This window comes from Dermacentor variabilis, chromosome 11 (assembly GCF_050947875.1).
Source record: "Dermacentor variabilis isolate Ectoservices chromosome 11, ASM5094787v1, whole genome shotgun sequence".
Taxonomy (NCBI): domain Eukaryota; kingdom Metazoa; phylum Arthropoda; class Arachnida; order Ixodida; family Ixodidae; genus Dermacentor; species Dermacentor variabilis.
The window spans coordinates 28,871,140-28,993,035 of record NC_134578.1 but is presented as its reverse complement, the minus strand read 5'-3'; the positions used below and the strand labels follow the sequence as shown (position 1 = coordinate 28,993,035).

The following is a 121,896-nucleotide window of genomic DNA, read 5'->3' as shown; positions in this document are numbered from 1 at the left end:
CAGATTTCCTGGGCAAGCATTTTGAAAATATTTCTAGTGCATCACACTATGCGCCAACTTTCCTAAAGTTCAAGGAACGCATAGAGCGCAAGCGCCTTGAACGAAAATGCTCAGCAGATGAACCTTACAATCGTCCGTTTAGTCTCGCTGAACTGAAGGCTGCTCTCAGTTCCTGCGGCAACTCAGCACCAGGTGGTGACCGCATAATGTATGCGATGATCAAGAATATGCACCCAGAAACATTGAACACACTTCTGTCTCTTTACAACACCATGTGGGTGTCTGGGCATATTCCATCCTCATGGAAAGAAGCGATTGTCATCCCAATTCATAAGCAAGGCAAAGACCCCGCATTAGCCAGTAGTTATAGGTCAATAACACTAACAAGCTGCCTGTGTAAATTATATGAAAAAATGGTAAATCGTCGTCTAATCTATTTCCTCGAAAGCAACTGTCTACTTGATTCCCTTCAATGTGGTTTCAGGGAGGGTAGGTCAACAATAGACCACCTTGTTCGCATTGAGGCAAATATTAGAGAGGCTTATATACACAAACAATTTTTCCTCTCTGTATTTCTGGACTTAGAGAAAGCATATGACACAACATGGCGATTCGGAATCCTCCGAGACCTATCTGCGATGGGCGTACGCGGCAACATGCTAAATATGATAGAAAACTACTTGTCTAACCGCACGTTCCGTGTCAGAGTGGGCAATGCCCTGTCCAGGCTATTCACTCAAAAAACTGGCGTGCCACAAGGGGGCGTGCTTAGTTGCACCCTCTTCATTGTGAAAATGAATTCCCTCCACAAAGTCATTCCATCCTCAATGTTTTATTTGATATATGTTGACGATGTGCAACTAGGATTTAAGTCTTGTAACCTTGCTGTCTGCGAGCGCCAAGTCCAACTCGGACTGAACAAGGTCTCAACATGGGCAAACGAAAATGGCTTCAAGCTAAACCCCCTCAAAAGCTCATGTGTACTTTTTTCTAGAAAGAGAGGCTTGATACAAGATCCTGATATTATGCTGCATGGACAACACATACCACTAAACACTGAACATAAATTTTTAGGCATAATACTCGACTCAAAACTAACCTTCATTCCTCATATCAAGTATTTGAAAGCTAAATGCCTTAAAACAATGAACATCCTGAAAATACTCTCATATACAACATGGGGAAGCGACAGGAAATGCCTTATGAACCTCTACAGGAGCCTTGTACGATCGCGCTTAGACTACGGTGCCGTTGTGTATCACTCAGCTACACCCAGTGCTCTCAAGATGCTGGACCCTGTGCATCATCTTGGTATCCGCCTCGCCACCGGCGCCTTTAGGACGAGTCCGATTCAAAGCCTCTATGTCGAATCGAATGAATGGTCGCTTGATCTGCAGCGGTCATATTCTACATTTAATTATTTTCTGAAAGTACATGCAAACAAAAACCATCCTTGTTATTCCACCATAAACGATATGACCTCTGCAATACTCTTTCATAACAAACCTACAGCCAGAGAGCCATTCTCGATCCGTGTGACAAAGCTGAGCGAGGAGATGGATGTTCATATTCATGAAAATAGACTAATGGCTTCTGCCAAGCCGTTTCCACCGTGGTTGTGGCGAATCATTGACTGTGACACGTCACTTGTGGAGGTAACGAAGCATGCTCCAGAGGCGCACATTCATATGCATTTTCTGGAATTACAATTTAAATACTCTTGTCCAGAGTATTACACAGACGCGTCTAAATCACATGCTGGCGTGTCATACGCAGCCGTCGGCCCATCCTTTTCCGAGTCCGATGTTCTGCACCCTCAAACAAGCATCTTCACAGCAGAGACGTATGCACTGTGGTCGGCTGCGAAACACATCAAACAGTTAAAATTACATAAGGCGGTCATATACACAGACTCATTAAGCGTTGTGAAAACATTGATGTCATGCTGCAACCACACAAATCCAGTAATTGCAGACCTTTTCTCTCTCCTCTGTACTATTTATGCCTCTGGCAAACATGTAACGATATGCTGGGTGCCTGGACACAGAGGTATTGAAGGTAACGTCCTGGCAGACCGAATTGCTACCTCCTTAGACACAAAAGCTTGCAGCATGTCCGCAGCCGTTCCGGTCTCAGACCTAAAGCCATACTTACGGAAAAAACTCAGAACCTACTGGCAGCACAAATGGGATTCTGAAACCCTTAATAAACTCCACATAGTTAAGCCACATTTAGGATACTGGCCATCACTGACCAAGTCCAGACGATGTGATGTCCTATTCTGTCGTCTCAGAATAGGGCACACTTACGGTACACATAGCTTTTTGTTGAGTGGCGGTGAACGCCCAATGTGTAGTAGATGTGGGAAGACACTCAGTGTTCAGCATGTCTTCCTAGAATGCCGCGAAACACAAGTCGAGAGGAAAAAACACTTCCCTTTGGCATACAATCAGTGTATACCACTTCACCTGGCACTGTTTCTAGGCAGAGAACCGCTATTTCACATGCAATCTACCTTAGCCTTTTTGAACGACGTTGGCACGCTCCACGTTTTCTGTGCAAGAAATTCGTAACACGGCTTCTTGCGAGAGGCCACGGTTGCGATGTAAACCTTTGTTATAGCACATGCCTCCAGGCCCTTGTACTCAAGGGATCAGCTGAGGCTGTTGTGCTATTTGTCAACAACAATCACCTGTCCATTTTTATTCATGTAACGCCATTACACCATTGTTGTACATCCTCTACTTATAGCATACCCTACTTCAGCCATTCTCATATTTTTATTCCTTGTTTATTTTATGCAACTTATAGCTCTCGGTTTAGGCCTCTCTACAGCCACGTCACATCAGCCATTAGTCCTTTCAATGCTCGTCACCACTGTCCTGGCGCTCTTTGGCCACACTTGGCCCTTGCGCCAATAAACACTACATATCATCATCATCAGGAATCTCTACGAGCTATGGCCAGCTTGAATCCCATTTGCACATAAGCATTTACCTGTGGTTCCAAAGGGACCTCACTCACCATCCCTATTTCACAACTGAGGCTCATCGTAATGGGGACCAACTGGAACCTGTTGCAGCGGGGCTATTAATGGGAACTAATGGGGCTAATTGCAGTAAGGACCAAGTGAAGACAGTTAAACTGGAAATTGATCCATAAATTAGTTGAACTGGGACCAGTTGCCTCCCCAATTGCACATTTTCACCTTCACCTGCGCGTTTAGTTCACTGCGGATACAAGGCAAACCTCATTGTAACAGGCACAGAATGATGAAATAGATCGAGTTCAATAATTATTTGTAACACTTTATTAAGCCAGAAACATTAAAATTTTGCGACATATAGCGTTTATGAATATGTCCAGCATTTCTTCTAAATGTAAAATTCAGAGTTCTTTCGGAACATTGGGAAACGTACCTTATTACGGCAGCATGACATTTTTGAGCGCTCGCTAAAGGAATTGCTTACAAAGGCCGTAGTTGGTCAACAGACGTTTAGATTAGCAAACAAATTTGGGATAGCATTCCTCTCAAGTTCGCTGGATTTGATTTTGTTGCCATCTGTAGTTACACCAGGGCAGCGGGCTAAATTTTGTGCCGCTCGTAGAACAAATTGATGCTCTGGAGCAATTGCGCACATAGTTTACAGCGAAGCTCATAATCAACGCCCATATTCTGAACTTTGCCTGCACGTTAAATCATTTTGGAATAGTGCTTGTCGCCTTTCGTATGCTAAATGCAAGCACCTTTACGGGCCATTACACGGTGCGCGTCTGTCTACAAAGGGGTCTTGAAACACTTCTAGAACATAATACGAAAACGTTCCTGCCCGCGAGTGCGAGAACTGCCCAATACAGCTTCGCTTGCTTTCACGTACGAGTTCTCCGGATTTGCACAGATCTGCAGATTGCTTTCCCTATCCCACGAATTGTCAGCCCCCCATGCAGGCATCAAGACGGCAGTGTCGGTCCCGAGATCATATTCAAAACATGGCGGCCATCAGCTTAGCCAGGCAATTTTTTTGGAGGGAGGGGACGGAGCAGGTTGGGTGTCGTCGCACATTTTATGCCAGGCATCCTAGTACAGTTACGAGACTAGGACCATTAGAGTTACAGAAGGGAAGCACAGTCAAGGACGGCAGAAAATTAGGTGGGGTCGCGACATTAGGAAATTTGCAGGCGCAAGTTGGAATCAGCTAGGACAAGACAGGGATAACTGGAGACTGCTGGGAGCAGCCTTCGTCCTGCAGTAGACATAATAGGCTGATGATTATAATGGTCCTGGTACTGGAAAATGGGAGTTGGGGGACATTCCCAATGTGCCCCATCCCAGCTCCCTTTCTGGCTCCTGGTGTCTGCTGCCCACAAAAGCATGGCCTTGCAGATTCACTTAAACTATTCCGAGAGAGCCATCGCTGGGGGTGAAGTTTATTCAAGGAAATGTGGCTGTTTGCCTGCTCTGCCAACCACACACATTTTCGCACGACAGACATGATTGTGCAGCATGGCTTCTTGCTGAAGTGCAATTGCGCAAATTTTATCCTTTTCTTGTTGGTATGTGCTGGTACTGGAACAGATATAGTCGTTACCGCCTGCTTAAAGAAAGGCCGCTAAATTCTGCCACACGATATCAAGCCTACTCTCACATGACATCACATGGTTGGACAACGTGTTGTGTTGGTCTTGCATGTTGTCATCTCCTAAATCGAGTGCGGACACATTCCAGACTTTTTATAAGACTGCTTGTTTCCCTATGGCCGTGATCATTTTGCCCATATATAATCCATTGACTGTAGAAGTCACTGACACGTCTCCTTCCTTCCGACACCTTCAACAACAAATATAAAAAGTCAGAAGTACATAGCCTTACATTTTCCACAAGGCAGTACTGAACAAATTCTAGAAGCATTAAGAAAATTTCAAACAATTGAAGAAAAATCTACACCCAGAAGTGTACCGATACGAAAGAAATGTCTTTATTATCACATTGCCACCAAGCAGCAGTTGTACAGGAAAAAGACCAGACACAAGTAATAATTATTATACACAATCTTTCTGCCAAAAAGAACGAGGTATATTCTCCCTGTGCAGCCAGTGCACAGATCAGATGGCACGGCTACCAACGCCTCATTCTGACCCACATTCCCTGGGGAACCGAAAGGGAACAACAAATTCGGACCAGTTCCTTCAAACACTCGCCACAGTAGTCACACGCACACTGTACTCACAGTCGGATCCAAAACATTGAAATGCATGTCTCGGCAATAATTCCAGGTAACTGTGTCAGTCAGCTGACTGTGTTCGACGCCCTTTCTGTTGCTTACAGTGCCCTCCAGAAGATAGAAATCGCAGCTGCGCCAGCATGCTGCTGTTCCACATTTAATGTCACATGGCCTCCAATTGGCGTCCCAGGCAGCCAAACTTTAGTCGTGCTCACCACTACTAAGCAAAAAAAAAAAAAAAAACTCAACCTCCGCTACTTGTGTTGCCTCCACAACCAATCTCTGAGGCCAGGTTGCAGACGACCACTGTTGTTGGCTGCCTGGGGCACAGATCTCGGACAACACACTATGTGCGACCTACCCTCTGTAGTCTGCCACGTTATGCATGCTGCATAGAGCAAGTCTGGCACATCCAGCAGAAAGACATAATGTTTTCGAGACACTTATAGACAAGCTGCATGGCGTGGCATCACTTCCGTCACCTTCACTACAGGCAAAAAGAAATTTGGCAAACTCTGATAGCATGAATTTTCCCCAAAGGCAAGGTTAGGTGTCCAAGTTTTCGAAGTTGCCTTACTTTCAAAGTTACTACTATCGAAGTTTCGAAGCAGTTAACAAGGGCTAGGAAGAGCAGTGCCGTCTGCTCTTATGCAACGTAACCGTTAGCTCTTGTTGCCTGCACTGCACCCCTTACAAACATGCAGCTTGTCTATAGGCAGAATTTGAAAAGCTGGCAGTTGTACAGTAGCCCTGCTTCACACCTCATTGGCTCAACATGCCAATAGTGAACAGCTTGCATAGAAAACAAAAACAAACCCCACGTCTAGCATGAAACATTAAACAGATATGTACGGCTTAGCAGCAACTGTGCGTTTGTGCCCTAAAGGATGCCATGGTGCAACGGCAGTTGGCCTGTTTCCTTAATCTGGCTTGCTTAAGATGAGCATGACTCGTTTTCGAACTTGCTGCTAGAATTAAACTGTGATCTAATGCAGCTCACCCAAGTTAAATAGAATGCAGCTGAGCCCCCTTTTGTGTTCTAGAAAACAGAACTCGTGCAATTTCAAAAAAGAAAAGCTCTCAGCTACAGGCAGCCGTGTGATTTACTCTGAGTGATCGCTTCATCTTTAGGAAGATCAGAAGATAATGTGGGGAACCGGAAGATTACGTCGGCGAAGCCAGTTAAAAAATGTCAGTCTGAAAAATTAAGACAAGCCATTACCTTTATAAAAAAAATATTCAGTGACACTTGTCAGCTAAATGCTAAGTCTAGCCAAGTGATAGCACGCAGCGCACTCTCAGATAAGCCCATACAATGCAATCCAGTTGAAGTAACATCCAGCAAACTGTGAAATCATGACGTTAGAGGAGTATAGGAACGAATGGTCTCTGCAATCTTCAAACAGGGGTTTGTGTATATCCAGTGACTAGTACCTGCTCAAAGGCCTGCAACCACTCAAGATAAGCTGCATCATAGAAATTAGGCTTCGAAAAAAGCAAGTCTTTCGTTGCGATGTTTAACGCTGCACTGCTGTGCTGTGTTAAGCAACCAATCATTTCAGATCTTGGTGTTGGCACCTAGTGTAACCTTCACAGTATGTTTTCGTTTCTTATAGGTCAAATTTCCCAATAGAGATGTCTTTTAGAACATCAGGACTTAGCTTTTGTGTTCTCATATGCAAAGATAACTGTACTACCATGCACAATATGCACCTGAGTACAGCCAATGCAAATGTTCACGATCCTGGACAAGCCAATGGCACGTAGCACGTAGCAGTTTTGTCCACACTGTGCTTGACTGAAAAGTTAGTAAGTGAAAAATGACATTTGCAGTGCACACTTAAGCAGACTGCCTCGTCAACGTGTTCCTTGGTCCTTTCTTGACAACATAATAGCACTGCAGCTTATAATCTGCTCTATGCAATGACCAACCAATGTCTAAGACATCTGTAAACATGACACACCTCTTGCAAACTCTCGTTTCGCGAACTACTTCATGTCTGCATGGTAGACACACATTGGCACATGACGTGAACATGATCTATAATTGACAAGAAATGTTATTCAACTCAAATGGCCACTCTCCTCGCACATCGCATGCCAAGAACAAACATTTCTGAAAATATTCCCGTCATCACTGCTGTAAGGGTTCGAAATGCACGCTAATTAAGCCAGCGAATCAGCAAAGTTCAAATGAAGTGATGACACTCATTTTTGTAGGACCCTTGCTTTTGGCTACAGTTATTGCAGGCAGTTTTGAAACCACTTATCCTGTGAGAAGCCTGATCTACTATCATAGGATCCTGTTGTCAGAGCTGAAGTTGCACATTACTTGGAAGCACACTGTAATGAGCAATATTTTCCCTCCAGATTTCTGCGACTACAACGCAACAAACTTTCTACAGGGATGCAAGGGGTGCCCCTGCAGCACAGTGGCTTCAATATTTTTCACACACACTGTACATAGGAAAAACCAACAAAGCTAACAGGAAACCACGGAACATGTCTAGCGCACAACATCGCCCATGCAAGCATGCGAAAAATTTAGCACTGCTCGGTGGTACATTTCCCACAAGCTCTTGCACTGCACAAAGATGCTTGATGATATCTGTGCGCAAATTTCTTTTCCTCGCAACCTTGAAGACAGCATTACCAAAGGGAAATAACAATTTTCAACTGCAGGTGGAAACAAGTAACAGCACGATACAGTGTTTCAGGCTGCTTGGATTATATTTTCTGAACTCGAGAACAAACCACAATTCTGGGCCATAGGTGGTATTCTCAGGCGGCCAGTTTAGGAGATAAGTTTCACTTTCGTGAGACTCTGCGTTGGGCGTGCTGGATCATACGGCTGAGAGCGCTCTTGGAACAACGCCAGAAACACTGTCGGCTGTACACGCGAACGTGCGCAGTGCCGAGCCCATCTCCGAAAGCGAAACTATCTTCAAAATGGACCACCCAAGAACATTGCCCTAGATCACACCCGAGTATGAATCAGAAACCAGTTGCAAAGCAAGCGAGAAGGCAACTACTAGTGGTCTCATTGGTCCACAAACGCCATGGGTCCATGAACGACACTATTTATACAGCAACATGTCAAGGCAGATGAAGAAATTCGTTCTTTCCAACTCCATGAGCCGGGCATGAGTGCCAACTGCTAATTTTACAGAGGTGGTGAATAATCTAGTCTGGAGGAAGGATTGCTAAAAATTGATTCTGTTACAGCAAAGTCCATGTTACAGTATTTGCGCAAACATATCCAAGTTTTCAAAAATGAAAACAAAGGTATGTTGCTGCTATTGCAGCATGATCTGATTATGCATGCGTAAATGATAGCAAAGGCTTTATTAAAGAGGTCCTGAACCACCCCTTTAACTAGGTGAAAAAGAAAACGCATTCCGCAGATAGCATGCGCTGCCTGTGAACGTATCAGCCAAATTTTACCCTCGCGAGTGGTACGTGGGGCATACGAGCGGAGCGCCAAGTCACCTTTTTCTCAAACGCTCTCTTTTCAACAGATGCTTTCTCCTCACCCTTTTAAGGGCTGCCATATTTTAGAATATAGTACACCCCCATACACGAACGCTATTGGCCAATGGCTGACACGAAGCGTGAGCAGACTGTCGTCTGCTTACTCGGCCGTGCTCGCCCGCATAGAAATAGAACTTTGGCCACACTGCCTATCGGTGTTTCGTAGCCATCGGCTCTCGCTACTTATGATTGAACTGGAACATTCAACTAGCCTCAAGCTACGCGACGCTAAGGCCCATACAACACGTACGCTATGCCTGCCATGCCTCGTGATGCATAGGGCCAGCATCCACAAGGAATGCACGCCAGTTTGTGTTTATTCCCGGCCGCTTCTGGGGGGGGGGGGGGGGGGCCTGAAGTGCTTCGCAATGAACTTCGTAATGAGCAGTATAAAGTGTGCATCTGGATTCGGCCACTATTTGTGCAGGACAAAGCGCGTCTGCACCACGTAGCACGGCCAGGCTGGAGCACTCGAATGCGCACTACAGCCCTGCTGTGCACATAGAGTTGCATGCAGCCACACGTAGCTGCATCGGCTACGTAGCACTAATACCACGGCCACCATGGTGTGCTGTGACGACCCCGCTCACCATGATGCCGTAGGCGGGGTATCGCCATTCGTGCTCTCCCGTTCCTTCAGAATGGAGGACAGTGAGGGCGAAGGGGAAGGTAAACACAGCACACGAATAGTATATTCTCATACTAGGTCTATCGGAAAATTTATTTTGGTAATATGTTACTGGGAGGAACCATACTTGTTTAAAGGCATTTTTGAGGCTTCAAAGAAATGTGCTTCAGGGCCCCTTCAATAAAGGAAACAAAGTGATGCGTGCATATAACTGCAAAGCTGGTGAGCACAAGCCATTTCTTAATTATACCAATTAGTTATGATTAACCAATACATTGTATGTAGCATGGTTTCGGGTATAGCTCTAGGCTCACTTACGAGCGAAAATTTAAGGCATATTATTAATCAAAAGGGGAAAAGAACATGCATTATATTTAAGCAAATATATTAATAAACAGTGAAATTACACAAGACATCACAACACTCGTACGCATGATCGTTATTGATCAAACTGAAATTTAGCAGCCTGAAATTCTATCCATGTCCCCCCCCCCCCCATTCTGAACTTAGTGCTTTAAAAAAAAAAATGACCTTACACACAACACCAAAAATTTGCATTCTAAGCCTGCAAGCAAAATAAATGGAACAGACGCGCCAAAAAGCACCAGCACCGGACATGCCCTTTTTGACAACTCTTGCAAAATGCACTGGGCCCGCGAACGAAACACATGCAAAGTGAAACATATACTAGATAAAGACAAGCATCTTGCTGAAGACTTGCTCAAAGCATATGTATGCATGGTACATGTCACTCCCGCGGAAGCTGCTTCAACAGAGAATAAAGAATGCACAGCATTCAAAGAAAAGTAAATCTTATCCACAGGGCTGCAACCAAGAGAAACTACATCTTGGTTAACCTGCAGTGTCAGTATGTGAATCGTAACGCCCTACAAGACAGGTGAAAAATAAATTGAGACACTTTTCCCGACCGTGTGTTGAAACAAGAAGTATGTGGCGTTGTAAGGGAAAGAACAGTGAAAACAGTAAGACAAATAGTCTGAGAGAAACATTCCTGTACCTAATCTTCAATAAATGGGAGCCCAAGTTTCACATGACTTCATACAAAGCTGGCACTTCACGGTGGATGAAATTTAATGCCTTGTTTCAGTGCACCACTTGCCTATTCAGCTCAATATACATCAGGGATACCCATTATCTGTAGCAATGCCAGATGACAAATATAAAATTTGTGGGAATGTCACAGTGGCACCACCTGTGTTTTTTAGGCGAAAACACAGCATATGCCTTGATTTGCTATTAGAGTGAGAGGTGATGTCATGGCTTTACAGTCAAATCTCGTTAATTCGAACTTTCGGTTTATTCGAACTAACGCTGTGGTCTCGTCAAAGTTATGCGTGTTCTAATGGGCGAAAAACGGCCGGTAATTCAAACGTGCAAACATTTGCGACGATTAATTCGAACATGCTGCACTCTGACAATGCTCTCAGCAGTGTGCCAAATCACGCAGCGGCGGCTCCGACCAGCAGATCCGTTGGCAGCTGCAGCCACACTGCGGCAACGCTGGGCCTAGTTACTTCGACGCTCGTTACCAAGCTTCTTGCTATTCGGTGCAGTGTTTTTTCATTGAAACAATTCGTCGCTGTTAGCAATGGCGTTGACTCCGCATTTGCAATCCTCGTCAATGACTTTGGAGCGCGGAATGCATGGCACATTGCATAATGTCAGTTCCCGAAAGTCAACTTCACCCCAATACAGCAGTCATACGCGGTGAAGCATACCAGAAGTTCAAAGGGGCAATTGTCAAGGGATGTGGTGTTTCCTTTAATTACACATGTGTGCACCCGCCATCTCCTATCTCCGAACAAGCAGCGATACGCCTAATAATTGACTGTAATTTGTAAACACGTGTGAATAAATCTTGGGGAACTTCCCACTCATGTGTTAGCACAGTGCACATGCGGCAGTGCAGGTAAGTCCTCCATTCAATTAGCTTCCTTTAATTCGAACTTCCTTTAATACGAGCAAGTTTTTGTGCCCCTTCAAATTCGAATTATCGAGATTCTACTGTATTAATGCAAATTCTACATTTTTAGGAAGAACTTGCGGGATAGCAATGACGGTGCCATCTGTCATTGATGTGCAACGACAGATTGCACGCGCTTGCACGCCATTTTACAGTTCCTGCAAATTCTTTCTGCTCTCTGGCGTCACTACAGGCAACTGCATAATTTTGATTTATTCTGGTCTAAAGAGGCGAGTACTGCCCCCTTCCTACAAATGTGGTATTAAATGCATGCACCACGAAACACCACCTTTGCATTAAGTTAAGCACGAATGAGCCATCTCCTATTTACGTGACGTTCAGCACAACAGTCATGCCAACTCCAGTGCTGCTACTAAACTGATTCGAACAGGCGCTCCTCAGCAATTCTACAGTCAACATTTCATAAGGTGGCACCCTCAGCTTCTGCTGAAAGACCCTGGATTAAGAATGCGTTCCTCCAGCAGCTCCTCATTGCAAAAACCACCAAGGAGCATTAGTGAAACGTTACATCTCCTTAAGCTGAGAAACGTCATACACTACACTCCAAGCTCAAGGACCCTTTTGGGTCGAGGCCTTTTTATAAACACAGCCAGTAGATCTGTCACATGGAATAAACACTTTATACATAGGCTCAACTGTTCAACAAACGTCACCCAAACCTGCGCAGATGACTCCCTGTGGCTAATACCTGTGGCACACGGGCTTGACTGCTCAACACCTCAACGTTTTAATGTCAATTGCATGGTGCCACATGGGCGTATTTAATGGCATCCAAAAATAATGCCACTTGCACCACAAAGCGTTCTCACAGCTCTTTTTGTCGAGTGCCTATTCTCACTCCCATGTTAGATGTTGCAACCACCACATCATACAGGAGCAACTCTACATAAAATGCGCCTATACATAAATATGAAATATTTTAGTGGCACTGCTTGAACTTAAGCCTGTCAAGTATTATTTCTGACAAGGTTACGATTTTGCAAACCAACTTGCTGTATTCATTGTAGCTATCGCCATCCCAATGTTTAATATAATAAAAATGTTAATGCAGCAGCAACCTTAGATACAAAGTCATTACGAAATTTTATGTCCTAGATTTCTAACCCTGTAGTGCCCAAGGTATTATATATGCTACATTAAATTTGATCCTTCAAAATTCGTGTTTAACACAAAACAATTTGTAGCTTGTAGTAGCACTCTTGATAAGCTAGAGCTGAGTTTTCAGTCGCGGATAGCCCAGCGAAGCAATGATAATTAATCATTTACTATACCTCAAATAACAATTGTCTTGTACAAGTAGACTCTCCACGGCCAATAACAAAGGTGAACGAGTTAAAATTTTCATTGGTGTCGAACTGTGTTTGGGTATTACAGGGTTAGTGGCATTCACCTTGCCCGTATGGCACAGGTATAAAACGCACCGCCAGCCTCATTTCTGTCATTAGTGCGCTCCATAAAACCTTTACAAAAAAAAGACAACGGTGCTTTAAGATGTGGCTACATCCAGCTTTGGGTTAAGGTTTCTGTTAGGCCAAATCTTCTCTCATTTAATTGTTATGTACAGGACATTGTCTAGGCACTGGCATCGTTCATGGAAAGCAGTGCGTTTACAGCAGCGTCCTTGTTGCCTCGGTGGGACTCTAGGACACCCTTGACAACCTCGGCGTCCATCTCCGGAAACATCTCTTGAACCTGCATTGAGCATGAGGTTGCACATGTTAAAATAAATTGCGGGTCATCTTGCCGAAAACAATTTTGTTATACTGAAATTCGCTATATATCGAGGTTTAACTGTATAATAAGATACTTGATATAATAAAGTAGTTACCTTTTTATAACGTCTTGCAGATAGAACACACCATATTTGTTGCATGAGCAAAAGTTATAAAAATTTCACATTAAAGTCACGGTGCGACTAATATGCGAACTGCGCCTTGAGGTGCGACTTCGCGGCAACACAGCACACGCTGCTGTGAAGCCACACCTCAAGGCAAGGTTTTGCGCCATTCTAAGTTTTGTTATCTCCTAGGAAACCCCGCCTACTCCCTACCAATGCATGTTGACGCTCCCTTCTCCCCTCCTTTATGAGTGTCCATTTTCCTCCTTTTTGTCGGTCACCATACTGCATTAGTAATTAGCGAATAGCGCAGGAAGCGCCAGCAAACTCGTACATCATCTGTTCCCCCGACACTTGGCCGAAAACGTGGCCAAGCGACAAAGGTACAATGCATGAGAATGTCGCCATGTGAATAATTTCAAGCCACATCGCAATGGGCAATCATTCTAGATGTCTTTTACAGCTTCTTTGCCCAACCACCTTCAAAGCGTGGCATGGATTCTAATTTTTGTATATAACAAAGCAAATTTGCAATCTTAGACTTCGTTATATACAGGTTTAACTGATCTTGACAAAGAATTTCCGTAACAAAATTTTTTGTGCACCCCGTCAATTTCACTGTATCAGTACTGAACATAGATGCAATGTTTTGTGTGCGAGCTCAATTCTTGACATTATGTTGAGCAGTGAAACCTGACTATATTTTGCAGGTTGAGAGGTGGAACAGCCATTTGACTTCTTGGTGGCAGAAAGCCAACTTGACACAGCGATAAGCACATTTGGTGCAGTGTCGAACATACATTTATCCACCATATGGTCTCGATATTAACTAAAAAACTTTTAAAACATATGGAGCCTTCAATGCTGCATTCAGTATAAAGATTACCAAACTATTTTCATTACTTTTTTGTAGAATGGCTTTCCTTTTGCATACATCATGGAAAAAAAAGGCTTCTACTATTTCCACTTGAAACAGGTGTTCACACGTTCACCTCGGTTTAAGCAAGCAAGAAAAAGAAAAGAAGGATTCTGGAACAAGGACAAGTAAGGAAAACAATGCCCTAAAGGACATGCATTACTAAACCGCAGTTACAGCAAAGATGCCCAGGGGTTCCTTTACTTCAAACATGCAAAATCTCTCCTGCGTAATCGTGCACTGGATCATGTGTAAGCTGTTTGAATCACAACCCCTGGATCTGCTCTACCAACCACGCAGGGTCGCAAGGAAAGGTCCCCACTTGACAGCAAATTAAGTTATAGCGATTAAGTACACGTAATAGATGGAATTTCTAAAGTAGCACTGTCAACAATAAGCAATGTCTGACTGGATATTATCTGAGGCTCTTTAGATCTAACAGCCTCCTTGAGCAATCTACCTGCTTGTATGGCAGTCTGTTTTGCCTCACCTGCTTCACGTCATCCTCGGTGATTGGGGCTGGTGGTGGCGGTTGCTGAGCCGCTGGCTGCAAAGCCGGATTGAAGCCGGGGCCGGGAGCCACCATGCCAGGTCGCGCGACAGGCACAGTGTATGGTGGGTACACATAGCCTGGAACGAAGAACGGAAACATTCAGCTGGTACCTGTACATTAAAAACGTTTCAGAAATACGACTAGTAAAATAAAAGCAGCAGCTTTTATTTTAAGCTAAAATGCCCTTTAAATGCATTTTCCACAGGATCACAGGAAGTAAACCTGCGACTGGGCAATCCAGGCTTGCCATCAGGTCACGGCAAATGCATGAACAATTCAATGGCACCAAATACTTGTTTGTACAAAAGCATCTGGTCAGACAACTCTCGCACCACATGACACTGCCATGCCTGTGCCAGATAACTTGAAAAATAACAGGGGAAATGCCGTCGAAAGCAATAAAAAACTTCCAAAATGTGTCTATTTGTCTGCAATTGATCCCTGCACAACTAAGCCGAGTACCTGCCGGGTAGAGCGCCAGGTTAGCTTTGACAACCTGGACTTATTAATGTACACCGTAATCTAAGTACACAAGCATTTTCGCATTTCGTGCCCAACGAAATACCAGCTGTTGTGGCCTGGTCAACTTCTTCAATAATGAAGCAAATTTCACCACACTCGAGATTCACAGGCTTGCACATACCAGCAGCAGCAGGGTACTGCACCACACCCGGCATCATGTAGGGTGTGTTGACCAGAACCACGGGTGGTGCGGCGAGGGATCCCGGAGGAATTGCCTGAAATGGTAGGAAAGAAAGTCGTGTTAAAGGGACACTAAAGCGAAACAATAGATCAGTCTAGACTAATGAAGCATTGTTTGAGAACCCTGCAGGCAGTCATATAAAAAAAGTAGTTTGATTATTAGATGAGAAAATGAAGGTCCAAGTATAAATTTCGCGCCGAAACCCCAGCGCCAGTACGTCAGCGTGACGTCAGGGATTCCAAAGTATGTTTTCGCATTTGGGCCGCGTTGGCTGAATAAAGGTTCCCGAAACTTGCCATGTTTAATATTTGGTTCCTTTAGAACACAATGTAGTCAATCTGCACCGCTATATATAACTAGCAGGCCCTAGAAGATGCTATCAAAATCCAAGACGTCACAGCCCCCAGGTGCGAGAACTTCAGTAGGCGTCGCCACCCGTATTTCGTTCTTGCGCTTTTTCTGGCTTACCAAACGTCTTATCGTTGTAAGAGTGGTGTTTTCGGTGTTGTAGAACACTAATTTGCTGATGCAGAAGAAATAATTTTTCACTTTAGTGTCCCTTTAAGACACAACTACCTAGGCAGCAACATTCTTGGAATGAAATCGGCATTGCAAGTGGTGCTGCCACGTGACATTATCAGAAGACAGTACACTCTAATGATCCAAGAGTGTTAACCTTGACGAGATGACTTGCACGGCTTTGGTACAGAGAAAAGCTGAAATTAGTTTGCTTCAAATGTCTGCCATGTTAACGTGTCAGAGGAATGTTGTTCATTAGAAATGAGAGAAATTACTGGAAAATGTCATGCACCTGTGACACAATGCCCCGTCATGGGGACCTTGGGCAATACTAAGCGATATTATATATAGCATCTCAAATCCCCATGGAAAAACTTACAAGAGGACATCCACCATAACGCTGAAAGGCAAGAACAGAAGTAAAAATACCATGGGCTACTAACAATGCACACAACAAGAACAAAATGAACTGTAGGGGCGCAGAGGCTCTGTCAGGCATTTTGCCTTTACCTCTGCCCCCTACACGGAGAGAATCCGTGAAACAAACAATAAAAAAAAAATGTGAGTGTAACAGCCATCTGCCAAAATATCCAAAGCTAAAGCAAAATGTCTGACTTTTGCATTAGGTTCTCGTAGGCAATGTTTACCTTCAGAAAATGCAGTGACAAGCTGCTGGGCGTTTCAAAATCCAGTTGCCCTAATACATCAGTGTCACAGATACATGGCCACGCTGTGAGATAGAAAGCAACGAATCTGGCTTTCATTTATTTTTACATCAAGTTCTTTGACGTGCGTGAAGGTTGAAAAAGTGGCTAGAAGTGGCTGGTGAGACGGAAACTAATTTGGCCACAAAGGCTGGCATACAGAAGCTGATTATATCAAGCCTGAACAGAAGACAAACAAGAAAAAATGAACTTAGAAGGATCCTTTATCTTCCTACATTTGCCAGTACATATGGCAGCATGATAGCGTATGTGAAAATGTGACGGTGAGCGTGACAATGTAATGGTGAGCGTGACAATGTGAGTGATGGCATGCACAACTGTGTGATAGTACATGCGACAGTGTGCTGGACGGTGAGACAGCGTATGTGATTTTTCACAACAGTGTGCACGACGGATGCTGCATTTCAAGGTTAGATAGAGTGCAGCAGGCAATGCCATGATCACGCATATCAAATTAAAGCAATTAAGCATAAGAGTTATTCTTTCGTTTCACTCTGTACAGAGCTACATTGCAGCAGGAGAGTACAGACCCCATATGTGCACTCTTGTCGTTGCACGCACCTGATAGGAGAGGACAAGGTTGATGTTGCCTTCCTTGGACTCGCCTTGGCGGCCCGACAGTGGGTGCCAGATGTCGACAGTCTGGCCAGAGAAGACAGCCTCCGGGATGACCACGTGTGCCCAGGCTATCTTCTCGTTAACTGTGAATGCACACTGCACCACCACCACCACACACACACCAAAATCGGCTTGTTTTCTTTTGCCATTTTTTACACTAACTCAATGTACAATGGCCTACGTCTTCCAACACTGAAAGAAGATTTTGCACTTGCCGCTGATTGCTTTTTCACTCAAACTATGAATGATTACATTTCCTGCATCGTTTATAAAAGAATGGGCGCTGTCATTAGCCTGGTTTATCCAGATCTTCAATTGCCAACATGCGGCAAAACAAGTTTACGTCACTGCACCATTTCACTTCTGAACAGCAAGTTGAACATTTATTTAAGGCTCTTCCTTTTCCCTCTTCTTAATGAATGAACCTGGCATTTCAAAAAGTCGTCTTCTTTGATGAATGATCAGGACAAAAAAAATTAATCTTGCAGACTTGAGCTAGAACAATGCAGGGGTAAGCATACAATCTTCATTTAGGTTTTGTAGATAATAACAAAAGCACATATGTATGAAGCATTCTAAACATCTGACAAAACCAGCGCAGGAAGTTAGGTCTTGAAAAACTGTTCAAGAGCTCCACCAGAAGCAACTTGAACAAGGCCTATCTGTCCTAGCTTCTGATCTGCTCTCAGATTATGTTAGTGATGGGTCGCGATATGCTGGCATGATAAATCCTGCAGTAACTCATATGGCTGCATATCCGTAACGTTACCAATTTCCCTATAAGAAAACAACTTAAAAAATAATAATGAAACTGCCTGGCCACCACATGCCCAGTTACTTCTGGATTCCAGTCAGTGTTCCATTTTCCATACTCCATAAAGGCCATGAAAACGTCAGAAAAATCAAACAGTCCGAAAAAACAAATATACACCTTTTGCTGACCCCAAGGGGCTCAAATCGCCACAGGCATGTACGAAATAGCTCTGAAGGCCTGTCAGCACTTATTAGGCATATCGGTGCTCATACTGTGACAGGAAATCATGGGTGCACGCGTGTTTAATTAAGGAATACATACCCGTGACAATTGCTCCTTTGCACTCTTGGTATGCTTCACCTCAATACTTTGATACGCTTCACCGCGTAACAGTGCTGTATTGAGGCGAAGCCGACTTTCGAAAACCAGCATTACGCAACGCATTATGGTTTTCAAGCTTCGAAGCCATTGGCGAGGATTAAAGGCGGAGTCTGCACCATTTCTGACAGCGGCGAATTCTTTGAATGAAAAACATTGCACCAAACAGCAAGAAGCCTGGTAGCGAACATCGAAGTAGCTAGGTGGTGGCTACGGCTCCCAGTGGATCTGCATGTGAGAGCGCCTGTTCGAGGCAGCGAGATAATCAAAATGGAAGCAGTGGTGGCTTCGACCAATGCCATTTTGAACTTGCGATCATTTCTAAAGTCCGGAAAATCGGACGGCGAAGGATATTTGCGTCCAAAATTTCAGACTTTCTTACACATTATGTGCCGTGGCGGTGCCACAAAGGCATCCAAATTATCAGGCATGTCCGAAAAATCTGGCATCCGGAAAATCGATTGTTGACTGTACTGCAAGCAACTCTGGAAGCAGTGTATGCACACAAAGCTAGCACATTATCGTAGTTTTGATTACCAGTTATGTAGTAACCAGGACTGAAGTGGGTCCCTCGCTTTGTGAAAATATCATGCACTGGGAATAAACACTAAACCACGTAAATGGAAATACTGCAGGAGAGCCCTTCACTTCTGTGTGTGGAGCTTGCTCATTTTATCATACCTCAAGGTGCACGCCAACTCCTAAGGGAAAACTGACACAAAAATTGTTGTCCTTCCTTGTTTGAAGAGAGAACTGTCAACACAAGTAATTATGACATGAAGCCTCAATTTGCAAAGTACGGAACCAATTACTAATTATCTTCTAAAGAGTCCCAAACCGCCTCTGACGTTTTTTTCTGTACATATCTTAAATAAGTGCACACACTGCATACAGCATACCATGAGGATCACCATTTGTGAGCATAGTAGTGCTAAGAGCCCCAAGAAAAAAACCACAAATTTAAACAACCAATCGCGTGCTCCTCTCCTGGTTTTTCCGGACCCTCCTTCGCACATTGCGATGCCAGCAGAGAGCTGCCCGAGGCGTCACCAGGCTAAAAGCTGTCAACTGGTCGGTCAATGAGGGACAACAACATCAACACGACGAGAAACAGTTGTGTATTCTGAGAATGGAGGGGGGCTCGTCCACTGTGCACCACTAATTTTATAAAGCTTCTATTAAGTCGCTGTTGCACAACAATGGGGCTGAACAATGGCAGAGCCTTTCTGGTGAGTTGACGCAACCCGTAGATTTCAGTGCACTGCACGGAACTGGTGAGAGTACGCGGCGAGAAGACGAGGGCTTCAGTGGGGAGGGTAGCGAAGGTGAGTGAGAAACCACACTGGCCGCGGTGTATCAAACGCTTCTAACTTTGCTGTTATAGCATCATTTCAAAAAATTCTTGAGGGTTGTATGTTCATTGTAGATTCGTACACAGCTGCCAATAAGAAACAAGTTTTTGAACTCAAGGGGCCTTTTAGCATAACCAGTTCAAAGTGTAGGTGAAACGCAATGCAGCTTAGGGCTTGAAGCTGACCACGGGCTACATCACAGAAACCAAATGTGGGTGGTCATGGTGTATGACAAACCACTTAGTAACATAACTCGTACCATAATTACTAATTAGTTTAATGCAAGCTCCAATCACCACTCGTTTGCTATATCTTGTACTAAGTGCAGTAATATATGTGCAATGCACCCTGCCGAAGGAAGAGTTCAAACTGTAATTGTGTGCTTACCTCATCATAAATTTCTACGAGGAATGCTGTGACGCCTGGCGAGAGGAAGCTGCAGAAAAAAAAAGAAGATAAAATTCTTCAACTTTGCATACAAGAGTGTGCCATTTGTATTACACAGGAGCACAGATTATTGACAAATGGGCTTTTTAAATTTTTCTGTAGAATAGTTTGCCCAACATACAAAATCACAAACACGCTCATATGTTTCCTTTAAATCTCAATCAAGTTGTTCAAATCCTGACAATTTATTTATATTTGTGCCTTAATATTAATTTCCTTTAATCATAATCAAAGTTAGTCAGAATACCCCAGACCTCTTCATCAGCCACCAGAAACTACCTGGCCATTATGAATTCCACAAACTTCATTCCAATCAGATTGTCAAATTCTTCGTTGTGGAATTATTTTTGATCCCTGTGCATCTGAGTGCCCATTGTCAAACAACTTCCCCTAACTATGTAACAAGTTTTGCAAGTACGTCTACTTGACCAAGATGTGTAATATCCACCATATATAAGAACAGTGCCATAGCATGACTCATAGAAGCTGGACATACTGCAAATGCCCACAGGCTAATCTTTTCATGCATTGGTATCTGTTCTGACAGCCATATCTACATGTTGCTGCAGGGTTGAACTTGCCTTGTTAAGGATGTGTCAATATGTTCATGTGCATCATCCAGGCATATGTATGTAACATGCATGCTTGGTGTAATTCACTTAGTCAAGCGTTGTTATTCTTTGCGCGTTGTTGGACATGCTAATTTTCCAGATATAGGTTATTATGTTGCACATCAGACTGATTGATACTTTGCTATGTACTGCCTACCCTGAAACGTCTGTGCTACTTTTAAGTAAAAAAATAAAATAAATGAGGCAGAAGAGAGGTTGATGTTAATATTCAAGCGAACGTGCCTAATAGCCATTGAAACACGGGGTCCTTAAATCCATGTCAACATAGTCACAAATGCTTGTAAGTCACCCGTGCACTCTTCCTTGGGGCTCAGCAACTATGGTGTTCTGCTGCCAAGCCTGAGGTTACAGGTTCGACTCCCAGCCAAATCGGCCACATTTTAATGGGGGCAAGTGAAAAAACACTCGTGCACTTAGGTTCAGTGGCTTTTCAGTGTGCCACAGGCAGCGCCTAATCTCAGGGGTCGTGCCGAGGATCCGTGCATACCAAATTAGGTATGCCTCACTTCCAGCCAGCAGAAATGAAGGCGTTTCTTTTATCTATTCTTTTTTGCATCACGAAAACCTACTTTTGTGAATATTTTGGTGCACATGAACTTGCATTTCAAACGTAAAATTTTGCATAGAAGCTGCTCTATACTGCCTGAAACTAGGCTTTTGATGCAGCCCAAAATTTGGTTGCAGTTGGCCTTTGACCATTTAACTCCCAAGTTTTTCCTAGAAAAACCAAGTGTGCAAAATTTGCCAATTATTTTCTTACTTCCGCCAATTATTCTGCATTGCATTCATATTCGAAAAATACAGCTGTAAAGTTTGTCTCTTATATTCCCCTGAAGTACCATGAAAGACATCTGCTTAAAGAAAGAATATTTCCTTCAGCACACATGTAAGGTTCAAGCATAAATATGTGAACAGATGATAATAAAAGGAATTGAAAGCATGCAAGGATATTTTGAAACACCAAAACTCAAATGCCCAACACCAATAATTTGACAAGCGCCACTCATCTCTAAAAGAAAAGCAGAAGCTGCTGCGGCCTAGACGAGTACAGCTCATTCTTGGCAATATTGGTGGAAACAGCCAGGATGAGAACGGCTCGCACATGGCAGCTAATGGGTTAAGAGGCCTTACCAATGGAACAACTTGTTCCAGTGAGGGTTCTTGGCACCGTTATAGTCTGTGTGCGTCTCGTACACATTGTGTCCAATGCGAATCCGCACGTAAGGGTCCATCCGTGTGACGCCATAGTTCTTCACCAGCTTTGCCTGCACACACAGCACAAGCACTGAAATTGAGGCTTTCATTCTTTTCCCTTCATCCTTTTAGGATCCTTTATCTCCCCACATTTGTCCATGTGCATTGCGAGTACGATGGTGTACGTGACAATGTGACGGGGTGCATGACAATGTGACGCACACTAGCAAGGCACCCAGCGTGTGCTTGATAATTTTACTGCACATCCCCCCGTCCCCACAAACCCCCCCTGCTACCATTCTTTTTGGCACACCCTTGCACACTTTTCCTTGCACCAACAGCGTATGGTGCACAATAAGAGCTTGCCTTGCTCACACATCATATGAGGCATGACGGCGAGGGAGTCTTGCTCCTATGCTGCTTCCACTTCGACGGCCACTTTGTCATGTGAAGTGCACTGAAAATCAGATGCAGCTGCATGAAATTCAACCATTGGACTATTTGCATCTGTGGTAGTTTCAATTAACTGCCTGATTATTTCTTTGCGGAGGCAGCAAGATTTCATTATATTCAAGTTGTCTATAAACACACATCATTATATTGAGCTTCAATATACATGGTGTTCTACGGACAAGAAGTTATAAAAAGTTAGATACTTTGATATATTGAGAATTCTGTTATACTGAAGTTCGCTAAAATACTTGAGCTGCGGGAGCAACGTTGACTATTTCATGCACAATTTTGCTTGAAAAGCAGTAAGCCAGATGAGAAAATGCGGAAGTGGAAATTCTGACAAAATCAGCAAAAGAGGACACATTCACATACACTTATTGCAGCAAAACATGCATATGCATGTCTTGCAAAGCTTCTCTCAATTATTGGAGCACAGTTCAACTCATTACTGCCTTAAGATGCACGTGATCATTACAAGCACAATTATTTCCATCACCGCTTTGAATTTTCAGGCTCTATCTCAGCATCTACAATTATTTACGCAATGCCCAAAAGGGATATTCATAAGCTGCTCAAGTGCGGGCATCATGACAACTACTCCGAAAGGTCCACTACTCCTCACAGTGACCCACCTGTATGACGGAGATGCTGAGTCGTCCAACAGCCTGCGCAGTGGTGAACGCCGCTCCCGACAGCTGCTGCTGAAGCGCAATGGCAGTCTGCTCGTCGACCGAGATCTGGCTTGGAGTGCCAGCGGCGGGTGTGGTGTCCACTCGCAGGAAGTCACCGGGTAGCTCGCCAACCAGGAGCTACAAACACCACGGAAAGCCCCATTTAACTTACATCAACGTAGGAGAGGTTGGGGCAACGCTGCGGATAAGACATATTCACATACTCCAGCTGCACTCCCGCTGCACAACCGCTGCCTGAAAGGCTGCAAGTAGTTGAAATTAAAAGCTTCCGCATTCAGAAGCAATGCTTGGACTGTGAGAGACGCCATGGTGGGAGGCTCTAGATTATTTTTAACTACCTGTGGTTCCTTAGAAGGGCACCAAAGAGAAATATAAAGCAAAGCTGTATGAGGAGATTACGCTTATACATTCCCAAAAACACAGCCAGTTTTGCTCAAAGCACGAAGCACTGATAGCAATAGACAGGTATAGAGCTGTGCCTGAACTCCTTAGATGGTGCTCCTAGTATATGTAGGTGTGGCTATATGCGGACGCGACATGTGCGGGTATGTTAAAATCTATGGCACCCTTAAAAGACCATTTAAAAGCTATGTGGGCCCTGTAGTGGCGTCACATGGGTGTCACTGTGCTGCCCGTAAAAAATGGCACCAGTGAAATTAAATCACTTTCAGATCATGATCACTAACACTGTTCTGCACTTTTTAATAGGCTGAAAAGACTTAAAATGTATGCACCGTGAGTGAAATTTCATGAATTTTGTTAGTGTGGTGCAATACTTAAACGCACTCTTGGGAATAATTCAGTCAAAGACAGACAACCTGGTCTGAGTAACTTTGGCGGTCGAATGGTGTAGCATCTACCTTGCACATCATGACACAGATAAACATGCAGCACACATATATACATAAATATATACGGAACACCACGCCGACAACGAAAATTCACCTGGAGTGTCCAATTATAGAAAGGCTACTGTTAACGTGCGAGCATGGTTGTTAAGATAGAAAAGACATCAAACAGAAAGACAAGCGAGGCCACCGGCCAGAAGTCCCCACACCAGCTCAGTTTCGACAGCATCTGGTCGGGGACATTGTTGTTGTTTTTTTTCGGCAAAAATGGACAACACAGTACTCTAAAAGAAACAAAAACCGAACTTAGCATGGTTCAGGAACTTTTACTCAGGCAAAAGGGTTGGAATTTTGAAAAAGATACCTTGAAATCTGACATACCAACGCAAAATTTGGAAAATGGAGCTTTGACAATTTTCTCGTGTAGCGATGCCGCTATTGCCACAAAATTAACACGATATAGTTCATTTGAGAATACTTAGCCTATGCTGAATTAGTGTTGCTCTCTAGTGACCCATAATTGTGACCCTTTTCCTATCTGGAAGATCCCAGACAGGCTTTCTTAGTAAGTATTGCACTATACACACACACTCTAATGACCAACTTTTTAAGGAGACAGCAATGAGACAACACATATAATATATAAAACAGAGATACAGTATGAGTCAGGGCATAGTAGGTTTTCATAGTCAGGGCATAGTAGGCTCAAGTTAATCTGAAAAGAAAGTTTGATACAGCCCACCAAACCCCACAAGAAATCATCGCACACTAACATGATGTCACTAATTACACAGGGTAGTATATTGTCTTGGCAACAGGCAAGTTAATCTATAGTGAAACCACACAACAGAGACGTCCTGGGAAATGTCACCTACCATGTTACGTCCCACCATGAAAACCTAAGTTTTCTTTAATACAGCACAGCTGTAAAAATGCTTGATGCAAGAGACTTTCGGAAGTCTGCCCAATGTTTCAAGGTTTGAACCGACGCACTTTGCAGCTGCTCACATAACCGTGACTCCCTTTCATTGTTTAGCCACAAAAGAAAATTTTGCTTGCGTCACATGTTGCCGGTGACAGATACTTGGAGAGCAGCCAAGCTGCAACAGAAACAATGGCTTTTTCTCCTTTCTAGGCTCAACATTATTCCATCCACTCTTAGCAAACAAAAATTATAAATAAAATAAAAAAAAGAGTTTTCCTTGACTGAAACAGCTCAGAATATTTAGATAATGGGCTAGTTATTGAAACATCTTTAAAAATTGCTGTGCTACAATTACTAGCACCAGAGTCCTTCAATGCTTTCCTGGTCACGAAATTCCACCGTAATGCTATGGGAGAGCTTGCTATGTTGCCGTAGCTGCGATGCGGCGGCGCTGGGAGCATGGTGGGGGCTAGATGAAAGCTGCGCGCTGCGTCAGTTGGTTCTTTATTCTACGGCTGGGTGCCCAAGTAGACCGGCGGCATTGGCAGTCGGTTTTCCTCATTTCAAGAGATAATTTGTTGACCTGTACCGTGTTGTCGCTTTCACTACAGAGCTACGAGCGTAAAGGTATCATCATTTTGTTTGCCTAGTGACGCTGATGAGCGGATGAAGTGGAAACATGCAGTACAGCGACAGGAAGTTGGTGGCTTTACCTTCGACTCTCAACATGTCAGAGTGTGCGAAAAACATTTTGACCCCACAGATGTTGTTCGAAGTTGTGAAAGGAGACGCTGTGTCCTTGCCCGGCGCCGTTCCTTGGCTGTTCGAGGGGCTGCCGGTGCACTAGGCACCATGGCAGAAATTGTGAATTTTTTTCTCAGATGCCGTCTGCGCTTCATCACAAGGGAAAAGAACAAACTTGCACGGGCAAGTAAGCATGCAACACACCCAGCCGGTGGGGGCAAGAAAGTTATATGTGCTGAATTGCTTCCTTAACGGCTTCAGCCATGCAAACAAGCAGCAGTTTTTTCTTCACTGCTTTTTCTCAATGCGATAGATAATCGTGAAAAAATGCATTTGCCTCTTTTCATTCACTATTATGTCAACCATGCTTTTTACTTTTTTTAAACTACTTCATTAGAACTACTTTGTAGCTTGCCGTTTTTGAGATGCTTTCCATCATATTATGTGTTTTGCATTCCTGCCTTGTTTACTGTAATTTTTTTTTGCGAAACAGTGTCATGTTGATGAACATATGTAATGAAATGTGCCATTACACTGAAGCTTGTGACGCAATGGGCATTAGTGTCTCCTCAGCTTGACACGTTTTAGAATATTTGCCCCATGTTATGTGGTTCACATTCTGAATAAATCGGCAGTGCAGCGGCGTCATGCTCGTGAACACTTGTGCTTATTTTTGTTTATATTATAGTAACAAGAAACCCAGTTTCGTTTCAGTTAACGCAGTCTGTCCAAGCAACACACGCTGTCATTATGAAGCATGCCAAATTGGAGTGGAGGTGATAGCGGAACTCGCCCCACAAGGCGAGACATTTGTTAAAGCGCAGCCAACGTGAGAATTAGAGCTGCACGGGTGGCCTTGCGTAGCTGCGCTACGTGAAGTGAGACGCACTTTCCCTCGTGCAATGCCTACGTAGCATGAACTTGTCAAGGTTACACGTTGCAAATGAAAACGGTGGTTGTAAACTCGGACCTAAGGCTAGGTTAGAGATCGGTGCGTATTCACGCAACACACGGACATTGCCTTGTGAAAGCTTTGTCGTTCCTGCTTTGACATGTTGCCGACGCTCTCTGCGATAGGTTGCAGCAGAGTGACGTTAGCTTTTATAAACTGCAAACACAGGAAATCCAGTAGCTTTTCTGTTTTGTAATGCGGCAGTGGCAAACTCGCGCGGCATAGACACTCTCATTGCAAATAGCTAGCACAATCGGCGCTGCTTCAAGTCTCGCCGCGAGGCTTAAGTTTGCGAGTTTTTTAGGCTTGCACAGTGTCATAAGCCCAAGCAAACGACCTATGCTTAAATAAATAATCTCATGCTCCTCTGTCTGAGATAAGGAACTGCGCTGCAATGACGCATACATTCAATATTGCTGCGTCGGCATGACTGCCTCCATTGTAGCCTTGTTATCTTGCAAAGGTAAGCAAAAGTAACTTTCTCACGTGCATATGCAATAACCGCATTGTAAGTAAGGCGAAAGATTAGTGGTAGTAGAATGTTTGCTGTTTGATGAAAGATAAACAATTGCTTCGAACCGGTACAGGAGTTTCAGCCAAGTGCAGTGCACGCGGACAGCGGACACGGAATGCCCCCACGCTAACAGCAGCGACCCCAGCGGCAGCTTCTGTCCCTGTATAAAACTGCGGGCGGAGTTTCGTGACCAGAAAAGCACTGAAGGACTCTGCTAGCACCAAAGACACTACTAACGCAGAAATCAAACGGGACGTGCAAGTGCTTGAACATGCCGTTTTATTACTGTATTAGTGATATTGTCTTTGTGCAAGTCCTTCACGCACAACTCTTTAAGGTGATGAAACAGATTCATAATGCAGGCGAAGTCAGGCAGGCTGTGCTTAGTTGCTGAAAGTGCTTTTTTTAACTCTGGTAAGTAACAACTTGTTAATAGATCAGGCCCCTGAGAAAGGAAAGAAGTTAAGGTATATTTTGCTTTTACAGGTTTTCTTCCTTTCTTTTGCAACTGATGAAAATTGAAAAAAGATAGATTGACTGATTGCATTGGTGTACCTGCTTTGGATAATAAGGGCAGCCCACATCCATGGCAAACTTTGCACCAATCCTTAATGAACCTTTTCATTAAAATATTTATTTGTACGCCTCTATTCGATGCAAGAATGTTTTGGCACAGTTAGTACAGCGTGATCTCGAAAACAGTGTCACTTGGGTCGTTACCATTGCTCTCTGCTTTTTTGCCAATCAAGTTTGTTCTCAAAATGACAAAGTGGACAACTATTTTGACTTTACAGATAACGCCAACATTTGGCGAGCCTCTAGAATCTGTTTCGATGCCATTATTAACTCCCAGATTAACCAAGCGATCTCTAATAAATATTGTTCAACTATGCATTGTAATGCAAACCAATGGCACTATATTTTTGTGTATATATCAAGCTCTTCCCCCGAAATTATAAAACTGTGCGATCACCAAGTCACTTAATATGTCTGCTTCGTTCTCAGAGTAAACTGAGGTTAGGAGTCAATATAAATTCACGTATAATCGGTCACTCCAAGAGCAACGGTACAGATTGCACAACCGTGCTTTGCTTCTCTCGATATCTGTATCGTAGCACAATTGAAGGATTGATTCTTTGTTTCATGAACCGCACAGCTTGCTCAACACCACTTGATTCTCTTACTATCTACTGTAATATCATCCAGCCAAAAACAATAAAACTTCACGTGCACTCTTTCCATGTTAAGTGCAATGGAATGGATAACATGACTATGTTCTGTTGATGTGTTTTGTACATGCCAAGTGCAATGGAATGGATAACATGAGACTATGTTTCACTCCTGTTGATTTGTTTTGCAACTCAATGGCTCATTCAATATCTGTTAAAGTTAAAAATTACATTCTGGGGTTTTTACGTGCCAAAACAATCTAGTTATGAAGCATGCCATAGTGAGGGACTCCGGATTAAGTTCAACCATCTGGGGTTCTTTCGACTCGTATAAACCCAATGCATTCATTATCTGTTCTACCCGCTGCTTCGCTCTGCCAACACAATATCATTCATTAATTTAAAGGAGTGCTGACCCAGAGTAAACCCTCCTAAGGAAGTACACATGATTGACTTTGTTATAAGCAGTATTTCGTTAAAAACACAGTGGCTAACATAAGAGGCGTGAAGGTACACCAACAACGTGGGAGCTCGTAAAATGCAAAGTGAAACAAAGGCAAATTACTCGACTGTGACGATATGACAGTGGCAAAAATTCTGTTGACCACAGTGAACAGCTGCCTTAGCAGTGGATTATCGTCACATGATACAGTTAGTCCCGAAGAGCTGCCGCCACCTGGTGGCAGCTTTGCGGTGCTCTTTGCTTCGGCAGCTTGGTAATAAGAAATGCAAAGGGTCATCGTGTGTCTTGCATCAGGCGGTCCTGCGCGGATTTCCTGTACTTGTGCTTTGTATTAAGCGAAATCAGATGCTAGTGCACTTCAAATGATCTGGTCACAAAATGCATACGCTGTGGTCAGTATCAGAAAAATATTTTAATAAAGCGATCTTTTGAATAAGTTACGGGGTTTTCTGTGCCAAAACTACAATCTGATTATCAGGAGTTCCTTAAACATGAACTTAAATGTAAGTGCACGAGTGTTCTTGCATTTTGCCGCCATCAAAATGTACCTCCCACAGCCGGAATCACACCTACAACTTTGAGCTCAGGGTTGCAACACCATAACCAAACAATCTACTGCAGCAGGTTGAATTAAGCGCTTTCAGAGTAACGACGGCTCGGTGTATACTTAAAGCTGTCAAAAATCTGCCATGGTCTTTTTGTATGCAAATGGATGATACGGAGCAAGCACGAATGTTCGAAAATATTTGGAAGATATTTTACTTCCGTACTACAGTTGTATCAAAATGCCACACCTGGCAGCAGTAACGTAACCAGCACAGAATTTTTAAGCAAGTATGGCCTTCAATTTTTCCAGTAATAACCAACAATTTTTTGCCACACGAAGGGGCATGAAGTGTTGAAAGAATAAAATGTGAGTCTAAATCAGTGTCACATTGTTTTTTATATAGTCAGTTCAGAGTCCCGGATGAAAAATCTTGTTCACATCCATTACACTTCTCTACAGGAGATAAAAGAAAAAAAAATCTTCTCTTGCGCCATATACTCCAGTGCGAGCTGACAGGGTCCCTCCCCCTTTCTACACATTTTTTTACTTGTCTTTTTTTCCTTATCCGTTGCCAAAGATAAGGTTCCTGCACGTGAATTGATGACCTCGCCACATTTATCGCATGCACATGCGCTCCTACACGGCAGAGCAGAGCCAGCAAACGGAGCTCGTCTTCCAGCAACACACACACACACACACACACGTGCGCCATCAACACCCGCGTCGGGGTGAGCTATCGCGGCGACGACGACGATCGGAACCGAGTGCAAGGTTTCGCCGGACATCGCCGACAGAGACGCGCCTCGTGGCCGCGCTGATAAGGGAGAAACCGAAATAAAGCGCTTGACGCGCGCGTGGCAGGCACGTGACCATGCACGTGACCGAGGAAGAAGAGACGGCGCGAGTCTTCGGTACGCGCAGCGCAGATGAATGGCAGCACGCGCACCGACAACGTCTTCTTTCTTTCCCCCCATCTCGTTATCTGCTTCGCACGCAGACACTCGGCTGTAGAGGTACCGTATATCTCTTCGCGCAACCCGGTTCGAAACGGAAGTCGCACCCTCGCAAACGGCCTGCTCAAACGCGGGTAGCCGTTAATGCGCAGGTCGGAGTGTTACGCTCGGCAACATATGGTAGTGCGGAATGCGAGCACTTCTCTCCTCTCCCCACTGTTTAACGGGCTGTTTCGAAGCCTCGGATATAACGAAACGACTAAATGTTGCACGAGATATGGACACGTGATGGCAACCAAAGGTTCCGCGAACACTGCCTACCCACTGTACACACGACGGCAACTGTTTCCGGCTAACTGACCTAACGACAGTCAACTACAGCCGAAGGAGAGAAGGCCTTCATCGGCGATTTATTGTTGCCAAGCGACGCCCTGATTGTCAGCGCGATATAGCCGTGGAGAATTTGCGCGCCCGCGCACATACGTCGCAACAGTGGTTGCGCTAGCCGCGTCCTTCGGGCGCACTCTTTCTCTTGCTGACAACGCAACGAGTCGCACGACGGCATCGAGGCAGTAGAAAAGAGAAAGAGAAAAAGTTTCTGGAACAAACTACATCGCGGGCGTCGGGGACCAGAGTTACGCAAACCGTGGAACAGCGGGGTGTCGCCTAAAAGAACCGTTTCGTCCGCGACAATGGCATCGAGAGGATGCAGCAGTTAAGCTGTCTCGATTAGTTAAGTACGTCGAACTCGAGTCGGGGCGGAAACGGAGCAGCTGACACGACCGGCTGTTTTCTTGGCGCAGCGCCACACACACACACACACACCATCGGTAGTGCGAACGCAGGCGCGCACTCCCGTCTTGTGAACGAACCATACCGTACCGCGTTCTGCGGGAAGTGGTAGACGTCGTAACGCGTCAGACGGGTCCTCTCGGCGTACGGCCACACACGGCGTACCGACGTGCAGCCGCCGATCGGAAAGATGAAGGGGATGAAAATCATGTCCATACGCTGGTGCGCCGCAGACACTGACAGACCAGAGGAGTGACGCACGCGTTTCTAGAAGAGCGTAGGTGTGTGCGACGAATTAGTACATATGCCGCGGCGGAAGCGGCGCTGACACGGGTGACGGGCACTGCCGAGCGAATACGACAACGAGGTCGTTAAAAAAAGATACAGTAGGCGCACCGAGACACCCGAATCGGCGCCAAACACGATTTTTTACGGGGCGCGAAAGGAAAGATCTTGGGAGAAAGTCACAAATAAACGAATCTACGTTTCTTTTTTTTGCCCGGGACATGTGATCGGGGCCGATGACATCACGTCGCTGCCTTACGGCGGCTGGATCACACTGCCGGGGCGACGTTAGCGGCCGGAAAATCGATCTCGACGCGGTCTCAGCTCGAGTCACGAAGTCACGATCCTTACGGGTGTGTTATAAAGTATCCATGAGAGAAATAAAAGCAGTAATTACCTGCTTTCTTCGTTCCGCGGTCCGCGCATCCGCTGAAGCAGACGCCATGTTTGTTTATATCGGCATGATCTGAAGAAGACTATAAGACGCTGTTTCGTACCAAAATTAAATTATTTGCACTGTTAATTTTTTTCAACAATATTGATGTTAGTAAAGGTAATGTTTTATTGAAATTTTATTGGGCTTAATTTTAAGAATTATTTCCTCTACAAAATTCTGCGAGAATGAGGCTGCGGTCCTTAACAAGTGTGCAAGTAAGCGTGCGCTTTGTGGTGTATCCCTCGTTTAAGTTTTCAACGTGTGTGCTGTTGCCCTAATCGCCGGTATGTTTTCTTCTTTTTTTTCAAGCGATGAAAACGAAGTATCGGGCCGTAAAATGTCAGCGTGAGCGCGTGCTGTTCCAAACATTTGCTCTCGAAGTCCCTGCAGGGTCGGCATGGATGGCGACGGTAGCTCTTGTTCGGGAAGCACGTGCGACTTGCTTAGGTCTGAACTGACGTCAACGCCCTGTCCAAGCATTATTACTTGTTATCATGACTGCGATGCCGACTTAGAGCTAAGATTTTGATATAACGTTGTTTCACTTTGCACGAAGCGAGACACGTATCGCGATCGTAGAGCGTAATCGGTGCCGGTGTCACAACTAATTCATTTGCCGGCTCTCGGAGAACTTTCGCGAAAGTTAAGCCGTCGTGATTTTTCGCTCGGACATTCACAATTTGCGTGCGCGTAGATCAGGAAGGTGGTAGCCTGCAGCTTTAACGCAGATTTAGCGGAACGACTGCGTCGCGTTGTCGTGGGCGTATGACGGACTCCGGAGGCAGTGCCGATTCCTTTTATGGTCACGGTTTTCATGGCCGTTCTGCCAGGCTTGGGAGCCTTTCCGGGCAGTCAAGTTTGTTTTTTGCGTGGTTTAACCGTATTGCAAGCTTTATTTTTAAATCGAAAGTAACGGAAACAGTTTCTGATTGGGCCGGTGGGCCCCCAACGTGAACTACTAAAATGGCGCCCTGTTGGGGAAAGGGAGAACTCGTTACGGGAGCGCAGCATAGCACTTTATGTAGGGTAGCGTTTTAATTAAGTATAACTGAACTTACTTACTTTGCTATTGTTAAACTGGTTATAGCGGCAGCCGAAAAGTGTGCGTTACGGGTAACATGTTACAGTTAAGGATGAATGCCTGCAACAGTTTTTATTTATTGTACCTGTCTTGACATTTTTTTTTTTTCTTCCAGGTAGGAAATTTAATTTTGCTTGCGCGGACACAGACCTCCAACCTGTCGCATTTTCCCAGAGATGCTAGGTCGCTTTTTTGATTCAGGCCAAAGTGTAATGCTAATTAGCGCTCACATAGCTGGACATGGGTCCGATGTGGAGCAGCACCACCTGATCAAAGTAACCTTCCGCTGCAGTGTCTCGTGATAGCCCAGGTGTTAGTCTCGGCACATTAATCTGCACTAGTCAGTGAACTTGCTTCCGCATTGAACCTGTGTCGCCAGCACGTTATAGACTTTCTGTAGACCTCTGTACTCTGTTTCAAACGTAGCTGGCAATTCTACGAAAGCTAAGAGACTTCTCCCACTTTTCGCATTTGCGAAACAAAGAGTCTGGGTCATGTAATATAACACTAAGCTTTGTACCTTTATGTTGCACCATAGGCTGTAACTATTATGTGGCAGCAGTTCCAGATCTATACCCATTTACTACTGAGCAAAGGGTGTTATACGGTTTTGTGACCAGCAGCTGCTATGCACAGCTTGACCTCACATACTCGCATACGTTGCTTATTGGCAGCACAAAGGTGCACAAATGATGCGCGATTTGAGTCCAAAGGCTTACAGTTGTAAAGTGTCGCAGATCAAAACCAACTGTACTGCAAAACATGCAGAGTGCGACTTCTGTGACCACACTGCCTGTGTAGCTTCTGCAGTGTTGCCCACAAAGTATGGAACAGGAGTGACGATTTCGTTCGCTCACACAATGGTCGTTCTGTCCCTGCAGGCTAACCATGTCACAAATGGGCAGCTTGAATGCGGTGCGGATCCTCAAAGGTGAGGCCGAAGAGGAAAAGGCGGAGACAGCACGGCTGTCCTCGTTTGTGGGTGCAATCGCGATTGGTGACCTGATGAAGAGCACACTGGGACCCAAGGGCATGGTGAGCTGGTCAGCTTACTCGTTTGACTCACTCTGCTGTCATGTTGCGCTAAACTGTATCGGTGGTTTGAATCACAAAGCATTCAAGTGACATTCTGGGCATGATGTTCGAATCTCATTCACAACTTTAGGTGGCTTGGATCGGTGTGTGATTTTTTTCCTGTGCCAAGCTAACATGGTGGCCATGGTGATGTCATCATGTTCATGTGCATTCATATCCTTTATGAGAGCCAATTGTGTCTATTGAAAATTTAGTCTTATCACTTTCTATTATTTTTATTTTCTTATTGTTTTTATATCTTCAGTCAGTTTTGTCAAGCCTGCAACATGTGGACACCATGTGCAAGCTCTCTTTGTAGGAACGTCAGAAATTAGAACAATTTCATGCCTAGCATCTTGAAAAGCACCCATCCAGCCACTTGAAGTATAATGGATGTAAAACATTAGTACAATCAAAAGAAATTAACCTGACTCATGACAACATACTCACACCAAGAGCAAACGCACGCACACAAATCTGTCTACCTTCCAGCTCATTTTACTAAAAGGCCTTATGCATATTTTCCAACTTTCAGCACTGATCCACTCAGGAGTAAGGTAACAAGGTGGGCAAGTGTGTTAGGATTCATCATTCTTTTGGTAACAGCGCAAAAGCAACACGGATAAAAGGAAGAAAAGCACGACATAGCTTTTACTCAGGACTGATATTTTATTCAGGAAGTTCACACACATATATAGGAACTGAAGTCCAAAAACCCAGACCTTCGCAAGACACATGGTATGTGCAGATGATGTAATTATCAGGTCTGATATCAATACAGTTGAACCTCGCTACAACGAAACTGACGGGGCGCGCGAAAAATTTCGTTAAAGCGAAATTTCGTTGAGGCGAAAACAGGCCAAAAACACTGTCAGGTTGGACCACATAGTCCCAAAACATCATTTATTTCCAAAGAAGTCGGTCAGCTTCTTCTGCTTCTTTTTTTTTGCCACGAGTGCAGTGGCGCGGCTTTCGCACTCGGTGAACAGTTGCATCGCGACGTCGTCATCGTGAGCACCGAAAAATCTGCGGATCACATCAAAAGCATCCATCACTTTTATTGCAGGTGGTGGCGCTAAGTCCTCCGCGTCGCTGTCATCATCCGATGATGCGTCGTTGTGGCGAACGCCCTCAATTATAGCTTCGTCACTCAGCTCCTCGTGAGCTAGCACTTCACTGTCAACAGCGATGTAGTCGCCGATGTGAACATCGGCCGGCACATCTCCGGAGTCCTGAAGGGCTGCCCATGCCGCATTGGCCTCTGTGGAGGGTGGAGCAATTGTACTGCAGCCTTCCTCGTCCGACGTGGAGTTCGCTGCCAGTTGAGCATCGGAGTGAAAGCCGGCGTGCACAAAACAGTTGTAGATGATACTGCGACTGGTTGCCGTCCACGCTGCTGAGACCATCTGTACAGCCATGTACAAATCCACTTCGATTGCCCGACCGGTGTCGATGTTTAACACCAGCCGCTGAATCAGTCGCTGTCGATAAGCGCTTTTAACGCTATTGATGATACCTTGATCCAGCGGCTGGATTAAAGCCGTGCAATTCGGCGGGAAGAATCTTACTTCCACGCTTTGAAGCTGAACGTCTTCAACGTTATGCGCTGAGCAATTGTCGATGAGCAAACAAACCTTACGTTTCTTTGCCGTCATGTCACGGTCGAAAGCGGTTAGCCACTCTTTGAAAACGGCCCGTGTCATCCAAGACTTCTTATTGGCAACATATTTGACGGGCAGGCTCTTGCCACCTTTGAAGCACCGCGGCTTCGCACTTTTGCCTATCACCAGTGGGCAGCGCTTGTCAGACCCGTCCATGTTGCAGCACAGGAGCACAGTCACACGCTTTTTGCTATGCTTCCCTCCGCTGCATGGCTGGCCCTTCATGTGAAGCGTCTTGGAGGGGAGGAGCTCGAAGAAAAGTCCCGTTTCATCGGCATTGTATATGTCTGATGTGGCATATTTCTCCATTAATTCCGGCACAGTAGCTGATGCCCAAGCAGATGCAGCGTCGGCGTCTGATGAGGCAGACTCCCCACACAGCACTTTAGCGACGATTTCATGCCTGGCCTTAAAACGGGTCAGCCACCCTGAGCTGGCTTTGAAATCATTGATGCCCAGCATACAAGCATAGCCAAGTGCCTTTTGCTGCAACATGTTTCCGCTGACCGGCATCTTCTTTGCGCGCACGTCGAGGAACCACGTGTACAGAGCCTTCTCAAGGTCCTCATGAGCCGCTTGCGTCAGCTTTTTCCGCTTCGCGGATGTCCCCGAAGAAAGAGCTTGCGCTATCGCGTCTTTCGACTTCAAGATCGTTGACAGCGTGCTCTGTGAGATGCCGAAGTCCGCTGCAACATCTCCCTTTTTCCTGCCACTGGATGCCGCGCTGATAATCCGTGCCTTCTCTTCAAGCGAGAGGAACTTCCGCTTTCTAGATGAAGTCGCCATGCTCGCATTCATTACAGCGCACTAGCAGCACAAGCACGAGTGAAAAAAACTAGGGCAAACGCGCTGCTGTTGCCAGGCTGCTGCGTCCTTTGGCAACGGATTGGTTGCGGCTCTGAATTGGATTGGAAGAAAACGGGAGCTTGCCCCCGCGCCTTGTCGCAAGGCAGCCAGCCCGATAGTCATCAACACCAAGCTATGGCGGTGATCATGTGCGTTTCAGTGAGTGGATTAGTTTGGTCCAGCGAATGTTTAGCGAAACAAAGCAGCGTGGGCCTATGGAAGTACATAGATGGGCGGCGATATGCTTGTTTTATTGTAAGATATATTTTTAAATCGAGCTTCGCATAGCAAAAATTTCGTTGAAGCGGAAACGCGCCCCAAAAATGGTTCGTTGTGATGAGAAATTTGTTCCATTACTTTGTATAGCGAGCTGACGGGGAATTGGAAATATTTCGTTGAAGCGAAAATTTCGTTGAAGCGACGTTCGTTGTAGCGGGGTTCGACTGTAGCAAAATTCTTTCTCGAGAAGAACGACCGACGGTTCATGTGTACGTGTGCCCCCTCCCCCTCAATCTTTATGTTGTATGCTTCTGCTATTTCCCTTGACATCTGGCTTGTATGTTTGAAGTTAATAGAAGTTTCGTTAAAGATAGGAACACAGCCACATGATTTGCAATGCACAAGAAGATGAGTCGTCTTCAGAGTATCAACTTATGCATTAGGGCTGTGAGAAAAAAACAACCGTATATAAAAATGTTATTCACCGCATATCAGATATAAGATCGAAATTCTGCCTTTTGGGCGGCGTTTCCCATGCAGAATAATCGTGATATCTGTGTTGCTAAGTTCCTCTTAACCAGTACGGGGCGAAAAGTTTGCCTATGCGAGTTGTATCTGCCGCCATTATCGCGCAGCGCGTCCCAGAAGATGGCGCCAGTTGCTTCGCGTCTGTGTCGCCGGCGAGCGTCCAGAGAAAAAAAAAACGCAAAGCAAATCACACCTGCGCTCCCTTTCTACCATCTCCCTCAGCGAGTGCGGAAATGCGCCGCGGAAACACCGGTCTGTGCGCCAACAAACAGCAAAGCTGTGTTGCTTGGGGCGAAGCTGCAAATTTTGCAAGACTCAAAGTACAGGCTCGCGCAGTCGATGATCATGAAGGCTAGAAGGAGTGATCATGCCAATCAACGGAAACGGCGGACTTTGTGCGCCAGGGCGAAACCCTCCATGTGTGAAACCAACACAGTGGCAGCCGCTGACATTAGTGAACTCAGAGAGCACATCGCTACTGGCGATAAAATAGGCGGTGCTTCGATGGAGGAGTTTCTGAGTGCAGATAGTGCTGCCTCATTCTGTGAAGAATCCCCGACGGGGCAATCGTTGTTGCGACACAGATGGTGCTTTGGTGCGATGACAGCAGCAGCAGTGACGACGAGATTGACAGTGGCTCGCCTTTGACACCGACCCTAACGTTCACGCAAAGGGCACTGTCATTGACAGAGTCGCTCACTGATTTCGTGCACGCTAAATTATAGCCACCAGTGTTCGCGCAGCCGCTGGATGCGATGCACACTGTGGTTGTGAACCTGTAACTTTCGCAATAGCAAGTGCAGATTTCTATTTCAGTACGCCTAACGCTTGACACGCTGCTTAAAGGTATAAATTAATGTTTTATTTTTCACAGCCTACTTTCTACAACGGCAATTTTTTATTGTAAGTGGCAAATTTGGTGTCAGAGCTATGGAGGTATGTTCAGCAGCTTCTTTTTTTTTTTTTGCTTTCTATTTTTATGGCAGTCCAGATATAGTGATCATCAGTTATAACAACCAGATTTTTTGTTATAATGTCATTATAAGTGGACTACACTGTACTACAAGACAGAGGAATGACATACCTGATTCCTTTTGCACATGCAATATACTTGTTAACTTGGTTGAGGAGCTGTGTGTGTCATTGCTCTGTCGGGTGGTAATGAATATGTTGGACAAATGAAGCGTGGCATTGATTTTCGTCTTGGAGAGCATGAGTTCTCTGCAAAAGGCTGCACCACTACATCTTTCTGTGCATTGCAAATCATGTGGCTGTGCTCCTATCTTTAATGAAACTTCTATCATCTTCAAGCATGCAAGCCAGATGGCAAGAGAAATAGCAGAAGCATTCAACAAAGATTGGGGGAGGTGGGGGGGGGGGGGCACATGCATAAGTGCACCATAGTCATTCTTGACGAAAAAGAGTTTCATTATTTATATCAATCCTTATAGTTACATCATCGACACATACCATGTGTGCTCCACATGAACTTCCTGAATAAAATATCAGTTGCGAGTCAGCGCCGTGTCGTCGTGTTTTTCTCCCCTTTTGACCATGTTGCTTTTGCGCTGTTACCAAAAGTACGACTAATCATAAGTGTTTGGCTGCAACACATTTTGAAAATTGTTATTTTTCCTCGGTGCTTTTGCTTGGGATGCAGAATCGTGCGCGAAGCCCCTAAAGGGGATATACGTGCGTGAGCAGCCTATGTAGGCATAGGAATTTCCCCCCCCCCCCCCTCCCCTCAAGTGGACGAGTCTTCTAGCACGAAATGTAACTCTTTGAAGCTTTGGGTGAAAACTAATTGCTTTTTGACATCCCTTGGTTGGACCCTTGAGTCACTTGAATGCATTCTGTGTGCGACCGAGGTTGTTGATTATGGAGGTGGGAAGTGGGTTCACCGTCCTCCCTCTCCCGCTGTTGTCCAGGACAAGATCCTGATGTGCCAGGGACGCCAGGAGGGAAAGGTCGAGGTGACCAACGATGGGGCCACCATCCTCAAGGCAGTAGGCGTTGACAACCCAGCTGCCAAGATCCTCGTCGGTAAGTCAGCTCCCTCTTTATCTCGCAACCAGCACAGTCGTCTAGAGGATTGAGGTAGACGAACAATTGCCTGAAAAAGCGTCGGTGCTTCATTTAAAAAAACCATCATTGCAGCTTACCCTGCAGAAATAAAAACAAAACATTGGAAGAATGAGGGGAACTTAGGGGCCTGATTTCTTTTTTTCTTTGATAGTACTGCATGCAGCCAATAGGGAGGTCTAAACATAGTTTCGCCAAATGGCTTTGTGTAGCCAGAACCCCATGTCCCGCTTGTGTGCCTTTGTGTACCCTAGAACAAGAGTTGAGGTTTTAATGTTACGCATCAACAGAACACTCTTATCAAGTTTCTACATCAAAGTCTCGTAACTCTTGTTATATCGTAAGCAGAGCAACAAGGTTGGTTGATACTCCTTGAACCATACAGAAGCCCGAGGAACTGGGAAGCCAGAGTGCTGAGGAACTGATATTTTCTAAATCTTTGCAGAAACTTAATTGGAGTTGTGTCGCATAAAAATAGAACCCAAGGAGATAAACAGAAATTAACGTCATATCCGAAATAACCACATAACGTTAATAAATGTTCCGGTTTACAGCACCATACCTTGAAGAATAAACATTCAAAAAAAATTTTGTCAGCACGATCTGTGTGTTAAGTATGTGGTGACAAACTTCGCGCCACTTCAAAAGCCATCAATCTAACCTGCATATATGATCTCTGGACCAGTCACTAATGAGCCACCCATACGAACATATTAGTGGCAAGCATTTTGTTACAGCTTACATCGACCAGTGGAGGATTTTCATCACGGCCACGCTGCCTCTAACATTAGGCCTAATGGGTGCTTCTTCACTGGCGTAAGCAACTAAAGTTACAGTTTGGTGCCGAATCGTCCCAGTTCTGTTTGCAGCAACCATGGGACATTTGAAAAGCCTACGGACTGTCTAGCAAATCAGAGCAAATACACAGGATGACGGGAAAGTTGTTCACGGCCACCATCTTTATGCCACATCGCATGGTGACCTCTCATTCCCAACGCCGTTCGTAGACTCACATCATTGATACCCTCTTTTCTTTTTTTAGCTTTGAGCAACCTGTCATTATACAGTCAACATCCAATTGTTCGGACTCCCTAGGGGCCGCAAAATTGTCTGTAAAATTGGGTATTCCGAAAAAACAAATGCATGTTTTTTACTGCCCTTAAAGGCTTCTTTTGCCACACGTCCATCCAAAGTAGCTCTGAAGGCCTGCCAGTACACTTATTAGATGTATCAGTGCTCATACTGTGATAGGAGACAGCAAATGTATGTGTATAATTAAAGAATACATACCATGTCCTTTGACAATTGCGCCTTCTCACCCTTGGCATGCTTTGCCGTAATACTTTGCATTTGCTTCACTGCGTAACACTGCTGTGCTGAGGCGGAGCTGAGTTTTGGGAATCGGCATTATGCAACGCACCATGCTTCTTGAGCTTCCAAGGCATTGACGAGGAACACAAAGGCGCCATTGCTAATGACAGCAAATTAATTCTATGGAAAGCACGGCACCGAACAAAGGAGCTTGTTAGCGAATGTCGAAGTAGCCACGGTGTTGGCTACAGCATTGCATCTAAAAGCACTGGTTAGAAAAGGCGAGATAATAAAAATGGTGGCATGGCTGGATGCGAGTAATGCTGTTTCAGACCTGCAGTCATGGCAAAAGTAGAAAGATTGGACGGCAAAGGTATTTTGCATCGAAAATTTCAGACATTCTTATACATTGACTCTGTGGGGTAGATTGCGGTGCCACGAAGACGTCCGAATTATCAGGTGTCCGGAAGATTGGTCATTGACTGTACTAGCTTTGGGTTTACACGGCAAGCGCAAAAGTGTCATGGCCATTTGCATGCATTTTCCAGGCTGCTGATAAATGAGGAGCGAGGGGAGCAAGCGTCACACGTATATAGGGTCACATGCCGTGACCCACCAGATGTCAAAATATTCAACAGGTAGCAAATCATGCTGAAGCTGGCAATAAAACGGCATGAACGGTACCTGGCTCTTGTACTGTTGGCGCCAGCTACTTGCCGAGCCTGGATCGAGTCATGTGATGCACAGTCCTTTCGTCTGTCGTGCAGATTGGCCTTACGACAACCCACCTACCATGAAGCTGAAATAGCTGTTCTGTATTTAACAGTAAAACTGGAAAGCAAGACTTCCTATGCAATAAATGAAAGATTGTCGCAAAACGCATGTCCACTATTAGAGAGGACCTCATTGGTATTCAGTGCAACAAAATGCCACAAATTCATTAGTTTCAGAAAAAAAAAAACTCTTTATTCTATTCAAAAATTCTATTAATAAAAAAAATTTCAGACCTTCATATGATATACGAGAACTGAGCTATAATCTGTGCTGGCATACTGATTTGCTGTTCCCTTTAGTAAGAGTAGACTGTAATGTATATCTTTGTTTGCATGTACCTAAGTTACTGATAGGTTGCTACATTCTTGTTATGGAATGCTAGGAGACTCCGAGAATGTGCAGCACATTTTTCTTGCCCAAAATTTCTAAGCATTAAATTTTGTTAAAGAAATTTAGATATTTAATATTCGGCTTGTTTTTCTTGATTCGGTAGATTCAGTCAATTTGAAATCAACTACCGTATACGCCTGCATAATGAATGCACTTTTTCCCAATATACTGAAGCAAAGGTAAGGGGTGCATTTATCGCACGGGGTAAATTTCGTGGAGGCATTTTTGAACAGCAAAAATTGAAAAGTAAGATGGCAATGATTTGGAACATGCATAAGATAACTTACCTTTGCAGTAAAAATACATCTATATTATTTGCAAGCTGTAAATTCACTCCTCATCGAAACCAATAAACCTGTTGTTCAGGCTGCGGGCCACTTCATCCACATCGGGGTTCCATCATAGAATAAAGAACCAACGCATGAGCTGCGTGAAGCCAACGCGGCTAGGCCAGTCGCACACAGCGAAACTGAGCGTGTGTTCAGAACAGCGATCTCCGGTCGTGCCCTAGCTCGTCCTCACAACCGCTTTTGGCCATCTGCAGCTAATGCAAGCATCACGTTTAAATGTGCATCTGATTTGGCAAGCGTGCTGTGTGCGTCTCTTTCCAGGGGCGCGATCGGAGATATTTTGTCTGATACGCGTTCTATTCAGTTGCTGCAACGTCACAAAGTTGCAGTATGCAAAATTTGTGACAGCGGGGCGGAGAGAGCAGCCAATCAGGAAGCGGTGACCTCCACGGAAGTTTACCTCTGTCGTTTGTCGTCTGCTTGCAAACAGTATACTACAAAACCAAATGTTTCTCGTCTTCCAAATGAATTAAATCTTTATCTAAAAGAATGTATTTTTTTCTTCTCAAGCCCAAACACGTTTTCAAATAGTAGTACGTGTGACTACTGCAATTTATAACTATTAGGTTCTTTGCGTCGTCCCTAGGTGGTGTTGCGCACAGTGAGAAGAAAAAAAAAAGAAACGAGGGGAAGAGTGGCGCACTTTTCAAGAGGCAACGACAACATTCCAGTGGCTCGCTGGCATCGATGATGTTGTTGATTTCTTTGTACAACCAACGAATTATTTTTTTCAAGAAACAAAAAACGACGCCGGAATTCATTTTCTGCCATTTCTTCAAAACGTTTCGCACCGCCACCCGCTCTCCTCCTTCCTCTAGAAACGCCAGCGCAACAACCTAAGTTCCCAACGGAAGCGCCATTTTCTCGAATTAAACTATGGATTGGATTCAAACGTGCCATTCTGCAGCCGAAAAGGCCGCCTGTTGGATCCAATCCAGCAGACACGCCATGCGAAGCCGTATGATTGCTCCAAACTTCCCAGCTCCCGTCGGGTTCGGCACCTAGCAGACGAAATGCTCGGTGGGAGGATGATTGACAGGAGCGTGTCGTCATTTTGACGTCGCCAAAAACGTGGCCACGCCCCGCGGCTGGCGACGTCGGCGCGGAGTAGGCCAATCGCGCGCGCCGGTAACCAAACGAACGCTCCGAACAACCATCTCCGATCGCACCCCTGGACTATCCTGCTTATCGGCATGTCAAAGTTTATCAGTGTCCAATCAGTGTTTCCGTTTTGTGAGCAGATTAACTCATTGTTTCACAGCAAGCATGTAACTCAGCTTAAGACCCATTGCAGACATCGAAACCCAAGGTAGGCAGAAAAATGAGCCACAGACACACGAATTCGACACTGCGCCCGACTATGACCACTTTGTCGATCAAGTGCCGGCAGCACCTTCTTCACTTACCTCCATATTCAGAAATGCTTCTTAATTTGGAAGCCCATGCTTGACTTGATTTAAACGATGCCTGTTGTCAACCCACCAAGGAAATGCAATGAGTGTCTTCAGCGTGTTTGCACCAGGCGTCATTTATATCAAGTCATGCATGAGCTTCAAGTTAAGTTGCATTTCTGAATACGGAGGTTACTCTCCCGTGCACCGCACTCCGTTGCACATCCCGCGCACGTGCTCTCCTATTACATCAGCATAAAGTATGTAAACTGTGTAGGTTGCAGAGAGCCAGTTGCACTTTTTGTCTCTCAAATCTGCGAGGTGCCTTTGCGCCAGCACTGGTAAAAAGGATGCGTTAAGCGTTAAGTGCCGTTACTTTAAACACATGGGCGAGAATTGGAGATTGTAGCCTCTCTGAATAGCTACAGCACGACCGTTCAGTCTAGAGACTGCACAGTAGCAATTTTGGAGGTGTATTCACTGTGTGAGGAAAAGAAAAGTAAGATTTTTCACAATTAATTTAGGGGTGTGTTCATTGTGCGAGTGCATACATTGCGTGAGTAAATACGGTATTCGGTATTGACACACCCCTAAAAAGAAACGAAGCTTGAAACGCGACAACCTGCAACATGTATCTGTGTCTCCTCTTCGCTCTCTGTGCAGACATCTCGAAGGTGCAAGACGACGAGGTGGGCGATGGGACAACCTCCGTGACAGTGCTGGCGGCCGAGCTGCTCAAGGAAGCTGAGCACCTGGTCAGCATGAAGATCCACCCGCAGACCATCATTGCAGGGTGGCGCCAGGCCACAGCGGTTGCTCGTCAGGCCCTGGAATCCTTTGCAGAGGACCACAGGTGGGTGTCTCTGTTTTAGGCCTGAGCTGCCATGCTGGCTGTGACGTTCAGCTGACGAACACTCAGTCGTAGCTTCCATTCCTGGCTGCAGCAGGTGCTTTGGGGTGGGGGCGGGATGCAAAAATGCTTACCATATTTATTCGAATGTAAGAGGATAGCTTTTACCAAACTCTAGGGTTGGCTTAGATTCGAGGATATTAAAAAGCTTGCCAGTTTTCAATTGAACTTGATAAATCTGATGCACAGCTAGCACCACTTAGAAAAGCCAGTAGCCACGTGAAGTACACGAGCGACGTCGCCATTTTGACCTGTGTCATACAAGCATGTGGCGTGGCGTTGTCGTAATGGCTCTAAACAGGCGATGTCGCTATGCTGCCGCTTTCAAACGAAGAGTTGTGGTAGCCATAGAGGCATCTTCAAACGTTCAAGCTGAGCGGGACTTCGGCATCGATGAGAAAAATGTCCATCGTCATTTCGTCATTTCTCAGATAAGGTACACGGCAGCGTTTCGCAACTGGACGGTTGCTGAAAAAAACAAGCTCAACGCGCTCATACGCAAGGCGTACAAATGTGCGTTGGGACTTGCGCCTGGAGTTAGCACCACCAAGCTCTTGGAACTAGGCCTACACAATACGCTCGAAGAACTCGTGGAGGCGCAACAAGTGTCCCAACTTGAACGCCAATCCAAGACCTGCCCGGGCAGACACTTACTTGAAAATCTCGGCATCACATACCACTCGCAACACGGCGTCAAAGTAGACATTCCAAGACCCATACGCGAGCAACTATACGTACCCCCATTGCCTCGCAACATGCACCCCCAACACCACACGGAGAGGCGTAAAGCCAGGGCACAACAAATGAACAAAAGTTACTCTAACGACAAGGAGGCGGTCTTACCGACGCAGCCCGCTATCGAGACAGGAAGAGTTTCGTGGCGGCAGTTACTAGCCACCGAGGCAACCACCTCACGAGTGTCACCGTGAACACTGCACATGCCGAAGCGGCAGAGGAAGCGGCCATAGCACTGGCCCTCACACAAACCACAGCTACTTACGTGATCTGCGACTCGCAAACGGCAGTTCGCAATTTTGCAAATGGGCGCATCTCGCAAGAGGCGTATCAGATACTCCAGCGACATCCCATACACCAGGGAGAGGCCGACGTTGATAACCGAAGGCATTTGCTATGGATCCCGGCACACACTGGAGTGAGCACCCCCAACGAAGCGGCTCACGGCGTTGCTCGAGGCCTGACTCACCGAGCAGCATCGGAGGACGAGCCCCCGCGGGGTACTGCTAATGTCTGGGCATGGGAGGATCATATGACCACTTTTCACGACATCATGGCACACTACCAATTACAAAGACGCATACAGTCGCCGACCGATTTTCTGGACTCCAAAAATTCGGACATGCCCGATTATTCGGTCAGCTTTGCGGCACCGCCATTCTCCCCATAGACCATAATGTATAACTGCCGAAAGTTCGGACACCTTGCAACCTCTCGTCTGATTTTTCGGACACTCCTTTAGCCAGCTCGGTCGAGAGCACCATGCACTGACTCTGACCAGTGCATGGTTCATTTTTGTTTTGAACGGAGCTTCCTTGCTGCCCCACGAAGTGGCGCTACTGGAAATCCCCGCTCATCATCATCGTTTCTCTCTGGTTAGATAGAGCGGCTCTGCAGCAGTTCCGGTTTCAGCTTAGTAAGCCACGTCAAGACAATCCAGCAGCCGGTTTGTTTCTTCGCGCAAGACGCTGCGAGCTGGCCGCGTTTTTCGTTTGTGCGACTGGTGTCGGCACGGTGGTGTTTGCTTTGTGTGCTGTGTCGAGGTTTCGGTGATCCAACGCGGCATACGTAAACATTGCGTCAAGGGTCTAATGGCGCCGACAGTGCCCGCGCAAACTGCGCTGGGGAATGCCGGCAAGCGGGTGCCGGGGGACCTAAGATTTGTCGCCTTCCGATGTGCTCCCTACTGACGCGGAAAATGTTCTGCCGAGACCTGCGCAGTGGTTGCATTGCGATTCCAGACACCGTCTCATTTGACAGTTTCATAGGTGCTGACACTGCTGTATTGACATGCGCAGAACTCGACGACGGCAAGATCATTCGTCAGGTTTCTGCTGCACCGCCGGACGATGACTCTGAGTCGGAAGATGACGCACGATGTGCTACGCTGCCGTCGCATGCGGAGCGTGTACAAGCAGTGACTGTGCTTTCAGCCGCCAATAGTGACCGTACGACCCTCTCCGAGATTCAGGCTTATCTGATTGCGCGTAAACAGAACAGCGTGCAACGGCGCATTCACGATTTCTTCCAAGCCTACTGCCGAGCCCGAATAAGTGCGTGGAAATAAAGGATTTCATTTTTTTTTCTTAATCTGCTTTTTCGGACACCTGTTTATTCGGACATTTTCGCAGTCCCCGTGAGGTCCGAATAAACGGTCGGCGACTGTATACCCATTCCCTCACGCTAGGTTAGACAGGACGCAAGCAGTACACTTCAGAGAATTACAAACAGACTCTTACAGAAACCCCAGACTCATGCACGCCATGTATCCAGACATGTACACTACAAACAGATGCACATCGTGTGGCGAGGTTGCTACACTAAATCATATGTTATGGGAGTGTCGGGACCTAACAAACAAGTCGGGCAGTGCCGACCCCTCCGTCTCTTCCACCGCCAGCCTCCAGTCACGCTGGATGACCGCACTGCTCAGCTCTGACCTGACAGCACAACTCTGGGCCCTCCGGCGAGCCGAGGAAGCCGCTTCGAGACAAGGTCTCGGAACCGCGTCCGCGGCGGGTGCCCAGACCCACTAAAAAGACGCCGGACTCAAATCTTGTTGATTTGAAATAAAAGTTTACGCTCTCTCGAGGGGGCTTCTTGTGTGCGCCAGCCGCAGTGAGGAGATGGCAGTAAAAAGGAAAATAGCGGTGTAGAATGAGCTCGGCATGCTCATATTCAATAAATGCCGTTTTCATTTTGTGAATGCTGTCCTCGCTTTTTTGTTTGGCCTACATTCAACCAAAAGTTTCTTTTTTTTTTTTTTCTCGTTTCAGACTTTCAGATGTCGGCTTACAATCGGGGCCGGCCGAGATTCGAATAAATATGGTGGTATATACTTGGAATTAGGTGCGGTTGTGCCACGTCATTTCTGGTGTGTCATTGAGCGTCTTTCCGCATTCCTTGGGGAGGCTAACCACAGTTAAACCGTACTTGGCCGGAGCTCGGAAACAGTATGTACCTAATGGTAGTACTGCTTAACCAGAATAGCATGAGATAGCCCACTCACCTGTCAAAAACGGAAGAGAGAGTGTGATGAAAGGAGAAAAAACACGGCAGTATTTATTTACTTCACGCGACAAAAGTGTTATCTTCGTTTAATGCCGCCGCGGCCTGGCAGTGACGACAGTGGCCTCAAACTTACTGAAGCTGCAAGCCAGCTTTTCAACCAGCCCCCTCTTCTTGGCAAACACTCGCATTGCAGATTCCTCGTTAGCGTCGCATATTCTCCGTGCTTGGGCCCGGCAGCGTTGCAGAAGTCACGGCGCACCTTTTCATTGTGGGGGGCTGTTCTCATCGCGACGATTGCATTCGTGAGGCTGACGTAACGCGCGGCTTCTGCCACTGTTGGGCTTGAATCGCCTGTGCTGTCGCTTTCCGTGTCATCCTTGTCACTGTCGCTAGGCAACACTTCGGCAAAACAGAGGCAACGATGACGAAAAGTCGAACCTAACAGCCGACATCTCTTTGCGGTCGCAGTAGCGCTGCCGAGCAATTTCACATTCCGAATGCCACACACCGTAGTCAACAGTAGACCCATGTCGTGTGCCAGCGCCGACTTCTTCGTGTCACGTTCGACAGCAGGAATGATGTCTAATTTTTCTTTTATGCTGAGCACTCGGCGTCTTTTTTATCCGAGCTTTGGCATCGCGCGAGTCCTCGCTTACACGAAACCACCACACTCTCTGGGGCGGTGCCGAAATGATGTTGATGTTAATGAGGCTTCACGCGCAAATGCACAGGGCGCTTGGAGGCCGTTGTTCATATTGTTACGTGTAGCACATCGCGACGGCTGGTGGAAGAGGTCGTCACAGGATGACGTAGCAGCTGTGTTGGGAAGTCGCGTGATGTGCTGGGATAACCGGCGGCTTTTAGCATGCTCAAGACGGCGGCACTCCTTGAGGATCGTATCGATGCTGGTGACGTTGGTAAACACCAGTAAATTGAAGGCGTCGTCAGCAATCCCTTTGAGGACGTGATTTACCTTATCGTCCTCAGACATGGTCGGGTCAGCCTTGGCACAAAGGGCCAAGACGTCGAGAATGTAGGACACGTAGGACTCGGTCGACGTCTGTACACGTGTGGCTAGGGCTTTCTTGGCATTGACTTGACGACCGAAGGGATTGCCAAAAAGGTCGCGGAGCTTCTCTTTGAAGAGATCCCAGCTCGAGATCTCCTCTTCGTGAGTCTGGAACCATGCAAGTGGAGCTCCGTCGAGGTAGAAAACAATGTTCGCGAGCATAATAGTCGAATCCCACCTGTGACTGGTGCTGACACGTTCGTATAAGCGGAGCCAGTCGTCAACATCAGGACTGCCGACTCCGTTGAAAATACCAGGATCCCGAGGTGGGGAAATGGCGACGTAGGTCGGGGCTGCAGGCGGAGACGGTTGCGTAGAGGAAGTGCCGCCAGCAGGAGCCGAAGTTGCACTGTCGCCGTTGCAACCGCTGCGAAGCTCCATGACGGGTACGGGGAACGTCCACCTCCACCAAATTAATGTTACGTGTAGCTGACGTACGAGTCTACAATATATTTACACGTAGACAAGCGGTGGCAATGATGGCGACGCTATATCAAGCGGTGGCCACGTCGTCTTCCTTCTCCTCAGTGCAGCCACACTGTGGCGGCTGTTCCGTAGCAATGTCTCTGAGGCTTGTTTTGCCGGGCCACCCGATGGAGACGAAGCACCGCCGTGTTTGCGTGATGAAGAGTGAAAACACTACGTGTTAACTGATACGTATGTAATAAGCTGGTACGGTTTATGCAGCTACAAAACATATTATGTTCAATGGCCGCTAAGTCAGGGATTTGACTTGGAAGAGTCTCTTGCTTCTGCATTCTTACGGTGACAGTTGCTCTCGATATGCTCGTCAATAGTTGACTTGTGCCGATGGTCAACTGCTCTCGCACATACTCGGCACAAAAGGACTCCTGCATCTTCGTAAAAGCTGGCGTTCTTGTATTCTCGAGCACATTCTTTGGCTGTCTTCTTGCTCAAATGAGATCCTGTGGGAGCCATCTTGATTACCAACTCGAAACACAAAGCAAACAGTAAAATGACACACTTTCTGTTAAAGCAAACGTTGGATGGATTGATGACTATGGCTATGGCTGAGTCCTTTGATTCGGGTGGCAGGTGTGCCACCTAGCCAATTTTTTTAAAAGGCGAGAATATTTTAATATGGAAATTGCATTTCTTCATCAGTAAAAGGTGTTGAGACAATAGAAACGCTCTTAGTATTAATTATGAAGAAAATACTACTTTTCCGTCACCTTTCGCAGCTTTCACTTGATCTGTCATTTTTAAGACGCATAGCGCCATCTTGTGAAAACTGTGAGAAACAGCATTTCACTGCTGCTTCAAAAAGCAGATTTTTTTTTTTAATTGCGTTTTCGCAGAAAAAACATCAATTCCGAGATTTTCCGCGAAATCGCGGAAAGCCAGGGCCTCTAGTGATAGTATCACCGAAAGTTACTCCTCGAGAATATCGCCCTTGAATAAAATTTACCTTGCAGATTGCAGAAGCCATCATTGCTGATGGCCATTATGGAACACATGTGACCGAAATTCACTGCGCATTTCTTATTAGAAGGCACTGTTATGTTTTGATGGCTCATGTAAGCTTCATTTACACCATTTCCCAAACCCAAAGTGAATGGGATCTGTGTGGTTATTTTTTCTTGTTTGCTTTCACCATTCATTTCTGCTATTGACTGTCAGCTGTAGTTGTTCTTTGTTGTTTATGATGTAGTCCCATTCCTGTGGGGTTTAGAAACGAACTGCCACTTTTGCCTCTCAGCGCCGACGAGGCTCGTTTCCGGGAGGACATACTGAACATAGCTCGCACAACACTGGGCTCCAAGATCCTGGCGCAGCACAAGGAGTTCTTCGCCCAGCTGGCCTTTGACGCCGTCATGCGGCTGAAAGGCTCGGGCAACCTGGACGCCATCCAGATCCTCAAACGGCTGGGCAGCAACCTCACCGACTCCTTCCTGGCCGAGGGTGAGCGATGGAACACTTTTCTTGTGCCATACCTACTGAAACGTTCTGTATTCTATTCTAATGCAGTTAAAACTCGATATAACAAACTTTTGTATAATGAAGTTTTCGATATAACAAAGTATTTAAATTTTCATAACCTCTCATTCATAGAGCGCCATCTATTTAGAACCTCAGTATAATGAAGTGTGTTTGCATGCAATTTCAATATAACGAATTTTAGCTTCCGCAGCAAGGGAATGCTGATAAAATAAATGGAGACTTCCGCAGACGCCGATGGTCAAATGATTGGATTACAAGCGGTTGCTTGCAAACGCACTTTAAATCACGTGCGGAGCAGCAAAAGCGACTGCCGAAGTTAAGCCACATCATGTTCCGCATAAAGTCCAACTGCGATATGAGCCTATCGTGTCCTGCCCACTTTGTGCTTTAGGTGCAAGTGAAAGTGTGCGAGGGTGAGAAAGAAAGATGGTGGCTTCACGCACGAGTGGCTGCCACCTCCCTGCCCGAGCAGAGGGAAAGGGGAGCTCGCTTGCGGAAAGATGGGGGAGAGGGGGTTAAGTTGGCGCGCGTCTCGGCCGTGGCTGCACATAGCTGTAAGCGCAGCTGAGTGCATACGCAACCACACACCCTAATTTAGAGGTAATCTTCCGCATGTGCAAAGAGTGGATGTGTCGAGACAGCATGACATCATGTAAGCTGTCTTCCCACGCGTTTGGTATTGAAGGTAGCGTAATTCGGTGACCCGTTGGAGCGAGAGGCAAATGAAGCATTCTATCCCCGCTGCAGCCACTTATCATGATAGCATTGTCCAAATGCCAGTGACGCTATAAGCCGTGGGGGCGGAATGCACACGAAAGTGTGGCTGGCTCCGCTTAATTCGTACTGCCTATGTGAAGATATCATCAACGTGGCATGAAACCGTATCATTTGTTGCGTACTCCCAAATTCGTCGAAATGAATTGTTTTCTCATACAAATTTGCTTTTATCGGTTTCTGGATAATTGAGAAAATTCTGCGGCCCTTTCTCGTGTAGAAAACCGATTGGCGACTATACTTACCTGCATAGAAAGTCGAATTTCAATACAACGAAATTTCGATGTAAGGAAGTAAATTGCCCATTTCACCTACTTTGTTACATCGAGGTTTAACTGTACAGTTAACCTGGATGTAATGAACCTCTGTGTAACGAATTTCTGGATTTTACAAATTTTTCTCAATCCCGAATGCCATCCCCATAAAAGCCCGTGTAATTGTGGCCTCCATGTAAAGAAGGCATTGCGGTGATTGACCTTGATGTAATGAATTTGCGACACTGATCATTTATTATCTTGGATCGTAACGTTATTGAAAATGTGTATGCAAAATGCATACGTTTTGTAATGAAAAAAAGATATATATTGGATTTTGGCAGGCTGTGAGAGGAATGCATCCGATCTAGCGAGCGAATGCGCGCCACTCGGCGGCAAGCATAGCAGCCTCTTTGCGTGGCTTTCGAGGTTGCGGTTTGTCGGGCAGCCAGTCCGGCAGACCATCTTGAAGGCCGCACTCTGCTGTTTTTGCTTATGTAATTGTGCCATGAGCTGGCACTACTATCCCTGCTCTGTTTCATGCTCGCGTTGGGCTTATTCCTGCCTTGGCGTGGCAACGGGCATGCTCTCATTGTTGGCGCTGCTGATTCTTTGTAAATATATGAGTTCCACAATCAAAAAGCACAAAGTTTTGTCTGCTGAAGAGAAACTTGCAATTGTGGATGCGGTTCTCGCATTTGGCAAAGATGTCGCTGCCCGGTTCCACAGTACAGCCAGCACCCTATCTACAATTTTGAGTTTGAGAGTATCCACAACACTGTGGAGTCGGGCACAGGTTGCATGAAAAAGAAAGGCTGAAGACATGTACGTACGCTGATACAGACAAGGCAGTTTTTACGTTGTTTCTGGACACACGAGCATGAAATGTGCTTATTAGTAGCGCGATCCTGCAGCAAAAAGTTAATGATTTTGCAAGCATCCTTGGCCATGACGACTGGTTATAACAGCTGGTTATAAAGTTTCAATAGTCTGAGCAGTGTCTTTGGGAGAGTAATTAGCGGTAATTCTGCCTTTGCTTCGTGGGCGGCCGAGAAGCTGCCTAACATTATTGGCTGCTATGAGGCGGTGGACACCGATAAGGCGGCTTCGTTCTATCAGATGTTGCCAAATCGCATGGTGGAGCAACCAGATGATTGTCGCAGCGGCAGCGAGCAAAGCAAACTCCACATGACAGTTTCAGTTTGTGCCAACAGCGACAGCAGTGGCAAGAGAAACCCATTAGTTATTGGGAGAAATGCCTGGCCAAGATGTTTTAGTAGAACGAAGTAAATGCCAGTGAAATATGGGCAATTCGGAACACTGGATGACATGGGAAATCTTTCATGACTGTTTCAAGCAGTTCAATGACGACGTCAAGCGACAAGGTCACCAAATCTGCCTGCTGCTTGGCAATGGCTCCATGCACCATGTCGAAGGCCTTCAGCTCTCGAACATCGAGCTGCAATATTTTCCTGCAAGTTGCACATCCCTAATTCCGACCTTATACAAAGAGGTCATTAACAGATTTAAGCGCTGCCATAGCCGTTACTTGATAGACAAAGTTCTCCTGTATAACCGTTTTGCAGCTTGACACGGCTTGTGTCAAGTGTCAATGATCTCTGTCAAGTGATCAAGATGCTTGCTGTGTCCTGGCAAGAAGTTAGGGCAGAGACACTTTCTAATTGCTTTGTGAAAACTCAGATATCTGTGGTCACCCAAGCTGTAGTCTGCGAAGATGAGGTCATTTTTTCAAGAAAGGGAGGGCTCCACTCTTACCCCACTGTCGAACTGCAAGGACAGCGTATTCCTGGGAACAAAGAACAAATTCGTAGGTGTCGTACTTGATCCAAAACCAAGTTTCATCCCTCACAACAAATACCTCAAGGCCAAGTGCCTGAAAACAATGAACATACTGAACATTCTCTCCTACACCAACTGGGGCAGTGACAGAAGACATTTACTTAACCTCTACAAGAGTCTTGTACAATCGCATCTAGACTACGGTGCTGTGGGGTATCAGTCTGCTACACTGAGTGCCCTAAAATGCTTGACCCAGTTCAACATTTAGGAATCCGCCTGGCCACAGGAGCTTTCAGAACTTGCCCAGTACAAAGCCTCCATGTAGAGTCCAGTGAACGATCACTACATCTGCAAAGGTTGTTGTCCAGTTTCAGTTATCTCCTGAAATCACAATCTATCCCTGAACATCTTTGTAACAAAACCGTAAACAATACGACTTATTCCACAATCGTCCAGCAGTGAGAGAGCCTTTCTCGCTGCATCTGAGGAGCCTCAGCGAAGCGGCTCTATAGCTGTCCCACTTTTTGAAAACCCGCTAATAGCTCCAGCCAAGCCATTACCAGCGTGGCTGTGGCAGCTGATAGATTGCAACACGTCTTTTGCGAGAAGTTGCAAAGAATGCCTTAGAAATACACATAAAAACACACTTTCTAGAAATTGAGTCAAAGTACTTGTGCCCAGAATTCTGCACAGATGCTTCAGTCACATGCCGGCGTTTCTTACGTGGCAGTCATCCTATCCTTCATAGAATCGGGCTGTTTGCACCCGGAAATGAGCAAGGAGGCCCACGCACTCTTGTCGGCTGTACAGCACATCAAATAAACAAAACTAGAAAAGGGATGCGATGACAGCGTAGCACATGGTGCGTCATCTTTCGACTCTGAGTCATCGTCCGGTGGTGCAGCAGAAACCTGACGAATGATCTGGCCGTCGTCGAGTTCTGTGCATGTCAGTACAGCAGTGTCAGCACGTGTGAAACTCAAATGAGACGGTGTCCAGAATCGCAGTGCAACCACTGCGCAGGTCTCGGCAGAACATTTTCGTCGTCAGTAGGGAGCACATCGGAAGGCGACAAATCCTAGATCTCCCAGCACCCGCTTGCCAGCATTCCCCAGTGCAGTCTGCGCGGGCACTGTCGGTGCCATTAGCCACTCGGCGAGATGTTTCCGTATGCTGCGTTGCATCACCACAACCTCGACACTGCACACAAAGCAAACATCACCACGCCGACACCAGTCGCACAAACGAAAAACGTGGCCTACTCACAGCGTCGTGCACGAATAAACAAATAAATAAGCTGCTGGATTGTCTTCATATGGCTTACTAAGCTGAGACCGGAACTGCTGTAGCTACGAACCAGGCATAAACAATGATGAGCGGGGATTTGCAGTAGCGCCACTTCGTGAGGCAGCAAGGAGGCTCCGTTAAAAACAAAAATGGCGTTCAGCGAGTCGAACCATGCAGAGGTCAGAGTCGGTGCATGGTGCTCTCGATCAAGTTGGCTCAATTAGTGTCCGAAAAATCAGACGAGAGGTTGCAAGGTGTCCGAACTTTCGGCAGTTATACATTATCGTTTATGGGGAGAATGGCGATGCTGCGAAGCAGACCGAATAATCGAGCATGTCCGATTTTCGGAGTCCGAAAAATCAGTCATTGACTGTACATGGATTTGTATGATCTTCGTGCTTGTGGAGTCTGACGGTATTGTGGCTTTGTATTTTACGCTATATAAATCTTATTGCCGTAAGTTTCAGCGCAATCTGTACTCTTCGAAGTGCAGGAGACGCTGCGAACATGCACAATTGCTATTAATTGCAACAATAGAGCTTGTCCAGGTGGCCAAATCAAAACGCACCAAGGTTCTCGAAGCACTGGCATGCCCGCGATAATTTCATAAGGGCGTTTCATTCGCTGGCCGGTACACGCATCTGTGGCTTAATGGTTTCAATATCAGGCTTCTGTGCTAGAATTCCTGTGTTCGAATCCTACCGTTAGACAATTTTAATTATGTTTATTTATTTATTGCGCAGTACATTGTTGAAAATGACGAGTTTACGAGGTCACAAAGCCGTTTGAAGCCAAAAGGACGAAGTTTAAGCAAATCCATGTACTTCCCATGATTCCCATGCTCGTACAACAGTTCTCATTGCAGCTCCCATAGACACTAGCGCCAGAGTTCCCTCTAGTAATTATTGTATGAAACTATGATGGATGCGTTGTACGTATTTTGCTGCCGCATCAACTCACAGGATGATGAGGCAGCCTTGGATGATTTAGTTTCATTGGGGCACCATGTAACATCATCCCTTGAGCGGAAACAGCAAGCAAAGTCACACAGTTATTTTTTTTTTCTGTTAAATAAATGTTGCAGAGGTGAGTTAACCAGGATTGGCATTTGTAGCATTTTGCTTTTTCATGGTGTATGCTATTCTTTATTCAAAAACTGCGTGTAACGAAAAGTTTACTTTTTTTTTCCGTTATATCCAGGTTTAACTGTAGTTCCACATATTTTCTATATGATTTCCGTATATTTCTTTCAGATCAGTATGGATTCCATATAAATAGAAGTGTCCATTGCGTATGCAAAGCTGCGAGTGAGCTGCTGCTCGTGTTTTTGTTCAGGCTTTCTTTTGGACAAGAAGCCCGGCGTGCACCAGCCGAAGAGGGTGGAGAAGGCCCGCATTCTCATCGCCAACACACCCATGGACGCCGACAAGGTCAAGATCTTCGGAAGTCGCGTGCGGGTCGAGTCGATGGCGCAGATCGCTGACATGGAGCTGGCCGAAAAGATCAAGATGAAGGAAAAGGTGAGGCACACCTGCCAGCTCTCCCAAATTCTTCGTAAACCTTGGCCCATTGCAGTGTAATCGGCATGGGCTGGGACCATCTGTCAGGATCAAATGGCTGTAAAACGAACGTAGAGAGCACAGCAGGAAAGAAGAGTCCGTAAGGACGACGACACAGTGAAAGCAGGAAGCAGAGAAGTAGCAGAGGGGAAATGGCATGCGATGCAGGCAGCTGTGTGGGTGATCTCATCTGTGCTTACAGGGGGCGAGTAGGGGTAGCGCAGGGTAGTGTGGTGGGGAGTACTAGGCTCGTCTGCGGTACCAGCGTGTGTGGCAGGAAACACTGCCCCTGCGAGGGGCAGTGGCTATGGCTATGAGTAATGCTCGATCTGGTGTTCCCTTAGGTGTTGTCATCACTGACACTGGTGGCACAACTTCCCCATGACGAAGGGCCACTCGTCATTGGTGAAATGAAAGTGTGAGAAGAGTGTAGTGCCAGGCAAAACAGACAACGATAGCTACGATATGGATACAGAGTAGTGCTCATTGTCTGTATGGAAAGAAACATGCTGCTCACAGCAGTCTCTTCCTAATATAAACTGTGCACCTATATAATCATAATACAAAATGTTGACACATGAACTGAAAACACGTATAGAGCTGGGCTTATATTTTGCATTAGGGAGTATCGTAATCGGTGAATTTTTGCAATAATTTCATGCTGCTGGCGAAATTTCACCTGTAAAGCACACTTAGCCACTGGACGAGTTTTGCTGGAAAGCCAGCCTCTCAGTAGCGAACGGCACACGTTTGCGAGCAGAGAGGGTGCGCTCTTTTGCAGAGGCTAGAGGCACGCTCTCCAGGCCGACCTCTCCTCCTTTCTCTTCATTAAAATCTCCTCCTCCTCCACCACCCCCAATCCTGAGCTTATTGCGTGACAGCAGATTTACAGGAAATAGGTGCAGTATAATAAGGCACATGGTGAGAACAGACAGCTAGCAGAAATTCTTCAATTTTACTAAGCTAACATGGGCCAAACTTACAATATTTTAGTAGAATGGCTTACTAGTTTAAATTTTTTTACTAATGACAACGCAGTTGTAATGTTCCAACATGTTAACATAAACCAACTTGATAACAAATGCATGTGCATATCATTATTTGGTTCTATATTCAATTCTAAGTATTCGATTTGTATTTGAAAATTTTGATAGTCACACACCCCTATCTTTAAGTTTTCCAGAATTTTTAAACAGCCGATAGCAGAGAACATAATTCTATTCCTTAGTTGGCCCTTGGCTGGATTAGCTGGATACTTGCTTGAGGAATCAAACCACATGTTCAACTAATAAAGGTTAACTAATTAACATATTAATTAATTACTTTACGGCACATATTGTAATTTACAAATTGTAGCCAGTGAGTTTGCAACACGCATCCACTTGAAATGAATTTCCAGAATGACCCTAGTTTGAAGATATGTGCTATCAAACTCACTGTAAAAAATGCACGGTTGTTCCACTTACTTTTTTATTAAATGCTCTTTCATGCCTTGAAGCACAAAAGTAACTAGAATGCCCATATATTTTGCCTCACATTGAGAAATATCTCCAAACTGGCATTATCCTGAAGTTTCAAGTAGATACTGCTTGCAAAGTCATTGGCTTTTATTCGCAAATTGCAATATATATCGTAATTAGGAAGTCAATTAGTAAATTTTTGTTAATTCACTGGAAATTTATTTCGATTTCTCGTGCCACTGTCTACCTCTTCAAATAATCCGGCTCATGGACAAGAGTTGTGCTATCTGGCTCATGGGATATTTAAAGATTCCAGGAAGCTTAAACATTATCACCCTGTATATAATAGGAACATCGTACAGTAGACTTTTGTTGATGCAACTCAGCTAATAACTATATCTTTCGGTTAATTCGATCCTTACCAAATGCCTCAGCTAGTGCCCAAACATTTCTATGGGCCAAAACTTGCATTTCGATCCTAGCTTGTTTGTACCAGTGCCCCGTTTATCCGCCAGATTCTGAGGATTCATCTATTCAAACTCGTGAACTCTCTTTGTATTAATTAGCCTTTACAAAGGACACCTATCGTTTGTTGTGTGCAGGTGGACCAAATCCTGAAGCACAACATCAATGTATTCATCAACCGCCAGCTTATCTACAACTATCCGGAGCAGCTGTTTGCTGACGCTGGTGTAATGGCCATCGAACATGCCGACTTTGATGGCATTGAGCGCCTTGCCCTTGTCACAGGTGAGCAGTGGAGAGCCGAAATTCAGGGCCTAGGCCCTGAATTTCGGCTATTCTTGAAATTCTAATTCGGTCTATTCTTGAAGCCCTTCAGAGCCCCAGAAAGTTTTCAGTCTCGGGCCTTGAAAGTCTTTGAGGGTTTTTTTTTTCATTTCTTTTTTTTTTCACATTTCTAGAATACAGTCAACGACAGATCTTTTGAACGCCTGTTCTTTTTTTTACGTGCTTTATAATTCAGATGCCTTTGCGGCTTTGCCGCAGACTTATGTAAAGTCACTATTTGAGGACACCTGAAACATCAAACGGTGAAACCCTTCACTGTCTGGTTTTTTAGACCTCTAGACTGCAAACCCCATAGAGCCAATATCGAAAAGCATCTAAAATTTAGGGTTGTGCGAATGTTTGAAAAGGTTGAAAAAAAAAAGATATTTGGAAATATTCAAGTACTCCGTCGGCTACGACTGTTCGAATCACATCAAATATATTGCTGGCTGTGTGGAAGAAAACCGGGTCTAAGCTATTGTTTCAATCTAAAAATATTGGGGCAATTTTGTGCTGGATTTTGGGATTATTTCATGCTGCTAACAAAATTTTAGCGCTAAATTACACTTAGCCACCAAACGTCTAAACCGTGCGGGAAAGCTAGGCTTTTTGTAGCAAGGGGCATAGGTTTGCAGATAGGTGTTTTTTTTTTTTCTTTTTTGCAGTGCCACTGTTAATTCTGAGCTTACTGCTGACAGCAAGTGCGATAAGTGGCAACTGGCACAGGGCCAAATGTCTCCGATCTTACGGGCATTTGATCCAGCATAACATGTGTAATTTGTAGTCTCATCATGATTTGTCGCATTGCTATTACTGATTTTAATGTATTGATTACTTCAGCATTCTGCGTTGTATAAATGATTCGATTGTGCTGCTTTGAATCTATATGTATGCCCTCTCTGCTATGATCTCTTGTGAGATCGGCAGTATTGCTAAATAAAGAAATAAGGCACAGGGTAGCAAGGATCACTTGTGGGAGTGACTAAATTTTCCATGTTAACATGAGCCAAATATACAATGTTTTGCTATAACGGCTTACTAGTCTAGTTTTTCAAAACTGTCAGTGCAATCGCAATGTCACCCAACTTTCTAATAATGCATATGCATATCATTATTCGATACTCTAAGCTAGGTATTTGTATTAGCAAATTTTGATATTCGCACACCCCTACGGAAAATTCAGACGTTTAAACCCTTCACCGTCTGGTTTTATAGACTTTTTGTCGTACCCGCAGGTCTAAAACGGCACTAATTGATGCCGCCGCCACTGCCATCTTGATTATCTTGCACCCTCGAACCAGTGCTATTGCGCACCAATCTGCTCGCAGCCGTCATAGCTTTAGGGGGTCATTAGGCTTAGCCACGTCAATGTCTGCTATCAAGTTTCTGGCTGTTTGGTGCCATTTAAAGGATTCTATGCTGTTGGCAATGACGCTGATTCCATCTTTGTCACCCACGCCATGAGTGTTGGAATGCAGAAAGAGCTGCAGGGTCTCAAAGCAATGCACAATGGCTGTTTCTGAAAGTCAGCTTTGCCGTAATGCAGCGCTGTTGCGTGGTCAAGGATGCTCATTATATTCTGTTGAAGCATACCAAGAGTGTGAAGGGGGCCAATGTTGCAGGAAGTAGAATGTGTTCCTTATACAGTTGAACCTCAATATATCGAACAGCACGGTGACCACGAAATAGTTTGATATAGCCAGAATTCGATCTATAAATCACGTAAAAAATGCGTAAAAAGCTTCTGCAAATCAATCAATGAACCAAGGGCGCGATCGGGGATCGTTGTTTGGAGTGCACATTCGGTTGCACCGCATGCTATTGGCCTAGGCCGCGCTGACTTCGTCCGCTGGTAGCGCGCATTCAGTTGCGCCGCACGCAATGAGCCTCAGCCGCGCCAACTTTGTTAGCCGCGCGAAGTCGGTGCGGCCTAGGCCAATCAAGCGAGACGCAACCGAACATGCACTTCGAACAACGATCGCCGATTGTGCCCCAATCGTGGCGCAGTAAATACTCGCTTGAAGCCACGCAAAGTATTTATTTATTTGGCTGAAAGTACTGCAGCAGTGTAGCCTGCTTATTTGTAGCCGCGTGCTTAAACGCAGAAACCTCAACCTACTCTAAACGATCCTCAAGCAATATGCCAGTGGCCGCTTTTGTGCTGCAGTAGCAGCGTAGGAGGGCCAAAGCAGCTACAGCCCCAGTTGAAGTCTCAAGCAGGGCAATATCAGTGCTTGTGGGATCAACCTCAGCAGCATTTTTGTTAGTATGCTACTTCTGCTGCGATCTCCACTTCGGTCAATGGAAGCATTTTCAAACACTCTCAATAACAATGTGTTAATAAAGTGGTGTCTGCCAAGGCGTTTATGAGTGAGCCCAGTGAGCGCCTGCTGTCACGCATCTTTGTGGATGCAAACCGCCAGTCCTTGCAAGGCGCAGCAGGCGCAGAGCGCGGCACTGAGGAGGAATCAGTGCGACAAATGCAATGCATCATTGACGTCGAACTAGCCAAGCCACCGCGTGCGTACGCCACTACGTTCAAATGGCGCCCTCGGCGCAATCGATGTAGGCATGCCGCTACAGTGTGCAGCAGTCTGGAACGCCCATCGCACCACCACTATTTTCGAGAGTGTTGCGGGAAAGCTCGCCGCCTGTCAACAGAGCGTACATGGTCTGGGGTGGCGGAGTTTGATATATCCATTTTATGTCCGACCCAATTCGAAATAAAAAATAAAAAATCCATGCAAATTTTCCAAGTGAATAGAAAGTGTTCCATATATCGAGGTTTGACTGTATATACAGTAAAAGCTCGTTAATTCGAATTTCACGGGGACATCTAACGAGTTCGAATTAACCGAAATTCGAACTAACGAAAGTGATTGAAGAAAAGGCCACATCTGATGACAAAAAAAAAAGTACAGCAACTCTGGGTACTTTTATTTGGAAAAAAAGTCCGTAATGGTTTTTTGCTTTTTTCCTCTGAAAGCAATCGCTGTCGCTTTATCTTCCAGAGCTCGAATGAGCCGAAAAGCATCGTCTTCGCCTTCTTCGAAACTGAAGAAAAGCCGGGCGTGATTCAGTCTGTCCATCACCTGTGCCAACGAAGGTCGTACCGGTGTTTCACCAACATCATCATCTTCATCATTCGCGTCGTCATCGTCCACGGCCGGTTCTTCGTCTTCGCCGATGACTTGGGCGATGATTTCATCATCGGTCACGGCACCGCAGACCGCGGCGCAGCTGTCGACATTCACGTAGTCGCTGAAGTCCGTATCGCAGAGCACCTCCCGTACATGAAGCGGAGCGCGGATGTCCTCTTCAACTTCATTAGCGTCTGCGTTAAGGGCCCCGAAACCACAGCGGCGGAAACAATTTGCAATGGTTTCTGTGGTTACCTGATTCCAGGCACGCACAAGCATGTGCAGGGCTGTGAGCAGAGTCACGGTATAGCTTTTCTCATTATCGGAGCACAGGAGCAACTTCTCAAGAATGTGACGTCTATTAAAACTTTTCAAATTCTTTATAACGCCCTGATCCATAGGCTGAAGAGCCGCGGTGGTGTTAGCCGGAAGAAAAACGAGCTCAATGGCTCTCAATTCTATTTCCACCTTGTGCGCCGAGCAGTTGTCGACGAGGAGGAGAATCTGCCTCTTGGCAAGCTCAAATTTTCGGTCGAGTTTCCTCAGCCACTGCTTGAAAAGCTCGCCTGTCATCCAGGCCTTCTTATTTGCTGCGTAGTCGGCCGGCAGCGTGCGGATGTTCTTAAAACATTGAGGTTTCTGCGACTTCCCTACACAAACAGGGGGAGCTTCTCTGTTCCAGTCATGTTCGCCCCGAGCAATACCGTCACGCGCTCTTTGCTGCGCTTGCCGCCTGCGCACACGTCCCCCTTGTACGTGATCGTTTTGTCCGGTAAGAGCTTAAAAAACAAGGCGGTCTCGTCGGCATTGAAAATATTGGATGGTGCGTACCTGTTCAGGTGGTCTAGTAGCGCACCATTCCGCCACACGGTGCAGGTTTCTGCGTCTACGGCTTTGGCTTCGCCGCACACACTGCGGAAAACGAGGTCATGCCTGTCTCTGAAGCGGTGAAACCATCCGTCCGAAGCGGCGAAGTCGGAGACGTTCAGACGTTGCGCGAAATCAGCCGCTTTCGCTACGATGATGGGGCCACTCAATGGGATATCCTGGCTCCGCTTTTCCTTGATCCATGTGAGCAACGCTGCCTCCAGGTCCGGGTGCTTAGCTGTCCGAAGCCTTTTCAGATCCTTGCCGAAAGTTTCAGCCTCGTAGGAGTCCTCAATCGTCCTCTTATTCCGGATGTATGTCGACAGCGTGCTTTTCGGTATATCGTGCTTCTTTGCAATTCCGTTCTTGCTCAGTTTCCCTGCATCAACTTCCCGCAGAATTTCTAATTTATCCTTCAACGTTTTGGCACGATACTTTCCACGTGACGACATCGCGGCACGCGAGCAGTGTCAGTCTGCGACGGACGCGTACAGAACAAAAGCGAGCAACGGCGCACTTTTAGGCTTCGACGTTCTGATCGCATAGGCGACGAAGAGAATGGCCAGTCTCGCGGTTGTCGCCGAACGCACTGCGTATCCTGCTGTCCATGACGATGCGGCAGAGCATTTGCGAATAAACGCAAGTGCTGCCCCCTAAAAACACGCGATGATGATAGTGTATGTCGCTCCATCTGTCGCTTAACAGCAGAGACTGCAAGCTGGCTACGGCGGCGCGCAGTTCGAATTATCCGTGGCGGACCGGATTAGCATTCGAATTAACGAGCTTTTCAATACATGGGGCTCTATGGAGCATGGCCGGACCGTGCCAATTAGTTCGAATTATTCGAAAATTCGAATTAACGAGGTGCGAATTAACGAGCTTTTACTGTACATGTCTGCACCCGCCATCTCCTGTCACAGTACGAGCACCAATACGTCCAATAAGTGTGCTGGCAGTCCTTTAAAGCTATTTAGAGCTTTAGGTTCATGTCTTCTCGCCCTACAAAATTGTATCTTATAGTTTACAAAATTAAGTTCCTTGTCCACCCAAATAAGTGTTTGCAATAGCGTGCATGGTATACAGACCGTGGGGAGGCAGTCTTAATTGGTTGCTGTTGGCTTCGTGCCTTGCTTCACTGTTAAGCAGCACATACTGATTGTCCAGTAATAACAAACTTTGCCGTATGGTGACAGCTAGACTACTACTTTACTACTCTAAGAGTTCCAAAAATACCAGCTTTTCTGCTCCGAAATGGCTCCAAAATGCTGGTGTGGCTGCTCCTAAACTGGCTGGACACCACCACTGGTTGAGGCTTCACGGCAGCACAGCTTGCACTACCGTGAAGCTACACCTCAAGGCTAAATTTGCATATATCTACATCCAGACGTTATTGTTAAATAAAAAAGTTTAGTTGCAGGTTATGCTCACAAGAATATGGCACTCATTATTGTTATTTTCCACATTACGCTGTATTCACATGCACGTATCAGGGACTTGATCCAATATGAGTGAGCCTGAAGTGTCTATATAATTATCACAATAAAAGCATTACCTGGCATGAGTAACATAGTAGTACTGTTGTAGGTTGTATGTGTGGCCACTACTCTCTATTTTTCTGTGTACAAAATATAAGAAGCAGCATACCTCATGCAGAATTTTTAGGCTTCTGTCTCATGCATCGTTGCTACTTCCGTGGTCATTGCGCGTCATGTTGATCCCTATGGCAACACTGACACACAGGTGGTGAGATCGTGTCCACATTTAACACTCCCGAGCTGGTGCGCCTGGGCACTTGCGACCTCATCGAGGAGGTGATGATTGGCGAGGACAAGCTGCTCAAGTTCTCGGGCGTGCCCCTGGGTGAGGCCTGCACCGTGGTGCTGCGTGGTGCCACCCAGCAGATCCTGGACGAGGCCGAGCGGTCGCTGCACGATGCCCTCTGCGTACTCTCTCAGGTACGCAGCTTTACCCATCTCTCCCCTGCTGTCATAACCTCGTGAAGCCAATGAGACAATGAAGCCAAAGAAAGCTCAGGAAAGGATAACTGTGTTTCTTAGTTGAAATGTGGAAATACAAAGGAAATGAAAATAAAGGTACAAGAAAAGGACCGCTTGCTGCTGTCACTGAGAGCCAAACCCACAACCTTCATATGGTGTGTCGCTGGTGCTAAATGTAGCTCCTCGGATCTCTTTATGCTTTTCACTCATTGCATGGCGAGGGACCTCAAATTTGGCAGGTGCTGTGCCATGAAGTAGCACAGGAGAGTTCACTGGCTAGTTGCTTGCTCTTCCAAGTTCATTTGTAACATTAATCAAAAAAGATCATCTACCATGCTACCATGGCTGTGAATGGTGGCACTGGTTAACACTCCTAGACTCCGATCTTGCGACACTTGCACAAGGACTGCTGCTGCAATGACTAGTTGCCTGCTTTCCCAAGTTACTGTGTAACGTTATGCCAGATGTTTAAACAATTATCTGCCACCATGGTTGTGAGTGTTGGCACTGGCGAACACTCCCAACCTCAGATATTGCGAACCGAACACAAGGACAGCTGCTGTACTGTGTAGAGAAAGGAACTGGGAGGCTTTCCAGCAAGTATGTGACCACTATTGTAGGCAGTATAGCAACAAAATCTGTGGTATAGTACCACATAGGTCATGCGGAAGACACGAGTGTGGCGTTCATCTGTTGCAAGTTCTATTTTCCTCCACTTTTTCTTTCCCTTTTCATTTTTTCTAAATCTCATTGAAACGTTCATCTGACCGGAAGCTACAGTTGATTGCTTTTGCAATCAACTGTAGCTTCAACACATAGTATGCCACATTCAGTCAATGACCAATTTTTAGTACATACCCGATTATTTGAACCTTTTCGCGGCACCATCACTGTACCTATAAATTAGTGTATCACAATGTCTAAAATTTTGCATACAGAAACCCTTTGCCGTCCAATTTTCTGGACTTTTTGCCATGACAGCAGGGCCAAAATGGCATTGATCGAAGCCACCGCCGCCATTTTGGCCATCTCGCTGCCTCGAACAAACGCTCTTGTAAGCAGATCCGCTGGCATCCGTAGCCACCACCATGGAAACACTTGGCCTAGCTACTTCGACGCTTGCTACCAAGCTTCTGGCTGTTTGGTGCAGTGTTTCTTTATTAAATCAGTTTGCCGCAGTTAGCAATGTTGCAGACTCTGCCTTTGTAATTCTTGCCCATGGCTTCAAAGCTCGGACAGCACGACGCGTTGCATAATACCGTTTGCCGAAAGTCGCCGTCGCCTCACTACAGTAGTGTTGCGCAGTGAAGCACACGCAAAGTATTGCGGTGAAACATACCAAGGTTGGGAAGATAATTGTCAAAGGACACGGTGTGTGCACCGATACACCTAATACCGTATTTACACAATTGTAAGTCGACCACGTTTTTTTAATTTGAAAGTTTAAAGTTGGGAGGTCGACTTACAATCGAAAAATCAAAACCAAAACATGGCGCCGTCAAAAATGCGAGACCAACGGGAGCTACAACGTAGTTACGATTTTATGTCTGCTCTATGGCCCTACCCGTATCTTTTTGCTATCTCGCGTGTTTGTTCGCTTTTCGGAAGGGTTTTTCAACATTTTTGAGAGTTTTACAGTGCGCGCAACACTCAAGGCGGGGGAGGGGGGTCGATAGTTGATAGAAGCGCCGCTGTTCCTATTTGCGGTGGCACCCTCAGAATGGCAGCGCTTGCGAAGAGCATCGGTAGTTCATGGAAGAGCAGGCACCACTCGCGGGTTTCTCTTTGCCTGTTGCACTCAGCTTTCTTGACTAAAGGCATTGGTTTGACGCGTCCCTTTGACTGCCGGCTACGTGCTACTTCTATGCTTCCCCAGTCGTCATGAGTGCTCCAGGCCCACTAATCATTCGGCACTCGTTCACAGCAACGTTCAAGAGGGCTGCCATCCTTTACGCCGAAGAAACAAATCACTGCACAGCGGGCCGCAATTTCTATGTTTCTGAACGGGTGGTGCGAGAGTGGCGACTGCAGCGAAGCGAAATTTTCACCTGTGATGGCAAGTGAGAAATTTCCCACATGCCGAAGTCTGGATGCTTTCCGGAGCTGTAGGCTAAGCTTGCGAAGTATGTCGCTGAAATGCGTGATCGGTCCCTGTCAGTGAAGTGCGACATGGTCATGTAACAAGCCCGGACCTTCGCCTTTTAAGGCCCTGCTCCACCGTGAGTACGAGTGGCTGGCGGCAGAATACCGTGAAATTACGCCGACCGGACCTGTAAAAAGAGCCTCCCTGACGGTTGCGTGTGTTTGGGTGCATTCGGTGTGGGCTGCTGTTCCACAAGATGTCGTGGTGCGGTCGTTTGCCAAATTTGAAATTTCGCGGGACCACGACGCACTGTGGGTCCGCAGCAACGATGACGATAGCAGCACTAGTGAAAACGAGTAGTCCATGACCATGTCAGCTGCTAATAAATTTTCGTTATCGAATGCGCCCTCGGGTATGCTCTCTTTCTTTTTTTCCCCTGTCACGCGATATGGGGGGCGTTGACTTACATTCGAGTCGACTTACAATCGTGTAAATACGGTAAGTGTGCTGCAGGCCCTCAGAGCTATTTCAAACGTGCTTGTGGTGATTTGAACCCCTTAGGAGCAGTAAAAGGCATGCATTCATTTTTTAGGACTGCTCGATTTTTTTAACATTTTCGCGGCCCCTAGGGAGTTTGAAAAATCAGACGTTGACTTTACTAAAAGCACAAAGGCTCACAAGTATGTAATTTGATGTAACCTTACAACCACAACTTGTAGTTACAGTCGCCGACCGTTTATTCGGACCTCACGGGGACTGCGAAAATGTCCGAATAAACAGGTGTCCGAAAAAGCAGATTAAGAAAAAAAAATGAAATCCTTTATTTCCACGCACTTATTCGGGCTCGGCAGTAGGCTTGGATGAAATCGTGAATGCGCCATTGCACGCTGTTCCGTTTACGCGCAATCAGATAAGCCTGAATGTCTGAGAGGGTCGTACGGTCACTATTGGCGGCTGAAAGCACAGTCACTGCTTGTACACGCTCCGCATGCGACGGCAGCGTAGCACATGGTGCGTCATCTTCCAACTCAGAGTCATCGTCCGGCGGTGCAGCAGAAACCTGACGAATGATCTTGCCGTCGTCGAGTTCTGCGCATGTCAATAGAGCAGTGTCAGCACCTATGAAACTGTCAAATGAGACGGTGGCCGGAATCGCAATGCCACCACTGCTCAGGTCTCGGCAGAACATTTTCCGCGTCAGTAGGGAGCACATCGGAAGGCGACAAATCTTAGGCCTCCCGTCACCCGCTTGCCGGCATTCCCCAGCGCAGTCTGCGCGGGCACTGTCGGCGCCATTAGACCCTGGACGCGATGTTTACGTATGCCCCGTTAGATCACCGAAACCTCCACACAGCACACGAAGCAACCACCACCGTGCCGACACCAGTCGCACAAACGAAAAACGCGGCCTGCTCGCAGCGTCTTGCGCGAAGAAACAAATCAGCTGCTGGATTGTCTCGACATGGCTTACTAAGCTGAAACCGGAACTGCTGCAGAGCCGCTCTATCTAACCAGGCAAAAACGATGATGATGAGCGGGGATTTCCAGTAGCGCCACTTCGTGGGGCAGCAAGGAAGCTCCGTTCAAAACAAAAATGGCGTTCAGCAAGTCGAACCATGCACCGGTCACAGTCGGTGCATGGTGCTCTCGACCGAGTTGGCTAAAGGAGTGTCCGAAAAATCAGACGAGAGGTTGCAAGGTGTCCGAACTTTCGGCAGTTGTTATACATTATGGTCTATGGGGAGAATGGCGGTGCCGCGAAGCTGACCAAATAATCGGGCATGTCCGAATTTTTGGAGTCTGGAAAATCGGTCGGCGACTGTATATGTGAAGTGGTTCGTGCTCCTGTAGCTGTGAACTAACAATGTTTAAAATACTAGTGCGTCCGAAACTTGAATATGCATGCTCCATTTGGGACCCTCTTCAGTCACACCTAACTTGCTTTCTTAAAATGGTGCAGAATAACGCAGCACATTTTATATAGTCTAATACAATCACACTAGCTGCATCACTTCAATGAAAGGCACCCTTTCCTTGCAGTCACTTGGTGCATGCTGCGAACCATCTCGTCCTATGCTTTTTCACAATGCATATCATCCAGTTTTGAAAAATCAATTTCTCACGACCCAGTCTTATTCGGCTCGCTTAGATCGTCACCATAAACTACACTAATATCCCTTTCCTTTATTCGTTCATCCCGCACACGTCGAAAGACTAGTGGAATTGTCTTCCTTCAAATATTGATTCTGTTTTAGACCATAACTTGTTTTGTTCACCAATACGTGGTTATATAAATAATGGCGAGGGAAGTGAATGTTGTTCATTTTCTTTTTGCCTTGTTTTTATACTCTATACTTCGCATTGCATTTCATTTTCCAGTTCTGCGAGTTTTGAAAATTGCTTCTTCATTTGTGCCTGCAGGTGTTTATGCATTTGATGCCACCATTTATTTTGTTTTTTTACTTTTGTGTACTCCACTCCTGCCTTTAAAGCTTTGTGCACTTGAGGATAAATAAATAAATAAGGAGCACAGCAAAACATGCAGAGTGAGACTTTCATGACTGCACTACCTTCCTAGCTTCTGCAGCGTAGCCTGCTATGTATGAAAATGGGGTATTAGATGTGTTATGTCATTTTGTCGAGATGGGTGCACTGTAATCGGACTGTTGTCATGCCACAGGTTGTCAAGGACAAGCGCGTGGTGTTCGGAGGTGGTAGCTCGGAGATGCTCATGTCGGCGGCAGTGGGCAAGCTGGCCGAGTCCACTGCTGGCAAGGAGTCCCTTGCCATCGAGGCTTTCGCCAGGGCGCTGAGAAAGGTAATGTCATGGCCTTAACGACGGCATTGTTATGCTTCTTTATGTACTAGCTATGCGCGTCACTTCTGAAATGCTGTGCATTGAAAATGAGCGGAAAACCATTTTATTATTATTTTATTTATAATAATGTTTCAGCAACAACACCGGGACCTCTACATGCAAAATTTCTGATGATGGTTACAGTGGCATACGGCTGCTGAGTACAGTAAAACCTCGTTCGTACGTTTTTGAAAAAAACGTGAAATCGTGCTAACCGGGAAAACATACAATCCGAAGTAGCTATAAGATTTGACAAATTCTACTGTAGTTGACATCAATATAAGGAGAAGGGTTGCATAAGCTGTACCCCAGGTGGTAAAAATTGATACGGAGTTCCCCACTGTAGTGTCTCTTGTAGCCCATAGTTGCTTTGGTAGATCTGAGTCGCTTTTGGTTTGGCTTCAGTTTTTCCAAAGTATGGCTTTATTGTGTTTCAATACTGGTTTATTTGCCGTCTGTTCCTTTTGTGTTTGAAACCTCTGGTACAGCCCATGGCGGGCCGCTGTGCTTACCTTGGTTGCTTAATTTCAGATCCCCACTATCATCGCCGACAATGCTGGTTTTGACAGTGCCCAGCTAGTCTCGGAGCTGCGGGCAGCTCACTCGGAGGGCAAGAAGACTGCGGGCATCAGTAAGACCGTTTTCTTATAAGGTAGTTTTAGAAATGCAGTCAGACCTTGCTATAATGAAATAATGGATGTGGCAAAGTACCGTATTTACACGATTGTAAGTCGACCCCTTCTTTAAAATTTGAAAGTCTGAAGTTGGGGGGTCGACTTACAATCGAAACCAAAACATGGCCTCGCCAAAAAACGGCATACCAACGAGAGCTACAACGTAGTTACAAATTTATGTTTGCTCTATGGCCCTACCCGTATCTTTTCGCTATCCCGCGTGTTTGTTCGCTTTTCGGAAGGGTTTTTCAACATTTTTGAGTCTTACAGTGCATGCAACACTCATGGGGGGGGGGGGGGGTGTCGATAGTTGATAAAAGCGCCGCTGTTCCCATTTGTGGCGGCACCCTCAGAACGGCGGCGCTTGCGGGGAGTATCGGTAGTTCATGGAAGAGCAGACACCGCTCGCGGGTTTCTCTTTCTCTGTTAAAAGGCATTGGTATTGGTTTGACTAACTTCTTGATGCGCTCCACTTCGGCTACGTGCTACTTCTACGCTTCCCCAGTCGTCATGAGTGCTGCAGGCCCACTAATCTTTCGGCACTCGTTCACAGCAGCGTTCAAGAGGGCTGCCATCCTTTGAAGAAACAAATCACTGCGCAGCGGGCCGCAATTTCGATGTTTCTAAACGGGTGGTGCGAGAGTGGCGACTGCAGCGAAGCAAAATTTTCACCTGTGTGACGGCAAGTGAGAAATTTCCCACGTGCCGAAGTATGGACGCTTTCCGGAGCTGTAGGCTAAGCTTGCGGCGTACGTCGCTGAAATGCATGATCGGTCCCTGCCAGTGAAGTGCGACGCGGTCATGAAATAAGCCCGGACCTCCGCCTTAATTCTAAGGTTCTGCTCCGCCGTGAGTATAACGAGTGGCTGGCGGCAGAAGACTGTGAAATTACGCCAACCGGACCTGTCAAAAGAGCCTCCCTGACGGCTGCGTGTGGTTGGGTGCATTTGGCGTGGGCTGCTGTTCTGCAAGATGTCCTGGTGCGGTCGTTTGCCAAATTTGAAATTTCGCTGGACCACGACGCGCTGTGGAACCGCAGCAACGATGACGATGGCAGCACTAGTGAAGACGAGTGGTCCAATGACCATGTCAGCTACTAATAAATTTTCGTTATCGAATGCGCCCTCGGTGTTTTTTTTTCTTTTTTTTTTTTTTCCCGGTCAAGCGATATGGGGGGGTCGACTTACATTCGAGTCGACTTACAATCGTGTAAATACGGTAAGTGGAATTCCCCTTGAAGACCCACAGAGATTTTTTGTAGCGCAGTGTATGCCAAAACAGATACAATGAAGTGACAAGTATGAAGAAGTAATTTTGGCTCCCCCTTCAACTTCGTTTAACAACGCTTTAGTGTAGAGGCACTCTACCTTGTTGTAGCCGGGGGGCCTGTTTTTTTCTGAGTAAGAAAAAACGAAGCTGCGAGTCCTTAAAACCTACACGACACCGCTGCTGTAGCCCAGTTGCTATGGGTGTTATACTCAAGGTCGCAGGTTCTGTCCCAGCGTCGTAGGCTGCTTTTCGATGGCAACAAAAATTTAATTTATTGACGAATGTTGCCTACAGGCAACACACCATACAAAAATATTCTTGCTGAGTTCCGGTATTGAGTACGGAGCTTCTAACTGTCCTCAGCCATAGAGGAGGAACACAGGAGGAGGAAGAAGTATGACACGCGACTCACTTTCTTTTGAAAGCATGGTCGGAGGAGACGGATGGCTGCAAGATCTTTGGCTGCAGTGCTATGACACATGTACCGTATTTACACGATTGTAAGTCTACCCCCCCCATATCGCTTGACCGAAAAAAAAAAAACCGAGGGCGCATTCGATAACGAAAATTTATTAGTATGTCATTGACCCGCAGATCCTATTTTCTATGATTGCCGACTCTGCTTGCCACTGTCGCTGGGCTCGAATGTTACTTGTGTTGCCGGGCACAAGTTCGCCCAATAAATATATAAATTTGCAACTCAGTTTTGACACTGCCGTTCTTTCTGAACAGTGAGTGATGCGACCGGTGGATGTGCATCTGCCGCCGAGAGGACTCTGTCATTCCGAATCAAATTCTTTGCCACAATACATCACGAATTCAAAACACCTAAACAGTTGCACTCAAAATTCGCATTAGGGAGTACTGTAATTGTCTGTGAACTACTCCGCACCCCCCCCCCCCCCCTTTAGGCACCTTGGCTAACATTAGCTGGGACACATGGTACATATATACCAGCAAGATAGATGGAATCCAAAAGTCAAGCCAAATGTGCTTTTATCACAGTTTTAGTGGTAGGAAGCCACCATGTTTCTGGTGGATTGGTGGTAGTTTGATTTCTAATCAATTGTCATATACCCTCCATCTCATTCTGCTATTCCTTTTTTTGTGCTGTGGTGAACAAAAATGCTTTTGCTTGTTGTTGAATACACTGTTTTTTTTTTTGCTGTAACCAGTGATGCTTTATTTCTTGAAAAATGCTTCGTCAGGGCCTCCTCGAAACACTGAACTTTTGCCAGGAAATCTGCTTTTATAAACCCTTCAATTTAATTCACGACTTGACGTTGCGTTTTGTAGTGCTATTAATGACAGTCTTGTGGCAATGCTTGCTGCCGACATTGCAGACATGGCAGAGGCCAAGGTGGACGACATGGCCAAGCTTGGTGTGACTGAGGCCTTTGTTGTGAAGCGACAGGTCCTGCTCAGTGCATCCGAAGCGGCCGAGATGATCCTGCGGGTTGACAACATCATCAAGGCAGCACCTCGCCAACGTCACCCTGACAGGAGCCACTGAGCAAAGCATGCTGTTTTCCCTTTTTTTTTTTTTCTTTGCACCATGCGTAACTTAAAAACGAACCGACGATGGTTGTTCTTGTGAGCTTGTTTCTCTGTTTCAGTTGTTTTTTTTGTTTTTTTTCACAGCTGTCATCTCTTGTAATAAAAATGAACTGCTTCATACATTCTCTGTCATCTTTGATGGGGTTAAGTTTTCATTTGAATTAAACTTGACGCTGAAACATGCTTCTACTTTTTTTTTTTTTTTTTTGTGATGGATATTTTGAAGAACCTGAAGTAGAAATGGGATTTATGTATATTGGCTGCATATGTATCATGTTGGTATTTTCAGTATGCTGTTCACAAACCTGTACAGCTGGGACAGAAAACACAAATAAAGTCCAGAAGGTCATTTTATTTGCAGAAGTGTGAAGGTATATTTTGCGGACACAGTAGACGTGCTCATTCAGTTGGCTCAGCTGTGAGAAAGCCTCGTAATAACAAAAGCAACAGAGCATTTTGCCAAACAAAAGAAGAAATCCACATTCAGTGAGGCTTTGTTAGAATGTTTCTGTTAAATGCTATGTGCAAGGAGACTTGCTGCATGAAATTTTATTTCCAACTTATACACACAAGCAGCTGTTGACAGTCTTCCACGGGAGATGTTGTCGTTTAGCTTTGTGATAACACATCGCTAACTTTTTTGTACCACTGCAAATGTATGCCTGCCCAGCGAGACACTTTCTGGAATGTGTTTCACCTGCCATAGTGGCTTAGTCTCGACGGCGTTACGTTGCTAAACACAAGGTGGCAGGTTAGACTCCCGGCCACGATGGCAGCATTTTGGATGGGGGCAAAGTGCAAAAGCGCTGGTTTTGTGTGCACGTTAAAGCACATGAAGTGAAAATTAATCCCCAGTCCCCCACTACAGCATGCCTCATGATCAGTTCGTGGTTTTGGCATGTAATGCCTCTGAATTATTTAAAAAATGCATTTTGATCACATGACACAGGTGCAAGTGCCACACAGTTGTACAATGCAGGTTTTTATGCACTTGGCCTTCCTGTGCAGACTGCAGTTTCCAGGATCAGCCTGGTCTTGGTTACGCCATCCATGATGCTTGCCCAGTTTACTATCACACTGCCTCCAGGATTGGGGCAGTTTGTTGCGAAACCAATAGAGCAAACACTCCAAGCACCAAGGAAGAAGGCAAAAATAGCTTCCATTTGGCATATTTAATGTAGTGAAGATATTGAAGTACCATTTATTTCTCAGTGTAATTCCGTGAATAAGAGGCAGCAGCCACTGGTACACATGTGAGTCAGGGCAGATGGCTATTGAGGACAAGTCCTGCCACTGGGAAAACTGGTGATGCGGTTAGCTTGACATGAAGTGAGGAATCGTGTGTGCATAGCTTCCGCATTAGAAGTAGGGCCCTTAGAGGAGTCTGTGAGATATAGTTTTGCGAAAGCCAGGGGCAATCTCACCTGCGCTGTGGCCCGACTGATAAATATTGAGATCAAAAATCATTCAGAGAAAAAGTCAGACTAAATAATCGGAAGGGCTACTGGCACTGCCCCGTGGGTGACAAGGACTAACTACAGAGAAAAAGTATTTGCGTGCGGCTCCACAAGCGTTCGCACAGTGATGTTTGATTTTGTCGGCTCAAATGTCATGCTGTGACCTTATGCCCACGGCATGGTGCAAATACATCCATTATGTGTGTGTGTGTGTGTGTAATACATATATATCACGTATTTCTTTGAAGGCTACTGTTTAAAAGTAACCATATTGAAATAAATAGGCAGTTTCTTCGTTGTGGTGCCGACCATGGGTTAATGGGTGATATGTGGTAATTAGTTCCAAATGAAGGTCATCATCAACCTATTTTAAGTGCAATGCAGGACGAAGGCCTCTCCCTCCTATCTCTGATTGCCCCTGTGCTGCGCCAAGCAATTCCAACTTGCGCCTGCAAATTTCTTAATTTCAAAGCCCCGCCCAGTCTTTTGCCGTCCTCGACTGCATTTCTCTTCTCTGGAGGTGTTTGGCAGTGAAGGCACTTTCCCTTTCTTTGATAACTTTTGGCGGGCCATGCCTAAGGACTATGTGTTCAATGAAAAATATAGCTGCTTCGGCTGCTGTGCCTCGCTGGGTAGCTTTCGTCTCCGCGTAACGCTCCAGGTAATCGGTTACAACAATGATCCATCTGTTTCGAGCTGTCCAAGTTGGAAGTGGACCCAGGAAATCCATTCCAACTTGTACAAATGGCTGGCCTGGTACCTCGACCAGATGCAAGAGACCTGCAGGCTTACCGGGAGCTGCTTTGCGTCTTTGGCAGTCGGCGCATGTTTGCACGGGATGTTTTACACCAGCAGGTAGCTTTGGCCAGTAGTACTTGCATTGGAGTCTGGACAACATTCTCATGTAGCCTAGATGACCTGCGATGCTTTCATCGTGGCATGCTTTTAGTATTTCTTTTCGAAGTGATGCCGGTACGAGAAGCAGGTACCGTAGTTGGCATTGCTGGTAGTTGGCATTGTTGCCGAAAACCTCATTTATACTTATGGAGAACACTTTTTCTAAACCCCCTGATCTTCCTCAAAAATGAGGGTACACTGAAGATGTCTTTCAGTTTTTCTAACGCCAAATCCAGAACTTCCCTCGATTGCACATACTTCATTCTGGAGGTGCCGTCTATGTGAAGCAGAGGCCGAAAAGGTGTGTTACTTTTGTTAGTGCGCCGTGACCACGCTAACAAAGTAAAACACATAATGGGCACGCTCATGATAGCTGGCGACTTTAACGCTGTGCATCCCACCTGGGGTTACGTGTATGACTCCCCCAAGGGTACAGCGCTGTGGCAGCATGCGAACGATCTGGATCTCGCCCTACTGACAGACAAGGCGTTCCCTACCCGCATCGGCACATCCACACACAGAGACACCACCCCGGATCTCTGCTTCGTGAAGGACACAGCCGATGCCCGCTGGTCCAATCTTGCGGATCATCTTGGCAGCGACCATCTCATACTGGCCGGGCACTTACCCACCATCGTCAGGAAGCCCAAGTTGCACACGTGGCTCAACTGGGACCTCTTTCGCCAGACTCGTGCCTCATGACTCCCTCCCGACACTGCCCCGAACCTCGAGACGTGGACGGCTCAGCTCAAGGCCGATGTCGGTAAGGCCACGAAAGCAGTCAGCACGGACATGCCAACCGAGAAGATGGACAGCCATCTCGCCCACTTGCACGAGGCCAAACAGTCTCGACTGACACGATGGAAGAGCCAGCGTCTCAACCGCAGGCTCTGCAAACGCATTGCAGAACTGAACAAGAACATAACCTGCTCAATGACACCAACACCCGCACGAACCAGCGCCACTCGCTCACCAAAGTCCTTCACCAGGCCAAAGGCTTCTCTAGATGACGTCGTCAAGACCCTTGTGCATAAGTACCTACCGATACCCAAAGGCCTGCCGATCCTACATCCCGATTACACAGGTACCGACAACAGCCTCCTCGACGCCGAATTTTCCGTCAAAGAGGTGCGCTGGGCTCTCCACGAACTCAACGGCTGTTCCGCCCCGGGCCTTGATGGCATAACCAACAAGCTCCTGCGAAACTTAGACGACCCCTCGGTCGTGTACCTCACGGGCGCCATAACGACGTGTGGGGGCGGTGCGAGTTACCTGACACCTGGAAACTCGCCCAGACGCTCCTCACGCATTCCAAAACTGGGCAAGGCGCCTGGCGTCGATAACCTTCGCCCCATCTCGCTCACGTCGTGTGTGGGTAAGGTGGCTGAGCATGTCGTACTCAACAGGGTCGGCCGGTATCTCGAAGAGCAAGACTATTTGACGCACTGCATGATCGGCTTCCGATCCGGGCTCTCGACACAAGATACGATGCTTCTCCTGAAACACTAGGTCATAGACGTTGGGGCCACTTGGGGCACATGCGCCATACTCAGCCTAGACCTGGAGAAGGCGTTCGATAACATCGAACACTCGGCAATACTAAGGCGATCGCGGACCTAGGGCTCGGGCGCCGGTTCCACGAGTTCTTCCACTCCTTCCTAACCGGTCGCAAGGCCGTGCTCCGTGCCGGCGACCTCACGTCGGAAGAAGACGAGCTCGAAAAGCATGCCACCCCCCAGGGCTCCGTCCTCTCGCTGACGCTGTTCAACCTGGTGATCTGGCTCTCCGAACGCCTCTCGAAGATACAAGGCCTCAACCATACGGTATATGCAGACATCACCATCTGGTGCTCTGCGGGGTCGGAAGGTTTTATCGAATCTGCTCTGCAGGAGGCAGTCGAAGCCGCCGAGTCCTACGTCGAACACATGGGCCTCAAGTGCTCCTCTGCCAAATCGGAGCTGCTTTTGTACTGTTAAAATCGACAAGGCAAAAGGCTGAAAGAGTGGAAACCCCCGATTGAGCGCTACATCACCGCCCGCATAAGAGATGGTCGCCCAATCCCCAGGGTCGACTCCATCCGACTACTGGGAATGATAATCGAGGCGGGCGGATCAAACATCTAAACATTCCACAAGCTGACGACAAAGACGGACAACGTGATACGACTCGTACGCAGAGTGGCCAACCGTCACCACGGCCTTAAAGATTACAATCTGCTACTTCTCGTACACGCGTTCGTCCTATGTCACTTTACCTACGTCGCAGCAATGCTAAGTGGAAACAATCGGAGCGTGACAAGCTCAATGCACCCATCCGAAATGTTGAAGCGGACCCCCGGGCTCCCAATCACCACACCGACGTATCGACTCCTCAAGCTCGGGGTGCACAATGCGCTCGAAGAGATTGTTGCGGCTCAGGAGAGAGCGCAGATGATATGACTGACAACGACCAAGACGGGCCGCCACATCTTGCGCGAGCTCGTCTACTTCCCACCGAACACCCAGGGTCCACTGGAGTTTACACCGGTTCCCCGCGAGCTTATTAATCATATTAATCTTCAACCCCACCCTTACACGTTCTCTGTTGAGGTCCTCCATAATTTGTTGCAATTTGCCCCCTTGCAGTGTTGCGAAACAGGACAATGTCATCTGCAAACTGAAGGTTGCTGAGATATTCACCGTTGATCCTCACTCCTAAGCCTCTTCATCTAATAGCTTCAATACTCCTGCATGCAGGGAATAGCATTGATCAGATTGTCTCCTTGCATACCCAACCCCTTTCTTGATAGCAAACTTTCTACTTGTTGAAAGTAAGGAAGCACTATATTTTAAAGGATTTAATAAACATCAAAATTTCCCGACAGCAGGTTTCGAACATAGGACCTCTCGCACAAAAGCCTGGTATCCAAACCGTTACGCCACGGATGCATGGACAAGAGGAAGCACTGCGATTAGCAACGATTATGCGTGTTTGCAGAGCATAAATTATTACCCTCGGCATTGAAAGTATTATAAAGTGTTTTGAAATTCAGCCTGATTTAGGCCCCGATAAAACGTAATGAACGAAGCCACAAGAGTGTCTGAAGCACCAAGCGCGGGCATCAGGCAGATACGTGCACTACCCATCATTTCCGTGGTGGCCGAACGATCGGAGTGCCAGCTAGAACTCCCTCTAGTAAATGTAGGAAACCATGCCGCGTGTTGTATTGCGGATCTCGGCCACGTTTCTGCAGTTTTTTTTAACAATGAAGTGCGTTCTAGACAGTCATATTAGGAGGATGTTTATTAACTTCAATGTCACTGAAATATATCCAATTGTTATGTCACGTTGTTAAGCGAGATCGCTGGATGATAAAGTTTGTTTCTAAACAAACCAAAATGTCGCTAAACTTAGCGACCTGTGGCCACATGATTATCGTTTTTTACGTTATTTATTCTTATTTAATCAAATTTCTACAGAAAATTTTTCTTCACTAACTCCCAGCATGGTTTTAGGAAAACGCATTCCTGCGAAACGCAGCTACTGTATTTCACTAACGGTCTATTTATAAATGACGACATCAGCTATGACACTGAGCGCATATTTTTGGATTTCGCTAAAGCTTTTGATGGGGTGGAGCATGACTTGCTTCTTCTTAAATTGAGGAAACTTAACTTACACACCAAGGTATTCCGCTGGAGTAAAGATTTTCTTTCTGACCGCACCCAATTTGTGACTGTTAACAACTGTTCATCTACTCTTTCGCCTGTCTCATCCGGCGTCCCACAAGGATCAGTGTTGGGACCCTTACTCTTTCTCATATACATTAACGACTTCCCTGACTGCATCACGCTTCCATCAATAAAACTTTTTGCCAACGGTTGCGTTCTCTATAAAAAACTCGCCCAACCCTCTGATCAGCATGAACTTCAAAACGTTCTTAACCACTTGTCCTCATGGTGCAATAAATGAATGATGCGGCTCAACATCAAGAAATGTAAAAGCATGCGAATAGCTCGACGGGGCGAAACTATTAGCAGCGAGTATTTTCTTGGCGGCATACGACTAGATTCTGTGACATCAACCTCGGCATTCACATCAGTTCCATCTTTCTTGGCGCATACATGTGAACTAAGTTACTAACAACGCAAACCGCATGCTGGGGTGCTTGCGACGCAATTTTTCCCGAGCACCGTCGTTTGTAAAACTATAAATCTATATAAAATTCTTGTTCGCCCTAAATTAGGTTACGCATGCACTCTCTGGGACCCCAAAAACACCACACTTTCAGAAATTATTGAATCCACCCGGAATCGCGCAGCTCGTTTCATTCTATCCAATTACTCTCGGCATGCCAGCATATCATCAATGAAAGCAACCCTTGCCTTACCTTAACTACCTTTGAGCCGTAAATGCTCTCGCCTTTCATTGTTCCACAATATCTATCATTATAATCTGATTTTAAAAGACGTTCTTATTTCCACTCCCGTCTACGTGTCATGGCGTTCAGAACTATAAACTGGGTGTGCCATCTTGTCGGACTAATACCTTTGGCGAACCTTTCATTCCAAAGACTAGCAAAGAATGGAACTACCATCCCGCTTCCATCGCTGCCATCACCGACATTAACAGCTTCAAGACAGGCATTCACGGAACCTTTTGTTAACTTGTTTTTCTTTTCTTGTTATAACTGTATTTTTTTTCTCTCTTTTACTATGCAAATATTTTATTCACCACTTCTTCCTGTAATGCCTTCGGGCCTTGGAAGTATGCTAAATAAATAAGTTATTTACAGGATAAACTTCTTTTTTTTAATCTTCGCAAAATTCCCATCTACACGCAGGAAAGAAATTGTGTCCCTTATGGTGGCAGTCACCGTGGTGACTTCCCTACCTACACCTTGTAGGCGCTCATATGTGGAGATAATTAATATTCCCGACTGAAACCAGAATGGGTATGCAGAAGTTCCATTTGAACGATATGCTTTATCCTAATCACCTTCACACATCAAAGAGCAGAGGGTTACTGTTCCAATTGGATGCATTTTACGTTTCTATGTATACGCGACTAAAGGTTTGCACAGTGGGCAATCGTTCACGATATGTCCAGTATTTCGTCATTGTAGTACGGTGCCTCGGCGGTCACATTCCCGGTTCCGTGCACACCTACAAAAGAGGCAACAGGAGATGAGGAGGGGTGAGAACGTTATCGACAATTATAGCTTGGCCGTTATAGTGCACAGTTCCTCCTGCTGGAAAAAAGATGTACAATGATATCTGTGACTACTCCCAGCCAAGCTGTTAGGCGGAAAACTCTTGGGCCTAAGGGCTCGTTTCACGGGAGGGAAATCCGACTATCAAAATGTTAAAGGTGGAGTAATTGTCAAAGGATGAAAAATCACTCGCTTTGAGGCATTCTTCTGCTCTCGGGTGAATGATAGGTTCTAAAAATAGTTTAGAGCTTTTGTGGGGGCATCTTCTGCTCAAACAGTAATCGTCATCTTTATTGCTTGCATTTTATTTCTTTTTGAAAACTCTGTGGTCGCTACATTCCGGTCCAAAATGCTATGCCATCTTTATAACGCGCATGCCGTTATTGACCCGTAATTAGCGGGCGCGCAGCGTAAGCTTCTCATATCCTGAAGTTTACCGCACGTTGAGTACTTCTGCAGTACTCTATAGCTTATGATGTGCTGTTTCGTTTCAGGGTGCTCCCTACAACAGCTACATCGCGAGGCATTCATTCCCGTTGCAAGAGTGAAGAGTCAAATTAATTTTAAGAGCGATACGACGGAGCAGTAAAAAAAAAAAGGCCTACGTGCGCTTTCGTTAACTATTTTCTGAAATTTACTGAAATGTTAGCTTGTTACGAGGTAAATTACTATGGTGACAATATAATTTCGCGTAGCACCGGTAGGTTTACACGTATTTTCAAGCTGCGAGTGTACAGTGTGGCACAGCCTTAAAGATGACACCGGAGTGCGCACGGCGTGAGCAACAGCCCCTTTTTAATAGGCCTGGAAGCACCTTTATTTGCAGGAATAGTTGATTTATGTTATCTCATGTCATATGTTAGGCGCTTGCTTAGTGCATCTGGGCTGCTTCCCCCAGCACTCGCAGCTGCCCTTTTGCATATTAATGTCACTTTGGCTGCTTTACAAAGAAAATTCTCGTGGTTCTTGGATCTCTGTTGGACCCCTCAACTCTTCGCTGTCTGCAGCACGGCCGTTTCGACGTTTCACTGACTGCGAGTGCCAGAGTCTCGCCCCTTGATGTCCTCCGAGATTTGGCAATGCGCCACTTCATCTCGGAGGCTACAGACCACTTTTTGTCATGCGGCGTCCATATCGCGCTTGACAGACTTGAGTCCGGAGGGCATGGCAGGGCAAAGCAAACGGCTATAGCTGCGATCATAACGATCACTGGGAGGAACTTGAACATTGACGCACGGACTGCGGAAAACTCTTCAGAGGCTGGTGCCTGCTTATATTGTGGCCTCCGACATTGTCACTGCAATCTCAGAGGCCACACTCATATGCGCACTGCGTGGTGAGTGTGCCACGAGTGCGGCGGAGTCTCAGCTTGTTACTTTTAGATAAAATGCAAAGTTAATATAGCCCGAGGGACAAGTCCAATCTTAACCTAGGGCACACAGTTTCTTTGGGCACACCACAGACAAGAACAGGAGAGTGTGCGCTTGCCGACGCTGGAGAGATCCTGCAGAGAAGCGTGCGAGACGGGGTCGACGCCGTCGCTTCGAAGGTTACCGGGGGCATGCGGATCGTCGACCAGCGTGCCGTTCTGATTGTGCGCCTGTATCTTGTGTGGAGCCACACCGGCGCCGTAGTTCATCAGTGCGCGATCTGCGTTGGACGCGAGGAGGGAAGGAATAAAAGTCACAGTTTCGCCCGAAAGGCGGAGCATCGATTGCGATAGCAAATTAGTAGACAATTATTCGAAGTAAGGTTAGTAGTTTTAACGGCCGTATAAACTTGAAAACATTCGCTTACTAACTGAAATAACAAGCGGCGTGTCAGCGCACACAGGCAAACATGAACACACCACACTCGATGACCGCGGACACTCGTTGTCAAAAAGCTGGCGTGAGCAAGCGCAGCAGCAGCAGCGAGCGAAGTGGCCTTCATGCTGTCTATCGCTTCAACGGCAACAGCGGCGAGGAAACAGCACGTACAAAAGTATGAGCCGTCTGCAGAAAGCTTTCAAGATCCGGAGCGTGCGACCGCGCGCCGCGACTTAAAGGCTGTTTCACATGCTGCGACTGGGACGATGAAAATCGGCGCAGTCGCACGCGTCGCAATGCGATTTTTAGCATTGCGACGCGTGCGATTGCACCGATTTTCGTCGTTCCAGTCGCAGCACGTGAAACAGCTTTTGCGAAATGTGCAGCTGCTGCCGGAGCTCAACGCCGATTCTCTCTCCCTCTCTCCCATATCCCCACGGACTGTCACGCGACGGAAGACGGCGCGTTTTCTCTCTGCCTTCCTCCCTCGCGCACCCTAGATTAAGTCGCGATCGTCGGCTCCACTCGCGTGATTTCACTCGCACATACAGCATAACCCTTTGTGAGGTGCTACTTTTTCCTTGAAATTTCGTTCATAAAATCTGAAGAATAACATTCATCAGGGCAAAAGAAAATGTTTGACACGTTTTTCAAGAAACATGGTGCAGCAGTTCTCGAAAGAAAAGTGGTACATATATGTACCACTGACTTTACTAGAAGAAATGAAATGTGGTACACATTTGTACCGCTGTCCGCAGGCGGTCTAAAATGAAGAGACAATGTGTAACAGGAACGATATTTACAAAGTCAATGCTGCTGTTCACTTCTGGAATGGCTAAAAACATTCGACACAAAGCGGAATTTGGCATTTGCTGCACAGAAAGCTCGTTCGAACTTGCCGCTGTGTCATGGAGCCCCACCTACACCTCTGTCGACAGGCCGACCGCTACGGGTGACGATCTCGGCTGAGAAGTCTGATGTCGTCAGGAACTCCTACCATATGCTTGCCGTCGCCTTCTTGCCTTTACGGGCGACAATCCTTTGCTATTACCTCCGCTTTCAGAAAGAATGCAAATGCACGGCCTGTGCGATTTGACCGGTGAAATAGCCGTCCACTTAGGCCTAACAACCCCAGCCAAAAGCGAGCCCAGAACAGACAATTCAAAACGGTGAACAATTAGGGCGCCCTCAATGTATGTATATGGTTGCAGATGAATCACTAGGTTCCATTTAGTGAACGGGTTAAAGGAGGCACTTATTAGGCATGTTGAAGCAGCGTTTTGAGTGAGTTTTTCCCACGCCACAGCAGCACGTACTGAACTGCAATGAAGACATTTGCAAAAACTAAGTTACTCTTCGCGCCACATGACGGAATGCAATAAAAGCGCCCATAAAGCTTTCTAAATGCCTTGGTAGATGACAGCACTAGTAAGATTGGCTCCAATTTGAACAGTTATTTCATTACGGGCATTTGAAACGTGCCCAAAAAGTGGTACATATTTGTACCACTGTACCACAAAGGGATAAGGCGCGGCGACGGTGTTATTGCCCTTGGACTTTATGCGAAAAAGCACGGTGACGCCGACGGAAAAAAAATGCGCCTGAGTGTCCGTATAAATGCTATCGCAATAATGTTTCGCAGATATCTTCCCCATACATATATATGCATCGATAACTGCGTCAGCTTTTCCGACGTAAGCTCCGAAGGCCCACAAGAATTTTCGAATGCAATATTCGCGGTTATGTGGAGTGGAGCATCCTTAATTACGGGATTTAGAACTTAAGCAGTCTTAATCTTCAACGGTATCGCTAGCGTCCAGACCGAGTCGAAATTTCTAAGTAAATTCTGGTGTTTTACGTGCCAAAATTACGGCATGATTGTGAGGCGTACCGTAGTTTCGGGCCCCCATCAAAATGCGGCCGCCGCGGCCGAGATCGAACCCTCGACCTCGAGCCTCGCGGCGCAACGCCATATAGCCGCTTATATAAACTACTACGGCAAGTCAGTCCGAGTGTGGTCACATATATGCGCCAATGTACGCGCCACTGGTAGCGGTACTGAGTGGCTTTAGCTAGCGACCTATCGAAGCGCACTCTCGAGAGGAGGACCGTAGTCCCCCGTACTTTTCTGCATCGTTACTCGTGCTTATCTGTTTGATCCACGTTTTCGGAACGAAATAAGCGACACCCGTCTCACGCGCGTAGTAGCCAAAGCTTCAAGGCATGCCGATGAACAATCTTTTCGCTCGGTGCAGTGCCAAAGTACGTGCAGAAGTCTGCTGGCGATACGGTTTCCATCGTTCCCCGCAACATTTCATGGGCGGCAGCAACGGATCGCCGACGGTGAGCCATGGTTCGGCGGGCGATTCCTTGCCATCGCGCTTTCTTTCGTCATCTCGGCGTTTGTTGCAGTCGATCATGCTTGCACGAGTAAGTGATGAACTTGGTCCCGGTGTATACCCCTGTTTTGGTTGTTTGTCCGCGGTGCTGCAGTGCGGGTACAAGGTATTTCGCTTAGACGCGGAATGCCGCTTTCCCGCCCATACCGTTTGCGGCTTCTTCACTGTGTTGCGTACTCCAGGGTAGCGTACCGTACTGCTGCCGAGAAGTAGCGGCGCCTGCCTATCTAAGCTCGACCGACATTACTTATTGGGTAGCGTGGCGTCGTCGGCGAGCTGCCGGCGTCCGGTAGATCACGGCGACCAAGCAGGGGCGAGACGATTTGCTAGTGCGAAACTTGCACTGTTTGTTCAAAGGTAGTTGAAAGAAAATAAGAAGAGCATGAAGTATGAAGTATGAAGTACATCAAAAGTACATTTCGGAGCCCCTTAAATAGGCTCTCTAGAAGTGTGGGCGGGATCTTAATTGCTTCCGTCGATGACACGTGACAGGCACCGAGAGAGGGCCCCTCCTCCTGCAATACCGAGCACGGGGAGGAGAAGTCGATCCTCTTTTCGACGAATCCGGGGAGAAGGTCGGGTGAATGATCTCTCCGGCGCCGTGGGGTCCGGCCGAGAGAAGGTGAAGGGGATGAGGTAGCACCCACGGTCCCACGACCATGAGAGGTGAAGGGGATGAGGTCGCCCGTAGGCTCCGGCTCAGAGGGTAGGTTGAATGACCTGTCGCCACGTGGTGTCAGACGCCAACCCTTACAACTGTGTTGCTCTTACTAGGCTGCGCGAGTGTAGAAGAGCACGAGCGCATCGGGCTATGTGTTGAAGCCGCTGAGGCTTGCAAGAACAGATCTTGTAGGTATTATGCGGCTCATTAAGTCATCGCACCAGCTGTCACGCGCTTCGTGTCTTTGGATCTACTTCTTGCGTGGCCTTGCCCATGTTGAACGGTTGCTAGTTGCTTCAGGCAGAATTTCTATTTTTTTTTAAATACGAGGTTCTCGCCACGCCTTGTTTGTACAGTGTTAGATCACGTTTCCTTTTATCGGAATGATTACAGGTGACTGCTCCTTTAACAGCTTTAGTCGTTTCGCCCGAGGATACTGTGGTTGCTTGGGAAATGTGTTAGAAAAGACGCAGCCATGCCAGGGCTAGCATTGCTGCTAGCTGCTGCACATGACGTTGTTCGATTTTCACAGGAAAATTCTCGTCATGTTTGTGAAGTCGTTGTACCTTGATGCTACCGGAGCAGACTTACCACGCAGAGTGGCTTTTCGCGCGTGCGACTTCTACTCAATTGAATTCTCATCTTTTGGGGCTTAGGAACGCAATGCCTACGCCGCAAAAGACTGAAGCCGGCATTGCCGCCTGCGCCAGCCATCTTGGCCGGCGAGGCTTCGCCATTAAACATATCGTGCGTCTTATTTCTTCTGTAGCAATCGGAAACAGTGTACTCATAAGTTGGTAAGGCTTTAGCTTTGCGCGTTTCCAATAAGGTCACTGAGAAAACTTTGCATTGCGAAAACTGCAGCGGGAAGGGCAGTTCGTTGACGTGCGTAGCGGAGTTGCATCGGCAGGACAGCGCTAACTCGCACGTTTATTCCCTCGTGCCTTTGATGACTTCGCTGACTTGTGTAAGCATTTTCATTAACAAATTCGTAATCGTTCTTCTTGAGGTGACTTTGACGGCACTTATTCGGCGATGTCGCCTGTATTTAGCCGTAGAAAAAAAGGTCACAACAATGTGTGCCGGCATTGCACCGTGCCGAGTCGTTTCATATATAAGTCTGCGCCAACGACGTGTACGTATTATTAAGGTGGAGAAACTGCATTACGGCAAGGGTAGAATAAAAATAACGAATAAAACATCGCATTCAACAAAACGAAGCGGCTACTTAACACTAGCCCCACGTCGTATAACGGCATCGTTGCGCTTGTCTGCAGGACGCACGCGGCATGTATGCGGACTGGTTTGTCCCGAATCCCGGTAACATCATGTATATGTTCGCTCTCATAGAGGCCTGCGCCTTTCCTGCAACTGTCACCGGTGAAGTAGCGGTTTTACCCGAATGAAGGGCGGACTTCAGCCATCCTTGCTGCAAAGCGCTGTCGTCTGCGGCTGGATGCCAGGCGTACTTTCGCAAGCACCCGCTAGGTGGCTATCAATGGCGCCTCTATTGGCAACTCCAATATCCGCTACTTGAGCTGGCGACACTGTGTAAGTAAACAAAGATGAGTATACGGCATCCAGGTTCACGGGGGTTCTTTCGCTTGGTGTTCGATGCCACAAAAGAAAAACGTGACCGCGTGGTCACGTTTCTCTTTTGTGGCGTCGAATCGAGGTGTTTCGTGGAATCCGAAAGAGTCCTTGCTGCCAGTCACCTCATTCTGATCGGTCTGAAGAATTTCAGCGACGAAATTTTTTTTATTTTTATTTATGCAGCATTGATTTAGACACAGTGAAGGTCTTGGATGGCAAGGCTAAAGGCAGTACATTGTCTGCCTGACTAAGGCCCTGTCACCCATACATTGCTCAACAGTGCGGTAGCATATAACATACAGATAGTATACACACATATGAATAGCGTGGATTAGACATACATAGCATACATTGCAAACATACGAGCATTAAATTCAACAATCACTATACAACTTTCCAAGTAGAGATAGTTTAGGATCAACAGAGTAATATGAACACGAAAAAAAACTTTATATATTTACAAGCACAAAATGAAACGCACTTAAAATAATTGTACGTAAAACACACAAAAACCAATTAGCACAATGTCAATCAGAAAGGGAAAGCAAATATTTTTTCATGGCACTTTTAAAGCAGTTTAATGATCTGAAGTTCTGCGCTATAGTGATCGTGTTAGGATGTGCATTTATGAAGGATGGGACTAAGTATGCTAGTTGTTTTCTACCGTAGTTCGTCCTGCAAAATGGTTGAAATCGCTGAAACAGTTGCGCTGTGCGTGCAAACGTCCAGCTTGCTCAGCCAGTCGCGCCAGATTTTTTTTTAAAGACGGAGGAGCCTTTGAAGAGAGAAGGAGGAACAAAAGAAAGGAAGTGTTTGTGCGTGGCCACCTCCGAAATTTGCAGGCACTTGTTCGCGACGTTGCCCCACTGCTACAGGTACGATACATGACTGTTTTCGACTTTCATGGGCAATTCTACACCGCGGCTCGTGTTACTCCATATCACGCGTGGCCGCTCACAATATGTAGGCAGTAACGTCTGTCGCACTTTCAGAAGTTGCGGTATATACGGATGTTCTGCACTGATAGAACGAGGCTAAGAACTGCAAAGTTACCAGGTCAGTGTCTTGGTATAAAAACAAATGAGAGTTCCGTTTGTGAGTCGGGGTGCACCTTCGTTTTATAGTTAGCTGGTACGTGTGATAAGGCCGTCTGCATCCGATGATTGGCTTATGCTCGCAGCCTCGTCTGCATCCGTATGCGAGCTTATGCTCGCAGTACGCAGTGGTCGAGGTGGGGTCCGGGCTTGGGAACACATTTCTCAAACCCGCTGAAACATGAAAAGCAAATGACAACAAAGCGGACCAAGTTGTGCTTCTTCCAACGAGTTTCCAAAAATTAGCGAGGGTTTTCTTTTGGTAAAGCCAGTTGTACTAGTGTAAAAGCACGACTTGGAAACGAATTGAACCAGTTATAATGGAATTTAACCGTGTGCATAGTTTCGGAAAGCAAACTAGCGCAAGTCGAACGCTCCAAAGCTGCACCGATCGAGCGCTGTTTGCAATTCGATTTCTAAATTTCTTGTGAGCGAATAAACTGGCAACTCACCGCTTTGAATGATAAAACAGCTCCTTCTGCTTGTACCGCTATACTAAAGCACGCTATCAAATGATATGTCGCTTCTCGGCGTAACATCTGTCACGTTCAACTTCGAACCTTTCGAGGCAGTTATTCCTACTACAGCGGCTGCAGACAAATGTGCATTAGCAAGAGTACTCCTGCTGCTTCAAGGATTAGTAGCACTAATGCTGGGGCAGAAAACTGCAATCGAACAAAAACCAAATGAAGCTTAAGCGTACATCACAGTAATTTATCAAATCGCATGCCTGAACAAAGTACACTCCGCGATTTCAAACGCCAGCAAATAAAAAAAATGTTGCCAAAAAGAAAGCAATGGTGTGCTCCCCGGGAACAAAGAAGTCAACCCGGCTGAAGTGTTTCGATACCGATATAGTATCAGTCGCCTTTTCACAATGCGGACGTTTCTTACCGAAGTCGCTCTCCGATGCGCTTTCTAGAAATCTTTCTAGAAAGCGCATCGCTTTCTAGAAATCGTACATTGCTGTCTTTCGACCGCGATGACACGCCTGGTAGTACACAACAAAAATATTTCGACATCCGTTCCTTTTTTTTTTCATTTTTGATCTTGTGCACCGTGGCATCGCGACGATTTGAGTACAAGGCATTGAGAGCACGTCGTGATAGGATACCCTCCTTCGTTTCAAACCTGAACCTGGATCGACTGTTTCTCGGCGCGGCCGCCAGGTAGCGAGCATTTACTTGGTGTCGCGAATAGGCGATGCACTACGCGTATATGCGTGGAGTGCCACTTCGATACTGTGGCTCGCCTGTAATTAAGGGCTCATGGTAAATCCGCTTTCCCTCTCTCCGTTTACACGTTTTGCATCAGAAGACTAGGGCGCGCGCATGATTGCCACGCCGGACGCTGGCAACCAAGCATCACTTAGAAGTATGCGAGAGATTTAAGTAAAACGCACATGTCGCTTCTTTTCCGGGCTCGTTTGATTCAGTTCCAGAGATCAGTGCCTGGTAATCTTTTTTACCGGATCATTGGCCTTTATCGTCAAGCACTGATTGTAAACAAGCTCGTGCACGCACAAACAGGGACGCACATGCACAAAGGGAAAAGAGTGAGTAGCAGCATCTCACTTCCGTATATGATAGTCAGGACGACGAACACCACAGCCAAGCCCAGGAGGAGGAGTGAACAGCATGTCCTCACGATGAACTTGACTCTGCAACAGGTCGGACACATATGATCTAGCCTTCGGACTGAAGACGTCATTTTTCAACTCAATACAACTTAAAGGGGCACTACATAAATGATGATGGATCAGCCTGGACTTGCAGATTATCCAGTACAAGGTTCCTGCACATTTCTTAGGAGACAAAAGCAACAGTTTGGGATTGTCCGCAAACGTGCTATTACTAGGGCCGTTCAGGAGAGTATTGAAGGACCCTGGTATCATAATTTACAGAATACTGGAGATGTACCAAAGCAGCAGCAATAAATGGTGGCACCGCCTGTTCGGGCTGAGTTCAACAGGAGCCTGCAAGGCTATTATCACAATGGAGAGCTCTTAATGGAGAGGCTAATGCTCTTAATTAACTTACCCTACGCTTCCCCTGGCCGCACTGTATATATTATTCGTATATGGTGGTCTGTGTCTGATTCTTTATTCCAGACATGCATACATAGGTAATGGCCGAGAAGAAGGGATAAAAAGACTCTAAGCCGCAGCTTGGTGGTGTTCCCTTCCCCCTGCTAGTTTGTCGATGTAAAAGCTTCGGCAACAGCATGTATTTTCAATGTGTATGGTGGCTTGAAAAAAAATTATTCGATGATAGCAGCATGAAAGAAAAAAAAAACATTTTCTTGACATTTTCCAGTAGAACGAACCACCCCAATTGTCCCTATCGGCGCTGCTATATCGCCATCCTCCTCAGTGGTGGACGTTCCCGTATTCCATAAACAGGAATAACTTATACGGTCAGGCAAAAACTCTTGAATGCTGCCTATTATAGCGGTGAAAATGAACGACAAACTTGCTTTCTTAAATTGCATGCTCACAGCGCAGGTGTCACTTTGGCATCGCAGATTTTCTTGCATTTTCGCACATTTCATCCCTACTTGAGAAGAAAAAAAAATCTCACGAACATAAAAGTCAGAACATCTTTCACCTGAATGCGCCCTTACTCGCTTTTAAAATTCTCAGTTTCGAACTGGCGATCTTAACCCAACTGCCTGCTCCTAAACTCAACTACTAGGTGGCGCCTGCTGTATAAACGATGTTGCAGATCCGGCACCGTGGCCGTAGGTCGCGCTAGCTAACACTCCCAGGGATAATCTTGTAAGCATGCACAGAAATACATAGGTATGCGAACAGCAAGATGGCCGCCACGCGGTAGCTGAATTGGTAAAGAACCGAATGCTTAAATGCGAGTTCGGCTTCTACCTGTGGGACGCCGTCTTAAGGTCTGTTTTCACTATCATTTTCCTTGTTGTTTCCACATTTCTATTATACATAGCAATTAAGAGGAAGCTTTAGCTCGGGCCCCTGCAGCTCCGATGCCATCTATTCAAACACATGTAAAACAGAGGAGCGCTTTTATGAGAGGACCCTTGACGGATATGAATGAAATTTGTTGCGTTTTAGAGCCAAAATTAAATTCTAGTCACTGTATGAAGCAAAACATTTGACTTAGCCCTAGATTTTTTAAAACAAATGGCTGACAACTTCGATGCCTAGAAAAATGAAATAGCAGCACAAAGTTTGCAAGTGCGTAGCCCTGCTCGAAAATACAGATATCGCTGTTTTGTAAAGTGCATTTGCTAGAGAATCTAAAGCAGAGAGCGGACAAATTTTATATGTGAATTTGCAGCTTACGTGAATTTGTTAATTAAATGTTTACATCTGTTTTACAAAATTGTTACTGAGATAAAAATGGTATATTTCATAGCGGTGTATATTACATCAATTTTGTCCGCTTTATACGTATTATTAGATGCAGTTTACCTCATTGTGATTTCGTTTTTTTTGGGTCATTTACTGTTGCATATGTGATATAAACAATTTTGAAAGTTTGTAATTTCGAACATTCTTTTATTTTAAAAATTAAAAGCATAAATCACAATCCCGCTTGCTGCTGTGCCTAGATTTTTACTTTTTCTTTTAAATGCTACACAGCTCGCCAGATTTGGTAAGTGGTTGCCGAAAAAAAAAAAAACGATTTCTTCGTTCTCATCTAATTTGATGGGAGCCCCCGAGCTGAAGCTTCCTCTTAATTTCCCCCATGTTTTCTCTGGCGGCACTGTCTGTTTTATTCGTATATGATTGTTTGAGTCTGAGTCTTTATTTCAGATATGCATATATAAGCACATGGCTGAGCAGAAGGAAAAAAAAAACGCCGGTAAGTCGTAGATTGAAGTTGCTCCCTTTCCCCCATGTATACATCGGTACAGCGTTACGCACAATGACAGAGAGACCGTAAGGAACAAAATTTCAAGAACTCCCACCCGCCTTCCCCAGTCCGTTCCTTCAAGTTCTACCTTTGTATCGTAACTGCTCTTCCTAATTTCTACGTGCGAGTTGTTAATGAAAGTTTCTTACGGATCTCTGCGGGCGCTCCTGCGAAGTGTGGTGTAAATATTCTCGCTTTCCGCTGACCTGCATAAGTAAGTTAGTAAAGTATAAGTAGCTAATAAGTAAGTAAGTAATTAAAATAATAAATAAGTAAGTAAAAGTAAGTAAGGCAAGTAAGTGTAAGTAAGTAATTAAGTAAATAAGTAAATAAATAAATCATGTGGTGCTAGAAGCGAATCAAAGGTATTATTAGGTAAACATGTATTTTGTATTGTAAGCTGACATCGCATAGCGTCTTCGGTAGCAACGCGAAACCCCGCATTTCAGGAGACCCAATGCCATTACGTAGCTGACAGCGCATAAAATTAACGGAGAACTGCGGCACGGAAGCATTGGCGATAATCCCACTTTCACCTTTATGGCATTGCTCACTTTGCAAAAAAAAAAAAAAAGAAATACTCCTCACTACCATGACGTCATAGGCAATAACTCCTTTTCTAGGGCTCGTTGATGTGTGTATGAAACACTGATCAAAGAGGACGCTGAAGGCAGGTGTAAAATCTAGCTGGAGTGGATCGCTATGGTTCTCAAAACCTGCCAGCGCCTGTTCTACGACAAAGAATGAATCAATAGCTGAGGGAGTGGCAAATGAAGACATAATTTCGCTTGGAACCACCAAACTACCCAAAGAAATGGCTGGGAATAATACGCTTCTACGTTCCCTATCTTGTATGCCAAATGCCCCAACGGACGCTCCAGGTGTGAGCTTCAGTTTGAGTTTATTTGACAATTTATATAAGTGGCCAGATGCGACGAGAAAAAGAGCTGCGTTACGGCGGCAGTTTGATTGCCTCCATCACCCGGAAACAAGGTCAGCAACAAAAGAACGGGGAGCATAAAGCAACATTACGCACGAAAATGCGCACGTGGTCTTGCATGGCAAACGTAATCAATAAAACTTCCAAATAATACATAAACCAGCTAGATGTTTACACAGTGCACAGTCGCCACATCATGTTAAATAACGCAGTTTCAGACAAAACACCCTAAGTTTTAAATTTCCACTTTAAAAGTACCTTTGGAAAACAAACCCGAGAGCCCCTTTAGGAACATCCACATTTCAAGCGCGATGAATGCTGCCAACTTGGCTAACCAAGCGACCTCGAGGCCTACCTGTCACGAAATATCATGCTAACCCGCTTGTCGTAGAATGTTATTCCATCCGACGCTCCAAGTCGGCTCAAAGAGGTGGATATCACGAAGGTCGATACAGGCTGATGTCACGTTTCGATACAGGGTGGTGGTTTATGTGTCACCAAGCCAGTTAATTTCGCATGTCTTCTGCTTTAATTATCTGCCCTTAAGATTCGTGGTTGGTGTTAACAATCCAATCTGAAAGAAATTTATTTCACGAAAGAAAACGCCTTTTCATGCTGCGTGTTCTGTGCCTTTACGCCACCAATGCTCAACCCGTGTTTTACTATTCTCAACTGCAGCTTAAGTAACGTCAACCATTAAGACCGAGGCCTCGAGCAGGGTACTGTTTCTGCATGCGCTAGGGGAGCCTATACATTAATTAACTCTATGGCAGGGTTGTACGACAACGCTGCCTCTCGACTAAAACGGTTGTTTCCTTTCAGTGATCTTGAACGGGAATTCCTTAGCGAAAATTTTATACGCAAGTACGCTCGGGGTCTGATCAAGTGCGCTCAAGTGAAGGTGTGCTTATCCAGCAACTTTTTGTCGTAACAGTCATGGAAGATCGAGCGTTCTTGAAGCGCATGCGCATTTTGCAGTGGAGGCGGCGACACTGCGCTTCAATTAATGAACGCTATAAACAGACAGTGTGATCCTTTATGTGCACAGGAACACTACTTGTTGTATTCAAGAAAGCTTAGAGGCAAAAAAGGAAACTGTTATGAATACGGAAATAAAACTTCATAACGATATCGAGAATCTTCTGGTACAGCTAGCCGGTAAAATTTGCTTTTATCCCCACTAAACCGCCAAGGAAGTGCTTCGCAGGGTAGCCCTTTCGTTGGCAAGAACTCACTTTGTTTCTTTTTTTTTTTACCCCAGCGATATCAGAATAGAACGCAATACCGTGGCAATGAGAGAGTCCTACTTGGTGAGGTTGCTGCAGTGTTTGTACAAAAGTCGGCAAAGGGAATCGGGCAACAGCAAATGTTAATCATGGCGGCATGCAGGTGGCAGATCAAGCAGCGTGGTCGATTAAGCGTCGATGTTACGAACCTTGTTTCGGATGCGAGAATGGTAGCCACGAGGGCATCGGTGAGAACTGGCTGGGCACGGCTCTCTTCTCTCCTGGAAATAAAAGAAAGTTAGACATCATAAGCTTTCCGGATGCGAGTCGACAGGTGGTACGTTGTACACCATACTCGAGCGTCACTTGCTCACGATTCGTTGTGAATTATCGCTAATGAAACGCTTCTATGTATGCGATCTCCCGATCCTGTACGTTAAATGCCCCTTTTCGAAATATCTTCGAGATTCTTTTGGGAATCTCGAAGATATTTTTTTTGGCCGACAACGATACCGTGGACGGCATTTCCATGCGAAGAATACGAACAAACGAACGAAGTTAGCGAATTGCATAAGGGGGAATATCAAAGCTGTCGTTTTTTTTTTTGTAATTGTCATCATTGCTGTTATTCCTATCACCACTACCATCGGATTTTCATTTTCGTCATGAACAGCCTAATTAAGTCCACCTCAGGTCAGTGGTCCTTCCGAGAACTCTCCCGGTGGATCCGCACAAGTTAATCCATACAACACACTCGCACTGCTTAGCGTCATCGCTCCAGGACTACGAAGACGCTGGCGAGTTAGCATACGTTCGTGGTGTTACACTAACGAAAGTTTATTGAAAACGAACTGAAAGACGAACTGAAAACGAAAACGAATGAGAACGACCAAGTAGCAAACATTATAATGTGATAAAAGTGGACAGGAACTCAAACACGTGTAGTTGGGGAAAAATACACGAAGACCAGCTGCAATTTTCTAGGGGTGGTGAAGGGCTTGCATAATTAGGCGTGGCTAGAGCTGCTTTTCAGCATGAAGCATTTCCGCAATCCCAGTGCTGCGCTGGTCCACGTGCTTAAAGCATATGTATGCCAAGAGATCTTGCTGTTGCAAAATCTGGTGAATATTACCTTGTATGATAACGGCTTGAGAAACGGAATCCTGGAGCCCCTTCTAATGAGCTAGAATGTTCCTATGTGAAATTCTCAGGTGTTACCAATAAGCATTCGGCTGAAAGACAGCGCTAACGTCGGCCCTATAGCTTCAGGACTTGAAACCTCCATCATGTAGCGTGTTAATATCCACCGCCTGCTGCTGCTTATAGCTTTTCTTGGCCTTCATTCTCTTTCTCTAATAGCTTTGAAGCAATAAATAATGAGGTCAGCAAATCTTGGTTAATACCTGGTTCGCCGTTACAAATTTACATATGCCTGTCCCTAATAGTAATGCTGCTGCAAAAAAATGAGACTTAATTGCAATAATTGTTTTCGAACATTCTAGCATTCCCGTTTATATTGTATAGAATTGTATTATATTGCAGGGCCAATAAGCATGTTTTAGAGCAGTTCTCTAGCTGTTTTTTTTTCAGTTTACATAGACGTACTATATATCGCTGCTTTGCATAAGTGACTTGCGTCCATGATAAGAAACCTGTATGTCATTAACTAGGACTCATTACTCCTTTCCCTGTAATTGCCTGCGCTTTCGTGATTGTACGTAATTTGTTCACCTACTGAGTGCAGAGGACCTAAACAGTCCAGGCTAAGCCTGCGTGGCCTTTGAGCAGTGTGAATATCAGAGGGGAAAGGAAGGTGCATGCTAAGGGGGCCGTATTCTAACGTGATCACTTTCGACAACGCTATCGCCTCGGTCATCAGGCGCACACTGGTTGGCTGGTTGCGCAAAACCGAATGCACTGATTGCCTGGTGGAGCACTACGTCACGTGAAGGCGATAGTATTGCCAACAGCGATTGTCCGAAAATAACGTCCCATGGATGCGGCTTTTGTCAAACTGCTCGCTTCTTTTCTTATTGGTTTCGGTATCAAAAACTTCTAAGTTTGCGAGCCTCTTGTGACTCATGCACTCGTTTTCTAAACGTAAAGTTTTGCGCCGGCGCTGCTCTGTATTGCACTATCTGAAGCTAGGCTTATTATTGGCGTGTCCCAAAATTCTGCTGCAGTTTGCCTTTAGAGGGACACTAAATACGAAAGCTATATATCAGTTTATGCTAATACTAGTGAATTTCCTTCATAACTCTTGTTACAGTCATTTGATGAACAAGATGGGAGGAAACTAAAGCCACAATTTTTTTTCTGTGTTGAAGCTCGCTCGGGAAACCTTAAGCGCCGGCGCGTCGGCGTGACATGACGGATTGCGAAGTGCTTCCTCATACTCGGGTAGTTTCTGTGCAGGAAAAGCTTTCGAAACTTGCCGATCGGGTTCAGTGCTTGGATCTTTTAAAACACAATGTATGGTCCATTTTTACGTATAGATAATTAACTAGGCCAGAGAAGACACTGCCGGAATGCTGGACGTCTATGGGAGCTGGTGCGAGACGCCCGGGACGGCGTCGCTACATGTCACGTTTCGTTATCGCGTCTTCTCTGGCTTACCACGACGCCTGTTCCGTTGGGGGTGCTCGTTTTGCTATTACAGAAGCGTAATTTATGAGAGAAGGCGATTAGGGTCTGTTTTTAGTTAAATAAAGAAAGAAATTCAGCTGTATGGGTAAGTTGTCGTTTTACAATACCGAAAAGCCACATTTCCCGCGCAAACAGCCCGAAAAGACTGGAAAGTAGGTGGCGACACTTTCGGCACCGGCTCGTCTTGATGTCAAAGAAATTTCGACCGCTTGTTCTTATTAGTGTGTGCCAATGAAACGGCCTTCAAACTCTTACTCTTCTGCCTCCGCGGTCTTCATTATGTTCTTGATAACGTTGTCGAGCTCGGCTTTCTCCCTTGCCATCGAAGGCGATATCCTGACTTGACGAGTGGCGCGCGCTTTCCGCGTAGTCGTCGGCATGTCAGGGTGCATCGGCGATGGTGGCGGCGTCGGCGACATCCCTGCTTGAAGCGGCTTGACGCGCTGTTTCGGCACCGTCTCGATCTGGAGCTGGGACGTCACCGGGCTGGGCTGCCTGGACGCCACGGGACTTTCGCGCTTGGACGACGGCGTCGGGCTGCTTCGACCTGGGCGTGACGACCACGCCGCAACCGCGCTATTCTTCGACGGCGTCGGACTCGGCTTCCCGGACGACGTGGGGCCAGCAATCGGCGAAGCCCTGCCTCGGGAGGTCTCCGAAGTCGCGGGGCTCCGCTTAAGTTGTCCCGTTTCCGTGGGTCGTCGGCCCGAGGTCGAGTCCCGGGACGCCTTAGACGGCGCGGGACTGCACCTTTTACCCGTCGCGGCGAGCACTGTGGCCTTGGCTCGACTGCCGATGGCTTCCCTGGACAGCATGGGGCTCCTGGTGGACAGAACACGAACGAAAGGCAGAGAGAGAAAAAAAAGTTAAAGGATAAGGGATGCAGAGAGATATGCGCGTCAGGCACATTTCTCTAGCATGCTACTATGCGCTGGGAGAAAGAAGGGAAAGACAAAGAACATAACGGGCAGTTCTATCTACTTCCTAGTGTGCAGGCCTGTACTTATAACAAGACAAGTGAGAGTCGAATGACATGAGAACTAGATTCAGAGTGACTCCGAGGGTTCGGTAGGATGTCCTCTGACAACGTTTGGCTGTAGATGCGGGCATGAGTATATCAGCCAGCATCTGTTGATCTTCTGTGTATTGAGGACAGAGTGCAACTGCGCAGTTGTTTACTTTGAAAGGGGAAACAGTGACCTTGTGCAAGATGTTCGTTCAAACCTGTAGTGTTTATTAATTACCGAGGGCCGCCATGTTGCTAGACCATGGGGTTAATTTCGTTCCACTAAAGCTTAAACTTTATATGGTGTAGCTGCTATTGCTCTAGTCTAAATGATCTGTGCGTCACGCGACTCTCCTTATTACTTGTGGCTCCGTTACTTTTCACGCGTCTTTGTAACTCGTGCTGTGGATTTCGCCACGTACCCAGCCTTTTTCTTTTAGAGTTCTCACTCCGATTTTTAGTTGCCTTACAGCAGCTTCGTTTAAGCGTTTGATGGGCGATGTTCGACTTCGACAATTGATAATGACATTCACGGTCCATCCACGGTTATATAGTCTTGCTTGAATGTGCTATTGAACTCTCTCAATAAGCTTTAAAGTTCGTTGCCGATCTATAACGTTGTGAGGAGGCAGCTGCGCTAAAGCCCATACGCCCACAGGTTATAGGCTGATCAGAACACTATTCATCTCTATTTTCTAGCCACAATATTGCCGTGACTTCGTGTGGCGCACGACAACAGCCCTACATCTGACGCCAATGTGAGTGCGTTTCTGCGTGTGTGCGCGTGCGCAGAGGGGAAGGGAGAGGGGTGTGGGGGGTAAGGTGGCTCCTAAGCATTATAGTTGCGGAACAAATTTCTGGTGGTATTCAAAGAAAACCTGCAATTGTAGAGCTGTTGCACATCTTTTACTGCGCCAAACAGTTCGGCACTTTCGGTTTATTGGAAAAGATATAAGGGGAGGGGGGGTGGGGGTGAGTGAATCAGTTCAGCTCCCACGCGTGATGGTTTTGAATTTTGCCCGAGCACGGAAAATCCTAGAATTGAATCAAATGAAATATTCAGTGACTTATTTTGTTTCATTTTGCTGTTGTAAGGATGATGTCTATGTTTCTCATTTACATATTAAAGAAACACTAAATAAAAGAAAACGACTCAGTAATAATGAATGCGTCATTCGTAATGAAGAAAGAGCTTTCGAAGTAAGAAAACGACGAGAATGGAAAATCGACATCGCGCCCTCTATGTTCGACTATGGAACGGCTGAGCACTGGCCGATTCACAGAGAGCGGCAGAGATAAAGGTCACGTGTAAGATTACGTTAACTCGTGCGTTTTGGCGCGAGTGATTCAAATTGAGGAGTGACAGCGGTACCTTCGGTGATAATTCTATACTTTTCTACGCAACAAAATGGTATACTGTCATATAGAAAACGACGTGAGACTTCTAGAAAAAGTTATGCATCGTTCTAACTCGGTTCGACATTTTCCTTAAGTATGCCCTTGAACCTAACCCGAAAAAGAGTGCGATAACGTTTTTTTTCAGGAGCGTTCTTCCTTGTGTTCGCGTTGCCTCGGTAGTTTCCTGTTAATTGCGACAAAAATTATCCGCCAGTATATGAAGCAGGCCCAAGTCCTTTTTGGAATGATTACGTGTATGCGGGGGTGTTTTTTTGTGCTCTAACGTGTTTTAGCAGCCTAATTAGCTGCCGTACGCCGCGAAGATGAGCTAGATAGCTGAATATAAATATCTAGAAGGTCATTTATGTGCCGAAGGCCTATGGGTTTAGGCAAGTCCATGCACTCGCTGCCTACGTAGACACTAGCCGCGTAGATATAGTGCTACTCTTAGCTGTGATACTATTTCGGACATTGTAAATTTTTGCCACATCGTCAAATCTGCCACCTTCTGAGCTGCGATTGTCTGACTGCATCGGTTGCGCCCTCCCTGAATGGCTGGAAAACGCGAAAATGACGGAGTTCGACAACATGGCGGAATCTGAGTGTCTAGAACCACAGCAAACTGTCAGCGTGTCTTCCTTTTTGCGTGTCTCCTTCTATAGCGGAAAACGTGCCTCTTTACAGGTACCGATTACATGGGCCATGAAACAGCTCTCCAGAAGCACATTTCTAAGCCACTATAGCCGTCCCAGTCTAAATGTTCTGTGCACGCACAGTTTCGTTCCCGTAGTTCAGCGGCGCGGGTCTCTATAGCATGGTCAGTTCTGATAGTTCGCTCACCGGCGAGGTGTCGAGGCAGCGCTGCTGGTTTTCTCTTCTATTTTCTTCGCGACGATAGCCATGATGTCGGCGTCCGGCATCATCACGGTCAAACCGGTGTCTGGCGCGTACACGCTGGCGCGGCGTAGTAGAGAGCGGCACTCCTCGTCCTTGACCGAATCGCTGAAGAGAAGGAAGTGTCCGAGGGAGACGCCATATGTGTAGTTTAGCACATCCGCCGACACGGCGATTCGTAATAGGATTGCTGGAGGGAGATCCGCCGTAGCAATCTCTGAGCCACGGTGGAAATCGCGAATAACAACAAAATGTCCTTCTGTTTGGCATGGATTCATTGACAAAGTACAGTGCCGCCTTTTTTATATTTCTACTTTCTATTTAGCTTGGCTGGGTATCGACGCCAAAATGTTATTTCTTGCACCGTACTGGTGCACTATGCTCTCTGACCGGCATGACAGCATTCTTTTACGGGGCCTCTCGACGACTGACGCAGTTGAAGCCTCCGATGCCTTATGTTAGCGAGCGGAGAGGGTGATAAATTCGGGAATGGCTCCTGGCCTGTGCTGAGCCGAGCGGAGGCGGTGCTGTTCAGACAATTGCAAACTGGTTCTTTACCCACCCCAGTATTAATGACTCATCTATACCCTAAATTATATGTGAGTGATGTGTGCCGCGTGTGCCAGCGGGAGAGGGCCACCCTGACGCACATCCTATGGGATTGCACCAAGTTCCCCAATGAGGCTTCGACAAGTACAACGATTCCTCCGCGACTCGCGGCTGCGGCGGAATGCTACGACCACGAAAGCCAAACCTGGGCCGTCCAGCAGGTCTCGGCGGCTCTTGAAAGACAAAGGCCGAGCGAAACCGACGGAACGTTGCCCCACAGGGCGACCAACCGCGGGAGTAACACGCGCTGGAGTTGAGTAGGGACCACCCGCTGAGAAGACGTCAGGGCCCGCGTCACGGCGCCATTTAGTCATGGTGTCGTTCTGCAGGCGACTACATGAAGTTGTCTCTCTCTCTCTCTCCTGGCCCAACCAATCGAGCGGTGATGGTGACGCATTCGACGCGCGCCCGGCGCAGTGCGACGACACGATGACGTAATTACTGATGCGCGCCTCCTGCGCTCCTCTTTTCCGTCCACTACGGCGTCGCTTTCACGTGATGTAACCTGAGTTACTGTACAGGCTCCCTTTAGGGAGCCTATGCAGTCACTCTAATGCAGCAGTAATCACCGACGTCCGCCTCCTCTTTTGACTACGCACTCTTTATTGCCCCTAACCTTTCTTACACATGGTATACTCCGCCTTTCCTCTTCTTTCCCTGCTTTTCACGGCGATAACCCAGAGCACCAAGCACGCCTGACAGATCTCTATCATGCGGATCTATTTAGCATGACGTGGCATCTAAATCGAGTGAAGGATTATACCAGACAAACCAGGAAGTTTCCGGAAGACCTTGGCACTCGTACAAGTAAAAGTTAGCGACCACTACGAGACGACGGCGGTGACGATGGCACGATAAAGACGACGACGATCTGTTGACGGCGTAGAAGACAGCGGGAAAATGACGGTGAGGACACGACTTGACAACTACGGAGTGATGGCGATAGAATGTATAGACCCTTTTCGTGGTGATACCGTGGGCGCCGCCATGTACGATTACGTAGTGACGCGTCCATTGCTTGCCTCAGCTGCCCCCATTGCCTCCGCGTTTACATTGGATGTGCATGATGCGCCGGTGCGACTCAGCAAATCTTTGTTTAGGGGAATATTCTGGACGGTGACTGAGTGAATGGCACGTAGCTGTGGCCGCAGCTTCGGAGGACACGCAAGCGTTTCCTGAGCTCATTACGCATTGACCAAACGCAGCGAACAGCCTATACAATCTTGCACTAAACGCCATACTAGAAATGTATTCCAAGCTGTCCAAACTCACCCCTTGTGAATTAAATCAGGATCACTGTGTCTTGCGCTTCGTCATTTATTTGCAAACACTTTGAAGCAGTGGATTGTCACGTTTCCGATTCAGTGAAATTCCTCGGTGCGGTCACTGTCCAGTTGTTTATTTTCTGCCTATATAACCGCTCGCGGGGGTGCTTATTTGCGAGAGGTTTGTTCTTGCAACATATAATGCCTCGAACTTAAATGTTTTGTACAGACCCGTTCTCTCAAGCTTGTAGCAAAGATGTATTATCGCTAGTTACCGGCTCATTCCGCGGACCGCACTCATACGTTCACCTTCGAACATTCGTGTGCTGTTGGTGTAGTCACCGTCGCCCACGCTTCAGCGTATTGATTGAAGCGTGCGCCCATTCGTTTATTCTTGATACGTTAGCGATAGAGTAGGCGTAAATTTGCGTATGGCTTGGGGCAGATGCGTGTACCTAAGGTGTGAGAACCTCACTGCCAGGAAGCGGCCCTACTCCGTTTGTCACTGTGTAACGAGCGGAACTCATTCTTGCCGACGTTCCGGGATTGATGTAATTTAATTTGGAGGTTAACGATACAACCCTGACGGGTGAGCGATTTATTTTTTATCCGCGGGAAACGCCGTGCATCGCGAAGGGCCGGCAGTACAGGCAGTTCTTATGTAGCCGCGGCCCGTGAAATTGGTCGCCCAGATTCATCTCAGTTCTTAGTATGCCAGTCACTATTTTTACAGCCAACTACGACACACATCTTCGCTGTACCGCTCCACATTTTGCAGCATGAATGGAGCATAGTGCGTTAGCGAACACACATTTGTTTTTCCGCACAGAAGCAGCACAGAAGTTGTAAGGGTTTCAGTATTCGTGCGCTTTCTCTGAGGCAACGTGCGGCGCGCCGCCGAAAGTACCATCCGGTTCCTCCGGAGCAAACTGCTCCGCGAAAAGCACCTATACGACGAAATAACGACAACGACGACGGCATCACGACGCCGAAACGACGGCGGATTGACGGAGACGGTTCTGGCTGGCCTCTAGCACGGCGCTCCGCGGCCAGATTGCTCACCGAAGAAAGCCGCGGAGAGTTTCGCAAGGAAGCTATGAGTTCAAGAAAAAAAGAGAAAAATTATGCCAAAGCTATAGAAGATGATTGTAAATGTAAGCGAATAGCCGAACGGCTTAAGAAAGATATTCGTCTTATTGAAGAAATCTCAGGCTTGACGAGAAATATTTTGTTTAGTGTGATATTAAGCTAGCGTTTATGCTTCATTGCGAAATTTTGTAGTCAACAGAGTCGTTAATCGACACATCTCTAGTGGTTGGATAGTTGGACAGCGCGAGCGTCTTAAAGAACAATGTCCGTTGGCGTTCAACAAGGAACCCCGCAAAGTCATCGCGAGCTTCCATGGCGCGGGCGCCTCTGTTGCAGGCTCCACCAGCAGCAACCACCGACCGCCAAAACGGAGCGGAGGCTCTGTTCAGGCTCCAGCAACAGCAACCATCGTCACCAAAACGGAGCGGCACCTCTGTTGCAGGCTCCAGCAACAGCAACCATCGTCACCACAACGGAACGGCGCCTCTGTTGCAGGCTCTAGCGACAGCAACCACGGACCACCAAAACGGAGCGGCGCCTCTGTTACAGGCTCCATCAACAGCAACCATCGTCACCAAAACGGAGCGACGCCTCAGGCCAGGCTCCAGCAACAGCAACCGTCGTCACCAAAACGGAGCGCGATTATGTTGCAGGCTCCAGCAACAGCAACCACCGACCACCAAAACGGAGCGGCGCCTCTGTTCCAGGCTCCAGCAACAGCAACAACCGACCACCAAAACGGAGCGGCGCCTCAGTTGCAGGCTCCAGCAACAACAACCATCGTCACCAAAACGGAGCGGCGCCTCTGTTGCAGGCTCCAGCAACAGGAACCATCGTCACCAAAACGGAGCGACGCCTCTGTTGCATGCTCCAGCAACAGCAACTACCGACCACCAAAACGGAGCGGCGTCTCTGTTGAGGCTCCAGCACCAGCAACCATCGTCACTAAAACGGAGCAGCGCCTCTGTTCCAGGCTCCAGCAACACCAACCACCGACCACTAAAACAGAGCAAAAGAGCCGAAGAAACGTCTTCGTGCTTTAACCGGCCAAGCGTGAAACGCGGTTACGAAGACAGCTCACTCTCGGATGCCGACGGCGTTGTATTCGGAGGAGTCGGGTTGGTAGGAGGGCTGCTTGTCCTCCTCGTCCGCGCGTGCGTCTACCAGCGTGACGCGCCTCTTGGAGGGGGCGACACCTTCGGCGGCCCTGGCCTTCGCCAAAGTCGCGTCACGCAGCGTGGTGACGTCATGCAGCAGACGCCGGGCTCTGATCGCGTCGTCGGGCGTCTCGTGCGACTTCTTCTCCAGAGCGTTCCGCAGGGTTCTGGCTTCTAGCTGCAGGACAGTTGCCCTGCGTGAATCGAAAATATGCGTAACATACCTTACAAACTGGCAGTAATATGGGCGTGTTGGGAGTCGAGTCCCAAACAAGGGAGAGAGAGAAAGAGAGAGATGCAAATGAGAGAAATGCAGGGAGGATAAGCAGAGTTTGTACTTTTGGTTTGCTACCCTGCGCTAGGGGTAGGGAAAGGGTAAATACAGACGGAAAGAAGAGCGTGACAAAATAAAAGCGTGAAATAAAAAATGAAGAGGGACGGAATGGGATAATTATTGTCTTTCTAATAGGCGACTGCCACGTAAAAAGAGAACATACAAGGGAAGTGATAGAATCATCCCATATTAACAGCATAGAAGACAGGTCCATGGGAAAAACATCAATACCTTATTCAAGAGAAGAAATTGAATTCTTTATACATTCCTGCATGGCGTGGAGTCGGGATGATATGCCAACTTTTGGGCGATACGCCAGTATGCTGTTGTGGCTTCTTTTGGCACATGTACCTTCTGTGATCATTGTCACTTCGCTTTTATAATTCAGCTTTTGCCAGCCCCTGTTGTAATTAGGTGTTTAGGTGTCAGTAAAAATATTATCTTGAGAACAGCGCATGTCCTGCTAGTTTACTACTTCTTTGGTCTCGTGTTGTATTAGCAAACGCAAATGTACCATTAGAAACATCCTTGTTGACATTCTAAATATTTCCTGTTGCAGTTTAGATTGCCTTCAATTAGCTTTTTTAGGGAAGCTATAGATTTCGCTCTAATCTCTTGTAAGAGTTATGTTACGACTTACTGCCACCGGTGCCTTGCAAACTGCAGATAGGGAGAACAAGATATAGCGTTCGTAGTAGAACGTGAACGCCGGTACTTCACTGGCATATCGCGGCCGCCATAATGTTATACTGCAGTCACGGTAAAACAACAGATGCGGCGCGTTAACTTGATTCTCTCATCGCCAGTGGCATTGTTGAAACTGCGATTAGACAATATGGCAGCATTTGAGTCACGTGATTACTTCTTATTGACAAGCAGCTAGCTTGTAAACAAGCATGGATATAGTAGAGGCACAATGAGCAGACGACTACATTAACACTGCTCTTCGCTGTTCACCGCTTTGAACCACAGTCTTCGTCAAGTGTCTGTTGAAAACTAGGCCACGTGGAATGACCTTGCATTTCGAGAAACTTCATGCCAATTTGAAATTGTCGAAACTGAAATGGCTTGATAGAATTACATACGGGTGTGACGGCAGCGGAGCTCAGTGCTTCGTGACGTCATGTTCTGCGCGTGCATGGTTCCATGCGGTTAACAAGCGGTACACACAGGGATGATCATATAGTTTCTTACCTGGACCGGGACACGACAGACATCGACGTCATCTCTTGGACGGCGTCGGCTATGTCCTGTGCCTTCTTCGCGGCGTCCTTGGCATTCTCTTCGATGGGATCCGTGGCGGTTTTTCTTCTCGGCCTTCCAAACAAGAGATCACCGCGAGGGTGAGCATTAACTTGGTGTCCAGTGCAACACACGTGACCCACAAGCGTGATAGGACCTGACACTCGGCTATCTTTGCAGTGCCCGCCTTTTCATATTCCTGAAAGCGCTAGTTAACAATGACTCAAAACGTGCCATTGAGCGCTAGCACGAAAAAAAATAATAAAACAAAAAAGAAACATGCCACTGCAGGCATTAATTTGTATAGTGAGAGTCCTTGCGGACGAACACGACGTTGTGCTCACGGCAAAGTAGTATGTTCTTGGAAATATGACGGTGTACGCTGAGAGATTCTGTTGCTGTTGCAGTATATGATATCAGAGCCGCTGAAATTTGCCAATTTTTTACATTTCTGTATTTTTTCTCATAAGAAGGGGCTGGGTGGGTGGTGGGGGCTGGGGGAGCGGGTTGCGAAGACGCGCACTTCGCGGTCATCTTTACCGTGCTGTGTGGATGGCTGGGCTATGCTTACGATAACGCCTGTAGCACCATCAAGTTATGCGCTTATGCGCTCTTAGTCTTCTTTTGTGGCTTTACTAAACACCACTCGCGAAGAAACTTGGGATAGCTGGGGGTTCATTCATGCATGTCTCGATATGTGCCTCGTCCCTAGCGATGTTCCACGCGATGCGTCCAATACAAGCATAAAGAGTAAGCTTCAGCCTGTCTCTTCGAGTCCTGTTTATGTCCCTGGTATTTATCCTGCTTAACGTGACTTATCCACGCTTCTGACATGCTGTCTATATAGGTGCAGGTTGCGCACGAAGCCTACGCTACAGCGTGGTGTCCACAAAATGGGACGAGGGGTCATTACAATGAGTGAAGTGGCCACCGCAATGGAGGTGCGGTCACCACAATGGCCACCACAACGTGTGCCGTAACTGCTCTATTACAACTGCTCTAATATTTAGTTAGGGTGCGCGGATAGTTGCACACGAGACCGAATCGAATAGGAATTGAATGGCACCATAAGCGAATCCATGTAAACATCGAATACCCTTTCGCATGCTTTTCCGTTATTGAACAATCGTTATCACCAATAATATGAAACGATGTCCACATCCTAGTTTATTGCAAGCTTGTCACGACATTGTGAATTATGAATATGAAAGCACAAATAAAGCATTATCAACAAATAGCCAGTCCTTTCGCAACGTCTTGACTCTTAGGTAGTACAAATGATGGAAGATTAGCCGTAAATGTCTGGCTCCATGAATGAAATATAGCGTTCTCGACAAAGTATCTTCTCGAGTTTTATGTCTACTACAGCCGCCGGGTTGCAATTTGACGCCGTACTGCTTCAATTTTACCTTTGAAGGCCCTCAGTTAACGGCTCAAAATATTCGAACACTATTCGCATTTACGAACGAATTGTAACTATCCGATTAGAAGGCCGGGTCTTTGTCAGTGTTCGAACTCATTATTCGAAAGCTACGAATGTTTTCGCATCCCTAATATTTAAAGAGAAGTAGAAGAAAAAAACACGTACGGTTGTCCGGTCATGGTTCGTTTGCTTCCCCGCTTTGGTGCAAGCGTCTCTAGTCAGCGTTCACTTGGTGCCTGTCTCGATGCCAGTGCCTCGTTCTCGAAACTGAGTGGGAAAGCGTACGATGAGTGCCCGTCATGTCGACAAGGCTGCTGGTGGCACTTTTGTGCCCGCGCGCGAAACAAGAACTATTGGCTGTTGCTGTCGCCCTACACAACTACGACCGACTGGTGGCGTCTCCGTTGTCCTGTCAAAGACGTATTTCGTGTAGGCCCGAGGAATCTTTGGAGCAGCTTTGTGCCAGCGGAAGTATACATGCCAAGGTTGAGGACTGGGCGTGTTGGTATAGCATATTAGAGGCTCGATTGCGCGACATTTGGACGACACGCACAGAAGAGAAACATCCCCCCCGAGTATCTTCCAGTATTTATTCCATTGACAAGGGAATAAAACGATAGTTGCAACTAGCGCTCTGTGGCGTGTGTTTCTTTTCTGTGTGTGTCGTCCAAACGTTGTGCAATTGAGCCTGTAATAAGGAAGTATACAACTTTCATTGGTCGGAGTCAGTGAGCTCTAGGGATGCAAGCTTGCGGGACAACGTGAGAGCGGCCAATTTTGTTGGTCATCTGCTTGGGCGACGTTTCTAAATGGTCACTGTAGAAGTTGTCCCAACTATATAGCACCAAGATTTATAAATATGCAGATGCCATGCAGCTGGACAGAACCAAGGTAATGTTGTTTGCCGTCGCTTGGAGATACTCAGATTATCTTTTTTTGCATTCCGCCTAATTACGTAATTAGTCTGAATTATTCCATCAACTTCTTAATTATTATAGTTGGATGACAAGTGTCAATGTGAAAATTGTAATGCAACATACCATGCACATACAACGTACATACAATGTACATACAATGTTGCATATACAGACAGCATACAATACGTACTCGTGAAAGTGTTGTTCAGAACGGTAAAGAGGCGCTTTGCGTGTACTAGCGGGCTTTTTTGACGTTCGGAAAAAAAATTTTAGGTAGCACGTATTGAGCAACAGAAAGCTGCATCGGGAGTTTTTCATGTCACTCGACAATTTCCTCACTGACCATTTTGAATCAAATTATAATATCTGAAAAGTTCTTTATTTAATAAATACTAATTATATAATTAGGCGCAATGCAGAAAATAATCCGAGAACCTCCAAGCAACAGAAAAAATTACATTGGTTCTATCCATACGTGGCATTTGCATACTTTTATACCTTGGTCTGCGATAGTTGGGACACCCTGTAGAGCAATACTGAATCAGTTTTAAGTCTCGTAAAATGTCCTTTGAAAACTATATACTTTCATTATTTAATCACTTTCGTTGAAACAGTTTTTTATCGATATGAACAGAGACATGAAGACGCAACAACGTGTGGTAGGCTGACATGCTGACTGGATTTTTCTGTTAACTGTCGGTATTTGAAAGGCATTTCATGGCTGCTTGTCAGCGTCTATGACGACACAAGAACGCAGGCCAACTTGGTAGGCAATTTTCACAGATGCTGATGGAAAACAACAATGCACTAAAACCACTCCCGTACCATTCCGCATGCATTTTACTTTATATGCGGACTAAATATTTTGCATAATCGCTTCTGAGATTATTTTGAAAAAAGGATTAAAAGTGAAGCACACAAACAGGTGTTCCGAAGGATTGAGTTGAAAATTACAGCTGAATCGTGAAGGCCGTGGGAGCGGCTCACGAGAATATAATATTCTCCCTACCGAATTCGTTGCACTAAGGAATTGAGGAGGCATTAAGGCCGAATCTTCAACGCTGCAGAGAAGGCCCACAAGAGCATAATTTTCTCTGCGTAAAATTAGTTGTACAAAAGTACTGACAGCAGTACGGCCGAATCGATCGTTAACGCTTCGGAAAAGGCCCACGACACCACTATTTTCCCTGTGCCGAATTTGTTCTTCGTCCCTTCCTGGGACAGTATTTCGTGAGGAAATCGGAAAATTCGCGGCGCTTCAGTTGCAAATACATAAGAAAACAGTAGGACAACTTACGTAGGCCTGCTTCCCTATCTAAGGCTTCGTCTTCCTCTTGACCTTGCAAATTCCGCGCGCGCCCAATGAGTTGAATCTGTTGAAATTGATTCCTCAAACACAGAGCGCGAACTCACGAGGGTGCTTTGCGACACACCGAGAAATGAAATGTAGCATCAAATCTCAACATTTCGAAAAAAGAAACAATAATAAAAATAAATAAATAATTGACGAGGAATTAAAAAAAAATTTAAATAACGGCTAAAATAATGTGCGGCAAGATTGGGTCACAGCTGAGACGAAGCACGTGCAGCGACGTAATGTGGTAAATATTTCAATTAGATTGCGATTGGATTGGATTGAATAACTTTAATGAAAGGTCCTGCGAGCTACGGGACGCAAGGTCCCATAGAGCGGGCTACTCCCACGTTGGGACCGGGAGTTGTAACTCCCTGGCAAAGTGCATTGCGAATTGCGTTATGGCTGCGGTGATACTGAGCAACTCGGAACGGTAATAAATCGGAATAGTCATCGATAGCTCAACAAGGGGAAGTTTTTTGCATGGAAGGTGAGGCAGCGAAAAAGAGTGAGGACTGTGGTCACTGGTTTACTTTTCATTACTAAAGAAGCGAGACATGCAAACCAATAACATTAAAAATTTAGGAATTGTAGTCTACACCCGCTCTTGGTCAAATTCAATTCGTGCCGACAGGGAAGGCATTGAGCCACATGCAGTGGGCAATGTAAGTGCTGGAAATCACTCCTATATAGTATGACAGATATGCTGGAACACCTTACCAATAAAAAGTGTCCAAACAGGTGTCATCCGCGCGCAATCAACGCATACATAGTCAGTGAAAATTCATGAACGCAGCAAAACTCTTGAGCGTGGGATGCGGACACATTCTTGCATAACTTTTTGCTTACATCACTCCTTCTTTTGAATTAAGGATTGTATATGATTCTAAAAAATATATGCAGGAACCATCAAAGGTGGTTATCTAAGCAAGCGGATGGCTTTTTGACTCTCTGAATTTTTCTTACTATTTCGTGGATCCCTAAAACGCATCGGACGAACCAGTTAGGAAGATAACATGTCTGATCCATCCCATTAATTTTTTTCTTTTAAGTCTTTAATGACCTTTTTATTAACGAAGCATGATGTAATGGTACGTAGTGCTTTAGACGTGTAAACATAAGTAGTTCTAACGGGTCAATCAAAGATTTCGTTTTCTTTATCTTGAAGCTTTTCCGTGGTTGTACTTAAGATATTATTTAAACACACAAACTTCACTGCAGTGCTTGTGTTCTTTTTTGCTACTGCTGGAACCACAGAGCACCACTACCTTTACCAGATGCGAGGTGAACAGAGACAACGTTGCAGATCGCATATGGAAAAACACTTTAAAAGCTCCTCCGAACAATTCCCTTCGACGAATGTAGCAATAGTTTGACCGGAGCCCTGACAGGGAAAGTCGCATTGCACTTCACAAGTTCACTGCAAGCGAGCAGGAGCCGAATTCTCAAGGTTTTGAATTCATGCCCAGGCTACTTTGCTGGCGGTGCCGCGATTTCGTTGAGTCGGTTTGCCAAACGTTCAGTAATTATTTTCATTGCTCATTTTCTCGTTTGTGTCATAATTGCACGTCAGTTATCTTTCTTCTTGTTTTCCCTTCGCCAAAGTTTTGTTATCTTTTTTTGCTCAGTTGTAAATTACTAATAATATCTCGCTGTGTGGCCCGTCAGCCCTGGGGAGTACGTGTCATGTGTATAGCTAGCTGCATCGGCATCAACAAAGGGGCCTTCTGACAAGACTCGGAGGGCGATTGGCCCTTTGTTCGCCATTGTGCCTGGCGGCAAGTGTAGTTTGGCTTACAGTACAGTCAACCGAAAAAAAAAGATCATAAGTAACGAGCTCCCAAAAGTGTTAATGGGTCGGAGTTAGTTTGTGGCATTACGTGAAAAGTCAAATCAGCAAAAAAAAAAAAGGAAAATGGCGTTCACGCTCTTTCAAAGGCTAATGAACGTGGCTTACTTTTCGCTTCATTGTTTGCACATCATTCAGCTTTTTTTCGCCGTCATTTGCATACCGGCATTATTTTAGTTCACTTCAGCCATGAGATTAGCAACTCTCGCTTGCTCGACCAGAATACAGTCTTCCCCGCCGCTTTCAATATCGTATACGGTGTGGCCACGCCCAGAACTAATTCGTGCTTCGGAATGCTCTTGTTGTGGGGATGAAAAAAAGGGGGGACGATGAAAATCCTTGAAAGTAGGGGTGTGCTAACGTTCGGAGTCTCGATTACGACTTGAGTAGCGTTTGCTATTCGACTCGTATTCAATTCGATAACTTGTTATACGTAATTGTTGAATGTTACTTTATGTTTGCATATAAGAAATACTTACACTCAACTGGAGTCCAGGGGGATTAAGGCAAACGCAAATGAAGAGGTTTGTGAATGATTTCGCTGCAGGAGATCTGCGGTTGTTACCCAGAGGAGTCAGTTCCCGAGGGAACGCCACGGGTACAAAATTTCTGTTCAATAATTTCTTGCCAGTAAATGAAAATTCATTGCTTTCAGGCAGCCTCTACGAATCTCTCGTTTCGTTTTACGCAAAGCCAATTCATCGTTTGGACAAACTCCCGATGTCTCCATCCCTTCAGTACATTCATGGGCGGTGCTGTAATATCACATTTCCCTCCTTCAACTAGCGCAGCATTCTATACGTACATCAGGTGATGTACACAGTTCTCTTGTTTCATTACACTAAATGCCGTTGCGCACAAGATAGGCGGCAGGAGCTGCTAATTAATTGCGAGCGCCTTGGTAGATTGTAAATCCAGTTGTGAACGGCATCATGCACATGCATATATTAAATGAAAATGCAGTAGACAGGGTTCATCATGTAATACGGGGGCCACTGCGCTATAAACACAGGGACAAAAGAAGTAGAAGTGGACAGGACGCGACTTCCGACAAGTGGACGTTTTGTCCACTTCTACCTCTGTTGTCCGTGTGCGTATAGCGCAGTAACCCCCGTACTACGAGACGAAATGCAAATGAGCCTTTTTTTACCAAGCGGTCTCTACATGAATTTTATATTCTACTCTGCTTAACAGTACACATGTTATACTAACGATATTTTTTCGGAAAACGTTGAATACTCGTGGAGAGAAACGAGGGCTAAGCTTCTTTCTACAGAACTTCGCGCCAATACATCGGCTTTGGTAAACGTCAGTGTGATGAAACTAACCTCAAATTTGTCTTCTCTTATGTGGGTTGTTTTGACGCCGTAAATGTCCTCGCAACTCGCTAGGTTGAGCCTTCTGTGTTTTTCCTCTTTAGAATGCAACGTTAGTTCTCACTACCGACAAACATTTAGCAATAAAATAAGCAAAACAAGAACAGCAACAAAAATTACCAAGGAAACGAAGGAATTAATAATAATAATATTTGGGGTTTTACGTGCCAAAACCACTTTCTGATTATGAGGCACGCCGTAGTGGAGGACTCCGGAAATTTGGACCACCTGGGGTTCTTTAACGTGCACCTAAATCTAAGCACACGGGTGTTTTCGCATTTCGCCCCCATCGAAATGCGGCCGCCGTGGCCGGGATTCGATCCCGCGACCTCGTGCTCAGCAGCCCAACACCATAGCCACTGAGCAACCACGGCGGGTCAACGAAGGAATTAACAACAGACAATTAAGCAGCCTTCAGCAGCCGCCCCCGAAAATCTGTGACGTTACGGCGGCCCGGCGCCGAAATTTCAGAGCAGTGTCGCAATCATTCCATCGATCTTGCGTAATTTTTTTTTTCTAATCTAACCAATCCTCCTTTCTTCGTAAAACTGACCATTTTTCTATAGCAGAAGCACGGTTCGCTAATAAAGTTCTACCTAATGTTTACCTTTAGCGTACCTTACGAAGTTTAGAGGACTCGAAGCCGTATCTGCACACGGCATCCTCATCCGCGGTCGAGCCTCTTTATATGTCAAGTTCAGTGTGTAGCAAAAACATGGCCTTCAACTTTCGGTAGAGCCAAAGAGAAAGTGAAGAGTTTTGCCCGCCCTAAAGGTATAATGGACCACCGTGATAGAGCTACGGGTCCCCTCCCCCTCTCTTTACGCGCACAGAACACACTTTCTGATTCGTCCATTTCCTGCGGGGATGAGTCAAGAATCTCATCCAGGCGTGCTTGAGTAAAAGCTATATACCTCTAGTGCGTCCGTCATATCTCCCGCACTTACGCACTTTCTCAGTGGTCCCGTCTGTTGCGCCATCTCCCTAATAACACACAGAAACAGTTTAGGCGATTTTTTCTTTAGTTCTCGCGGTTCCTACGTCGCACCGAATATCGTTACCGCGCGCCGACGCATGTGAAGACGCGGGAATAAAAAAAAAATATGTAAATGGAGTGCGTGTAGCTGCAGGGGAAATTAGCTTTCGAAATTGGTTCGAAGCTGAGCGCATATCTGCCCTGCCAGGTTAGAATTACCGAAACTGGTTTATTTAATATTTTTTTTCATCATTTCTTCGTAAAGGAGGTTCGTAAGCCGACGCTGGAAAAGAGCGTTTGCGGAGCTTGCTCGACTGTGCCTATTTCATTATATGATCATGATGATTCAATTTCGTTTTCATGCTTATGTGCCACGGGTGGTTACGTAAGTACCATTTTGTATTACGCGCTGCTGCCGCCCCTCGTCTGCATTGAATAAGATGGGTTTTTGCAAATTCTGTTGGCGCTCTAGCTGATGCAAGCCGACTGCGCTTACGCAGTTTAAAAACTTTATCCTGTTTTATTGTTTGTGCGTTCCTCCAGTCCATAGCGTGTGATCGATTGCTTTTGTGTGTGTCTGTTTATCTCTCTTTGTTCGTTCTTGTTTGTAGAACATCAAGGTGGGTTAAATGGGCTGGTTGGTTCTTATTTTCATTATGGTCTATTCCTTTGGCGCCACGAGAGAGACGAGAGACGGATAGAACCACATGGGCTCGCAAATGAAGAATTTTCTTTAAGATATTCTCGTATAAACGTGATCGTGAGGGCAGAACGAAACGAGCGAAAAATGACAAAATTAATCACTTAGTTCCTTTGTTTCGCTCAGCATGTTGAGGCTGTACCTTTATGCATATATTCTCCCTGCTTAATTCGTGCATTTATACTGCACATGACCTTGAATCCTTCGGAATGTTCGCGCGGGAGGGATTCTGCGTAATATATTGATGCAGAATAGGAATGCAGATGCGTGTGTAACATTGTGGGAATGGTTGGGCGATGTCGTAACTACGCGCTTTCAAGAACATTGACATTGCACTGAGCTAGGCCCTCGTTCGGTCAGAGAGAAAAGCACTCGCGAAGTATGTTTCGGATGCTGCGAGCTTACACGAAGAATTCGAGTACAGCCTCAACATGGCCAACGCATCGCCTAATGTTACCAGTGGCGTACAACACAAATAATCTAGATCTCATAGCACGAAAAGGCGCTCGGTCTACATTGACCCTAAATATTTCTGGTTCTCGACATTGGTGACAGGAGAACCAAATTCTTCACCGCATGCTGTTAACGCGGCGATGACAATTTCCCGAGCATTATACAGGCCAGGTACTAGGCTTCCGGCCTTGATCTACCTGAAAGTCGCCGCAAAGTAGTAATTGCTTGGAAAGCCCTGAGAAACAGAAGGTATTTGTTAAGATTCGCATGAACGAGCTAAACCGCTCCGAGATCTACGCTCTTCTACACAGTCGACCTGAGCATCAAATTTATTCCAGTTGATGTTGGGAGATAATAGGTTGCTGCGCTTGCGAATGTACTGCAGTAGCGCAACCGCGGCAGCCTTTCTACCCTCGCAAATCGCTTTGTAGAGAATAAGAAAACATATTTGTGAACATGGTATGCGGACTTTGACCACTGTGCTGTGAAGCGCAAGCGCGATGTGAAGGCAATCGTTTCTTCATCATGATCGTGGAACCTATGCGTCATGCAGCGATTTTCGGCCGCCGAAGTGTAGCTTTTTAATAATGAGTTACGTTCTAGAAGGCCACCTTTCGAGCGACTTTCGTATCTTCTAAGTCGCTAAACTGTCGCCAATTGTTTATTATTGTGATAGCCATTATATGGACTCTCCTAGCGCATTTCAGCCGTCGGCATCGGCGGCGCCGTGAGGTTCCGTATAAAGTCCAAGGGCGACAACACCGTCGCCCCGCGCCTTACGCTGCAAGTGCGAGTGAAAGCGTGCGTGGGGAGCCGACGAGAGAGAGAGAGAGAGAAAGAGAAAACATTTATTTGTAATGAGATTGGGTGACTTCCTCGTCGGGTGGAGCCCGACTGCCTCTCAATCTCGCCCGCGCGAAAGGGACGAATGCGGCGAGGAAGCGCGCTGTCTTCGCTTGCGCACGAGGCACCCAACGTTGCGAGGCACCGGGGAGGGGAGAGAGAGAAAGGAGGGGGCGTTCTCTCCGGCTGCAAGTGCGGATGTGATGGCTGCGCGCGGTCGTGCGGCCGTATCTTGAGGGCCATCCGCGTTGGCGGTGGAGTCTAGGCACGTCGGCGGATCGTAGCTTTGTGCGTGATGGGTGTCACTGGCATCCGCTTTGCGTTGAAGTGATAGACAGCGCGAAGGTCGCTTCACTCGCTGCTGCTGCCGCATTTCCTCACACCAGCGTTTTGACAGTGAGCGTCCGCAGTCATCGAGTGCGATGTGTTCATGTTTGCTGTGCGCACTGACACCATGCTTATTAATTTAGTTAAAAAGCGAATGTTGACATGATGATACTGCCGACAAATTATGCTGTCTACTAATTTGCTATTGCAATTGATGCTTCGCCTTTGAGACAAAACTGCGTCTTCTTCAAGTCGGCAAAAGAAGTCACCGGTCGCTAAATAGAAAAGTTTGTCGCTAAACAGACCAGAAAGTAGCTAAATATAGCGATAAAATAGCTTAAATGGTAACGCTGATTACAAACCGTTAAATTATAAAAAAGCGGATTTGGTGTTTTCATAGATGGTTAGGTTAGACGACCTCGACAAACAAGAGATGACGTAAGTAGCGGAAGACGAAACTTGTTTTGGACCACCCTACGAAATGCAGGACTGCAAGGCTCGCACCGCGAAGAACCATACTCTGCTTAGTGCGGCCGGCCAAGGGCCATCTGCCCTCCCCCCCCCGGTAGATACGCCTATGAAGGTCACCCTCCCCCTTTTTTTGTTAGGCTAAGGAAGGTGGTTTCCTAATTTTGTCCACATTGCTTTCAGCCTCCAACTGTATTAACAAAGAATGGGGTTTTCGCGTTTTTAGTCCATCTGTAAGCAAAAACAGACTTGAAAAGTAGTTTCGTACCTGAGCTGTTTGCCCGTTTCCGGAAGATATATGTGAAACTTTTCAAGATATAAAACAAAACAAAGAGCGGGATTCTTAAGCTGGGAGCAACCACGTTATCACGTGGTCCCACCTAAAATCGCCTTTATGGTAGCGCCAAAGATGGACACATGGTGGTGTGTATGTTTGCTTGTTTGCATGAGCGCGTTTATGGACTGTGTGTTTGCATGCGCGTAAAAGATTGAATTGTGCATGAAGTTGTGTTTCTTCAAGATATGTATATGGAAGGTATTTTAACCGTGTGCCTTAGAATCCACAAGAGCTACTGCGGGATTTTTTCCCGAGGAAGCACATGCATGTTCTTGGTGGCATAGAGTTTCGTACGACGATTACTAGAGAGAAACATTGCGCTGTGATCAATCAAGCATCACACGAAACATGGGTGAAAGGTACGCCATTCCAACCCATTCTCACATATATTAAAGGGGTTCTGAAACACTTTTCTAGCTAATAATAGAATGGCCCCGCTATTGGGTAAAGGTCGTTGCCTCACAAATCTCCTGCCCCTCCCCCCGAAAAGATATAAGAAAGAAAAAGAAACGAAACGAAAAATCATATCCTTCAAGTATTAGATGAGTAAGAGGTAGTTATCACACCGATGCCCGACTTTCCGTTTCCTTTCGTCTACACTAGGACGCTAAATCGTCACCTAATCGTTAGAGCATTGAACGTGATCAAGGACAGAGGTTCAATGCGATCAACGGTCACGTATTATTTTCTAGCATTATAGGCAGTCTAGATTCACATTGGAAGTACCTAACTGTAAACTCAGGGTGTGTTGTATGCACGGAAGGCGCCAACGTGTGTACGAAACCGCAGCACATACGGGATACAGAAACGTCACTTCGATGAAGGAGAGTGAACAAGGTCTCTCGTGATGCGTGCGTGCTCAGCGGTCGAGATGCAACACTCTAGCATGATATAGCCTACTTAGAGAGTTGGCGGTGCTAAGCTCTCGCAAAACTTTAGTTGAGCTTTGTATTACAAAAATGACCTTTACATGCAACAACGCCTCTGTGCACTCGCTTAAAGTGAAACTATTTCGCCCGTGAAACAAAACAATGGAATATCATTGATACTATTCTGCATAATACGTTATTTCCGGTAAATACATTTCTTTTTTTTTCTTCTCGGCCGAAATCATAGGAGCAAAGCACTTTTATGCGGTTATCGGGACCACGTTTTCCTTTGAAATTGCGTAATATGACTGCATAAGTGGTATTGTACTGGTATTTCTGCGACTCACAACTTTATGTTCCAGTGAAAAAAATTGGGAGGGCGCTTAAGCTGCGCCTTTAAGAGTGGAACGCGATAGCATTCAAATATCTTTGATTGCTTCTCATGCTTCCGGCAACTGCAGCTTATATAACCGTGATGTTTACTGGAAAACGCGGGCGCCGAACGCTATGCACGAAGCCGAGCTTTCTGGTTGGAACGGCACTCGACGCGATGGAGGCGAGCGCCATCTGGAGGTGTTGCAAGAAAACGGGCGTGCCACTCTATGGCCGGCCTCCAAGAGTGGCGCGCGGAAATCTTGGAGTCCATGGCTGCCCTGACTGGTATAATTGCTGAAAAGGGGGTTTGTTTTGGGGTTTCCGCGTAACCGAATTGTTTTCGCGTTTACTCAAATTACTATCCGACGATATCCTGTCTGTAGAGTGTGGTTAGATTGTACTTTACAATTCTCCTGACGAATGCTGCTCTGAGGAATTAAATTAGTTCAGCAACGCCTCTGCGCCACTCGGATGGCCTGCGTGGTTGGCGTTCGGCATGGTTTTTAGCCAAGTGACGTCGGAGTTTTTTGTGGCACGTGTTAGCAATCTTTCAGCGACCCACGAACAACGTGTTGAGCCCCAGCGACACTGGATGGAAAACGCATGTGGCGCGCCAGCGGCGGTAAAATGCGGCTGCGGCAGTGCGTCCATCCCGACTGGCGGTGCGCCGTTCCTCAGTTCAGTGAGGAAACGGCGGCTGCCTTTTCTTAAACTTCCAGAATAACTTACTCACGCATATTGAAAATGAGGACGTTCAGCGCAAACTGACAAGCTATTTCAATGTTGCTAAATAAGAGTGCGTTGGTTTCGGTTCGTGTGGCGTCTAGTGATGCTGCTCCGCATGACGTGTTATGCGGAGCAGTATCATTCGACGCCACTCGGATCTTTGCTATTGAGTTTGTTACTGAGCACGCCCACTTTCATACAGTTTGGAGCTTACATTGAATAATACAATTTTCGGGAGCTATGATAATTTTTGAGATTCCCGGGAAAATACCGTTGCATTGTATTATCGTTGCAATTTGGAAGCAAGCACAGGCGCCTATCCAAGTAAATGCTATGCTGCAAAACCTTCAAAGTTTCACTGGGGACTAAACAGCCCGCCTTCATAACTATCTCTCCCTGCAAGTAATAAAGGTGGAACAAACAAACCGCGGCTAAAGTATTATTTTGAAGAATATACTTTTTGAACTAATAACTCAAACTTAAGCAATTAAAGGACGTAAGATTGTATGTCACTGTTATCACATGCTGCACGTTGTAGTGGAAGCTCCAAACTTGCGCAGACAAACGGAGACGGCGGAAACCCACGGCATGGCATTGTCAAATGCCAACCACCAATCTCAGCACACCATCTGCGCAGGCGCAGGCTGTTCGGAAGTTCCTTTGCCGTCTTATTGCCCTTAGCTCTCGGGAGGTATTCAAACATGGCGAGAAGTCCCTGCTCGAAGTGGTTGTGCACTTTGCGTTTTCATCGACTGGAGTTTGGTGGTATCATTGCTAGAGAGCCTGTTAGAGTGCATATTTAGTGAATACACATTAGCCGAGGTTAAGGAGCTTGATGCGCAAAGCAATTTTTATTCTCTTCATGTGAACGGCCTGTTTTTAAAAGCTTGCACTTGAACTTTAGCAGGGAAGAAGTTTTGGCGTGTTGGTGGGATACATACAGACTGGAATACGTCCTGTGTTCCTGCTTGTCCCTGTCATATTTTGCGCTACGTATCCCAGTCTGTTTGCACTTGAACCTTAGCTCAAGAACTCCTGTCGAAATAATTGGGAACGTAGCAAACGTTTTTCTCGGCAAGCACTCCACCAAATTTGACCAGAGGTGTATCTACATAAAAAAAGTTATAATCTATTGACTATTGGAACCAAAATAATCATTTGGCAGGAAGTGTTTTGTGTAAAAATTACTATAATTGCATATATTCAGAAAAGAAAACTATCGCATTTACAACTCTCTAACTCAGCAATGAAAAACAATCTAAACATTTCGTGAACTGCAATAAATGACAGAGCTAGAGTGAAGACAGTTGATTTATTATACGGCACTGTAAAATATATTAATAATTTGCGAACAGGCCTTTTGCGCAACTTGTTTAAACATAGTAACAAATCCACGTAAATTGTAACTTATACCAGATTTGTCCGCTCTAGATGCTTTAACGGAAGCTGTTTACAAAACTGCGATATCTGATTTTCTTAACTCGTTGTCGTTGTTCTTTTGAGAGCTTTGCGTGTAGGTTCATATTTTCGCACATTGTTCAACTGCCATTCTCCTCCTTTCTCTTTTGTATTTACCTTGCGCTTTTTTGTGTGCACACTCCTCTTTTCAAAACTTTTCTATTTATTATTTGCTTTTTTACTTGTATTCTCCTGCTGTCTTTATTGTTTTTTATTCTATGCGTGTGCCAGCACTGATACGTCAGGGTTGTTCTTGGGCACGTTAAATTAATGATTCACTGATTATTGTGACAACAGATTGGGCGCAAGACGAAGAAGGGAAAGGAAGCGTAGACTAACTCAATAAAAAGTGTGAACAGAGTGAGTGGGCATTGAGTCATGTCGATATATTTAGCGTATAAGAAGACAAAGACGCAGGGAAGCGAACCCAACACGAAAGCCTTTGTGTATGCGCAATATGTTTCGGCAAGAAACGTGCGAATTGAAGACAGGAGGAAGTCAAGGAAAGAATTAAAGAAAATGTGAAACTGATAAATGACAAAGCCCAAAGTAAAACAATGGCAAACATTAAAGTGCTGCAGTGGGAACTGAGAGGGGGAGGAGGAGGAACCTTATTATCGCAGAAGCCGTTGCGCGGTTTATTCCTGGGTGGTTCTCTCTGACAGGGCTGCACTGGCGATCGCGGCTCGCCAGTGAACTGAGAACAACTCACTACAACTCTAGCCAATAAAAAACAGATATAGAAAGAGCATCGGAATCCATCTCACGATGGTTGGCAGCGGTTATGCGTTAGCATTGAATCAATATAGCGACACGACGTGTCGCTACCGTTGGAACGACTTGTGTTTGAAGCGCACACAGCAGCGAAACTGCTCTTTCGCTTTACTCCAAGAACACTCTGCCACAGGAGGTGCCACTACCGCAACGCCTGTATGCACGTGGCCTCCAAAATGCAGGGCGCGCTGCTGCGTGCGAACGCTGAGAAATGCGTAATGCGACAACCGGGATGCCTCCTGAACACGCTCCGCCTTCTAGTCGCACTGCCGAGAAGACCGCGCGTGGCCTTTGAGACAAGGAGTGTGACGCGCCGGTGCCTGCGAACGCTGTGAATCGTTCCCTCACTTGCCACACGCTCTGTGGGACATACTCAGTGACACGAGTTGGCGAGAGGTACACTGAAGAGCGGCAAATACAAAGTGCATTTATGGCGCAGCTGACTGAAGCGTTGGCGTGAAAGGTGTTCCTTTAAACGTCGCACATGCCCAGGGCATTTCCGGCGCATTCTGCTAATGCGTCGGGTTTCCGTCCTTACGGAGCCCTTGTGGTGTTTTTCCGATTCCTATCAGCTCAGGGCACATTTAGGGGATCTTTTTCGTCATTAAACAACGGCAGATTCTCAGCCACGCATATGTCGTTACCCAGATTGGAGTCAAAAGCATTCTTTTGCGAGCGGCACGCTACATCTGGCACAGGCACAGCGACCCGTTGAGTAGCCAAAAGAACACTTCATCTGGTTAACCTCTGTGCCTTTCCCCTCTTGTTTTCCTTCATTCTCAGTGATATAAGCTGGCATCAGTAAGGTTCAATCAAGACGAACACACATC

The 121,896-nt window shown here is 46.2% G+C and overlaps 3 protein-coding genes across 6 annotated transcripts; 1 reads left to right on the top strand and 2 right to left on the bottom strand.

Annotated features, from left to right (window-relative positions):
* Nucleotides 1-9,314: 9,314 nt before the first annotated feature.
* On the bottom strand, nt 9,315-31,819 carry LOC142564602 (toll-interacting protein-like). 3 transcript variants are annotated; one of them, XM_075675659.1, is made up of 8 exons: nt 31,749-31,819; nt 23,100-23,276; nt 21,952-22,085; nt 20,129-20,177; nt 17,201-17,353; nt 15,336-15,429; nt 14,630-14,769; nt 9,315-13,078 (listed from the first exon to the last, which is right to left on the bottom strand). In XM_075675659.1, exons 1-8 carry the CDS (start codon nt 31,794-31,796, stop codon nt 12,959-12,961), a joined length of 915 nt encoding a protein of 304 aa, XP_075531774.1. In that variant the 5' UTR covers nt 31,797-31,819; the 3' UTR covers nt 9,315-12,958. The 3 variants fall into 3 exon arrangements, with proteins under 3 accessions (XP_075531774.1, XP_075531773.1, XP_075531775.1); XM_075675658.1 differs by lacking the exon at nt 31,749-31,819 and adding an exon at nt 31,157-31,392; XM_075675660.1 differs by lacking the exon at nt 31,749-31,819 and adding an exon at nt 24,883-25,028.
* Nucleotides 31,820-31,983: 164 nt separating this feature from the next.
* On the top strand, nt 31,984-73,402 carry CCT2 (chaperonin containing TCP1 subunit 2). 2 transcript variants are annotated; one of them, XM_075675657.1, is made up of 11 exons: nt 31,984-32,071; nt 33,750-33,903; nt 39,125-39,239; nt 44,158-44,347; nt 50,440-50,642; nt 56,132-56,316; nt 58,418-58,565; nt 64,352-64,566; nt 69,372-69,509; nt 70,080-70,179; nt 72,835-73,402. In XM_075675657.1, exons 2-11 carry the CDS (start codon nt 33,757-33,759, stop codon nt 73,002-73,004), a joined length of 1,611 nt encoding a protein of 536 aa, XP_075531772.1. In that variant the 5' UTR covers nt 31,984-32,071; nt 33,750-33,756; the 3' UTR covers nt 73,005-73,402. The 2 variants fall into 2 exon arrangements, with proteins under 2 accessions (XP_075531772.1, XP_075531771.1); XM_075675656.1 differs by lacking the exon at nt 31,984-32,071 and adding an exon at nt 32,170-32,234.
* Nucleotides 73,403-81,610: 8,208 nt separating this feature from the next.
* Nucleotides 81,611-100,209, bottom strand: LOC142563870 (uncharacterized). The gene is made up of 5 exons (XM_075674543.1): nt 100,092-100,209; nt 97,103-97,669; nt 94,411-94,482; nt 89,723-89,808; nt 81,611-82,243 (listed from the first exon to the last, which is right to left on the bottom strand). The coding sequence occupies exons 1-5, from the start codon at nt 100,172-100,174 to the stop codon at nt 82,023-82,025; spliced, it is 1,029 nt and encodes a 342-aa protein (XP_075530658.1). The 5' UTR covers nt 100,175-100,209; the 3' UTR covers nt 81,611-82,022.
* Nucleotides 100,210-121,896: the final 21,687 nt, after the last annotated feature.

What these genes read in the sequence shown, in the direction of transcription:
- LOC142564602 (XM_075675658.1), bottom strand. Translation starts at nt 31,282, where the DNA reads ATGGACATGATTTTCATCCCCTTCATCTTTCCGATCGGCGGCTGCACG. An exon ending in ACCACTTCCCGCAGAACGCG is followed by an intron (nt 23,277 to 31,156) that starts GTACGGTATGGT and finishes TGGTGTTTGTAG; the next exon opens with CTCCTGGTTGGCGAGCTACC. An exon ending in TCAGCATCTCCGTCATACAG is followed by an intron (nt 22,086 to 23,099) that starts GTGGGTCACTGT and finishes CTGTGTGTGCAG; the next exon opens with GCAAAGCTGGTGAAGAACTA.
- CCT2 (XM_075675656.1), top strand. Translation starts at nt 32,185, where the DNA reads ATGGATGGCGACGGTAGCTCTTGTTCGGGAAGCACGTGCGACTTGCTT. An exon ending in CGACTCCTTCCTGGCCGAGG is followed by an intron (nt 50,643 to 56,131) that starts GTGAGCGATGGA and finishes GTTTTTGTTCAG; the next exon opens with GCTTTCTTTTGGACAAGAAG. An exon ending in AGATCAAGATGAAGGAAAAG is followed by an intron (nt 56,317 to 58,417) that starts GTGAGGCACACC and finishes TGTTGTGTGCAG; the next exon opens with GTGGACCAAATCCTGAAGCA.
- LOC142563870 (XM_075674543.1), bottom strand. Translation starts at nt 100,174, where the DNA reads ATGATGCCGGACGCCGACATCATGGCTATCGTCGCGAAGAAAATAGAA. An exon ending in GCTGCCTCGACACCTCGCCG is followed by an intron (nt 97,670 to 100,091) that starts GTGAGCGAACTA and finishes TCTGTCCACCAG; the next exon opens with GAGCCCCATGCTGTCCAGGG. An exon ending in AAGACCGCGGAGGCAGAAGA is followed by an intron (nt 94,483 to 97,102) that starts GTAAGAGTTTGA and finishes TTTTATTTCCAG; the next exon opens with GAGAGAAGAGAGCCGTGCCC.